Source organism: Amia ocellicauda, chromosome 2, assembly GCF_036373705.1.
Source record: "Amia ocellicauda isolate fAmiCal2 chromosome 2, fAmiCal2.hap1, whole genome shotgun sequence".
In the NCBI taxonomy this organism is placed as follows: Eukaryota; Metazoa; Chordata; class Actinopteri; order Amiiformes; family Amiidae; genus Amia; species Amia ocellicauda.
Genome location: NC_089851.1, coordinates 17,225,161 through 17,347,056, shown reverse-complemented (window position 1 = coordinate 17,347,056; position 121,896 = coordinate 17,225,161). Strand labels below are relative to the sequence as shown.

Genomic DNA, 121,896 nt, shown 5'->3' with positions numbered 1-121,896 from the left:
TACTACTACTACTACTACTACTACTACTACTACTACTAACAATACATAACATACTAGAACAGCATGGGTTTATCGTTTGGATGCCAATCGTCTGTGTGGTAAGGAGAGTCAGTCAATGGTCTTCAGACGCATGAAATGCTCCACTGAAATTAGTTCCCCCCCTTTTTTTAAGAAAAGCACCGCCAAATGGACATGATTTGTTGTTCTTCTTCCGAGCCAGCTTGTGTTTGATCCACTACGACCTCGTCTCCTGTATAAACCTCTGAACAGGAGAGGAGAGGAGAGGAGAGGAGACCCGTCCCCGGGGCACTGCACAGCGGTGGGGTTTCGGAGCAGTGCAATGTAATGTGATCCTCCTGCCTGATTGGGTGGTACTCAGCTTCTTGGATAAAACTTTCGAGAGGTTGCATTGAGTTTCAGTGCAGGTCCAGGCGCTGGCAGGGCACAGGATACCACGCCGAAAATGGCATCAAAAATACTTTACTTTTCGTGTTTTCTTCTGTCAGTCGCACTCCTTGGCACTCTGTCCAGCTCCTGTCCAAGTCGGTGCCTCTGTTTCAGAACTACCATTCGTTGCATGCACTTGATGCTGGACTATATCCCCAGAGTGCCACCACAGACTACAATCCTGTAAGTGCTCAAATCTTGTGTTTCTGTTGTGTTTACAGCTACAGTTGGCAAAAGGGCAAATGGCTTACACTAACTCATGTGTATTTTGAACCTTTTTTACGCTTTAAAACAAAGAAGCAAAGAAGGAAAAATGGACCCACCCATTACCGTATTATTACGCCCAGATTGTACAAAGTAATGATATCACCTACTTGTCACATTTTAAAATAACATCTGCCAGGAGCTGCATACACTTTCATTGTTAAATGTATATTGTTCGTTGTGATAAAGGCACACAGTAGACGTGACTATGGTGTATAGTTTTAAGACATCTATTTAAGTGATCATATAATACATCATTTAAAGTAATACCTTTGATCATTTTCTAACTCAAGCTTTCCAGCAGTTATTTTACTACACTGTTATGTAATGTATATTGCAACATATTGTAAAGGCCTTATAGTGAAAATGGGAGTGCATTTATTAACAGAACACTTTGCTATATTATCTTAAATTACTTATTTGTAATTATATATGCATTTTTAAGTCCTGAAGTTGAGTTAACCAAATGAAAAATGAATCCAGGATATGTAAGGCTTCAGAGCTAAAATTTAGTGTAACCAGTAAGTAAATAGGCACCATTTGAGATTGAAACAGGCCATTCCAGTCACATAATTAGCCTCGGTATACATATATCCCTGTCAAAAACAGGATGCTAATTACATGTTTCTAAAAGCCAATGGGAAATCTCCAGGGAACTCGATATTGTCCTGTTGATTAATAACAGGCTGGCCAACCAGTGTAAGAAAATTTGAAAAGATCCTGTAGTCTGTTGTGCGTTCAACTGGTGGATTGTAAAAAGGAAATACAACTGTTGCCTGATACATGAAGATTATCCAGGATAGACATCTGGCTCTTTATGACAATGATCATTTTTATGGAAGTCAGATAAATTATTTTAACAGAGGATTAAATCAAAAATGGTCATAAATATATGACTATTAATAGTCAAATAATATTCTGAATGCAAAAGGTTTTATCAGCCTCCACAAGTCTGGCAACAGCAAATTCATATTACGATGAATATTCCAGTTTGGTCCATTGAATCCATCATAAAATTAATTCCAGACTTGGGACACTTTACTAGTTGAACAGGATGCACCAAAGGAAACAAAATAATCTGACAAGGGGTAGGAGTCGAATTCAGACTCAAGGGTAGTGACTAAGGGCCGGATTACATCAAACTTTTGACCCACCCGCTAATAGAAAACTACAGTGCTGTACTCGGTTGCGGCTTCATTTTTAGTAAGATGCCACTTTCCTCTGATCATAAATGTAACCGCTATGATGTACAGGTTTGTAGTTTTCTATTAGCGGATGGGTCAATGTTTTGATTTAATCCGGCCCTAAGAATCTTCAACTATATCCAAGACAATCATTAATTTAAGCTTCATGGAACTGGTGTTCATGGCGGAGTTCGGCTGAAGATACCTCTCCCCTTATTGGCAAAATAGAAATAACAGATTCAAGTTGCTTAAATTGACTGGGACTGTGTCATCAGACACACACAGTATATTTGATGCAGAAAAGCAGTTCTTGTTGAGAAGAATTAAATGCTATTCAAATCCTATGCTGTACTCACAAAAAACATTGACATGACAAGGTTAGTCTGTTTCAAAAGAACAACCCAGTGATTATATTGTTTTCTGACATTTTATGCATACATATTCTGCAAATGTTAGTAGTGTATTGAGTAATAAATGCAGTATCAACAGTCAGGATGGTAGTGAAAATACAAAGTTAATTAAGTCTCCTTTTAGGCATGCTAGCATTTAACCAAACATAGTCCTCTGACAAATTCAATTAAGATCTGATTTCAGCTCAATGTTAATTACAATACATCAAATTGCATTTGTGTAGGTGTGTGCTCAAGGCAGTTGTCTGTTTGGTTTCACTCACAGGAGTCAGGCTACTTGCACTTAAGTTTACGGTACACGACCATAGAGGTTTAGGTCAAATGGCCATGACAGGCAGACTAAAAATATACAGGGTGACAGGCTTTACTCTGCTTTTCAGGGTAACACTCACCTCCTATTTGACAATGTGTTTGATGCGAAAGATATTGTTGCCTTCTTTCTCTCTGTTAACATTATAATCTTTTGAAACAAGATTCATCAGGACTGAAGGGTACCACATGCCTGTTCATATATGTTGCTGTAGATTGATCTCCAATGTTCAACTGTATATAAATGTCACCCTTTGTTCCAGTAATAGCTTTTTGAAATTGAGAAAGCACTGTCAGAGTGATCTCTCTGTGGTCTGGTATGAAGATTTCAGTGTGATTGATAGTTGCTCAGCTTGAGGAAGCTAAATTGTGGAAAAAACAGTGATGTGTACAAACTGGGTATTGTTGATGTAAAATAGTTCAGTATACCTCATGTTCGCAACAAAAAATACTGATGTGAAATATTTGTGTTTCTTATATATTATACCTATTAGTCCACTAAATATGGCATTATATGACATGTACCATGTGTTGTTGTAAAAATGCAAGTCAACATTCATGACTTGCATTCAAGACATTTGGATACCTATAGGTGTACCTATAGGACTGCTAGCTATCTACCTTTGAACTTTTATCTTAATTGAATTGAGAATTAGACTTAAAAAATTACATGGCATGACAAAGAATGTTCAAAAAATTCTGTAATATGTATTTGTTTAACAATTTGATATAAGCCAGTTATTTATTATAGGTCTATGTCGCAGCTTGCCATTTGAACCCATCGATCATCCACTTAATCTGAACCAAAGTATGCAAGAATTTGATTCTTTTTAATACATCTTTCCCTGAAACATTGATATAGCTGGTATATATATATATATATATATATATATATATATATATATATATATATATATGTTTAACAAAACAAAAATACACATTTACACATATTGAATTATCAACTTAAATAGTGACTTGGGCAGATCTTAAATCCTGCTAAACCACTTGCCAAATCATATTCTATATCGTATTCTTGTTTCAGACACTTTGAAATTTCCAAAGTTTTACAGATGCATTTATTTTTAAAAGAAAAACATGCACATGCAAATAAAGTACATGTTTAGAGAGAGAGTGGATTGTGAATGAGCAGAAATAAACAGCAAGGCTTGAAATTAGAGCATCTCTTGGTTGCTTCTCAGTAAAATCTCTAGATTCCAGTGCAGTGTTGTTTGTAGTTAGTAGTTAGTTAGTTAGTATGCATTATTCTACAGTGGGCAGGCACGGAAATGAATAAACAAGCAAAAAAAAACAACACAATAATTTAAACTTCATGTTTTTGATTTCCATTTCAAGATGACATAGCCACAGAAAATTGTCGTGTTGTGCTGCAATAGTGACCTTGCAATGTTTTTTTTTTCTTAATTATTATGGTATGTTGTTAGTTATAAGTTCTACAAGTCAGAAAGTAATTCAAAGTCTGTGATCAAAGTGTTTATGATACATTTTCAAGCTATAGCTATATAGATTTTTTTTATCATGGAGGAGCACAGGAAGATGTAACAGTAACAAAAAAGGAAATAAAGATTAAACTGTTGGCAACTCAAGTCAGAATGGCAAAATACTACTTTTCTGATGTTAATTAACAAAATAATTACAATGTTATGATTTGTGTCTTTCCTGTGCGAAAGACAGGAAGCAGTTACTTTCAGATACAAACACACACAATCCCTGGCAGGTAACCAAAGGGGAAATGACAGTCTGACCTGTTTATCATAATCACATTATACTCATTATAATCATTATTATTTTTATTTTTTTTCAGCATGAAAGAATATAACAATCAAATACTTTGTCCAATTTAAGACTGCAATAGTAAGTGAAAAAACAGTGTTCTTCATCACAGTAGCTCGTTTTCAGGAGAGGGGGTAGCTAAAGTAAGATGTGTGGAGTCTCCAATGTACACATACATTCTTTTATCTTATTCAAAATATTGTATATGCCATGAATAGCAGATCTGCATGATTGTCACGTAAGGGACAGACTGTCACAGCACTGCATACTGTGCAAATTTAAAAATATATATTTCCTTCTCATTACCTCTGCCATCTCACTAAATTCAGTGACTGGGAAAACTTAAATTAAAAGATGTCAGTTGCCATAGCAAAGAGAAGCAGTTTCTAATAGAGATGCCATACATTGATAACACTGTATTTAAACACAGTAAGCTATTTAGTGCATGGTATTATGTAAGTGCTTTTCAATTATTACTATAAAATATGTTTAAACAGGCATTTGTCACAATCCAAGGTCTACTATTATTTGATTTGAACATGGGTATCATATTATTAATACATTTGTAAGGGGCTTACTTTCAACTTAGCAAAGTTCCCTGTAAGATTGTTTTATTATATCTGACCTACTTTTAAATACTGAAGGATGTAATGATAAAAAATCCCTGCTTAGTATTGATGAGGAATGTAACATAACCATTATGGTTTGTCAAATAAGAGATTAAGAGAAGGTTAGGCTACTTTTGTGTTTGCAATTAAATTAAAGACTCCTGACAATTAATAAAAGCTTATTGTTTCTTAACAGATGAAGGTTTATTCTATCAAATTATGACCACTAATGTAATTAATCCTTAATCATCTTGGTAGATTCAATTAATTGTGTCATTCTCATGGAATGGGATTCATATGCTTAATTATAACTTGTTATTCACACATATTGGTCTGAAGTTGTAATACTGAGTAACAGAACATTTAGTAATTTAGATAGATTATTAAGGTGTTATAAAAGATACTTGACTTTTGCTTGGAACTTTAAGTGCACACAATTCATGAGAAGGTCATGTTTGTAATCACTCATTTCTATAAGCCGGATGGAAATAAGACTTGACAGGAATGAATGGTTGATGATACAGAGCATGCCTTATGGGAACTCCAGACGTCTTTCACCAACATATCAATGCTTCACAATGTGCTGTAGGCTTGAAGATGTTGCATGGACAGCAAACGTTAGCTGACAATCAAAGCTGGTTCTTGCACAGAGGGATTAACTACAAAATTTAGATAAAAGTATTCTCTCTCTCTCTCTCTCTCTCTCTCTCTCTCTGTATATATATGAAATAAACAAAACAATAACTTGCACTCTGTTATTTGGTAAACCTGCAGAAAAAATAAATTGTGTATATTTGTATGTTAGAAAAATTGTATTTTGGTTTCTGTCATATTGATTACTAAATCAACCCATCCATCCATCTTCGAAGCCGCTTATCCCGGTGAGGGTCACGGGGAAGCCAGAGCCGATCCCGGCAGGCATAGGGCGCAAGGCAGGAATACACCCAGAACAGGATGCCAGTCCATCACTGGGCTAATTACTAAATGTTTTGTAAATTATAGTTTTTTCCTATGTATGGGTCATACCTTTAAATTCTGAATTATTCCATCAAGATATATATATATATATATATATATATATATATATATATATATATATATATATATATATATATATATATATATTCAGTTATGTCATTAAAAGTTACATAACTTGGGTCTGTCTTTATAACCTTTCATTTTGTTGGCTTCATTCTTAATTGAGCAGCAGTTCTCTATATTGTTCTTAATACTTTGACCTTGTAAGTGATACTTTTGAATTAATTGCAAAAATGAATAATGTATAAAACATATAAAAATATGTAACACTTTATAAAAGGTGCATAATGTAAGTGTATTTAAATATTATTGTTTTGCAAGTAACAATTAAAACGTGCCCAGTGCTGAATCAGTTTACCCATAGCAATATGTTCTGTAATCCCCTTTATAACAGAAGTTTATTTGTTTTCAACTAACAAGGTTTAGAAGAATTGAAGGCAAAAGATCACAGATCCTCCTAAAGCAATATGCATACACAGAACAGAACCACAGTAGTTCTTGCAATTTAGCTCTTGGTTAACACTCCTTTATTATTACTTTCAAATAGTGCTAACACCCTGACGCCCAGCAGGACATCTTGCAGTGAGTGGGTTTATAAACCTCTGTTTTTATTGAATGAATTGTGGAAATGGCATGATGAAAAGGGATGTACGTGTTTGTAGATGAATATTGTGGATCCACCAGATCAGACAGACCTAACCTGATGATTGTGGGAGCATTAAAATAAACAGGCACATTGTAGTTTGCTGGCTTCAGTTGGCAAATGCTTCAATTATGACAGCTTCAGTAGACTGACGTGGTTTCTTGTTGCCCCAATGTTGATCAAGTAGAGTCATTGTGCAGCACTAGGCAATGACTTATTGTGTTTAAATGTGGTACTCATAATTGAAAGCTGACTATGTGAGCACAGTTTCCATTCACTAATATATCAAGGAACACCTTTTGATCACACAGGCAATTAAAAGCTAAAAACAAGTTTTCAGAAAAATGTGGTGTTTTTGTAGTTTTATTTACAGTTAAACAACACTTATTCATATGTATAAAAAAGCCTTACACCAGAAATAGAAAGCACTATATAAATAGCTAATGACTGGTATTTAATTATGTCATCCAGAAACTTTTATTCATCTGAGTTCTGTTTCCTGTAAAGTTGTTAATTGTGAAAACATACTTTTTAGTTTTAAACAGTGCTGAAGTTGTTTGTGCTTTATATTATGTTGATTTCATTTAGCAAATCCTAAGGACTACATCACATAGTGATATGTGAAATGAAGGATACAAGATCATGCATTCATTATTGTTGAAACATTATGCCTCTCTTTAATATGTGACCTGATGTTGAGCTTTAAAAACAATACATCAATTCAAAATTAATCATTCAAACTCAAACAACATTCTGTAATAAAACAATACATTCAGTATTACTGCTGTAAGTATTTAGAGTGATTCAGAAGTTACACAACATTGTCAGAGCAATGTGAAAACTAGAGAGTATGTGAAGAATAATAATCAGAGGAACCCTGAAAGCAGCTCTGGTGTGTACTGTTTGGCAGCCAAAGTGTTGCTGAGGTAAAAACTAGGCTGGGTGCTTACACCTTCTGAGTATTCATTGCAGAAACATATATTAGGTTAATAAACTGTTATAGAGTAAAGTGATTCTATGTTGCTGTTATGTAGCAATCAGACAGCAATTTAATGTTTAGGTAGCAACAAATGGTGAACTGAAGGTGACGATGATGTCATATTATTAATTCCATACTTTAATCCCTGCTCTAAGTATGAGGAATGTAACTCATAAGTATTGTGGCTGGTCACATTGTTTATCAAATAAGAGATTAAGAGGTTTATAGTGTGATTGCAATTCAATTACAGACTCCTGATGATTAAAAATAAATTAGTGTCTCTTAACAGATCAATGTTTAATATGAAAAATAATGTAATTGACCCTTAATGCCACTGCTTTTAACTACAGCTCAATATACCAAATTATGGTTTTGGAGTTTTTGTTTGAAACTGATTCGTCAGCTAAACTTCACCCAAATCCCTATCCCAGAACACACAAACAAGGGAATGGTTGTAATATTGTTATTTTTCTATACATTGACCACCACATTACTATATGTACAGGTATGCTGTAGATATTGATGAGCAATCCATAGTGCCGTCTGGTGCATGCAGGGAGAAACCCCCACTGAACCAACAGGGTGAATGGTGGACAATGAGGAGGGGAGTGACTACATGCAAATAGTTGAGAGTGTAAGGGAGGGTTTGAGTTGTTGTCCTGTGTTCCTCGTTCCCTCTGTACTGACCTGTGTCTGTCTCATCCTGGCTGTATCGGAAAGTGTCTGATACAGCCTTCCTACCTTTCCCCGCGGCCTGCCTCTAAGAAAGAAGTTAAGTAGTTTTGTAAGGATGTTATAAGTGCGGTTTCTCAAAAAAGAGTAGTTCCCTTCCACACCAGACCACAGTGTGCTCTTTTGTCTGAGAAACCCACAATGTAGAATGCTTACAATATGTATAACAGCAGCCTGATGGAGGTTTCTCTCTCCTTTAAAAGCTGTACATTTGGTGAGGTAATGTGTTCTTCTACCACAAAATGTGTTACTTCATGTAACAAACATAATGCTTCCTTTTGTAGTTTTAAAATATTATCATAAATAATGGGACAAGTCTGTCTGCTGGTAATATATTGTACCTGCCATACACAGGTTTTTGTGTTAAAGACCCATATATCTACCAGCCCCATAATGTAATGTCACAATGCTGGGAGTGTTACACAGTGGTTAACTGGGAATAGTGCTGAAATAATATAATTGCTTTCTCAGAGTATTGACCTCAGAGCAACTGGAATACTGGAATGGTGATCAGAAATAAGACCATGCAGACTGCCTTCTCCCACTGGAAGCTGTGCTGTGGGAGGAAGTGATATAATGGCAATGTGGCAGTATGTGCCATGAAAATGTTTTTGACAGAGAAATAAAGAAATACTGTAAATCTCAATTGACAGGTAGTGTTTCTTAATTTCTGCAACAATTTGATTAATTTCTGTAAAAAATAATAATAATCATACATGGGGTGCTTATAGAATGTTTCTACACTATACAGTTCTTTATTCTATGCTATGTAGGCTTTGTCCTTTCTGAATACTAAAACACAGTGTAAAATATTAGGAAACAAGTACATACACACTAAAGAGATCCACCCTGTACCACAATTACTACTATTGAAATTACTACATTCTTCTGTTCTAATTTCTGAGCAGATCTTAAGTTATGAGCAAATATATTTTTCTAATGGTGTTTGCTATAATAATGAAAGAAAGAAACATAAATAAATAAATTAAACAACACCAAAAAGTGAAAATGTGCACTGTTTCTTTTGGAATGCCTGTAGCTTTTCACAGCTGGGTAACATCCAGAATGTTTTTCCAAAATTAATGTTGGAGCCAGAAACCTGTGAATTTTTCTTGTGAACACTGTGGCCTGGGGGCATTGTTCGATGGGTGGTTAATGAATAAGTGATAGTTAAAAGTATTTAAAGAAAGATGAAAGGTATCTTCAGGCAAACTGTTGTGCACATGGGATATGTATATGAAGTGCTAAAATGTCCCTGGCATTCAGATTGTTTTCCATAGACAGCCCCTATGAGTAAGGGAGATTATGTGCAACTCATTTCCTGATTTGTGCTTCAACCTGGGCAGTCATGTTTCTGATGATGTCTATTTGCTTTCAGCATATATACAGTTTCAGCATATATATATATATATATATATACAATATATACAGTTTTTTGGGGTCTGATACCGATACCAATAATTGGGAAGCTAAATTTCCTGATTACCGATATATCTGCCCATATTTCCTTTTTTGTTACATAATAGATATTTTGTCAGAAATTGTGTCAAATATGCACTGAAGGCAGGATATTTTACATTTTACATAATACACTTAACATTAATTTTCATCATAAATAACAACCACAAATCAAGCAATTTAAAAATAAATAAGGGAGAATAAAGGAAAAATATAAAAATATGCATGTTCTATACATTAAAAGAAAGACCAAGGTATATGAACAGTTTCTCACACAAATGGAAAATGTGCATGTTCTATACATTAAGGCAAATAATAATTTAGTGTCAAGTGCTGGTTTGGCTTATATTTGCATTTTACATGCGTCAGGTTCTCTCAGGTTTGCAAGTCCTCCTCAGTGCTCAATACTGCCGATCACACAGGGGCAGGTTAGTGCAGGCAGCACAGCACAGCTGCATTTGTTTTAAAAAATGTATTTAGAAATGTCCCCGAAAGCGTAACTTAAACATATTGCAATAAGAATCACAGCCAAAACACAATGTAGGATTTTAAATAGTTTATAAATATCATGTATAGTTTCAGTTTTATCCAACATTGTCTGAGAAATGCGTTTTTCACTTATTTTCTTTAGATGTTTTACAGTGATCTGAGCTTGCTTGTCATTTGGAGACAAGTTTGGAGTTTTTATTTGCTGATATCCAAGTCAACATCTTCAGTGAACATTTACTGTTTTTCTTTATTTTAATTGCTATTGTGGATTTTGAAAAGCGATTTAATTAACTTCAGTAGAAATGTGCCTCTATGCCATAGTATATGGTAATCTTCAGTCATGACGAAAATAAACAATAATCAAAACCAAAACCAAAACAACAAAAAATACTTTCTATAGGTTATGAGGTTTTTAGTAAAACTCATGTTTATTAGTTTATAAGCCCTGTGTTTCTCAGTGGGTGTGTTTGTTTCACCACGGCACTCCGCTGCGCATGAGAATCACTGTGGATTTGGAAGCTTCCAGGGCAAACTAAAGCACCATAATTATTTAAAAAAATAATGGTAAATAATTATAATAACGACTGTAAAACCAAATGAACATGTATATATTTATATATATATATATATTGTCTGAAGCCTGACGAAGGATTTTATGGTAATAAAAAAAAGATTTAGCCAAATATATCGGTGCATTGGCGGAATATATGCCGATACAGATATTTCTGTAAAAGGCCAATATCGGCCGATAATATCGATGCTCCGATATATCGGTCGGGCCCTAATACAGACGGGTGACAAAAAAGGAAAACATAAAGTGACTCAGTAAAGTGTTTTGGCCAGCGCGAGCCGATTCACTGTGCCTTGGCATAGATTCTATGAGTCTCTGGACTGTACTGGAGGGATGGAACACCATTCTTCCAAAAGATATTCCCTCATTTGGTGTTTTGATGATGCTGGTGGAGAGCGCTGTCTAACACATAGGTCCAAAATCTCCCGTTTTCAATTGGGTTGAGATCTTGTGAAGGCCATAGCATATGATTCACGTCATTTTCATACTCATCAAACCATTCAGTGAGCCCTCGTGCCCTGTGGATGGGGGCACTATCATCCTGAAAGAGACCACTCCCATCAGGATATAAATGTTTCACCATAGATAAAGGTGATCACTCAGAATAACTTTGTAATGATTTGCAGTGACCCTTTCCTCTAAGGGGACAAGTGGACCCAAACCATGCCAGGACAATGCCCCCCAACAGCATAACAGAGCCTCCGGACCCCCTCACTGTAGGGGTCAAGCAGGTCAGGCCTGTACCGTTCTCTTGGTGTCGCCACACATGCGCTCGCCGTCTTGTGGAGAACACTGGCTAGTTGAGTGTCTGTGTGACTGAAGCTCCTGCCATTCGTGCCCCAATAATGACGCCTCTTTCAAAGTCACTTAGATCCTTTCCTCTTGCCATCTTGATCCAAAATCGAGGTCAACTTGGCCTGTTCAGCATTTGTATACATGCCACAGAGCATGATAGGATGTTAATTGCTTAATTGTATCATGCAGTAAAGCTGTTTGTAGGCATCTGCATTCGTTATGTTCCTCCAATCATTTATTCATGTTTTTCCTTTAATTTGTCACCGTCTGTATATATTATTATTATTATTATTATTATTTAATATAACATTATGTGTTATCTCTGTATTCATGTAAGCCTCAGCTAATCAACTATTGACCATCAACAGCAGCCTATATCGATTCACTGCTGGATGTAGGCCTTCCACTTGTCTCCCACTTCAGTCTATATATATATATATACACTCACCTAAAGGATTATTAGGAACACCATACTAATACTGTGTTTGACCCCCTTTCGCCTTCAGAACTGCCTTAATTCTACGTGGCATTGATTCAACAAGGTGCTGAAAGCATTCTTTAGAAATGTTGGCCCATAATGATAGGATAGCATCTTGCAGTTGATGGAGATTTGTGGGATGCACATCCAGGGCACGAAGCTCCCGTTCCACCACATCCCAAAGATGCTCTATTGGGTTGAGATCTGGTGACTGTGGGGGCCAGTTTAGTACAGTGAACTCATTGTCATGTTCAAGAAACCAATTTGAAATGATTCGACCTTTGTGACATGGTGCATTATCCTGCTGGAAGTAGCCATCAGAGGATGGGTACATGGTGGTCATAATGGGATGGACATGGTCAGAAACAATGCTCAGGTAGGCCGTGGCATTTAAACGATGCCCAATTGGCACTAAGGGGCCTAAAGTGTGCCAGGAAAACATCCCCCACACCATTACACCACCACCACCAGCCTGCACAGTGGTAACAAGGCATGATGGATCCATGTTCTCATTCTGTTTACGCCAAATTCTGACTCTACCATCTGAATGTCTCAACAGAAATCGAGACTCATCAGACCAGGCAACATTTTTTCAGTCTTCAACTGTCCAATTTTGGTGAGCTTGTGCAAATTGTAGCCTCTTTTTCCGATTTGTAGTGGAGATGAGTGGTACCCGGTGGGGTCTTCTGCTGTTGTAGCCCATCCGCCTCAAGGTTGTACGTGTTGTGGCTTCACAAATGCTTTGCTGCATACCTCGGTTGTAACGAGTGGTTATTTCAGTCAAAGTTGCTCTTCTATCAGCTTGAGTCAGTCGGCCCATTCTACTCTGACCTCTAGCATCAACAAGGCATTTTCGCCCACAGGACTGCCGCACACTGGATGTTTTTCCCTTTTCACACCATTCTTTGTAAACCCTAGAAATGGTTGTGCGTGAAAATCCCAGTAACTGAGCAGATTGTGAAATACTCAGACCGGCCCGTCTGGCACCAACAACCATGCCATGCTCAAAATTGCTTAAATCACCTTTCTTTCCCATTCAGACATTCAGTTTGGAGTTCAGGAGATTGTTTTGACCAGGACCACACCCCTAAATGCATTGAAGCAACTGCCATGTGATTGGTTGGTTAGATAATTGCATTAATGAGAAATTGAACAGGTGTTCCTAATAATCCTTTAGGTGAGTGTATATATATACACATATACACTCACCTAAAGGATTATTAGGAACACCATACTAATACTGTGTTTGACCCCCTTTCGCCTTCAGAACTGCCTTAATTCTACGTGGCATTGATTCAACAAGGTGCTGAAAGCATTCTTTAGAAATGTTGGCCCATATTGATAGGATAGCATCTTGCAGTTGATGGAGATTTGTGGGATGCACATCCAGGGCACGAAGCTCCCGTTCCACCACATCCCAAAGATGCTCTATTGGGTTGAGATCTGGTGACTGTGGGGGCCAGTTTAGTACAGTGAACACATTGTCATGTTCAAGAAACTAATTTGAAATGATTCGACCTTTGTGACATGGTGTATTATCCTGCTGGAAGTAGCCATCAGAGGATGGGTACATGGTGGTCATAAAGGGATGGACATGGTCAGAAACAATGCTCAGGTAGGCCGTGGCATTTAAACGATGCCCAATTGGCACTAAGGGGCCTAAAGTGTGCCAAGAAAACATCCCCCACACCATTACACCACCACCACCAGCCTGCACAGTGGTAACAAGGCATGATGGATCCATGTTCTCATTCTGTTTACGCCAAATTCTGACTCTACCATCTGAATGTCTCAACAGAAATCGAGACTCATCAGACCAGGCAACATTTTTCCAGTCTTCAACTGTCCAATTTTGGTGAGCTTGTGCATATTGTAGCCTCTTTTTCCTATTTGTAGTGGAGACGAGTGGTACCCGGTGGGGTCTTCTGCTGTTGTAGCCCATCCGCCTCAAGGTTGTACGTGTTGTGGCTTCACAAATGCTTTGCTGCATACCTCGGTTGTAACGAGTGGTTATTTCAGTCAAAGTTGCTCTTCTATCAGCTTGAATCAGTCGGCCCATTCTCCTCTGACCTCTAGCATCAACAAGGCATTTTCGCCCACAGGACTGGCGCATACTGGATGTTTTTCCCTTTTCACACCATTCTTTGTAAACCCTAGAAATGGTTGTGCGTGAAAATCCCAGTAACTGAGCAGATTGTGAAATACTCAGACCGGCCCGTCTGGCACCAACAACCATGCCACGCTCAAAATTGCTTAAATCACCTTTCTTTCCCATTCAGACATTCAGTTTGGAGTTCAGGAGATTGTCTTGACCAGGACCACACCCCTAAATGCATTGAAGCAACTGCCATGTGATTGGTTGGTTAGATAATTGCATTAATGAGAAATTGAACAGGTGTTCCTAATAATCCTTTAGGTGAGTGTATATATATATGTGTGTGTGTGTGTGTGTGTGTGTGTGTGTGTGTGTGTATATATATATATATATATATATATATGTATATGTGTGTGTATATATGTGTGTGTATGTGTATGTGTATGTGTATGTATGTATATATATTTGTGTCTCACATCTGCTGCTTGGCATTTGGCCAGGTAAGGGCCTCTACAGAAAGCTTTGAGGAGAAAACTAAACATGCTCTAGGCAGAAGCAGTTTAGTCCAATTAAATAATTTATTTTAGATTGTCTAGATGTTTGGAAGGGGGCTGTCTTTAGTGTTAAGAAAATAGAATATGCAATATGACAAACATTTTAAAACTTGGTACTACTTTAATCATTGTATTATAAATACATCCAAACATGTTCAAATGCATAGCCCTCCTAAATAGCTTTGGAATTACTATATAGTGATATTTCGTTGTTTTTCATGTTATTATTTGGTAAAAAAACAAAAACAAATAATGTGTCCAATAAAAGTGTCCTGACATTGCCTACATTTGTTTTTAATGAATTACAAATTATTGGGAATACACATTTATTTATTTATTTATTTACGTTTAATAATACTATATAATAATAATAGGGAAATAACTCTTACAGCTGTTACCACATATCTCAGTTAGCACTAACTGTGGACTACTCTACCTAAAATAACATTGGGTAGTACAAGACTACTAATGATCTGGCTCTGTGAAATCAGCCTTTAAAGCACACTTTAAATGAGAATTTAAACCAATGGGTGTAATTGCTGTCATCAGATCATAGGCTTGAATTTAGTGTTTATTGAGACTAAACTGGGGCCTTCTCTTACCTTGGCCATGCCATCAGAGTCTTCTTTGTTAAACAGATTTCTGTATAAACTATGTTTAGTGCCAACAAATCACATAAAAATGCAGCTGCATGTGGGCATGTTTTAAAAATATTACGTCATCTCTGCAATTACAGTATTGAGAGATCAAAATTGGCTGCTGGGATCTACGTTCATAAGATGATTAGAAAGACCAGGGCATGGAAATGTTTTTCAAGCATTCCTCTTATTATTATTTGTATGTATTTGTTACCCTTATGTGCAAAATAAGAAAAGCAAGGATGACGAATAGCACTTGTCTTTCTTCCAAGGCACATTTTGCAGTTGTTTCATACTCATGTGTGACAGAAGGGCTTGTCAAATAGACTACTTTATCAGTGACGCTTGCACCAGCTGGATTTATGTTGCTGGATCAGAAAAGTAGTGATTCATTTGGCATTAACTCTTGGGCTGTTCCCTTCAAGGCAGTGTCAAATTACAGCACATTAGACCTTGGTAATTTGAAATTAATGATTATGAAAGCTGTGGTCTCAAGTGAAATCTTCAAAGTATTTAAATGTTTGATAATATATAATATACGAGCCCTGAAAATGAATGGCTATTTTAAAATGTGATACTGAACCAAACTAGCACTATCTTCCTACCGTCTGTATTTTTGTGTGTGTTTTGCTTTTATCAACATTTTGTGAATAAACAGACCAGTTTCAAATAAATATACTTTGCTAGATTTTTTTGTTGGATTGTTTATTTGTTAATTTATTTTCATTTTGTACAATGATGAAGAACTTAAAATATTAGGTTGCGGGTGCAGCACTGGTTCATAAAGAGCTGTGTCACTAAAAGAGGAAACGGACAAGTTGTGAGGTCGATTAGATGAAACAGGCAGGAGGATGGGCTTCTCTTATATCATTGCACTGAGGGGGCCATCCAAAGCATTGATATGAAGCACAGAGATAACCCACATGCCTGACTGCAATATCCAGTAATCTCTTGGTGGCTGTTTTCAGACTGAAAGGGAACCTCATACCAGATTCAAGAAACAGGTGAGAGAGAAAAGAGAGAAATGAATTAAAATCATGAAATTTAATACAGATCAATGTTTGTGGATATTGTACTTTCAACAAGATTACTCGTGCTGCTTAACGGCATTTAATGTAATCTAACATTTATGTCCCGGATAAGAAAAGTTTATTATTTATTGAGGAAACTATAAATGGAAGTAATTAATCATTTCTACTAATGGCCCTCCTCTGAACGTATCTTTCTTTTATCATGCCAGCCTCCTTAAATCAGTTTGAAATATATGGTAAGTTGACTAATATTACAAACTTGTTATTATTTCTTGAGAGTTGACTTGGTTTGGGGTAAGAGGGCATGTTTGTTAATTCAGAAATATAGCAAATTGTTTTGACTTATGAAACTAGAGACTTGTCTGTATTATTTCATTATTACCTAATATAGTTTTTGTCCTGAATACATATATATTACAAATAGTATTTGCTTATTTTATATTATTATTAGTATTATTATTATTTATTTATTAGCAGACGCCCTTGTCCAGGGTGACTTTCAAAATATAAGAGTAATACAAAGTGCAATATACAGTATATATCTTTCAATGGAAGACATAATTATGTATAATGTTACAGGTATAAAAATGGAAATAGCTTTGTTTAGTAATTGTACTTAAATACATGATATAATAATGTCTTTAGTAGGTTTCACATTCACTAGTAATAGTATTTGCCCGCAACACATTGTGTCTGACCAAATGAAGAAAATAAAAAATAAAAAGTCTAGAGAATTGGTTATTATCTTCTGGCATTCACTGTGAGATTGGCTGTTCAGTACATACTGTTCCTGGCATAACTCTCCTAGCCCAGCTGTGGGAAATTTCCTTTTCAAGTTTTGTTAATCAGATTTATTGTAAATCTTTAGGATTCTGCATAATTTGCATATGTTACAGAAATTTGCATTGTATAAAAAATTACAACAATCATAACTTGTATATTTCCTGAGATCAATTAATGTAGTAGAGGTACATAATCATGTTGAATGTGAAGTTTTAATTCATATAAATAATTTGAAGTTTGATTGTCCCATGGTTATTATTATTATTATTTTTAAAATATACATCTTATATTTGTATTGATACTTTTCATGGTTCTCCCACTATGTGGTATACATCTTACAGTAGATAAATAAGCTTACTTTTATCAGGTTTGGAAAATCGTCTTCACAGAATCATATTCATTTTACATGAAAGGTGGCATACAAAAACAATATCCATGAAATAACAAAAAATAGTTTTTTAAAACATCCATAAAAAGGGTCCACAGAATGATTTGTCAGAATCTGGAACATCAGTTCCTAAAATTGAGAATAAATGGCCAAAGTGTAAATGGTATCTCAGGAATATTCATAAAACTATGTGTTAGAGTTCTCTAAATATGGAATACTAAGCCTGAAAAGTTATTTGACAGCACCCAAGGGTCTGATGACTCAAAAATAATGAATTGTTTCAAAAACATGGTGCAAAACTATTTTATTATGGCAATATTCCTTCACACATAAACACACAAGCTGTCACATTGCACTGCCCTTCACTTCATTCCTCCTGTCATAATTAAACAATTCATCAATACAGATTTTCATTATAATCAAGTCTGTGGTACAATAGACTTGTATTTCTTCTTCTTCTTTATTATTGTTTTAATGGAATTACATCTTAATGTTACAGATTTGCTAATGAATATTGAATAATGAAACACTTGACATTTCTTTGATCCGTGTTCCATTCCTCGTACTCTGTGTTGCAGTGCATTAACTAGTTTTGTAGTGTGTATGAATACATTGGAAAGCTGAACACTTTGTAAAATCCATTTTTATAAATCTGAACTGTTTCTAAAGGGAATGTTGATCATGTGCCAGCTGCCTATAATGTGCATATTGAGAATTATAATTTCCCCTGAAGACAATCTTAAATTAACGATTTCCTGTAATAAAATTGCCATTGTCTTTTACAATCTGCCCTGCATTGTGTGTTATGCTCAAAGGACTCTGACTTGCTTAGTTGGCTTTCTACTTCTATGGGCTAGCTTTTTCTGTATCCATGCAGAAACAAAACACAACAAATCAAAACAAGAAAACAAAAAATAGTTGACAGAAACAGACTAACTGATAGATGATTATAGGCTCACCTTTTTATTTTTTCTTCTTAGGTGTACGTGCCAGTTAGAGTTAGTTTCCTGTACTTGGAGTACTCCAACACATAGTTCCAGGTAGTATTAAGCAAATAACTAAAAAACTAAGATCCCGTTCACACTTATTAGCCGCCCTGGGCGCCTCAGATTCACTCCGGCTTTCCAGACACCGCGTCCACACTGGCGGGTTTAGGAGCCTCAGCGCGTCACACATGCGGGCGAAAAGCGGCCTAAACGAAATGCATGCCGGGAATAAACAGCCCAAACACACCAGTGACGCGGGACATTAGATCTGCTTACAGGTGTGTGCGATGTGTTTATAATCACAGCTTATTACTATCGATTGGCTAGTGTTCGGTTCTGTATTTTATTTGAAAGTAAGCTTAACCCTTTGCAGCTTTCTAATATAATTTAAAAATGTGCTGGTTCAATGGGGGATCTAATTCATATATTTCCCTTTTCAAAAGTGCTGTTACAATTCACCCGAAAGCGAAGCACTTTATTAGCACATCTGCATTAAATCTCAGTAAATCGTGTGCATGAAAGCAGCCTCTGTGACGCGTGTGTAGTTTTATCAGACAGCAGCTGCGCTCCTGCGGTTTGTGTTGTAACTGTATCTTCATCCTCATTGTAACCGCGCTTTCATTGCTGCATCGGCCCAGTTTTACCTCTGACGCCGGCATTTGTGATTGTCCTGCTCAGCTCAATATAACTGCATTTCGGATTGCATGGTAAACAGCTGCTCTCTATTAAAATGCACTGATTTGAATGGAAACCTGCTTCGGTTAAATTGATATGGTTTTAATGCAAAATTCGGATACTTAATACATTTATGGTCCCGTTCACAATTTCTCAATGCAATTTCCACGTGTAAAATGCATGCTGTTAAATTTCAGACTTACAAACAATAGCAAGTTTACCAGCTACACACTTTTATTTTAAACGACCGAGTAGTTTGAACTGTTTACATTATAACTCATTACTTAGCCTAGACTTTTATAATATATAAAGATGCAAGATAGCGAAATGTAACAGTACATTTAAGGCTATAGATCGATATGACATTCAAACAATACAGAGACAATACTGTGTCCTGCAGTGTGTCGGTGCCCGTGTTTACTCTGTGTTTACTCTGTGTTTACTCTGTTTATTGTGTTTACTCTGTGTTTATTGTGTTTACTCTGTTTACTCTGTGTTTACTCTGTGTTTATTCTGTGTTTATTGTGTTTATTCTGTGTTTACTCTGTGTTTATTGTGTTTACTCAGTTTATTGTGTTTACTCTGTGTTTATTGTGTTTATTGTGTTTACTCTGTGTTTATTGTGTTTACTCTTTATTGTGTTTACTCTGTGTTTATTGTGTTTACTCAGTGTTTACTCTGTGTTTACTCTGTTTATTGTGTTTATTGTGTTTACTCTGTGTTTACTCTGTGTTTATTGTGTTTACTCTGTGTTTACTCTGTGTTTATTGTGTTAACTCTGTGTTTACTCTCTTTATTCTGCGTCTCTGGGGGCGGGGCTTGAGTTGCGTCACACGCTGACGCTTTCCACCGGCCCAGGCCCGGCGCGTCACAGTTACATTTAGGCCGCATTAGGCCGGGTCGAAAAGCGGGACTAGTTTTGACCCGGGCCAGGGCTGCCCTACATCTATGACCCTGTTCACATATGAGTTAATCTCAATTGTGAACGGGGTCTAAGGCCCTCCACATTTCACAAATTGATTGTCATTTAATTTAATTCTTAATAGTGGCAGTTTTGATTATGTACATATGTCACTAGTTATCAAGTGTATATAGAGTGTAGAAAAGTCATGTATATTTAAATCCTTAAAGAGTCACTGGAGAGTTTCTGAAGGAAAAAGCTACATTGCAAACAGACACTTCATGAGTAATTCTACAAGGGGAATCTGGGGATAAATAGTGTGCTGAAGAATTTCACGGTTGAGATACAACTGAGGACAATCCATGGGTAAGCTTGTTAGGGGAATCCAGCGGAAAGCTTAAAATGAGACATCCAGCTACAAAACTGCTCAGAGCCTCCACAAACCAACTTGATTGTTTGTTCTGCTAAGTCCTGAGGTTCTACATTTCTAGGCTTGACTCCAAAAAGGAAACCTTCTGTCACTAGACTCCCAATGCTATGATCGATTTTGAAGATACTTCGTAAAGTGTTATCTTACATGTGTCATCTTAATTCTAAGTAGTGTTTAGTATAGAGCCCTTACCATTACTGTGTGCAGCTAGAGGCCAACAAACTACAGGATGGGAACATACTACCACTATCAAATATTGATTTAGTTTTTAAAATGTTAGGAATTAAGAAATGCAAGAAACTCAAGTTTATACTTTAGTTTGTCAAAGAATAATAGTCAGCTGTATTATTTGCAATCAATATCACTTAATACCCTATTCAATTCCTTACTATGTATAGTCAAATACATATATATTTGCTTTCCAACTAAAAAAACTGAAATATGCACTGTAATCTATTCAGTTACACCAATATGACTTAAATTACGACTTTTAGCTTTTAATAGGATACTACATTAAACAGGTAGAATTAGGGATAAAGTGTATTTATTTACACAGATTACTTCTACAGGCAATGTATAGATCATCACTGACAAACCAAATACAGAAAAACAAACATTTTTCAAAGCCAGCCAAGGTGGTTTGTATTAGGGGTGCTATAATGCTACACTAATTGTCAAGTACATGAAGAATGATTCAGCAGAACGTGGAGTTAGTTAAAGAAAAACATTGTAGTACCTGAAAAATAAGCAGGACAACATAGCCAAAGCACAAGCCTCTCTCGAAAATATGCATAATATGGATTAGACAAAATTTAGACAAACAAAATCAACCCATGGAATTATTACAGCTACATTTATCAAACTTCTAATTGTTTGCCAAAGTCAACACCAAAAGATAACGTATAAAGACATAAAGACTTTTGGACAGTTTCACTGAAGTGTTCTATGCTTTAACACTTAAAAACATGTAATTCTTTGAATAGTTGAATGCCTAAATATGTAAACAAGCAAAGTACCAGTACATATAAATCACTTAAGTTATGCCAAATACTTGTAGACTTTGTATAGTTTCCACAGATTTTTAGGAGCAAATGATCAAAGTAACGGATTGATCATCACAATCACCTTACCTGAATCCATTTCAGAAACGTATTGATGGATATAAAGGAAGCAGTGACTGCCAGAAAATCCACAGACATGAGTAGGTTAATCTATTATTTTTTATTTGTTTTAATTAATCCTTAAGCACAACGTTACGTTGTTTCTCTTTATGTGAAGACCTAGTCTTACTTTAACCTTTAGGTTAAAGGGTGGGAACTAGTATGAAAATAAAACTTCTTTATTGGGTGGGATTACCAAAGGACAAATAAAACCTATACTGAGCTTTTCAGCAGCTGGGTGGATTTAACTAGCTCACACCTGGTTTTAGTTAATACTGTGCAAAATAATGCCTTTACTGCTATTGGATGTCTTGCATAACTTTAGTAAAATGTTATATTGGCCAGAACCTGTTACAAATAATGTTGGCGCTGTAGCTGTGGTATCAAGATTAAACTGGCTTTAAAAGGCAACACCCAATATAGAAAAAGAAATACATAAAAACATACATACATAGTTCAGATTATTCTTCAGCATTATGTGAAGTTAACAACTGTGCATTTATTGGAATTGAAAATTGTTATGTTTGCTTTAAAAGCTTATTTGTGGTTGCAAAATGGTATATGAATACCAGTTTGTTTTGTTAATAGGAAGAATGCTAAGTTACTGCTAACTGTTTAACATCCAAGGTGTTTTTTCACAGTCCTAATTTACAATGCTTGCTACAATTAAGAGAGTTATTTCTTAAGTGCTTGAAAGCTTGTCTACTGCTTCATAAAATCAGTTACATTCCCTCCTTATATTTCCTTTGTGATTGTATGATTTGTTTTATCAGTTGTTCTTGGCAGAATATTTAGTCAATCCTTCCAAAAATGTATCATGCAGTATTCACATATTTTTATTTTCATTTCCAATCATTTTGATGGTTTTAATATGTTTTTTTGGGTATGTGTTTTTAATAAATTAACCTTTGAATGCATTAAAGCAGAATCCTTTAATACTTGTTATTAATACTCTTAACATTCTCTTAATGTTAAATGTATGTTTGTGTGTGAAAACTATAGCAATGCAAGTATGAATAAAGTAAAAATGTAATGTAACATCCTCAGCATTACTTGCCACTTAATTACTGTTATGTCATTTATATACAGCTGTGTTTTCAATATATTCACTTTTTATTTTTGGACCTTTATTTGGAGATACTGCCAGGATGACGTTATTATTTATAGTGAGATTCTCTTTGGAATATCAAACATTTAAACAGGTGTTACTTGAACAAGAGCATAACTTCAGGACTTCTAGTTTTAGTTACATATGCTACTGTGACCAAAGGTGATGTACTTTCATTTTAGACAGTAAATCCAGGATGAGCTATAATCATGAAGATGACAATCTTGTATGAAGCATGTAGCTACATGTTAATAACAATTTTGGACCTTTAACTGATACAAGCAAAAAGAGGGACATTCAGAATCATTACTACCATTTAAATTGATGTTACAAGCAAATATAAGTAGCTTTCTGGAGATCAGTTTTATTAGCTTTACCACATAGTTGTCTGCTAAGATAATAGAGAACAGAGGCTCTATTTTAACTTTGTCGCAGCAGTTATTTATGTCTGGTTCACCCTATGATCTCTGTTACTTTCAATAAAAAGTCTTCTAAATGATTAATAATACTAATAATAATATCAAAAGCTTCATTGTAGTATTTATGTATTTTACAACCAATGTAAAACAATTCTCATTTTCAATGTAAAACTATTCTCTCTTATATAAAGTTATATTATATCCTAATCACCTTTCTGAAAGTGTCCTACAATTCCGACTTGTGTGCTCAGATATGTTTTTTTTTTTTCAGTGGTTTAAGTTGTTGAGTCAATGCCTTTCAAGACTAAAATGAATCAGCTTTCGCCACATAGAAACCTTAGTTGTCTTAACCTATCTGTGCATGGCATACCTTTCAGATCATAGAGGTTTTTAAGAGGAAAAAGGCTATTGACACAACAAAGCATGAGAGTGTCTTCTAAGGTCGTCTTGGACTCAGATGTCTTTATTGTGGCTTGTTTCCAGTAATCAGGAGACTATGTGAGCCTGTGTTTTTAGGATCAGAGACCTAATACCATTAGCACCATATACTCACACTTGGCAGGATTACCTGATTGGTGCTTTGCAACCAACCCAAGCAAGAATGTGTCTCACCAAACATTCGAGGTGTTATGTGGTGAGTTTGTGAGTCTGATATAAAATGTTTGAAATTCTAATAGAATTATAGTGCAAATGAAAACTATAACTGGCTTGTGTATAGCTTGCATTTAAAAAGTTATGGTTTGTGGATATATTTTTAATTTCCTATTCACATCCTCACTTTAATACAGTTTACAGAACTAAAGTCAGTTTCATTAGTATTTAATGATTACTGTTTTATGTCTTAATTGTTTAAAATAATTGCTTTGACATACGCATTTTTCAAGTTTTCATGCAGTATATATGAAAACACATTAAAATTGAACTGTATTATGATTTAAATGCTTGATTTGTTTTCTTGTGTTTTGCAGAGACCTCCGCTTCAACAGAATAAGAGAAATAACACCTGGAGCATTTAAGAAACTGAAGAATTTAAACACATTGTAAGTAACACACATAATTTATCAGTCTTCCTGTACATGTGACATGATATCTTTATTTGCAGAGAGTTTTGTGGAAAAGGTTTGTTCCTGGAAGGAAAACTATGCAATGTGTGTTATACAATGAACAAATGATGACAAATTTAGAGTCCAGTATAATTAGGCTTTTTTTATTTCATTCATTTTTCTTCTGAATTAAAATTAAAACAAATCACAGATATACTCCTATTTAGTTTATTATAGTGTTACATGCACACTTAAGGCCTGATATGGGTTAGAGTGAGACACACAGATGCAATAGGAAGTCTCTACATTAAAGTTAACCAAAATTATGTTTTTAACTCATTGGATAAAAAAGCCTGTCTCAGTAGCATAAAATCTAAATGAAAATAATAACTTAGAAAGTATAAAAATGGCTGTAATAATATTGAAATGATTCACTAGCCCAGATATTACTGCTTCTTCTATCAACTGCTGTTTTTGCATTTCCTAATTTCCTTCATATAGTGCAGTTCTGCATACCTTCAATTCCATTCTCTTCAGCAGCTCTCATATTAATACATACTATTTATATGATTAAACAGAACATGTAAAATTATGGATTAATGTTACAGTGCAATTTCGCATATGAAAACATGAGAGCAGGACTCTATTCATGTTGTTGCAGTACAGCTTCACCAGGCAGCTGATCAGTGAGTTTTCCGTGGCTGAGTGCAGTGAATAAACTTTGCACGATTTCTCATAATTCAAGCTTATTTATCCACCACAGCAATTGTAGGCCAAAACCTCCAGTACTCCAGATTATGGGTATGCATTAGGTAGATGGATAAATCCCCTGCCAATACAAAGTTCCTATTAACTACTGGAATGTTAATTTGAGATTGGAAGATGGGTTAACATTTTTATGTGATCCAGGTCATATTGTAATAAACACTCTACGTTACTTATTATCTTGCAAAGAGCAACAGAATACCGCACTCCAGTAATTATTGTCATTTAATTATGGTGACTATGGAAATCCCCAGTCCTTCTCTTAAAACTTGACACTGATAACAAGTGTTTTTTTTTTTTTCTTGCTTGTTTTTTCTAAGAAGACATTCTTGGTTTACAAAAATAATCATACAAACACTTTTTCTTGTGTATTTTGATTGGGTGATGGGGGGTTACCATTGAAACATTGTTTTGTATATTGTTTGTATATTCTGAATATTGTTCCAGAGTGAGAAGGTGTGTTTTATAAATATTAATGTTTGGAAATGCTACATAATCCAAAAGCACTGTTTACTTGACGTAAAGAATAAGAAATTCTCAGGCAGATAAAGTGGACACACACAACATCCCATTTGCTTGGTTTTACACAGGTCAAGTTTATTGTCAGTTTGGAAGTGTACAAATTCTCTAATTTCCCAGACTGACCTGAGTGAATTCAGGCTGAGCAAAAATGTATCACCAAACATGTCAATCAAAAATGTTATATGCTGTGGTAAAATGTAATTGTACGTATGGGGCTAATGAATTCAACATAAATAGGAGAAAGGATACAATTTTCCACTCTAGAAGAAGAAAAATTATCAAACATGACTGCCAATGGCATCAAATTATGTTACAAGCAGGGAACATCCAATCATAAATAATCACAACATTAAAACACTTTCACCTTTATCAAGAGAACAAACAATAGACTTTGTACTGTCACATGCTATCCACAAAGTTGTGTATATTTGTGGATTGAAAAATGAATAGAACTTAACATAATTATTCCCCTTGAATAAATGATGACTATGATTATTTAGATATGTTGCATTTTATTATTTGTATGTTAACACATGTAAATATTTGAGTTTAGTCTGTGTCATGTTTTTTCTTTTTGTCAGATGTAATACATCATAATAAGTACTCGATTATGAAGATATATACATAATTATTTGCGTATATGTAGCACTTAATTATTTACAGATATATTGCTCAATTAATCATTGAAACCATTAATGTTCCTCTATGTTGCAGTTTTGTTTTTTCATATTTTTTGGAGACAAATAAATAGTTCATGCACAGTCTTTAAAACATATATTTGTTTCCTTTTATTCTGTCTGGTTCAAATGTATCAAAGGTTACAGATTCAGTGTCAATTAATATAATCTTGAGTAAGCCTAATAAGAATAACCTCTTGAATAAGTGTTATGCTGTCAAGAAGCAATATATCTCATATAGTATGTTGACAAAATTATACCACTCATGACTTGAATGAGAGGGGAATTTATAGAAACACTTCACTAAGCTGGGGAATCAGGGAAACTCCTTTTTTTTAACCAACTCAAGCTGTTCTCCATTAATATGATTCTGGCAGAATTCAGGCCAACTCAGCTCGGGTACACTCAACTACATATAAGCCATGTCCATGGAAATGTGGTATTAAGATGACTTGAGTAGTTTTAGTTTCATAAATTGTTTATGTTCTTCAAAATTTCAGTAACTAAATATGGTAACAATAATTATTTTGTTTGTTTTGTTGTTAAGGGGAGATATTTAGGATTTTGACCAATATGTGTTTTCAAAATGAATAGCCCCCTTCCTCCAAAATGACTGAGAGCATTGACATGTTGTTAGCTCTAATCATGGCAGATGATTATTTGTATCTATTACAGTGAGGAGCTTAGATTTTACTTCCAATTGCATTGGTGTGATACGTTTTCATTTGAACCTCTTTTGGTTTAGTAGAGACAAACAAATTTAATTCAGTTCCTGTAAGCCCAGTAAATCTCAAGCAGTAAAGTGTTTTACTCCAAAACTGTCAGGTCAGAACCAGCCAAAGCAGCTAAAGGGATAAAGTGGATTTACTGTCTCATTGTGGAAATAACTGCACTGAGGAGATAAGTTTTCCGAAATTAAAGCTTTCAAAAATTTGAATTTTGCATTCATTCATTAAATCCTTGTGTCAAAACACATAAAGTGAAAATCAAGGTCAGCTTTAGGAAATCCAAAGAATAGACATAACATAATCTCAGACGTAATCAGGCCTCTACAGTGAAATAAATTCTTGTCTTTCGACATTGGTGGTCTGCGCTGTATATTGAAAACTATGCCGGATCACCAATTAAGATTGTGGTGGTCTGAGCTTACACCTCAGGGACATGCTTTTCAAATCAAATCAAATCAAATCAAATTAACTTTAAACAAAAATTTGTCAAAATCCAGATTCCCCATTTTGCTACAAAACAAAGACTTAATGATTGAAATACTCTAGGGAGGTTTATGAAAAAAAAAACACTATTCTATAGCTATGTTAGATAAAACAAACTTTGCTCGATATGATGTTAAAGGTCAAATGTGTAACTGTGGACTGACCAGCTTTAATGTATTTATCAACAGTCTATATAGATTTTCATCTATAGAATAATATGATAGGCTTGTCAAAAAGCAAATGTAGTAATTGATCATATTCTCCTCTTCTTGTTAAACAATATGGAATAATGGTTCAGCTACAACATGGCTTTGATTAATACAATTTACAATGTAGTTTTGTTTAAAAAATGAGCAAACAAAAAAGGAAATAGAAATCTCCACTTCCAGTAGACTCTTGCACAGCAGCTCTATACATTGTGTCTCAGTTAAACTAGCTTTCTCATATGGAAATAATCAAGCACAGCTGTCTGAAAACTGAGTAAATGACATCATCCCAGGGAGTGAGATTCTGTTGCCCTTAGTGATGGTAAAACATTATATAGATTCCTGAACATTCCTTATATGGTATAGAATTCTAATTAAAAACAAACATTACTCATCCGCTAATGATGCCAGAAAGGTTAAGTGTAAACAGGGTATCTGTCCATTTGGAAGAGAAGAACAAAAAATCCATGTAATGAGATCAAAGGTCAAAGTTTTGATTTGTTCTAGCTCTTGGAGTCTCTAATTTGTATGAAATATTAGGTGTATTTGTATAATATTATTTTTTTGTCTTCAACTACTCTTCTGACTAAATAATTCAGCGTAGTGAATGCCTGCTGTGTTATTATTATTATTATTATTTATTTCTTAGCAGACACCCTTGTCCAGGGCGACCTACAAAATATAAGAGCAATACAAAGTGCAATAATACAGTGCAATTCAAGGCATAATACATTTTACAAATTCCAATATACAAGTGTATATGAGATTTACATTTAACAATATATGAGGTCTTACATCCTAGATTGTAAAAGCTGATAAGTGCAGACGTTGGGTCACATTCAAGGGCCAGGGGAAGGGAGCATAGGGGAAATCAAAATAAACAATACAAGTACTAGTAAAGCAAAGCAAGTAGTATGACAAACGAGTAAATTACTAAATTGCAAGTACTGTCTGAAAAGATGTGTCTTGAGTAAGTGCCGGAAGGAGGTCAGAGACTCTGCTGTTTTGACTTCAATGGGAAAGTCGTTCCACCACTTAGGGGCCAGGGATGAGAAGGAGCGGGTCTGGAGGAAGGAGAGTGCAGAGGAGGCAGAGTTAGTTTTCTGGCACCGGAAGATCACAGTGGTCTGGAGGGGATGTATGGAGAGTCGAAGCACTGAAGGTAACTTGGTGCAGTGTTGTCGAGACAGTGGTAGGTGAGGGTCAGTGTCTTGAACTGAATGCATGCTGGTATCGGGAGCCAGTAAAGGGAGCAGAGCAGTGGAGTAGCGTGTGTGAATCGGGGCAGATTTCTGGATGAGCTGGAGTGACGGGTAGTAGTTGCAGGCAGGCCGGCCAGGAGGGAGTTGCAGTAGTCCAGGCGGGAGAGGACCAGTGACTGGACGAGCAGCTGAGTCGAGTAGTTGGTGAGGAGTAGTTGAACATCGGCATATGTTACTCAGGAAGAATCTGCAGGTGCGTGTCAGCGTGGTGATGTGCTGGGTGTAGGAGAGCACAGGATCGAGGGTGACTCCTAGATTCTTAGCAGGAGAAGGACAGAGTGTCGTAGATTCCAAGGGGATTGGGATGGAGAGATCAGCAGAAGGTGAAAAATAGGGGGGAATTAAAGTTAGATCCGATTTGGAGAGGTTGAGCTTGAGGTGGTGCGAATGCATCCAGGCAGAGAGAGCAGACAAACAGGAAGAGATGCGAGAGGGGATGAGAGGGTCAAATGAGGGAAAAGACAGGAAGATCTGGGCATCATCTGCATAGAAATGGTAAGAGAAACCATAGGATGTGATAAGGGGGCCCAGGGAGTGAGTGTAGAGAGAACAGGAGGGGGCCCAGGATGGAGCCTGTGAGGAGAGGTTGGGGGGTGGATGAGGAACCTCGCCATGTTACTTGGTAGGTCTTGTCGTTGAGGTAGGAGGAAGGTGTTAATAAAGAATATCTTAGAAATAATTTAAAAGTTCAGTTGGTTTATGTTCAGTGTAATTCCTGCATAATGCATAGTTTGTCTTTTAACATTTGCCAAGCCTTACATTTTCAATTAACAACTGTGGAAAAAACATTTAAGGAACCGGTTGGACATGGAGCTTGGGGCTCTGAAGGCAGGGCTCAGGATACAGTAGGCAGGGGCTCCGGTGCAATGGGGGGATTTATTTTACTGTGCGTGGGTGATCAAAACAATTGGACATACAAAACCAAACCCTAGCTCCTCTCCAGCCTAACTACAAATGTAATCAGGTCCCTCTCAACACAAATAACTAATAAAGACATGACAAACACACTCAGTAACCAGTCCAAATCTGAAATCCCAAACCGTTCCATAGCAAATTCACACTTTTCTTCCCTGGTTCATTTAGTCTCTCTCACTCACTCTCTGGCACTCCTCCCTGCCTCTCCTCAACAGGAAGATAAAAACCTAACAAACATAACTTCTTCTCGAAAGGACTGTCTTGAATAACTGAATGTAGTTGCCACATTGATAGTACATCGATGAGACATCAATCAACCTAAATTGCTTTACAAAAATGTAAAAGCTAAAGCAGATAAGAAAGTTGACAGAGAGAAACGCAACCAACATGGTACTGTAGGTGGTCCTCTGCCTGCATTCATTGTGTATATTTCAAAATGTTTTTTTGAATTCTTGCCCCAGTAGTTTACATCCTTATCTAACCAATATGTATTTTTCAGGATGTTTCACCACATTTTCTTAAAAAGAGAAAAAACAAACAAATGGAAACACATACTTAACAACTGATGCACTATAAAAGTACATGGCTTAAATGTTCTGTCTTTGTGCTAAGATCTATAAATGAATGTTATGTTGTGTAGGCACACAAATGATGGACAAAAACTCAAAGAATAACAGACAGTAAGGTTTTGTATTTTAATTGGCTTTGAACATTTGAAATCTGAATTATATTTGTCTTGTTTTTATTGATATTAGATGTATATATTTAATAAGGAATCAAATTAATTAAACCTCTACATTATTTTAACATTGTAGCGTAAGGTACACTTATACATTTCAATTAAAGAAGTGAATTTATAGTATCACCTTATCACGAATCCTGGAATCTTGTAGAACTCAATTTCTGTAATAATTGGACGCAGACACCAATTCCAAAGATATAAATTGTCAAATTTATTCAAAAACAAAGACTAAATGTAGCACTACACTAATTATACAAAAGGGAAAAACTAATTAAAATTCAACTCTAGATCAACAAATCAAAGACAAATCACTTCCGTGACCAAATCAAAGACCATGGGATCGCATATGATATCACACAAATCGTTAAACAAAAAAGGTTATAAACACATTGACTACAATACCGGTTAGTAAGACAAAGGTGAGTCTCTCATTAGTATTGTTAGTCAGACATTAAATAACTACGCAGGTTAGTATTTATGTCAGGTAACTTGTCGTTATATATATATATATCAGTCTCATTTACGTTTAGGTGCCGAGAAAGATCCTATCATTACTTGTTACCACAATTTCCCTTAACTGATTATTATTCAATGATTAAGGATAGGCAGGGCCACCTATAATCTGGTGTCTATTAACTTGTGTCAATTTCAGACTAAACAGTTAAACAGGAATGAGAAGATATTTCTCGGCGTTGACAGATTTTATTTCTAAAATTATCAACCAAACAGTTTAATGCAACACACATTTATATTTAAGAAAACTAAATGATATTACACATTCTAGAGTTATGAATCACAGATTAACATTTCTAATTGATTTCTCAAATGTCATGAATCATGAACTCCAAACTGTTAAACTTATCTGAACTTTGTCGCAGAGAGGCCTCTCTGTCTTCGGGCTCAGATAACAGCACACAGCACTAGGTCCGTGTGGTTTGGAACAAAGGCAGTCCGGTTCGGCTTTGTCCAAGAACTTCCACTCAGTCGATGCACCTGGAAGTTGGGGTTTCGTGAATGTAGAGTCGTTTCCAAACAGATTTTCCACTGGTTTGAAGGCTCCAAGGTTGTGCACAAAATCTTCTTTGTAAGCAGGGTTCCACCGTAGTTACTTGAAGACAAAGTCTTTGAGGAAAGCAGGGCCCTGTTTGTTCCAAGGGTCAAGTTTCTTAAGACTCAATAGCTATTTAAATGACTGAACACTTTCGTATATAGTCGACTTAGTCAATTGTCCAGCTGTAAAACTCCACTCATCAGGTGGGCACAGGCGGGCAGCGCAGTCTGTAAAGTTCTTTATTTAATAAAGACCATTAAAAGAATTCTTTGTACAGCTCAATCTCCTTCTCCCAGTTTAACTCTTCTGTTGCCGGCAAAGACTTGGTTGGTTTCTGGTTCCGGTTCGGGCAACAGAGCTACAGGTTGAGCTGTGGCAGCGAGTTACTGGTTCAGGTGAGAGAGAGAGAGAGAGAGAGAGACCGTGCGCTGTTCTTTATAGTCTGTCAGATCAATAGGTGATTGGTTCTTGAGTTTTTGAGATTGGATTTCGGTTTCAGCCCCCACTGTCCTATTGGAGGGGGGCTTGATTTATGACTGATGTCAATCCATGCCATCTTTTGGAAATGCCGGTTGGCCCGGTTTCGTAGCTCTATGTCGGGATTTCGGCTCTCGTCCACTTCAAGGAGTTTTTATTACCTACAGGCCCCTTTCTCCAGACATCTCACAGCATGATTCCAAACTATTTGGCCTCTTCTCCGTGCCATCCTCCCCAAAACTGTCACTTTGATGTAAACCAGTTCCAAGCTGATGAGTTAAGGAAATCTGATAACTTTGGGGGGGAGAGGTCTTCTTTAGATCAGTGCTAAAATGCTCTTATCAAAATACACCCAACATAACGCTACAACGTATTTACAGTATACTAGAACTATTTGACATATTTAAGCAGCTACTTACATTGTATATATGGCCAACAACTACTGCAAATTGATATTGGTAGCTTATGAATATAAAAAGTAGTATTCATAGAAGAAAATATATTTGTGACTCAATTTGTGAACTACAATACCTAAAAATACAGATTTTTTGTTTTTCTAACATGTTTCTAACCTTTTTACAGGTTGCTGAACAATAATCAAATTAAGAGGATTCCTAGAAAAACATTTGATGATTTGGAAAACCTGAAATACCTGTAAGATGATGTTTTATTTATGAATCTTCAAGTTTGTATGCTCTTTAGACTACAATTAATTTAGTTATATCTAGAGTGACTAATATTAAGATTATTAAGATTATATGGACAAACAGGTTGCCTACTTTAGGCAGCTAAAAACATGAACTTAAATACAACACAAACTGTAGCCCCCATTCACAATTTCAGTGGCATTTCAATGCTTATGTAAGACTTCTGAGTCACCATAGTTTGGGATTTTGTTGAAAATAACTCTAGGATGTCAAAAATAATACAAGTTTAATTGACTAGCTGTATATTCTTCTAGACTGCTGGTAAAAACAATGACAAAGAACAGTCTTGTTTATATAACTGATGATGAGTACAGTTATTGCTAAGTAGGACAATATTTTAAATAAATTAAATCAACTATGATTTAAGAACAGTCCCATGACTAATTAAGTAACATCAATATGAGTGTTTATATTTTGTCTTGCAGCTACCTGTACAAAAATGAAATCCAATCACTGGACAAACAAGCATTTAAAGGTTTACATTCTCTGGAGCAGCTGTGAGTAAGACTTAAATTGTGGTTTATATCTTCTAATTGTATTGTCATTTCAGGATATGAAACATTTAAGCCAGGGGTGATCATACCCTTTCCATGAAAGGTGTCTGAATACATTCATAGTTGTGTCTTCATACTGTTCTCTTATACTATTTGGGAGTGGTTTAAACCAGCACATATTCACTAATAACTACCTGTAGAGACTAGAATTCTGAATTATTAAGTTAAAGATTTGAAATACCTATGCTAGATTAATCATATTTAGTAACTATATTAAGAGTTTTTTTAAAGGAAGTGATACAATCTATTATATTTGGAAGCTGTGTGAAATTGTTTTGTTGAGGAGGTTTCCCTGAGGAAATAATTACATGTTGTTCAATTACACTGCTTACTGACACAAATCACTGCCGGTGGCTTGATGCTATAAACCTTTAAAATGCTTTTGTTGTATGATGCTCATTAATGGTTAATGGTGACTAACAACCAAAATAGTGTTTCATGCTGGTGGCTTATTAATTAACACAAAACAAAAATACAATTTCAAAACATCAAGCATATGCAGAGAAACACTATTCCAGTGTACTATACTAGTCTACTTCTAAACCAACAAGGGTCTAATTTGAATTACTGCAATCAAGAACATAATCTGCCTTAACAGCTAATGAGATGAGTAAAGTTTGTTACACTGCACTTGGCATCTTCAGTGGTACTAAAATTACTAATGTAATACTACAGATCCAATTATGTGCATCAAATGTAGTTAATTCACATGTTAGATCTTTGGCACATTGCAGTTGGCCTTACACTATTTGAACCATTTAATATTTGTATCAGTTGTAAATTATACACCTCACTTCGGAGCATATTATATCTAATTGAATGGGTAGAAAAAGGACATAAATTGATTATTTTTAATATAATTATTCAATACCAGAAAAAAATTGAAATATGCCTAAGTATGCAATCACCTACTTATTCTAGTATGAAAGTATATATATATACAATTTAAACCAATTTATAATTTTCAAATTACTGTAGGCAGTAAATGTATCACTGAAAGTGGATTTATAAGGAGTACTATCAGAGCATGGCTGCACCATGTAGAATACAGACACATACAAACACCACACACACATGTATGAGCACATACAGTGGGGGAAAAAAGTATTTGATCCCCTGCTGATTTTGTACGTTTGCCCACTGACAAAGAAATGATCAGTCTATAATTTTAATGGTAGGTGTATTTTAACAGTGAGAGACAGAATAACAAAAACAAATCCAGAAAAACGCATTTCAAAAAAGTTATAAATTGATTTGCATGTTAATGAGTGAAATAAGTATTTGACCCCTTCGACTTAGTACTTGGTGGCAAAACCCTTGTTGGCAATCACAGAGGTCAGATGTTTCTTGTAGTTGGCCACCAGGTTTGCACACATCTCAGGAGGGATTTTGTCCCACTCCTCTTTGCAGATCCTCTCAAAGTCATTAAGGTTTCGAGGCTGACGTTTGGCAACTCGAATCTTCAGCTCCCTCCACAGATTTTCTATGGGATTAAGGTCTGGAGACTGGCTAGGCCACTCCAGGACCTTAATGTGCTTCTTCTTGAGCCACTCCTTTGTTGCCTTGGCTGTGTGTTTTGGGTCATTGTCATGCTGGAATACCCATCCACGACCCATTTTCAATGCCCTGGCTGAGGGAAGGAGGTTCTCACCCAAGATTTGACGGTACATGGCCCCGTCCATCGTCCCTTTGATGCGGTGCAGTTGTCCTGTCCCCTTAGCAGAAAAACACCCCCAAAGCATAATGTTTCCACCTCCATGTTTGACGGTGGGGATGGTGTTCTTGGGGTCATTCCTTCTCCTCCAAACAAGGCGAGTTGAGTTGATGCCAAAGAGCTCGATTTTGGTCTCATCTGACCACAACACTTTCACCCAGTTCTCCTCTGAATCATTCAGATGTTCATTGGCAAACTTCAGACGGGCCTGTACATGTGCTTTCTTGAGCAGGGGGACCTTGCGGGCGCTGCAGGATTTCAGTCCTTCGCGGCGTAGTGTGTTACCAATTGTTTTCTTGGTGACTATGGTCCCAGCTGCCTTGAGATCATTAACAAGATCCTCCCGTGTAGTTCTGGGCTGATTCCTCACCGTTCTCATGATCATTGAAACTCCACGAGGTGAGATCTTGCATGGAGCCCCAGACCGAGGGAGACTGACAGTTATTTTGTGTTTCTTCCATTTGCGAATAATCACACCAACTGTTGTCACCTTCTCACCAAGCTGCTTGGCGATGGTCTTGTAGCCCATTCCAGCCTTGTGTAGGTCTACAATCTTGTCCCTGACATCCTTGGACAGCTCTTTGGTCTTGGCCATGGTGGAGAGTTTGGAATCTGATTGATTGATTGCTTCTGTGGACAGGTGTCTTTTATACAGGTAACGAGCTGAGATTAGGAGCATTCCCTTTAAGAGAGTGCTCCTAATCTCAGCTCGTTACCTGTATAAAAGACACCTGGGAGCCAGAAATCTTGCTGATTAATAGGGGATCAAATACTTATTTCCCTCATGCAAATCAATTTATAACTTTTTTTAAATGCGTTTTTCTGGATTTTTTTGTTGTTATTCTGTCTCTCACTGTTAAAATACACCTACCATTAAAATTATAGACTGATCATTTCTTTGTCAGTGGGCAAACGTACAAAATCAGCAGGGGATCAAATACTTTTTTCCCCTCACTGTATGCACCATTCCAAGTGCAAGTATGTTATGAGGCCTACAGCCCGTGTCTGTGGCAAAACCATGTGAGGATGGACATACAATAGTGCTGCTACTGAAAATTTACCAAAAGGCATGGATCATTCCATAGTCAGCACCCCAGGACTGGAATAAGATAGATGTTCTCAATTGCAATGGACCTGTAACTTATAGACAATCTCCAATTGTGGATTCAAAATGTTCCTAATTTCAACAAGGGCTACCCACCCACTACGTTGCAACTACAGAACTGTACTCAGTTGCAGCTTCATTTTCAGTAAGATGCCACTTTCTTCTAATCAGAAATGTTACCGCTATGATGTACAGCTTTGTATTAGTTTGCTATTAGCAGATGGGTCAGAGTTTTGATTTAATCCGGCCCAAGATAAAGTTGTTAATTGCTGCCCGCTTGGTGTTTCTGATTTACTGAACTAAATGGAACCTTTGAGACTGAGGCCTAATCAGCATCAAATTGTATTTTGCAAATACAAATAGTATGCCAGGGGGAAACTGGGAAAATAGAAATGCACCCAGCCTTTTCTACTTAATGTAGAGGAAATTATGTTTTCTTTTTAAGGTGTATTTGTGATATAATTGTTTTTATTTATTTATTTAACTTAAAGTTATATATTTTTTTTCTGGATCTAAAATAATGTCTGTCCCAATGGTGTAACTCAGATTTGCAACAGTTTGATGAAGTTTTATTGTTTTGCTATGCAATATTAGATTTGGCCAAGCCAGATTACTAACACTAACCTTTAATATACTTTCAACAGATACATTCACTTCAACCACATAGAAACACTACAGGCAGACACATTTAGTGACCTTCCCAATCTGGAAAGATTGTAAGTTGTGCTTGGACAGCCATTGTGTGTGCTGTACGTTTGTCTTAATCATGAAGGCCTTTGCTATTGATTGACTTGTTTGTTTGTTTGTTTGTTTTCACATGCATTCACTACATTTCTAAGATTGCTTTATTTCTACATATATATGGCAGAAGGAAATGTGAATTATGTTTCAACATCAATTTATATTTACATGACTTTATATCTTTATTCGGATTTTATAGCTGATTACAAACTAATGTCTTTATTTCAACATCCTTTATCAGTATGTATCAGTATAATCGTTATCAGTATAAAGCATTAGTATTTATATGGACACTATATAGACATAGGATGAGAATATACAGTTAATTTGTAAATAAGTGAACCTAAACAACATACTTAAATTACAGATACAGATATTATTTTGTATGTTACTTCTTCTTCATTTGGTTTTGTAGATTTCTTCACAATAACAAACTCTCCAAAATCCCGGCTGGAACCTTTGATCATCTGGAATCTATGAAGAGACTGTGAGTTTGTATTTTTCTTGTGATTTTTGCTTAATACCTTTATAATTTCTTAAAGAGTAGATACATATTTAGACTGATAATGAGAAACTGGAGGCTCTAACTATTGTTCTTTAAATTTGGATACCAGTTATTTAAATTATTTCTCCTCTAATGTAACTTAACTAAAACTATGAAGTTAAAATGTTAGTTTTCTGAAAGGAGAGGCATTGTATTTTGTTTTCTCTCTATCTCTTTCTCTTTCCCTTTCCATAACTGCAGTCGATTGGACTCCAATGGCCTAATATGTGACTGTGAATTAATCTGGTTGGCCGAATTGATGAAGGAATATTTGAAGAATGGCAATACTCAGGTAGCGGCTACTTGTGAGCATCCCAGACGGTTGCAAGGCAGGTCTGTTGCTACAGTAACAGCAGAGGAGTTCAATTGTGGTGAGTACAGACCTGTGTGGGCTGTGTTCATCATTCTCTATGTTATGCATTTAGTAACTTATATAGTTATCGCTGAATACAAGTTTTCGTGAGACAAAGAGTCTATTAGGGAGAGGAAGGGGTTGAAAAGGCTCTGCCCTTCTCAGCAGTTTACTAAACTCGAGTTTTAAGGTTCAGACCATTCCTGCATAACTCTATTGACTTGCAAGACAACTTGCAGGATTGCTATTTAGTAATCTGTCTACTACTGATCACAAGTTGAGGTGCTTATATTAAACCATTTGTTGCATCAGTAAAATTAATATATTCTGTATGCCTTCAATTTTGTGTATTTTATAGACAAGACTATTATACAATGAGGGAAAAAAGTATTTGATCCCCTGCTGATTTTGTACGTTTGCCCACTGACAAAGAAATGATCAGTCTATAATTTTAATGGTAGGTGTATTTTAACAGTGAGAGACAGAATAACAACAAAACAATCCAGAAACACGCATTTCAAAAAAGGTATAAATTGATTTGCATGTTAATGAGGGAAATAAGTATTTGACCCCTTCGACTTAGTACTTGGTGGCAAAACCCTTGTTGGCAAATCACAGTGGTCAGACGTTTCTTGTAGTTGTCCACCAGGTTTGCACACATCTCAGGAGGGATTTTGTCCCACTCCTCTTTGCAGATCCTCTCCAAGTCATTAAGGTTTCGAGGCTGATGTTTGGCAACTCGAACCTTCAGCTCCCTCTACAGATTTTCTATGGGATTAAGGTCTGGAGACTGGCTAGGCCACTCCAGGACCTTAATGTGCTTCTTCTTGAGCCACTCCTTTGTTGCCTTGTATGTGTGTTTTGGGTCATTGTCACGCTGGAATACCCATCCACGACCCATTTTCAATGCCCTGGCTGAGGGAAGGAGGTTCTCACCCAAGATTTGACGGTACATGGCCCCGTCCATCGTCCCTTTGATGCGGTGCAGTTGTCCTGTCCCCTTAGCAGAAAAACACCCCCAAAGCATAATGATTCCACCTCCATGTTTGATGGTGGGGATGGTGTTCTTGGGGTCATTCCTTCTCCTCCAAACAAGGCGAGTTGAGTTGATGCCAAAGAGCTCGATTTTGGTCTCATCTGACCACAACACTTTCACCCAGTTCTCCTCTGAATCATTCAGATGTTCATTGGCAAACTTCAGACGGGCCTGTACATGTGCTTTCTTGAGCAGGGGGACCTTGCGGGCGCTTCAGGATTTCAGTCCTTCATGGCGTAGTGTGTTACCAATTGTTTTCTTGGTGACTATGGTCCCAGCTGCCTTGAGATCATTAACAAGATCCTCCCGTGTAGTTCTGGGCTGATTCCTCACCGTTCTCATGATCATTGAAACTCCATGAGGTGAGATCTTGCATGGAGCCCCAGACCGAGGGAGACTGACAGTTATTTTGTGTTTCTTCCATTTGCGAATAATCGCACCAACTGTTGTCACCTTCTCACCAAGCTGCTTGGCGATGGTCTTGTAGCCCATTCCAGCCTTGTGTAGGTCTACAATCTTGTCCCTGACATCCTTGGACAGCTCTTTGGTCTTGGCCATGGTGGAGAGTTTGGAATCTGATTGATTGATTTCTTCTGTGGACAGGTGTCTTTTATACAGGTAACGAGCTGATATTAGGAGCATTCCCTTTAAGAGAGTGCTCCTAATCTCAGCTCGTTACCTATATAAAAGACACCTGGGAGCCAGAAATCTTGCTGATTGATAGGGGATCAAATAATTATTTCCCTCATTAACATGCAGATCAATTTATAACTTTTTTTAAATGCGTTTTTCTGGATTGTTTTGTTGTTATTATGTCTCTCAGTGTTAAAATAAACCTACCATTAAAATTATAGACTGATCATTTCTTTGTCAGTGGGCAAAAGTACAAAATCAGCAGGGGATCAAATACTTTTTTCCATCACTGTATTTTTGCTTTTTTCATTTTCACTAGCATTATGTTAGAGATCACACCAGAAAAGTTTAAAAGTTACTGTCTGTAGCAATGGATTTCTATAAACCAATATTCTCCATAGTCTTTCAGTTAGGATAAGTACTGCTAATTAGCTAAATCAGACCCCCAAAAAAAGATTCCATTACAACAAGCCCTAAGTTTTCTCTTATTGTAGACCATATAATTAGCATATATTCCTATAGCTATTATTAATGATATGATGTTTGCTGTGTTGTTCATTATATCTGCAAAACGTTTGGTTGGATAATGTATTAACCAGCACCTACATGTTAACTCAGCAAATAAAAGAAGGTTGATCACTTTAATATTAATGTAATGTGTTTTTTATATAAAAATATCGGTATCTTAAGATTCTTTGTACAAATTAACAGATGACAAGACTGCAGAGACTTCTGTGTTTTTAATTACATCCTCTAGCTGTTACTATTTGTGTCTATGCAGGCATGAGATTTTAATGCAGAATGAAAAATGTATGCACAAGGCAGCAGTAATTCTTTTGATGAGGCACTCTTCAGCCAATAATATGAGGCATCCTCTGTGTGACAGGATGCCTGATGCATTAAAGAATGTATACCCTGCTGTGTAAAACATTTCCCTCTCTCTCAATGAGAAAACCATAACAAATAAGCTAACTTTTAATGTAAACTCCTTGGTATGGAAATTATTTGTGTTGTTCTGACATAATGTCTATCTTTAACACACACACACACAAAGGGCCAGATTAAAATTAATGAAATTTTGATTTATAGTGATTATTTCTATGAGTAAAAGAAGCATCTGAAAAAAATAGAGCCATCACTGAGCACAATTTTGTAGTGGATGATTTAATTCTAGACAAATACATTTATTATGGAGTAACCTGGAAATACTATTTAGAGACAATGTGTTCATTTTCTTCAAGGAAAATTTAATAATGGATGTATTTGCATTTTACAGCAAATGTTTCTCATCAAAATTCTTTGTTAGCAATCACAGCTGCATATACTCTGTGTATTCTGAGCCAAAGTCTTTTGAACAATCACTCCTAATTATCTCTCAGAGCATATTTATGCTATTTGTAATTTCACTGAGGTGAGCACATAATTTTGACCTCCTTTGTGTGTATGTATATGTATGTATGTATATAGAGACGGGTGACAAATTAATGGAAAAAACAACATGTAGTGTCTCACCAGAACAGCTTCAATGCTCTTGGCACAGATTCTACGAGTCTCTGAACTCTACTGGAGGGATGAAAACCATTCTTCCAAAAGATATTCCCTCATTTGGTGTTTTGATGATGATGGTGGTGGAGAGCGCTGTCTAACACGTCGGTCCAAAATCTCCCATAGGTGTTCAATTGGGTTGAGATCTGGTGACTGCGAAGGCCATAGCATATGATTCACATCATTTTCATACTCATCAAACCAGGCAACTAATTTGAATGGTGGGCCAATTGCACTTAAGTAATAAAAATGTATAACGGTGCCAGTTCGAATCCAGGTACAAGATGTTTAATAAATAATTTCCCATACAATTGGATGCTCTTTTCCAAAAATGTGATTCTTTAGTAAATGCTACACTCACAGTAATAAGGTTACTTACACTACACAGCAACTGCAGGCTACAGCCGCCTTGCTAATGGTAGCATTAACCCTCCAAAACAAGCCATTGGATGCTGAAACGTTTAAGTTTAAGCGGTCACTGTAAAGCAAACCTCTTTCAGCAAGAACAACCACCCATCATGCTTTGCATTGCATTCATGTCAGGAATCCTCAATATTTTATATCAGTGCTTAGAAAAGACTTTGTCACACAGGTATTTTTATCCATAATTGGCAGACATAGGCTGGGATTAAATCACAATGTTGACCCACCCACTAATTGAAAACTACAGAGCTATATAGAGTTGTGACTTCATTTTTAGTAAGATGCTACTTTCTTCTAATCATAAATGTAACCGCTATGATGTACAGGTTTGTAGTTTGCTATTAGCGGGTGGGTCAAAGTTTTGATTTAATCTGGCCCATGATGTTATCATAGGGGTCCAGGGACATGCTCTGAAACATTATTTTGAGGGTAGGCAGAACTGAAAAATATGTTGATAGAATAATGAATAAGATACATATATATTCTTGTTAATACATGTTATTTTAAATACATATTCTGTTTGACCTGAACCAAATAATTAAAGACCAATTAGTCTTACATTGGTTACATATAAAGTTATGGAAACTGTAATAAGAGTTGAACTAGACAATTACACAATGGTATACTAGGACATGGTCATTGGTTTTGGAAAGGTAGATCTTATTTAACTTGTTAGAGATCTTTGAAGAAAAACAATATCTGTAGAGCATACAGAGCATATTTTGATTTCTAGAAGGCTTTTGATGAAGTTTCACATAAAAGCAAGTATTCTGAGCAAACAGAATAGTGATGAGAGAAGTCACCTAAAACTGAGCTGATGTAATCAGTGGTTTAAAATAGGAATCTGTATTAAGCCTACTGCTTTTAATTCATGTGATCTACAAAGTGGTTTAGTTAGTTATATTCCTGGAAAACAGAAAATGAATAGGTGAGAACTGTGGCCTCAGCAAAGGAATTCCAAAGACTTAGGCATTCATTGGTACCAGGTAAACAGCTGGACAATTACATTTCATTGTGACAGGTACAATGTACTGCTTGTATTTCAATGAACCTTCTAAATATCAAATTGGTGGTACTGAACTTGAACAAACAACCACTAACAAATGTCTAGGTGTTCTTATTGATTTATCATAGTCCTCTGCTATTCCCAAACAAGATCTTTGTTTTTCCTGACCACAGAGAGACCACGAATCACCTCTGAACCCCGGAATGCTGATGTCACACTGGGCAATACAGTCTATTTTACTTGCAGAGCAGAAGGCAATCCCAAACCTGAGATTATCTGGATTCATAACAAGTAAGGACCGCTATATTAGCTAGAACCTTACAAACACATAATTTATCCACTTATGATTTTATTGTTGCATTATATAATACACTTCAGGACAAAGATTACATTTTATAACATTATAATGATCCAGAACATATAACCATACTAAATTACATTAATCAGAAGGATAGACAGCTAACTTTAAAACAGATATACTAGATTCAGTACACAATTGGAATATCATAGGCTGAGCTTGAGAAAAAATTAACATTATTTTACTGACTATTTATGCAGATTTGAGAGAAAGAGATATAAAGCCACTCCACCACTCAAAAACTGAATACTTTTCAAAACAATGATGGATAGCAAATGCAGACAAATGCAGAGATGTTTGAAGTATTGGTTGTAAATGTATCTGATATTATCCAAATGGATAGAAATCAGGAAAGAAAATGTGGGGTTAAAATACAGGAGAGAATCTGTTGTTGCTAGTTTGTCACACTTCCATGTGAAACATTCATTGGATTAGAAGGACATGACACATTTGCCAAAACTTTGCAATAATGTTGCATATCTAAGGAAACAGATGCAAGGTTTTTGCAAGGCTCTCTAATTCTAGCTCCTGCAAACAAATTTAAAATGCCTGTTTTGGTTATATCACTGTATCTCACCACAAGAAACATTCACATTGAAATTTCTGAATTTAAACTAAAAAGAATAATCTGCATAAACTATTTATTATTTTGAAAATGTATTAATAGCTCTATGTTTTATAGCATTTTCCTGAATACTTCATCCATCGGAGTATCCTCCTTGTTAGTATTCACATTCTCACACAATTGTGCTTGTGTAATATTGTTTATTTCCTGCCTGTTCAGTCCTATATTCATTTATAATGATTTTCTGTCACATTTCTGTCAATCTCATGTCATAACTTTTCAGTATGATTCAGGTCATGGGACTGGTAGCACTGTACATTAATTTCAAAACCTGTTGTTTTAAATGTAGGGTTAGTCTGGCTGTGTGTTTAGGGACATTGTCATATTGAACAACAAAACCTTTACAATCCTTTTAAGTCACCTACCAGTTGGTATTGCATGGCATTGAATGATATAGTATCAAAGTCATCTCACAATTTATATTTTAAACATTACTTCATTAATATTCTCTAAGGATTGCAATTATTATTATTTAATAAAAGAAACGTGTAATAATAGTCTCAAAGTCTAGTAAGACATCTGACCTTTTTCTGATGTTTACAGGGATGTGTTATCCTCTTTTGAAACACACAGGCAAGGCATTGCAATAACATGTGCAAACAGAGCTTTGTACTTCTCAGTTTATAGTTGAGTTTTAATTTAAACATTTGGTCTTTACCCAGAGGCTGAATCATTGCCTACACAGTCAGTGTGATTTTGTATATATATATATTCATTTTCTAAATTTGTCTTTTTGCATTTTAGGCAATTTATTTAAAAGCTATATCAGTTAAACTTCTTGTTATTTTTTATGGAAGTTGATGGTTTCAAGATATTTGAAGCAAAACATAATTTGCAATCATCAATAATTATCTTGTCTTTTTTCATCACTGTTATCATCAGCTAAATTAGTATTGTAAGACACTGCAATATTCCAGTCTCAACTTGTATGCCTAATCAGTATGTCTCAATTTAAATGTCTTTTATACAGTTGAATACATAAACAATGAATACATAAACATTAAATAATCAAGCAATCCCTTCATGCATGCAACACTGAACAAAAAAAAAGCATATTTCAGGTATAATGATTCTTCATATTCATCTTAAAGTATTTACATTTTTTGATGTTGCTCTGCAGCTTTAATAAATGGATTTCTGCCATGAGTTTATGAAATGACACTATATTTCTTGTTAGCAATGAAATTGATATGCGGGATGACATCAGACTGAACCTGCTGAATGATGGCACACTGATGATTAGGAACACCAGAGAGTCTGACCAGGGGACGTACCAGTGCATGGCCAAGAATGTGGCAGGAGAGACAAAGACTCAGGGAGTGGTTTTAAGATATTCTGCGACCCCATGTGAGTAAGATGTTAGGAGTTCTTGGTTTAATTTGCCTGTTTCGGCCACATTCATTAATTTGTAATGGTTCATTTGTATAGGTCTGACTTGATCTCTCTACTGACTGGTTCATCCTTTTTATAATAATTTCAGACTTAAGAGCTGAACTGAATGGAATATAAAAATAACAAATTAATTATGTAGGAAAGAATGAGTAGTTTAAGTTATAAACTACTGTTTTGTTCAGAATGATTCTGACAGGTAATTTTTTATTATACCCAGTACAGATCGTTCATACTGTTATTAGTGCTTTAAGGTAATGCTGAATTTCTCCTGTCTGTTTTAATTCAGCTAAACCCAGTTTTGTGATACAGCCTCAAAACACAGAGGTACTTCTTGGTGCCAGTATCACACTGGAATGCAGCGCGATAGGGCATCCCCAGCCACGCATCACCTGGTCAAGACGGAACGGAAGTCTACTCAGCAATTCCTCTCAGTACATTATCACATCATTAGGGGGCCTCTTTATTCAGAATGTCACATTAGCAGACCACGGAGAGTTTATCTGCCATGCCAGCAATAGTCAGGACTCCATTCAAGCGTCAGCACGCATCATTGTGCAAGGTTGGCTATAGCTGGCTTCACTTCTTCTTCCAGTTTGTTGAAACAATTGACTGACTGTTGTTTAAATGTTGACCACTGATATATACAAATAGGTATAGACAGATGATTATGAGAATGCATACTAAGCAAAGAAAGAAAAGCAATTTCCTATCAATTTCCTCATTTAATTCAGTACTGTACAGACAGTTGAGTTCATCAGCATAACCACAGATCTTCAGTTTTGATCGTGTGAGTCTTTATATTGAAATGAATTCACACTTCTACCTTGGTTTATTTTCAGCTCCTCCCGTGTTTACTGTGATTCCCAGTGATCAGGCTGTGATAGAAGGCCACTCAGTGGACTTCCCATGTGTAGCTGTTGGCAATCCTATTCCAGTCATCGCTTGGACTAAAGCAGGTAGTAGATGTCAAACTTCTATTTATAACTCTAATATTGTATAACAATAGGTGTAACAAAGACTGTCTTGATTACTAAATGCAATTAGCAAGAGTATTAACAATGTTCTCAAACCATTTGAAATACTGATGCCATTATATCACATATTTAAATACATTCTTAAAAGATCCATGCATGTTTTGTTTAACATTTGAGTGCATACTCAATTTACAATTTAAAATGTTTCAAAGGCTCATATTTTCAAACAATATATATTAATGAATGATTGACATTAGTCTTATTAGTTTGAAAATGAAAAAATAATACAATTGCCGGAATAATTGATGTGCTTTCATAAATTCATGTCCGTGTTATATCACTAACTTACTTACTTATTCTGTTCCATTGTATTAATTTTATCCAGGTTACCTTTCCCCCCTATTCTGTTTCTCAATGGTTTGATTAAGATCAATTCACACTGCAACTTTTAATTACACATTTTTCACCAAACCACTGAGTTAAGCCTTAACAGTATGTTGAATCAGCAAAATATCTGTTGAAAGTTTGTATTAAAATGACAGAACTGTATTAAGTGATAACTTGGATAATGTTGAATTTTGAGATTCTAATAACCTAATTATGTGCTAAAAGCAGTAGATGTTTGTTTGGACTCTATTCAAATAGTTTGGCAATTTGGCCAAGAGGAATTCCAAAATTAGTTCAGAAAAAGACTTATGAGAAAACAAAAAGAGGCTAGGGATGGGGAAAGGCATCAACAACTATAAATATTGAGGTACTTGGTATAACTTTATTTCATGTTTTCGATTGAATGATTGACCTGCCAGTTTGTTGTGCTACAGCTACAATGTCTTCTTCCCTGCTTCAGGTGTAAGTTAAAAACATTCAAAATATATTAGTGGTTTTGCAAGTGAAAAAGTATCAAACAAAATATGTTTCAGATTAAACCATGTAAAATACTTATGTCTCAAGTAATTTCTCCATATGGACTATGTGGGATTACAGGTCCACTGATTGTGTGATTATACTTTATCCCGATTAAACATAAATAAAAAAAGAGTGCTTGACTGATTTCCTTTTGTCTTCTAGAGCTCAGAGTCAGCACTATTGCTTGCCAAATGACACAGTTGGCAGGGAAAAGAGGTCATAATTAACTTTCAGATTATTGAATAAACTTGTCTCCTGCCTGTTGCTATTATGGATGTGTCCAGTCCAATGCTCCATCACTGCTATTACTTGCTCAAAAATGATTGGAAAGCATCTGAACAATTCATTCATGGAAACTCTTAAGTAATGCAATTGAAGTTTTCAGTTTGGAAAACCATATAACAAACCTAGCGTGAAAATTTGAATTGAATGAGTGCACAATGTAGTTTGAGGAAAGGATAATTTGACTAACATAATTGTTTTTCTGTTGTCACTGTGTGAATGCTTTATAAACATTTAATTGTGCATAACACAATTTAGTTTCTATTAAGAGACTAGAAATGTTTGTGTTCTTTAAAATAATGTTCTGGTTATTCCAATGTATTTAGAAGAGAAAATACACTTGCCGGAATAATACATGTGTATTGTTAGCAACAGGAGAGTGATTTTAACAGTGGTTTCTTGTTCAATTTCAGTGAGTTTATTGTTCTGGAAATGTGTCCAAATTACATTCTGGGTCTTCAAATGCATGATAAGAACCCACTGGAACTGTTAAGACACATGTCCAAATTCGAGAAACAGCTTGGCCAGAAACAGTTGGCATATATATTGTGTGCACAGACAGTGCAGAATTGACTTTGGGATTTTGGCCTATATTCATGCAATAATATTCATTATTCTCTTGAGGTCAGCACTGAGGAGAGAAATAATAGTGAAAGGAGAAACAAGTACTTGGGAAAGTATAGTTTTCAGAATAGCATTTGAAATAATACTGACTTTCTAAATTTAAATGTTTGCTAAAGTTGATTTAGCAAAGAACATGCAGATTATTTGTGGACACACTTGAATTCTTCTGGACACAAGTTTCACATTTTCTGATTAAATACAATTTCTGGTGAGTGTGTTTATTCTGACCAGAAAATATGCGTTCAACTTACTTGGGATACAAGTATATGTTTATGTGTGTTTATGTTATTTTGTATAATCACTTTGATTATTTTAATGCCATTATTGTACCTTTATTATTATTACTAACATTTGTTCATGGACCATTATTTTTTTACCATAAATATCATATTTGAAATGCTTTTAAAGATGTGCAGACTTCATAATGTTAAACGTTTCATTGTTTATGGGGTAACGTGAGTTTTATCAGCAGGTTTCAGTTATTAAGCTCTCTTATCTTGGGTAGGGTGTTTCTGAGAACTATTTTCTGCAAAGGATGGAAAGCACTGTTTCTCCTTACCAGTTAGTCAACATGGTAAATAATTCAACAGAAATGTAACTACTGATTTGGGTTTTGAGATGATAACCACTATTATTATTATTAACCTCTATTATTAGAGAAACGCATGTACTTTACACTGTTACCATAAATACATACCCTAGAGTCTCAAATACTTCATTTTCTGTAGACATTACAGTGGAAAAATCTCTAGAAAATTAAAAAATAATTGTATCAACAAATACCAGATGCCATTTTATGTTAAATACAGGCCTGTTTACAGTATTCAAATTGTTGTTCAGGAAAACATAAAAGCTTATGCAATTCAGATATGAAGCCAACATGATTGTGGAAGCCCTTAAAAACAACCAGGTTATCAGACCTTTCAGTGCTGGTTTTATAGTTGTGGACATTTTGTGTTAGTCATAAAACCAAAGTGAAAGCGTGTGACTGTCAAACTGCCAAGGAAAGCCTGACTCCTTTTATTCCCCGACTGCACAGGGGGCCAGCTGCCCAGCGACAGAAGGCACGCCGTGTTGTCATCAGGTACCCTGAGGATCATTCATGTGGCCCCTCATGATCAGGGCCAGTACGAGTGTCAGGCTGTCAGTGTGGCAGGAGTGAAAAGATTGCCAGTGCAACTGACTGTGACGCCCAAAGGTAAAACAACTCTTTTGGCACTCTTCCTTTGTACATCTGCTCAGAATGTGAGGACTCCTGAATTCACATAATGATGCATACTCTGAAATTAGTTTTTTATACATACTATTTAGAACTTTACAATGGAAATTTGTAAATATGCTGTTGATTTTAAACTGCTGATACATATACACTAATACTACTGTAGTACATCTTATCTAAAATGACAACTGATATTTGTGTATAGTGTTGCCTGTCTTTATCCATGAGCCTCAAGATGCTACAACTGAAGTCGGGCAAGATGTGCAAATTCCATGTAGTGCTCTCGGAGAACCTCACCCTACCATAACCTGGACAAAGGTAATATGTGAACAGGAATATGTTTGTCATGATACTGGTAACTGGAGTTCAAATCCCAGTTTCACTTCCAGAAAATCCACTGTTGTAGTCATTTCAATGTCATTCACTCGAGTAGTTGAGATTGACCCTGTCCATTTGTGGCCATTTTTTTGGGCTGCAAATCTGCTTCTCCCAAGTTGTGGGGCCAAAAGTACACGTATATCATAATTTCTCAAGTTAAAAACACAGTAAGTAAACTTCCCCAATGATATTCTTCAGATTTTACTGCTAAATTCAATACATTTGACTCACATAATAGCCCTTGCCAGCAACATCCTGGCAAATAATTTCACAAAAGCTGGTTGCAACCATTAAAATTATTTATACATTCCCCAAACAGAAAACGACCTTTTAAACACCACCCGTAAACTTGCCACCTGAGCCATGCATAAAATGATGGAATATTGCTCTTCTGCTTCTGGAATATTATTCCAAATACAAACATTTATGCGCAGAGTTTGTTGAAAATGAAATCCACATCTCACCAAATACTGTAGTTTTATAGAACCTCTTGAACTTGCTTACAGATGTACAAAGTTTAACATAATTGTGCACTAAAACCGTAGAATTATTCCCAGTTTAACACGAAAGGATAAAGTATATTTGTCAGTTGTTACCAATTCTGTAGATTCTGAAAGAAGTGTTTCCTCTTATGGACAAGTTTTTACAGAACAATATCAATCGCTGAGAGAAGGCAGGGTTAACCAACTGACAATGCTTAAATGTAACAGGACAATTTCATGCACGGGGCATTCTCTTTGTGACAATTAACGTGATGCTTGCAAACAACCTTGCACCTTGCATTATTATCATGTTATCTTTGTAATATATATATTACTGCATTTAAGTTATGAATTCAGTATTTTAAATATATTGTTCTGGGAATTAGTGCTGTTTTTTTTTTTTTTTAATGCTTTGTTGACAAATTATGTGCTCCTACTAGAAAATTTAAACATTTACATAATGCATTTACACATTCTAACAAATACTATTGAATAAGAGTATTAGTAATAGGGATGCACCCCCTTCACCGTAGTCAGTGCCGCTTAATTAATGAGTCAGCGTGCCTTAATAAAAAGAGATGATTAAAAGAATCATTAGATAATTAAATCAATAAGTTCTTTAATTAATTAAGCAGACTACATGGCCACCTTGGGCAGGGAAGAATGAAGAGCAGTCTTAGAAAGCAGGTTGCATAACGCTGCCCTAGTTATGAAATATATAATTATGGATGTTCAAATGCCAGAACAATTTCATTTAACAGCAGATATTGTGGTGGTGTTTTTTCTTCAGAAATGTGAAACAAATGTACTTAAATTACATTGTACAGAATGCAATGTTTTAGATATTCAATGTTGCAAAATTGGTGCATTATTTCTGAGCTACATATTGAAATATATGTATTCACCACTCCAGAGTTCACTAGGAATACATATAAACAATCCATCTAAACATTCAGAGAACATATTATAGTTCCATTAAATAAAAGCATTTAATACACAATATAAATATTATAGACAAATGTTTTCCTAATTGTGCTGTTTTTGGATCAAAACAATTGCAGAGGAGGCAGTGTGGCCTAGTGGTCAAACTTAAGGAGTGCGAGATAGCCATGTTGACAGTCAGACAGTGATTGTAGATATATTTGGTAAGCTTTCTGAGTATCACTGTTTCAGTTTATCACAGAATTGTGCCAGTTTAATATTCATTTAAACATCTCTAATAGGAATGACTGCATATTCAACATAAATTCTCATTTTGGGATCCAAAGCTGTAGAGTGAAAGTATATTTTCTCAAACAGAAGTACTGTGGATTACAAATATGTTAATTTGGAATTAAATCCCTAAATTTTGAATTAAGAATCTCACTTCTAAACACGTGGGATGTAAGTGTAACCTCTGACAGTGATGGTATTAGAAGCACAACCCTTATATTTTGACATTGTTTCATTAGGATGGTGTTCAGATCACTGAAAGTGGAAAGTTCCATGTCAACTCTAATGGGCTCCTCACTATCAGAGATGTCGGTCAAGCAGACAGGGGCCGATATGAATGTGTCGCCCGGAATGCCATAGGCCAGTCATCCTCTAGCATGGTGTTAAGTGTCAGAGGTAAGTTGTTATGTTAACAATGGGACTGATGCTGGAAAGGAGGTATAGTAACTGAATATTTTATTCAATACCATTTACCTAAGTAAGTGATCTGCAATTAACAATCATTTCTAATGTACAGCCTCAATGCCTTAATTTGATACCTTTTCAAAGCTGCTGTAACTATCCTGCAGGTTTGTTACCTTAACAATATTTACCCATTTTAAACTACACACTGTAGTCTGGTACAAAATCCACTCTGAATATAAGGCATTGAGCAAAGTAGGAATATAAAACTTACATTGTTTCCATTTGTTTTTTAAGGGTATGTGTGGATGACCTTTAACTTTTTTTTATTTACACGTCCAGTACCTTTTATTTGTAGAAATCAACACATTATACTATTTATATATTTATTTTCCTCTTTCCTTTTTATAGCAAACTCACTCAACATATGAATTAAAACAAAACTGTGGTTTTATTTTTTGTTTCCATGCAGTTCCAGAAGGAAGACGTGCCGGAGACAGTTTTGTGGAACCATCAATTCATGATGCAACCCAAAGAGTGGACAGTGCAATAAATTCCACACGCAGAGATCTATTTGACAAGTACGATATAAAATGCATTGGTTTATTATTCCATTACATGTACTGCTCCCACATAGTTAAATGGAAAGGTTTAAGTTTTCAGTATTACAAATTAGTTTAAATTAATTAATTGTTGCTTTTTAGATCACAATGTACAGCAGAAAAGAAAGTTAATATTTTTATTAATTGATTTGCTTAAAATACACTTTGTTATGAAAAGCAGGAACATGTTCAAATCTGGCAATGTCTGACACTCGATATGAGAGATTAACATTTATGAATGAAGAACACATTCATTTTACGAAAAAAAATCTCACACTCTCTCTTTCTATGTGCAAAATGCAGGCGTCCTCGGACACCTAATGATCTGCTAGCTCTGTTCCGCTACCCAAGAGACCCTTTCACCATTGAAACTGCTAGAGCTGGAGAGATTTTTGAACAGACACTGCATCTTATCCAGGAACATGTGCAGCAAGGGCTGACTGTTGACCTGAATGGGATAGGTACATGTATATGCATCATTCAAGGATATGCTGACTATTTTTAAAGATAAGCTCAAAATTTATTGACAAGTGTTCTAGCAGTCATCAGCTCTCTAGGGTTTCTCGTGCAAATGTTCAATCTCTGTTTTATTGATTTTTCCGATTAGCAATTTGTGAGCAGTTACAATAATTTGTTTTATTTGATCTGATTAATAACCACATTATCATAATTAAGTTGGTTGTTATTTCTTGTTCCTTAATGGTTTTGTTTCAGTTTGTTCAGTTTGTTCATTGGTGTTGAATTCCTAGGAATTTTTACATGCCTACATTTATCTCAATATAAAACTTTATTGGATTGTTAAATGTATATATCTATAAATATATCTTTGTAGTTTAATAGAGTTTTGTAAGTCAGTTCAATATTTAAGATTTACTTTTAAGTCAGTTAGGACTTTTTATGATAAATCCCCATTTTTGTATATACATTTGACTTACTTTTCTTTCTTTTTAGAGTTCCGCTACAATGACCTGGTCTCACCACACTACCTGGACCTCATTGCCAACCTCTCTGGATGCACTGCGCACCGACGCTTCCCAAACTGTTCTGACATCTGCTTCCATCAAAAGTATAGAACCCATGATGGCACCTGTAACAACCTTCAACATCCCATGTGGGGCTCTTCTCTGACGGCCTTTGAAAGAATACTGAAGCCAGTATATGAAAATGGTTTTAGCTTACCTAGAGGGGTTGGGCGTGATGCAAAATACAATGGTCATCCATTGCCAATGCCCAGGCATATCTCCACTTCAATGGTTGGCACAGAGGCAATAACTGCTGATAACTCTTTTACACACATGCTCATGCAGTGGGGTCAGTTCATGGACCATGATTTGGACCAAACTGTTGCGGCCCTCAGTATGTCCCGCTTCTCAGATGGTAAACCCTGCAGCTCCGTGTGCACAAATGACCCACCCTGCTTTCCCATCATGGTCCCTGAAAATGATCCCCGTGTGAGGAACGCTAGGTGCATGTTCTTTGTGCGATCCAGCCCAGTATGTGGCAGTGGAATGACCTCAGTCCTTATGAACTCAGTATATGCCAGAGAACAGATTAACCACCTGACTTCCTATATCGATGCCTCCAATGTATACGGAAGCAACAAGCGGGAGTCTGATGAACTCCGGGACTTCTCCAATCAAGGTGGCCTCCTGCAGCGAGGTATGGAAGTAGGAAGTTCTGGAAAACATCTACTGCCCTTTGCCAGAGGACCGCCCACAGAGTGCATGCGTGATGTGAACGAAAGCCCTATTCCGTGCTTCTTTGCTGGAGACTATCGTGCTAATGAGCAATTGGGCTTGACTGCCATGCACACCGTGTGGTTCAGGGAACATAACCGCATTGCAGAGGAGCTATTGAAACTCAATCCCCATTGGGATGGAGACACAGTCTACCATGAATCCAGAAAGATTGTAGGTGCTGAAATGCAACACATCACTTATCAGGATTGGCTGCCAAAAATCTTGGGGGAGGTGGGTATGAAACTTTTGGGGGAATATAAAACCTATAATCCAAATGTGAATGGAGGCATACTTAATGCTTTTGCTACAGCAGCTTTCAGATTTGGACATACCCTAATTAACCCGATTTTGTATCGCTTGAATGAAACCTTTGGGGAGATCCCACAAGGTCACATTCCCCTCCACAAGGCCTTTTTTTCTCCTTATAGGATTGTTCAGGAAGGAGGTATAGATCCCATCTTGCGTGGTCTCTTTGGGGTGTCTGGTAAGATGCGTGTTCCTTCTCAACTTCTAAACATGGAGCTAACAGAGAGACTATTTTCTATGGCTCACTCGGTGGCACTGGACTTGGCAGCTATGAATATTCAGAGAGGTCGAGATCATGGCATTCCACCATACAAGGACTATAGGATATTTTGTAATCTTACTGCTGTCCAGGACTTTGAGGACCTAAAGAACGAGATAAAAAACCCAGAAATCAGAGAAAAGTTGAAAAAGTAAGTAAACACATCAGCACTGAATATTAAGCACTAGCTAGGTTTTGCATTTCTCCATTTATTGAAATAACTTTTATATAAAATAGAAGGCAATTTACAAGGAGGGTTTGCTTGTGAACAACATAAGGAAAGAAAAAACAATGAAAGAAAAGTTCTGCATAAACAATGTATCAGTCTGTAACATGATTAACCCAATGGTCTTTTTTGAGAGGTTTTCTGTAAAATGGCAGCAGGAAATAACCACCCATGCATTTTCTTTTGATAATTTCAATAAATGTATCCACATTTGTAACTTCATAGTTGTATTCTGATAAGATTTTGAAGTGTTTCCGTATTTGTTTTAATAAATTACACATCTGAGGTTGATTTGACCCAGTGGCAGACCCATTTTTTGTACTGTTGTGAATCCCTTTAGATTGTATCAGGTGTCTATATTTAGCAGTATTCACAGTGTATCCGGAGACAAGGGCTTCAGAGTGCTGAAAAAAGCACTAATCAAATTTAGAATGGGCTTTTTCCCTGTGGGGTCTAGGTTGATCAAATCAGTGCTTTTCCTGTTTAGCAGTATAATTCACAGTACCCTTACACAGTCTTGAATTAAGTTTACAATGAAAAACATTCACTTTAAAAACTTTTTAAAATTACATTATATTTTTTCTCGCTAGAAAATACAATTAGATTACTACAACTACACTTTGACCTTTCAGTTTGACCAACCTGTTGTTCTTGATGGAAAAATAAGATAGAGATCGTTGTAGCTTGAAGACTTCTGTCATGAAATATTAAAATAAGCATTGGAGCATTTCTCCCTATCAAAAGAATGAATCAAAATTAATTTAGATACATGATTTGTTTATTTTATATTAATATTAATCTTATTTTATATTTATATTATTTTCTTTTTAGGTTGTATGGAACACCTGTAAACATTGACCTTTGGCCTGCTTTAATGGTGGAAGACCTGATTCCTGGAACAAGAGTGGGACCAACTCTCATGTGCTTGTTTGTCACACAATTTCAAAGACTAAGGGATGGTGACAGGTAATATTGCTTCCAGTGATGGAGAGGGGTGGTTGTGTGCTTCATAAACAAGTACTTTCATGACATTTCATAGCATGCAAGCCACAGGCGTTTCATTTAATTTCAAGCACAGGTTTTGTACATGCCAACAAATGCTAAAGCTGCATAAAATATGAACATGATTTCAGTAGTTGGGATGTTACTGGTAAGCTGTGACATTTTAAAATGTATTGTTATATTTAATTTTATGTCAGGTATATATATATATAATTTCCAGAATAATATATATAGACATACATATAATATATATTTATGTATTTCCATAGTGAACATCGCAATACCATTTTACAATAAAAGATTGCAATAGATCTTAAATCTTTTAAAATATATTTTAAACTAAACTGTGCAGTTTAAATTCAATACAGAGAGGTGTGGCGTGCCCCTCTGGTGTGCCCTTAATAAAAAAAAAGATGTTCCTTATGACATTGTTGTGCATTATTGCTGGCTGTGTTAGTATTTCAGGGATGTAGGCAGGACTAATCAACCAAAACATGTGTTGAATATTTGTATTGTACTTTCAGAAGGTTTCAAAGGCACAGTGCATAAGAGAAGATACATAATAACAGAGTAAAATATCATTTACTGTAAAATGGGACTCCCAGGATCTTAACTTTACATAACAAAGTTGATTATTTTAGTTTCACAGCTGTAACAACATCTGTGAAAGTAAAGTGCTATATTTTTTGGAACCCTTATAATCCCTTTTAAAAGCCTGTTGTAGAAATGCCTTCAGCTGGATATTATATAATCAATATTAAATGCACATTTTGTAATGCCTTTTAAAAGACTCTGTGTCTTACAATGACTTTATTCATGTCTCTAAGGTTTTGGTATGAAAACCCAGGGGTATTCAGTCCATCACAACTCACACAGCTCAAACAGACCTCTTTGGCACGTGTTCTGTGTGATAATGGGGATAACATTAAAGAGATTCAGTCTGATGTCTTCTTGAAAGAAGATTATCCTCAAGGGTATTTGAACTGTGAAGAGATCCCTAAAGTTGACCTAAGAATGTGGCAAGATTGCTGTGACGGTAAGCCATTCAAGATTTCTTTATTAAGTTTTTTATTCATAATGTGAATAGCTATGCTAATTATTTGTTGTAGAAAGAGGAATTCTGTTTTTCAACCCCAACTGACATAAAATTCAGAAACAATTGTTTGACTGTCCTAAATCCATAACATCACTGTATTCCATTTGCCATTTCTGAAATTTGATATTTCATCATTGTTTAATTGGACATTTCGGAGACTCAGACTATAAGATTGTTTGTCCAGTAATTCTGATATTTTAAATTAATACAGAGCTCAGCTGGTGACTCTGCCATTTAGGATTGTCTGCCTATTTTTTCAAACACATTTGCAGATTAAATGTGAATATATGAATCCTCCCTGCTTTCGAAAAAAAACTAAAAACTGCAGCTGTCAGGATTTTTCTGCCTGGTCAGTTAAAATAATCAGTACAACTCTGCTTGATAAGAATGATAATTGGGGGAATTCGATCATGAATATGCACATATAACTTAGTCAATTGGTAATCTTCACAAAGACCTAGACCAAATTCACAACTTTGACCTACCCACAAATTGCAAATTGGAAAAACGTGTACCCTATCTAATTTTTATTTATAAATAGTAGAATGTGCCCCCAGATGAACTAAAATGCAATTGGCTTGAGATTTTTAATTTGAATAGGTCAACGTTTTTATTTGGTCTAGGCCAAAGAGCAAGATATCTATAATGCATTTATCTGGGTGCAGATGTATTGAGACTGATTCCTATCAAGTGTAAATTTTCTAAAGTGTACACAAGATTGCACCTTATTTTTGTTCAGAAAACAATACAAAACTTGCATTAATAAAGAAAACTTCGGAAAATGACACAAGGTGTGCAGCTGTTCACAACTAACTCAGAATAACACTGAAGTATTCCCTGTTGCAAGAAGTCAACCACATATAAGGAATGCATGTAGTAACATTTTAGTTCAACATGTTTCCTCATCCATGACATTATTAATATTTTTCAAGACAAAACTGTGCTATTTGTTTATTTGCATTATAGTATTTCAACCCTTAGCATACAACCTGCATAGTGTTTGATTAAAACAACATCAGTAAAACTTCAATAAATATTTTACATAACATTTACCTTAGCTTGAATGTGGTGATACAGATTTCAGTTTAATTCCTTTAATTATATAAATACTGATTTTGTTTTAATCAAATACTATGCAGGTTTTATGCTAAGGGTTGAAATACTGTAATGCAAATAAACAAATAGCACAGTTTTGTCTTGAAAAATATTAATAATGTGATGGATGAGGAAACCTGTTGCGCTAAAATGTTACTGCATGCATTCCATATATGTGGTTGAAAAGTTAAATCAAATAACATAATTAGCAGTGTATCATCACGTTATGGTTGCATTCCTCTTGTTTACAGTTGGAATGACTCTGCTTGTTTACAGATAATGTACTGTACTAAATGTATGTGCAACACTACATTGAAGTGCTATAAGAGACATTTAGTTCTTCAGGAATCCAAAACAGTGCCAATCCTACAACATTAGTGACTTATTTCTCCTTATGCATATAAACCCCCATAGTGCCTCAAGCTATCTTTTATGTTTGTTTTTCACACTGGTCTCATTTGTGATTTAATATTTTTCTAAGCTCTGTTGATGTGCTTCCTAAATTCTGCATGTAGTCTACACTGTTTCTCAGTTGTTTCTGCATTTGCTCTGATAATGTTTCTTCTCTATGTGTCCATGTGTCTGATGTTTAATATTCAAAGCTGTCCTTTCAGGTCTTACAACTAGCATACAAGCACTTCAAAATAGTTACTCTATGCTGAACCAACATTATCTCAGAATCTACAGAAAGGCTGCTCAGTACATGCAAAGAGGCAAGTTGTCAGACAATTTTCTGGTCATTGATTTATGGCTGTTTCTTCTTTATTGATTAATTTATATTTTTGAGGGTGGAGAATGCCCTTATGCTATATGCCATTACTATCTCTCGTGTCAGGAAAGGCAGTTTTCCTTCAACATGTTTTATAAATGCGAAGAAGTTTCTCATTTGATTAATCAAATAATTAATCAGGATACTGTAATTATTTTGTATCTATTCTATAATTAATATACAAAATACGGTTCTGTGTCCAAAACAATATATAATATTTGTAATGGTACAAATGCATTGCTAACAGTTCAAACTCCAGCTCCCATAACACATTTTCTTTTGTAAATGCCTGCGTCTATGCACATAAGTTTAAATATTTTGGTGTAGGAATATTTTAAATTGACAGGACTTGTCTTAGTTAATTGATGAGGTTTTGTGTGATTTATTGAGCCTAGCCGTGTTGCGGTAACCCTTCAAGCACAGAAGCTATAACCTTGTAAACATCTAGGAATTCAGAGCAAGTGTGTAAGAGGAGAATCTGTATATTTTATAACTTGATGTTTTATGAGATTAAATTAAAAAAGATGTCTGGAGCAGCTCCATTAGCAACATCTTCAGCTAAATAAGTAAAGGAGATGTTATTTAAAAAATCTAACAGTGCAGAGGATACTGTCATCAGATGAGAAGCGGTTACCTGAGATGCTCCCCAGTTGGAGTTTTAAGTACATTGATACTTTCATGATAATATTTGTGAATTGTGGATTATCGGCAGGAATTGTCTTTTCTGATAAATGAGGCTTTGTATTTGGAGTTTAAAGGGTTAATAAACTTATAAAATATACCAGTTGAATACTAAGTTCAGATAATTAATGTACTGCCTCAAAAATGTACACATTGGAAGGTTTGCAGTCATACTGTACATAGCAACTTAAATTTTCTTCAAAATACACACAGCTGATGCCTACTAATCATCTAAATCTGTAAAGACGTGTATTATGTAACAGAAGCTAAATTATATCAGTTTTTCATTTGTTGGTTTATTTAAAAATATATATTATAGAAACATGATTATATTATAATATTCCCTGTTATATTAAAACAATATAGTATACCATATTTAAAATTACATTTAAACAAAAATACAATTTTGACATTTACTATATTGTATAGTTTATGTAAGAGGATTCATATTTATTTTATTATATTGACTTTTCTATTGTCTTTCCATTATCCCCATTAAAACATTGCACATGTGCAATGGTTTCCAAAAATAATATAATTTAATAATTTGGTAATTATTCCTCAAGTTTAATATTATTGAAAATGTGTTGCTACATTCACATATTACTAACATTTTAGTAAATAATACATGACAATACATGATATATTTTGACACAAACATACTAGATGTATTTTACCTTGTTCTCTCACTTTCTCTTTACATTTCCATCTGCCTCCTTTACCATTTCAGGATTGTGGTTGTACCTGTTGCATGTACGTCGGCGTCTCTTTCGTCTAGCCATGATGGTGGCACACCTCAAGCAGAGGGTATCTAAACCTCTTGTTCGAGGCGAGTTAATTCCAAGGAAAACAGAGCCGTTTATAAACCACTTGATTATCATTCTACTTAATATTAAATTAGTAGGCCTTTTCTTATTCCTTTTTCTGATTTGATTCATGTCGACTTTTATTCATATTCATATCAGCTTTTTGTTTCTTGTTGTTCTCGTGTTTATGTGCTTTGATGTTTTGTGTCTATTTCCTGTTTTTCTTGTTGTTTGCTTTTTTCCTAAATAAAAGGTAGCACCTTTATTTTATCTTTTAGATAAGGTTAGACCAGGGGTCTCCAACCCTGGTCCTGGAGAGCCCCAATCCAGTTAAGCTTATAGGTCACCCTAAATCACCAATTTCTAAATACTGGGAACACATGTGGGTTATTAATTAATTAAGCAAATCAACCACGGGAGCTCTTGCTCTGAGAGGCTGCAGGTATTCCGATAATTGCTCCAATGGTTTCTAAATTACTGAATTTACCAGACCAAAGCTTCATTGATCAGAATGAAATACTTCCAGATGTTTAAAAATTGGTGATAGAAGGGTGACCTCCAAAACCTGCTGGATAGGGGCTCTCCAGGACTAGGGTTGGAGGCCCTTGGGTTAGACTATATTTTAATTAAACAATAAAATACAATATAGCTATTCAGATTGATATGGAGGCTATTCATTCCCATATTTTAGGATGTGTGTTTTCTTTCATAAACAGCCACATACAAACATGAATAAATGAATTCATAAATATATAAATCAATTAACACTTTAATAAAAGGGGAAATAAAAAACACCCTTTCTTTCAATGGCTTGATGGTTGAAAATCTACTGATAATTTTGTGATTAGTTAAAAATAGTAAATGTAATACTGTCACATCTACAGCTCTGGAAACAATTAAGATACCACTGCAAAATTATCAGTTTCTCTGGTTTTACTATTTATAGGTATGTATTTGGGTAAAATTAACATTTTTGTTTCATTCTATAAACTACTGACAACATTTCTCCCAAATTCCAAATAAAAATATGAATGGAATGGAAAGGCTGCCATACATGTAGAGATGCTGATTTAAGAATAAATTGCAGTTGTCTCTTAATTTTTTCCTGAGCTTTATATTCTAATTACACATACATATACTTACCCTTATGTCTTATATGTCAGCTTAAATTCAAACTATCAGAGTGCAAATTGCCTAAAGTGAATTGCTCACTGGATTTAGTTTGAACCATGAGAACATGTTTTGTGCAGTGCCAGATTTATAGTAGATGACTAGTCATGGTTTTCTCTATACACTGAACACTACATAATAAAGAATATCCTGAAAGCTGTTAAAAAAACAAACTGGGACCTTGGAACTCAAGTGCTTTACAAACATTAACATTAATATTTTAATTAGTCATTTATTTATTTATTGATTGATTTTAATTATTATAATTGCTACAGCACAAGATGATTACATGGAGCAGTGATGTTTTCCCTCTTTTGATCTGCAGTTCTACAGAAAGTGCATAATTAGACCCAATACATTCTTCGGAATGGCTAAGATCTAATTTCTGTTGCACAAATAAGGTTTCCTATTACCTGTAGTCACAATTTAAATGTGACCAGCTGGATATTATATAAGGAAATTGATGGATGTTTTTTTATGTTTACAGCAACACCAGTTTTAACGTCACCAAGTTTTTTGTTTTGTTTATGATGTTCATTTGTTTATAGATTGCAGAACCAGAGGACAGTTCAATGCATTATATCAACACTTTCACCATAAACGATCAGCAGACTTTAGCTATCCAGAAGAAAGGAATTTCGTCTGGAACAACAACAATCCAAAAAGGTCTGATCTTAAATTGTAATTTGCAGAATAGTTCTTATATTGTATATGATCTATGGCATTATTGTTTACATGTTTGTTTTCAGATTACAAGACAGCACAAAACCAGAAAACAATTCCACTGATTACAATGAGGAAAGAAATGGATCTGCAGATCAGGATTTCAACAACTTTATAACTGAAGTAAAAAACACAGTTTCATCTTTAAAGGACCAGGTAGTGTATGGAAATATTTAAACAAATTACTTTCAATAGGGGAAAACAGAAGTATAAACAGTGCTAGGTACTTATTTAAATTCAATTGCAATCTATAAAGGACTTATGATGCGTGGCTTTACGTTCCAATAGCATTCATCCATGAAGGGATGATTTGAAATTAATAGAGATAAGTTATCAACTGACTCATTAGCATAATATTTTGATCAGTCGTGAACATCAGCCAGATAACCAGATGTTAGTGGATGCTTTCTGATGTCAAGCTGAAACTATCCAATCTTAAAATAAGATGACAATTAAGAAATCGAATTAAATCATAATCTGAACATTTAACCCCTCCAAAACAGTGAGTAAGTAAGTAAATAAACATAAACCATTCAAAAAGTGGCCACAGAGCATTTGAAAAGTATTTTTATTAATATTTCCGCTCCACTATGACAGAAGAAAGACTGTATGAGCAGCGCACCTGTACATCAATAAGGACCTCAAACTAATGTCTGTTAATGTTATTGATAAATTTGGGCATCACAACAGGAGACTTGCATTCATATAGAAACTCCAACATCAGTGGCAGAAACACCATTGATCCACCCCCTAATAGATAACGCATAGATAAGAGTGTCTGCCAATAATAATAATAATAATAATAATAATAATAATAATAACTACACAGCTTTCATCAATGGCAGCTTCGGTTTTTATTGTATTATTTTTCTTCTACTCATATTTGTAACCGCTATGTATAGGCTTGTAGTTTTGTGTCAGTGGGGAGATTAATGCTGTGGATTCACAGCACAGAGTGCCAGATCGCTGTGTTTATCTGCTTTATTGACCCATCGCTGCTTTTTGCAGGACCATCCTGCTCTTCCGCTCTTCAGTTTCAGACACTGTGATTGGCTCGCGGTGCCTCTCGTGCTGCCCGCCCACCTCGGAAGCCACGCCAAAAAAACAGTCTCCTCCCCGCTCGCAGGTCCTCATATTTTAGATTTCATTCAGCAAGGAGCTGACCTGCGAGATTCCCTCCTGCGACTCTTCTGCAACTTTTCGCATTCGCACTTTGCGAACATTATTTATTTAATCCTGCCCCAGATCATTAATATAGATTAGAAAAAGCAAAGGCCCTAGTACTGATCCCTGTGGAACTCCACTAACAACCTCACTCCAGTTAGAAGCAACTCCTGTAATCGACACCCTCTGTTTCCTATAAATCAACCAGTTCATAATCCATCTACTTACATTACCCTGAATGCCTACAGCTTTCAATTTGAGGATCAGTCTTTAGTGTGGAATCTTATCAAAAGCTTTTTGGTCTAATCCCATGTTGACTATCTCCAAGAATATAGTTTTCATTAAAATGCTCCTCTATTTTCTATTTTCTATTTACAACATTTTACAAGTAATGCAGGTGAGACTGATTGGTCTGTAATTTCCTGGCTCAGTTTTGTCACCTTTCTTGTGGATTGGTATGACATTTGCTGTCTTCCAGTCAGTTGGCACATCCCCTGTTCTAAGTGTCATTTGGAATATTTTAGTTAGTGGCATTTCCACATCTTGTTCATTTTCTAAGATACTTCCATGTTTGCCCTGTTTCACTTCCTCCGTTATTGACCTCTTGCTGTTGTAGTATTGAAAAAAGCTCTTTGCATTAGTTTTAGCTCCAAGAGCTATGTTTCTTTCTATTTCCCTCTTTGCTTTCCTGATCCCTTTCTTAAGATCTCTTTGCAGTTCAACATATTCTTTGTATTTTGTTTTGTCTCTATCCCTTTTGTATGCGCTATACAACATTTTCTTTTTCTTGATATTTTTTTGCATACTTCTATTAAACCATTTTGGCCAGTGTTTTTTGGTCCTCAGTTTGCTAAGTTTTGGTACAAATTCTTGGTACAAAAATTCAATATCACATTTTGCTTTATAAGTAGTAGAAAGTAGACTTCTGAAAATACATATAATTGCGACAGGATATAGGTTTGTACATTTGCGATTGGCGGTAGGTCCATTTCAATTTTGTCTAGCCTATATTCAGCTTGAAATCAGGTTTTCCATTATAGATCAAAAATAGCATGGCTATTTAGAGCTGTGCACATGGTGTAGGTGGAAATTGACTGCTTCTGTTCTGATTAACGATACTGGTCAGGTGCTGCACTGTTTAATTCAATAGAACCTCACTAAGAAATGTCAGTCCCTTCACTGTAGAGGGGACAGTCTGTCACAGTTTTCTCTCCTGGGTTTGATTTTTCCATCCACCAACAATAACTTGCACAGCCATGACATGGCTTGATCCTAGTTTTCCTTGGCAAACGATAAAGGCATTTTTGAAGTCTATGAAACCTGTGTCTTTCCCTATATGGATTTTTTACCAGATATATTTAACTGTAAGAAAGATGTGATACGATTATGTGACCACCTTTTGAGAGTATCAAGACCCATTATTATTATTATTATTATTATTATTATTATTATTATTATTTTGAATATTGTGTACGTGTCACATTTTGGAAATGAACATGTATTGGTTTTAGCTTAACAATGATCCTGTGATATACTTTAACCTGAGCAGATATATAGACTGGAAGCCCGTCTAAGGAAGGATAGCTGCATGGATGAGAGTGATATGCGCAGGAGAGAAGGTGAACAGTGGCAAAAGGATTCATGCACAAGCTGTTACTGTCAGGTAAGACACCTATAAGATGTGTTTAATACGCCCTGTTTTCTCCTCTGTAGAGAATAACATACATTTCTTCTTTATTTTCCCTTTCAGAAAGGACAGATTACTTGTCTGGTAGAAACCTGCCCTGAAGCAGACTGCAAGAACCCTATAAAAGTAAAAGGAAGATGTTGCCCTGTTTGTGCTGCAGACAAAAATAGAAATGAATCTTAAGCAACTTGTAGATCTCAAGGGCAGAGGTTTCACAGCATCTCAGCAATATCTACTGACATACATGAATAACCTGCAAAGCAGTTTTTACACTGCTCATTATATGCACTAGGTCAATCACACATGATCAAAACCAGGGAGAGGTTAACTGCCCTAGCACTATTGAAACAGTTTTATAATTGCCAGTTTAAAAGTTAGTTATACTGCAACTACAAAACAGAAAGTATTTCATGATGAAGTGCTAAGTTGTCCAGTTTTTCTTGATTTCAATTTTTATTTGGGCAGGATATGCATGCACATTGTATCTCACTTTGACTCCTCAAAAACCTGAACAATACTTGCAGTCATTGGATCACTTACATTGAAGTGAAGTTTTATTTCATAGCTTCCAACTTAAAGCAAGAAGCATTTTGATTTCTTAGAAAAAGCAGATTACAGGTACTGCACACATATTGGAGGTCATACGTTAAATTACATGCACTGAGTTGCAAAGCTACACGTACAGTGGTGGAAAAAAGTATTTGATCCCCTGCTGATTTTGTACGTTTGCCCACTGACAAAGAAATGATCAGTCTATAATTTTAATGGTAGGTGTATTTTAACAGTGAGAGACAGAATAACAACAAAACAATCCAGAAAAACGCATTTCAAAAAAGTTATAAATTGATTTACATGTTAATGAGGGAAATAAGTATTTGACCCCTTCGACTTAGTACTTGGTGGCAAAACCCTTGTTGGCAATCACAGAGGTCAGACGTTTCTTGTAGTTGTCCACCAGGTTTGCACACATCTCAGGAAGGATTTTGTCCCACTCCTCTTTGCAGATCCTCTCCAAGTCATTAGGGTTTCGAGGATGACGTTTGGCAACTTGAACCTTCAGCTCCCTCCACAGATTTTCTATAGGATTAAGGTCTAGAGACTGGCTAGGCCACTCCAGGACCTTAATGTGCTTCTTCTTGAGCCACTCCTTTGTTGCCTTGGCTGTGTGTTTTGGGTCATTGTCATGCTGGAATACCCATCCACGACCCATTTTCAATGCCCTGGCTGAGGGAAGGAGGTTCTCGCCCAAGATTTGACAGTACATGGCCCCGTCCATCGTCCCTCTGATGCGGTGCAGTTGTCCTGTCCCCTTAGCAGAAAAACACCCCCAAAGCATAATGTTTCCACCTCCATGTTTGATGGTGGGGATGGTGTTCTTGGGGTCATAGGCAGCATTCCTCCTCCTCCAAACACGACGAGTTGAGTTGATGCCAAAGAGCTCGATTTTGGTCTCATCTGACCACAACACTTTCACCCAGTTCTCCTATGAATCATTCAGATGTTCATTGGCAAACTTCAGACGGGCCTGTACATGTGCTTTCTTGAGCAGGGGGACCTTGCGGGCGCTGCAGGATTTCAGTCCTTCACGGCGTAGTGTGTTACCAATTGTTTTCTTGGTGACTATGGTCCCAGCTGCCTTGAGATCATTAACAAGATCCTCCCGTGTAGTTCTGTGCTGATTCCTCACCGTTCTCATGATCATTGAAACTCCACGAGGTGAGATCTTGCATGGAGCCCCAGACCGAGGGAGACTGACAGTTATTTTGTGTTTCTTCCATTTGCGAATAATCGCACCAACTGTTGTCACCTTCTCACCAAGCTGCTTGGCGATGGTCTTGTAGCCCATTCCAGCCTTGTGTAGGTCTACAATCTTGTCCCTGACATCCTTGGACAGCTCTTTGGTCTTGGCCATGGTGGAGAGTTTGGAATCTGATTGATTGATTGCTTCTGTGGACAGGTGTCTTTTATACAGGTAACGAGCTGAAATTAGGAGCACTCCCTTTAAGAGAGTGCTCCTAATCTCAGCTCGTTACCTGTATAAAAGACACCTGGGAGCCAGAAATCTTGCTGATTGATAGGGGATCAAATACTTATTTCCCTCATTATCATGCAAATCAATTTATAACTTTTTCTGGATTGTTTTGTTGTTATTCTGTCGCTCACTGTTAAAATACACCTACCATTAAAATTATAGACTGATCATTTCATTGTCAGTGGGCAAATGTACAAAATCAGCAGGAGATCAAATACTTTTTCCCTCACTGTATATAGTAATTTTAGTATATGTATTCACAACCTAGATGAAGTGTAAAAACAAAGGTGTACATGACAGTATTCTTCAAAACTATTTCTTAATGCACAATCTTCAAATTCATATGCATCCTGACAATCAGTGTTTGTGTTTTGGTGTACTTGTGTTTTTTAATCCACAATAATTTGATAATATGGATGAATAGCCAATTTAATAGCCTTTTGACTTGGATATTTGACTCACCCTCCATGCTTAAACTCTCCAGCTGCTCTGAGTTGTGCAGCTTGTGCTTCTGGATTGCTTTTTTCAGTTAATATTGGATTTAGGTCTGGGAATTGTGAAGGCCAATCAAGAATGTATATTTGTAGCACATTTCATCATAGACTTTGGTTCAATTTGTTATTGTGTTGGTTTAAAGACCATTTGCGAACAAGCTTGCGCTTCTTGATAGTTTTGATTTACTTTAGGAACTTAAATCTACCTGTGTGTTTAGGGTCATTACCATGTTTAAAAACAAACCCACCACATAGAAGTAGCCTGTGAGAGGACTGTGAGATTTTGAGCAATGGTATGATGTGCTTTTAGTAAATCTACGGTTTGTCCCCCAGCAATATTATTTCATATTTTCAGGTTTCCACAACTGTAGGAACTACATAACAGTTTGACACATGATTTACAATTACGGTTTCCTCTTAGAGTAGATCAAGTGAAACATTTTGTATGTGTTCAAGAACAATAAATGCTCGTCAGAACAGGCGTCATAATTTCATCTCATTCAATTAAAATTTAAAAGTGTGCAGATAGAATCTAACAATTTAATGAATTGAACTTTACAAGTGTGATCCACATTTGATATGTACCATGTCAAAATGACAATATGCAAAACAACAATCACCTTTTGTATTATTCTCTGCTGATCTACTGAAGGTTTTCTCTGTGTTATTTTTAAAGTTGTTTACAAAATGTTTGCTGCAGTATCAGACACAAAAAGTACGTATTTAGCATCATAATAACTGTGACATACAACATACATATATAATCCAATGACAGATCACATATTGTTTTCAATACAGTACTAGACTGATATTTCCTGTCTATCTGATAGCAAAATAATAAGAATACACCATTTAACTATTTGAAAGTTCTGCACAATTGTGTCATCCCCACTCCACACTCCCATTGTTCGCAACCAGAAGTCGTCATCCCCTGAATTCTAACCTGTCTTTCTCATTCCCCAGCATCAATCATGCAATTGACATTCCACAGCACCATTTGCACTGGTCTAAATCACCTCCACTCTCACTGGATCAGTACCTCACATCCCTGTCCCCTGCCTCACTCTGCTCTATATATAAACCCCCTGTTCCTTGCATTCTATGCCAAGTCTTGACTTTCTTCATAGTGTAATTTCTAATTGTTTTCCCTGTTTTTGCCTGCGCCTTGTTATCAACCTCTGTTTTGCCTGCTCCAACTATTGATTCTTGGATTCCCTCTTCTGTCTTGTTTGAACGATCGCCTGACCTCCTGCCTGACCCCTTGATGACTCTTTTGCCCATTCCTAAGGATCCTGTTTGCTGGCTAGCGACCCTTGCCTGTTTCGACTCCCCTGTGCCTCTCCGCACCTGGGTTCATCCTTCCTGTGCCTAGTCTGACATTACAACAATAGCACTTAGAGAAATTAGAGAAATACAAATACATTTTCTGGAAATAGACTTTGTAGGTACTGCAGATAAATAAACACAAGTTTAACATTAAAACAATTTTAAAAAATACAATATGCTTTTTGATAAAATATTTAACTAACTGGATATTCATAAATCTGGGATTTCCCTGATAACTATACATCTATAATTTATTTATTGCAATATACATATAATAACATTCCTATTTCTTGGTTATGTTTAAAGCCAAAGTGTCTGGCAAATGGGTTGAGAACACATGGGTCAGTTTTCATAGAGGGTGTCAGAAGGTAATTGTGAGCATTACAATATAAACCACAATTCCACCTAGTGATAATAAGCATTATGTAAATGTCTTCATGTCTGGAAATATGACATTTTATATATTTTTAAAAAGGGTTACATACTAATTTTAAGAACACTTTTTCAAGAAATGTCATGCACTGCAATTTGAATGTTTAAAGTGTTTGAGTGAATAATTTAAAGCTGAGGTATATCACTGCTTTAAATAAAATGCAATACTCTAACAATAGCCTTGTGAGTGGCTGTGGTACTTAAAATGAAAATTGGAGCTGACTTAATAAATGACGGGGAACATACTGTAACAACATTGCCTCCTATTATTATATACTGTACCTCATACACAAATCCAGGGATGGAAATTGGTGCTAAGTTTTATACCTTAAGATGTATTTATATAAGAGAAACTAGGCATTTCTGCAACATTCACATGAATGTAATGTTTAGTATTCATTGCTATGTTTGACTCTTGTATTTGTATGTAATATTTTAATAACATAGAAAATTCTTATTCTTTCAGAATATAGTTTTATATATCAGATTATTATGTTTTACTTCTTTTCACTACAATATTATATCAGATGTTACAGCTGGTATCTTTTAAATATATATTTTAAAGAAATGAAATGGACTTTAGAGCACACAAGTAAAGTAAACGCTATTTTCACACGTATGCTAGTACAAACAACTACTGTGGGTATTCACTGCTTAAAACATGTCCAGTGTTATACTGTGTTTCCAATGTTTATTGTGCTGGCTGTGTGTATAAGCATGTCTCATATTGTATATATTGTAACAATAAAGTTTATTTTTCAGTTTGAATGTGCCTTTGGCTGTCTATTTTTGTTAAAATTACTGAATTGAATTAGAAAATCCGTATTCAAAACTCAGAACCTTCTACAATTTACAGTATACAAATAACATCCTGACTGGATATATTGTACATGATATAGTTATGCAAATAAGCTTAAAAATATGTATACATAATTATACTATATTCTCAATTCCGTAAAGAACTGTCATTTTATTTTTATTAAAAAAGTGTTAAATGTATTTTCCTTATTTCAGAATGCTTATACAAATGTATTATAGACATGGTATAATTTACAGAAGAGTTCATTGCTAATGCTATACTTTCAACATGTAAACTAGGTGCAAATGTTACAATTTAGCATGACTAATATTGCATAATCGAAGAAACATATTTGATGTATATACACCGATTTGAAATCCATAACTTTTATTTAATCAGGCTTGCCAAGGCAACCTTGCACTTACTTGACCACACACAATCTCCCCAGACATATGCAAGGTTGGCATTGCTTTTTCTTTCCACACTGAGGACTATTACAGCCCCAGGACATAAACTAGGGGGTGGGGGGGGTTATTGCAAACTAGAGCATGAACACAGATCCTAATGTTACTGAAGGGTTGCATGAAAGTCAAGGACCCTTCGCCCTAAAATACCTCACCAAATTCCAGCAGCACAAGTCATCATAGAAATTCTAGTGTGATTCCCAGGCAAAGTTGAATTAGGCATTAGGAGAGGAGGGTTTATTAAGAAGAGGTCTAAAAAAGGGAGCCGGCAACTAGAAAAATAAATTACGACCTACTCTGTTTTCACACCATGCAGAGCGATGGCTGAATAGTAACAACCTGCCTAACATCCTGCCAACTTTCCCTAATAGATCTAGTAAGACATTTTTTAAACTTGTGAGCACATGATCTCCATTTTCATAATCAAATCAAGGTATGCTGGTGACTGTGACCTAACCATGCTTTAGTTACACACCACTTTTTAATTTGAAGTATGTCATTTCTGTCATGAAATACAACTTCCATCACACATTTTCTAAGGGTTAGTGTCCACTTTTTCTGGTTGCCTGCTTCCTTTTTAAGATGTTGCAGCCCTCTTTCTCTCCCCTCTTGGCTGCTCTGTGTGGTTATAGATTGACTACCACTTCTTAGCTTCCTTAGATAATTTCAACTTGCAATTTGCTGGTTGTGGGCATCATTCTGAATTTCACTAAAAAGGCAATGATTACTACTTTGCCTTTCAAACTTACAATTCACATTTTAAAAACCATAGCCACTCCAACAATAGATGGAAAGACATTTTTCTTGTGGCTTCTATGATAGTGAATCCATCCTTTAACTGTATTATCCTATATGAAACATGGGCCATCTCATAGTTAATATTTACTATATTCTGCAGATGTTTGAAATTGTCTGTGAAGATCTATGTAGAATTTTCAAAACACTATTCCTTATTTATTTATTTTGTGTCTAAGCTACATTTTCACCGGTGCTATTTCTGTTCTGGTGTCTGCTGTTTTTAATATGGTACCTTTTTATCTCCTGAAAATCAATAACAAATTGCGTATAAAAGTGCAATGTCTGAGATCAAATCTGAAATATTTATCAGTTTTTCATTGGGTAGCAGGAACAGTGAACAGCTGACTAGTCTTGGTCCTCTATCTATGGTAATTAAGCATCAATATTCATCTTGGCAAAGGTGATACGCCTACGTGTTTGTTTATTTTAGTTATGGGCAACATCCAATATTTCAGTGGCCAATTTATAGTAATATTTTTACCTGATAAATTGCGAATACTTCTTACTAATATTATTTTTTGCAGTTTACTTGTATTAATGATTGAGGTCCCTTTTACTGGATTTAAAAATAATGATAATAATAATTTGTGCAATGTAATCTTATTATGGAGGAAATATATGTTGTATCTGGCTTCTCAATTATTGCTGATCATTTACTTTCTGATGGTTGCACTCATGCAATCGGAGATGTATACAATTTATAAGACAAGGAAATATGTTGGGTTTAGTACCACTTAAATGTCAAATAAAAATATTGAGGGAAATAAAATATTTGTATACTGGTTTGAAAGGATTTATTATGAGGCTTATGGGAATTACACTGGAGGTGAAAACACCATGCAAGCACCAGACTTTTGTTTTCCGTCTTGATCGTGGAATCTGCCTCACTCCAAGTCCTTTTCTTGCTTCCACACTCTTATCAGCCAGGATGTATTCTGCTTCTCTGGATGTCTTTACGTGGCTGTACTGGTCAGCTGACAGTCAATCGGCCATCCACCAAATGAATAGCTGAGAATGCAGCTTGATGTTGTGTTTGTGGTTAGAAATGACTGGTGACATTAAAGCTAAACTTTCCATATTGAGGTCATTGTGAAGTATCGATTTAGTTTCCACAGCAAATAAAAATAATGCATGGAATTTCATACATGACTTCAGTAATTGAAACAAAACAAAGAAACATGACAGGATGCTGGGCTTATGAAATTAGCAAAGCATTGGCATGCTGTCTCAGTCTCAAAGTTGAAGTAGAGTAAGCTGGTTGTACAGCCATTTCCTTTTTGATGCTTGCCTTTATCCATGCAATTTTACATCCCTTGTAGCATAAGATACATGTAGAAAATATGAAAGTTAGCAAGATAACAAAAAATGTTACATAGAATATTGATTATACTTTTAACATTTTCAAATGTACTTATTGCCAGACAGAAAATTCAAAGTATGCTCAAACGATTTACATGTACTTATTAGCAGTTCACATTATAGACACCAGATGATGCTGTTGTGTAAATATCTCTTTCATATTCAACGATGGCAATTTAATATTCTGTATCTGCCTTTGAACAGACTTGATTAACTATTAAGGCATTTATATTATGAAGATTAATAGACAAATATTCCAAAAGAAAATTTAACTGGAACTCCTTATCAAAATGAAAAATAAAATGTGGAGACAGCACCCGTAGGCTTAAGCCTGTTTCCTAATCTCAACAAGTTTGCTTTCTGATATAGGTTTAATTACGTGACAGCTTGCATATCAGGTTTATAATAAAAACAGCTAATGTACGACATCCCGGACCCCTACCCGTAAGCTGTTATGCATTGGTTTCTAGTGCTTTCATTTTAAGTTCAATTATTTTCTTCTACAACATATCATCTTTTGCATTTATATTCATGCTATGTGTACTTGTGATACAAGACAGGCTTTGTAAAATAAACAGGATGCTGTCACTCATCTGTATACCGCCTAAGTAAATGAAAAATATGGGATAAACTAGGAAATTATATTTTGACAGATGGTTTGCTTAAAAGGATGTTTCCATCTCCTTGTCTTCATTATTTTGTGAAGGCTTAAAAATAGTACATACTGAAGACAGAAAAATGTATGATGGTTATAAATATTACAACCCCTGTTGCAGAATTAAACAAGGTATGCTGGCATGTGTCGAAGAAATGTTGTAATTGTTCTAAAAAGAAAAAAAAACATAAACAACCATATGTCTTTCATTTTCAAATTGAATACATCTGAGTAGTGAATTGTGAATACCTTTATTAAATCTGCAATTTTTCTTCAATAAAGCCTCTGATTTTATTTCTTTGCTTTCTTAGAGTGCAATTCATTGGTTGCTGCTCACCATTCATTCTACCATTCTGTTATTCCATATCAGTAATGCTTACATTTTCAATGCATATAAGGTTAAGAGTCACAGTTTGCAAATATGTTTTATTCTCAATTGGATGTTTGTGAGAATGAAATCTCAATATATCTATAGCATTTGTAGAATACATATTCTGGTTTCCTTGCTTATTGCAGTATTGGTCATATCTCATTACCAGTAGCTGAGGATCATTAAAAAGAGAGAGAGAAAAAAGTGTTTGCTTTGTTTCCCACATGCTTTGGTTGGGTGGGAAGAATTGCCAAGAGTAGCCTTACAGTGGCCTCAGTTCCTTGTTGCTAGGTGAAACTGAAGACAGACCGCGCTTTCTACTGGGTTCAGTAGCTTGGCAACATTTATAGGTTAACGTTTTTGTGTACAAAACAAAACAAACTAAATACAAAAATGCCTTTAAATAAAGTACATGTTAAAGTGTACAATATCTGTGCTAATATTTTGAGCTTTGATAAACATTTTATAATTTAGTTAAGGTTGAGTTTAAAATAGTTCCCTAAAGGGATTATGGGATATTACTTCACAACCAGGACATTTTTTTTGTTATGAAGTTTGTATCGAGGCTGCCAATAGGCACTTGTGTGTTGTGACAAGCCTGGCCCTCCCCCAGCCACAGCTCAAGTTAAATGCAGACCGGAGAAGCTTCGCTGTGAGTACTGACTCTAAGCATAATTCATTTTAGAAAAAAAAAATATTTCTTCCATTTCAAACAACCACCATTTGTCTTCAGACTGAAAGCTGGAGCTTGTCCCTTCTTGGGTATTGTTTGGAGTTGATTTTCTTTTCTTATTCATTCTCCATTCACTATTTTCTCTGCAGACTCCTGGGCTCAAGTTTCTGCAACACGTTTGTGATTTTCAGACCTCCGGCAATCCATTGCTGTTGGAGGCACTTCCCAACACCCCCTTTGACCCACTTCAATTGCCTGAATTGGAGTTTGTCTCTTTGAAAAATGCTTTTTTGCTGGCTATTGTGTCAGCTAAGCATGTGGATGAGTTGCATGTACTGTGTGTGGATCCCTCTTGTATGAACTTCGTAAGTGATGTCGCTAAGGCCTCCCTGCACACAAATCCTGCATTCCTGCCTAAAGTAATCTTCCCTTTTCTTCAGAGGGGGAACGCCAGTTGCATTTGCTTTGTCCTGTGCAGAAACTGAAATGCTATGACAGGACCAAGATTGTTCAGCAGACTGAACAGCTGTTGTCTGGCATGGGGCCCGGTCCCTGGGACAGGTCTTGTAAATAAACAACACCTATCTCATTTGATTGTGAATGTGGCACATTCGACCAGAAGCATGGTGACATCTTTCGAGGTGCACCATTGTCTTGTCTGAGGTTTCTGCTGCAGTGCACTGGGCTACGCCACACACATTCATGCCTTTTTATAGGCTGGGTGTTTTCATTTCTGCTCCAGTTTGGGTTTGGTTGAGCCATTGGAGCTGCTCTGTGTTACATTTGTTACATTTGCCCTTGAGACCTTGTGTCCTTGGGCTTGGCATTTTGTGGCTTGCTCTCAGTCCCATGGTGCCTGCACAGTTCTATTGGTAGTGTTCCTGCATGCATTAGTGCAATGGCTTTGTACTAGCAGCATCACATACTTGATACTTGGTTATCGAGGCCTATATGGCAAAAGCAAAAGAGAAAGTTCAGCCTGTGTGCAGTGCACGAGAGCTGTGGCGGAGGTGGGGGGGTTGTTCACATGGACCTTTCGGCATCTTTGTTATGAAGCTTCAGCATTTCCTGATTGCAAGGTAAGGTGCAATACTCCACAGCCCAACGTTTTAATAATAGGACAACATGTTTTGCACATCCAAACATCATGTTACAGCTATGTTTTGCACTCTGTGTATACAGTTAATCTCTTTGTAAACAACAAAAATGACAAGATACAACATTTACGTACATCTACAATAAAAAGACAATGTAAAAATTATATAAAATATTTTCTCTCTAAAATTTAGTGAAAAGTGGCCTGATTTGAGCATATTTTTTATGTAATTGAAATTAAATTTGCCAATGTTTTTTGGTTTGTTTATTAAATACATTTAAATCAATATTTAATAATATGGCTTTGATAAAGGCAATACATCAAGACGTTTTTTGTTTTTTTCCCCATGAACATTTTAAAGAAATTGAATAACCTTTCTTCTGAGATAGTACAATGAACATAAATATTGTATGAGTTAGGGTTGGACATGGTTTAAAGGAGTTGTGAATAGTATTTGTTGTCCTAATTTTTTGTGATTAAAATTCACTCTGGGAAAATATAATCAAAGCTGTAATCAGGTACATCAAACAATAACTAAAAAAAATATTTGAAATATTAACCTGGTTTGACTGTTGTCATGGTGTTAGCAACAGGGGAGCCAACAGAGAAGTGTATTAATATACTGATTTAATGTGTGGCTTGCTGGCAGAGTGGATTAATGTAAGTCAGTAATGCACTGGCTCTTCATTTTTCATTTTTATTTTTTTGGACCCAGACCAAAGAGAAACACAATCTCATCTGATCTTTCATTTTAGCTGGAAGGCTTTCATGGTGTGTGCATGTCTATGTTTGATACATATCAGCAAATCACATTATTGTGACGTATTTGCTCTATCTTTATGTCATGTTGCAATATCACAGTAATCTAGAGGGGGTAGTACTAACTGCTCAGAAATGTTCCATCTACTCTTCTAATCTGAGCAGCTCCTTGACCTATGAAAACTGCAAACACAGCATTGATCCACAAACTGATTACATAAAAGCGTTTCCCATAGTTCTGGCTTGAGCAAGACAAAAAAGTAAAATTAAAGTAATGGTTTTCACTGAGTAACACTGCATTATATAATTAGACTCCATCCAGTGGCAAATGAAAAACAGTTATATGAAAAAAGGGTGAAAAGAGCATTGTTTCAGAAAGATAAAATGTAATTACTGAATACAATTTAAAATATCTATATGAGTGCTTCTTCTGAGAAATCAAGTAAATATTTGTTTTCAGATTGCAAGATCTGCACTTTCTGTAGTTTTGAAGTATTAATTCATGTTTGACTGCATACAGCCTATTTAACTTGATGCTACCCTTTTAAAATCTGCCAGACAAGAATCACAGGACATTGACAAGTATGCTATAAGTATGGAAGCATATAGAGGAATGTTATTCAAATGCTAATGCAAAATGGAACATCTTTATGCAATCCCACAATTGTATAATGATGTTCCATGTATGCATCCATTATTTGGGACAAAATGAAAATGCAATTGTGAAATGAGAAACAGTGCCCCCGCTTTGCAATTACATGAGCTGGTTAAGAAACACCACTGCGAACCTAGGGCTGAAGGTTCAATTGCACATAGTGGGGGTGTTATTTCTTATGTAGGTACTAATACTAATTCCTCTACTGATGATAATTGAATCCTAACTCCACTTGTTCTCTCAATTCGTCAATGCGTGTTCATGCTGAGCATTTTCACACCGTGCACCTCAGCATCCTTCATCAGTAGCTTCCCCGAGTAACCACTTTATGGTACTGCAGTGCTAACATTATCTAAACGCTATACTACTCGTTCATGTGTATGATGGAGCACTGTTACTTGAAAGACTACAGTGCAAATAATAAGAAAAACTATGTATTATGAATTACCCTTCTTCCTCTTCACTTTAAAATGCTGCTCCAGAAACTGCATTTGCAGTCTGTACTTTCCATTATCTGCCTACTTTTTGTTTGTCTATGTATGTTTGTCTTGTGTATGTATGTATGCATGTATTTTTAAAGAAAAAGCTAAAGAAATGTTTTTACTAGTTTTAAATGTAAAATATGTTCTTGTTATGTTTCTTGTGAATTATTAATACATACAGACAGGTGACAAAGGAAAAAACAACATAAAGTGTCTCCGTAAGGTGTCGGGCTACTGCGAGTCTCTGGACTCTACTGGAGGGATGGATAACAATTCTTCCAAAAGAATCATTTGGTGTTTTGATGATGGTGGTGGAGAGCTGTCTAACATGTCGGTCCAAAATCTCCCATAGGTGTTCAATTGGGTTGAGACCTGGTGACTGTGAAGGCCATAGCATATGATTCACATCATTTTCATACTTATCAAACCATTCAATGAGCCCTCGTGCCCTGTGGATGGGGCCATTGTCATCCTGGAAGAGACCAGTCCTATCAGGATATAAATGTTTCATCATAGAATAAAGGTGATCACTCAGAATAACTTTGTAATGATTTGCAGTGACCCTTGCTTCTAAGGGGACAAGTGGACCCAAACCATGCCAGGAAAAAGCCCCCTACAGCATAACAGAGTCTCCCCGGACCCCCTCACTGTAGGGCTCAAACAGTCAGGCCTGTACTGTTCTCTTAGTGTCGCCACACATGCACTTGCCCATTTGTCGAGCATATGGTGAAGGATGACTCATCTGACCATATTACTTTTTTCCACATCTCTGTAGACCAGTGCCTATGTCAAATTAGACAGGAAGTCAAATTGAGATATCTGAAATTGAATTCAAGATATCTGAAATTGAATTTGAGATATCTTGAAATGGAGTTAGTTTGAGATATCTGCATTTCAATTTAAGATATCTTGAATTGTATTTTGAGATATCTCTAAATGACAATTTGCTTTGCCATAGGTCTGCTCAGCATTTGTATACATGCCACAGAGCATGATAGGATGTTAATTGCTTAATTGTATCATGCAGTACACCTGTTTGGAGGTATCTGCATTAGTTATGTTCCTCCAATCATTTATTCAGGTTTATCCTTTAATTTGTCACCCGTCTGTATGTAAAGATTAATGTGTAATGTAATTAGTAACCATTGCATTAAAAATGTATATATCATAAACAATTTATATCAGTAGCCAAAATATATAATTAAAAAATGTACTAAGACAAAAAATATTGATCTCCATGCATTATTTACTTTAAAATAATGTAATTTATGTAATCCAATCAAAAACTAAAACTTGAACTTTTCAGAAGTGATTAAATTTTTTCCCCTAAGCTCAGGCTCTGATTCTACCAATTACTAATTAAAATAATAAAGTTAGTATTTACATATTACAAATGTAATTTACAATTACAAGAATATAATTGTTTGTAAAATATTAGAGATAAAGTATTTTTGTTCAACTGACTTTCTTCTGGTGTCAAAAGAAGAATTGGCAACAAAACTTATCCTAGAGAGAGAGAGAGAGAGAGAGAGAGAGAGAGAGAGAGAGAGAGAGAGTGAGAGAGAGAGAGAGAGAAATAATAAGAGAAAAACATTTACATGAAACCAGTGACAGACAGTATTTAGAAAAACATTTGTGAGTTAATATTTTATGTGCTTTAACTTCATGCCACATTTCAAACTGACCAACTGCTGCTACAGAAGAAAGAAAGCCTGCCAAAATAAATAAGCAAATGCATAAATTAAGACTATCATGAAGTAAACACAAACTTTACTATAAAAACAAAAGTATTTCATTATATAACAAAGAATATATCAATTACAGGACATAAACTCAGGAGCAAAATCTATTGGCTTTTTGAAAGACTAATTTCATGGCTGAAAGCTTGCTTTCTGGACTCTTTTCTCTAGGCTGTTAAGATTAAGATGTCTTAGAGTCCCATGATCTCTAGTCACGGCTCACAGCGTTTTGTAAGACATCAAAAATCTATCTTTATGCCAGCATATTATAAGCACTCTATAACACAATGCTAACCATACATTTAACGTGACAGACATAGAGTTGGATATTTAGTACAGACAACATGTGCAGCAGTTCTTCAGAAAACCTTAAAATATCACTTTCATTTCATGGTTGGAGGAAAACTTTAAATCACCTATTATGGAGCTCCTATTAGTAGGTAGCATTTGCCCATTTTGAATAAATTGTTAAGTTCAAAACCTTACACCATCATACTGAAATACAGGATTCAAAGTATTCTGCTCTGTAAATGTTACTCTCTCTCTCTCTCTCTCTCTCTCTCTCTATATATATATATATATATATATATATATATATATATATATATATATATATATTGTTTTGGTATTTCATATACATTAGTAGGTCTTTGTGTACAAACATGCATAAAAACTAAATGTATGCAATGCTGTTTTTCATGTATGTAATTAAAAGCTGTTTCTCATTCAATATGAAAACATATTTATGTCAAGTGTTTATGCTTCTCAACTGGCAAAAACACATCTCCAGAATCTATGTCTTTTAAATAATGAAACATTTGTCATCTGCTTATGAATACATTTTCTACACTCACCTAAAGGATTATTAGGAACACCATACTAATACTGTGTTTGACCCCCTTTCGCCTTCAGAACTGCCTTAATTCTACGTGGCATTGATTCAACAAGGTGCTGAAAGCATTCTTTAGAAATGTTGGCCCATATTGATAGGATAGCATCTTGCAGTTGATGGAGATTTGTGGGATGCACATCCAGGGCACAAAGCTCCCGTTCCACCACATCCCAAAGATGCTCTATTGGGTTGAGATCTGGTGACTGTGGGGGCCAGTTTAGTACAGTGAACTCATTGTCATGTTCAAGAAACCAATTTGAAATGATTCGAGCTTTGTGACATGGTGCATTATCCTGCTGGAAGTAGCCATCAGAGGATGGGTACATGGTGGTCATAAAGGGATGGACATGGTCAGAAACAATGCTCAGGTAGGCCGTGGCATTTAAACGATGCCCAATTGGCACTAAGGGGCCTAAAGTGTGCAAAGAAAACATCCCCCACACCATTACACCACCACCACCAGCCTGCACAGTGGTAACAAGGCATGATGGATCCATGTTCTCATTCTGTTTACGCCAAATTTTGACTCTACCATCTGAATGTCTCAACAGAAATCGAGACTCATCAGACCAGGCAACATTTTTCCAGTCTTCAACTGTCCAATTTTGGTGAGCTTGTGCAAATTGTAGCCTCTTTTTCCTATTTGTAGTGGAGATGAGTGGTACCCGGTGGGGTCTTCTGCTGTTGTAGCCCATCCGCCTCAAGGTTGTACGTGTTGTGGCTTCACAAATGCTTTGCTGCATACCTCGGTTGTAACGAGTGGTTATTTCAGTCAAAGTTGCTCTTCTATCAGCTTGAATCAGTCGGCCCATTCTCCTCTGACCTCTAGCATCAACAAGGCATTTTCGCCCACAGGACTGCCGCATACTGGATGTTTTTCCCTTTTCACACCATTCTTTGTAAACCCTAGAAATGGTTGTGCGTGAAAATCCCAGTAACTGAGCAGATTGTGAAATACTCAGACCGGCCCGTCAGGCACCAACAACCATGCCACGCTCAAAATTGCTTAAATCACCTTTCTTTCCCATTCAGACATTCAGTTTGGAGTTCAGGAGATTGTCTTGACCAGGACCACACCCCTAAATGCATTGAAGCAACTGCCATGTGATTGGTTGGTTAGATAATTGCATTAATGAGAAATTGAACAGGTGTTCCTAATAATCCTTTAGGTGAGTGTATGTTTGGACACTAGGCTTTTGTTTAATTTCTAGACATACTTGCTCCCAAATGTGTCAAGATCAGCAGACTAATTTATTGTAGAAAATAGTGGTTTTCCTTTTTACATCAAATTTGTATAGTTTCACACAAAAAAATAACCAAACATTAAGGGACAACTTTTCCAAATTCACCTTTTAAATTACTTTATTTACAAATTGTAATTTTAAAATGTATAGCATAAAAAAAGTGCAGAACAAGAAGTATCATGACAGCTGCATAAAAACTCATCAATGCCTGAAGATCCCCTATAAACAACTGCATACATTTAATTCATTTTTAGAACTGAAGTGCTCATGAAATATGAAAATATTGACTTGTGCATTATTTAAGAACACTGGAGTGCTTCAAAAAATATACATAATGATAAATGAAAAACTTTTAGAACCACAGACTGTACCAAGCCATATACATGAACTAACTGAATTTCTTATTAATGTTGTTTCACAATACAAGTCCTGCTCCATAACTGTTTCACAGGCATGTATATTTATATGCATATATATATATATATATATATATATATATATATATGTGTGTGTGTGTGTGTGTGTGTGTGTGTGTATATAAACAAATGTATATGAGAATTAGTGGTTTAGAATAAGGTGTTTAAGTGTAAGTTTTTGAACAGAATGTGTCAGCTTTTTTTATATATATTGTTTGTAAGGAGCAGTCTTGTGGAAGTGAATCGTGTCATGATTCATTTTTATGAAATAAACTGTGCTACTGGTAAAGATGCTGGTAAACTGACAATTACATGGCAGATGTTTGTGTATTCTAAAATGTGTATATATATATATATATATATATATATATATAGTGACACAGAAGGGGGTGATAATGTGTATGAGAGGAATTAGAGTTAATGACTCTTAAAACAAATGTTGGGCTTTAGGCTCAGTTTTCTTTGGGGTAATATAGGGTCTTGCTTGTAAGTCAGGTGTTCTTGGATCTTGTTTATAACTGATTGTAAAATGTTCTCTCATTAGTAAATAATGTAATATCTGGTATGTCCTAATTGTTACATTAATCACATTTGAATATGTTAACAAGCAACTATTTCAATTATCACCATTCACTCTATTATAGTATGGTCCTTTCACACGAAAAAACATTATTGTTTTGTGCTTTTTCAGCAACTAACAGATGCATATGTAATTAAAAGACTAGTCACACAATCCAGAATGTTTGCATCACAAATAGCTTACTTTATTCCAGGGGCTTTTTGATTAGATGAACAAGTTATTTATCTGCCATCAATGTCAAATAATATGTAATTTTCCCTTTAATGGTTCTTTTAACATTTCCCATCAGGATTAGCCTCATGAGGACAGTGATGAGTATATGCAATCAGTTCATGAAGTGGCACAGATACCACTAACTGATGGACAGCTACCTGAAGAAATTAGATGACAGATGTCATGAAGATGACTGATATAATTAGTTGCTTATAATAAATGCACAATTCTGACACCTGTAAAGTTATAATTAGTTGTGCTAATCCATTTATTTTTAAATCACCAATATTTAATTTAACAAAATAAGATATATACAGACTTGTGACAAATGAATGGAAAAACCTGAATAAATGAGTGGAGGAACTACTACCGAATGCAGATGCCTCCAAACAGCTGTACTGCATGATACAATTAAGCAATTAACATCCTATCATGCTCTGTGGCATGTATAAAAATGCTGAGCAGGCCCAGTTGACCTCAATTTTGGATCAAGATGGCAGTGCAGAAACCCCTCATTACAAAGACAAATGCACATTTGAGAGTTCATTGGTGCAAAAACCATAGGCACTGGTCTACAGAGATGTGGAAAAAAGTGATATGTTAGATGAGTCACCCTTCACCATATTCTCAACAAGTGGGCGAGTGCATGTATGGCGACACCAAGAGAACGGTACAGGCCTGACTGCTGGACCCCTACAGTGAGGGGGTCCGGAGGTTCTGTTATGCTGTGGGGGTCATTTTCCTGGCATGGTTTGGGTCCACTTGTCCCCTTAGAGGGAAGGGTCACTGCAAATCATTACAAAGTTATTCTGAGTGATCACCTTTATTCTATGGTGAAACATTTCTATCTTGATGGGAGTGGTCTCTTCCAGGATGACAATGGCCCATCCACAGGGCACGAGGGCTCACTGAATAGATTGATTCTTCCTTTAATTTGTCACCCGTCTGTATGTCTCTAGATAGATAGATACATAATATCTAGCTGTTAGGATTATTAACTTACATTATCCATAATAAATCATAATAAATTGAAAATTGAACATTAACAATTTTTGGGTCATAATGGTCTTAACGTTACATTGTTACTTTGATTGTTTTCAGAGATTTTGCTGACTAATATAGATAGATTTTGCCCAACAAAAGATTTTAGTGTTTGGTGTTAGATAGAGTTAGGTTTAGCATCACCAACAAACCAGAATAAAGGAGGGATTTACAATAGTCGAGTTGGGTGAACTTATTCTGAGGGTATAGTCGAAACACGTTTGTTTAAAATTATGTCAGAATTACATGTTTATCAACGTTAAAAGAGATTGACTAACTACTATAACATCAACAAAATGGGGCTGAATAGTATCCTTGTAAACTTTCTTATATTCTTAATTTGTATTTTTTAGTTTTTAATCAAAGATGTAGGGTAGTAGTCTTCTGCAATGTGGCAGTAGGCTGCCACATGGAGAATAGAATGATAATGATAATAATAATAATAATAATAATAATAATAATACATAAAAACAATTTCTTATTGCCAAAGATCAAATTGTCTGAAAGGCCTGCCCATGAGCTTAGTTTTGCTGCAAATGAAACCAGCTAAAAGTCTGGAATTTGCAATATTTGGGGTTTACTGAGAACTAGGAGTCCTTTTTTAACACCACTTCCCCTGAAGCCTGAGATGCATTATTTAAAAAAATAAAAGTTATAAGTGTATATGTGCTGCATTTATATTGCAGTGACAGAAATGGTCTCTGTGGTCTCTCCTGATTCTCGGTTATGAGGAGAAGCTATTTGCAGTGCTTTCCTCTATGAACCACTGTGTTCTGCTCCCAACCTGTGAAATTATTTACATAGATGTAAGGGTAAATCTCATGAAATTCCAAGTAGATCTAGAAGTTAATTGATGTCCAAAATAGTACAATATCCACTAGTGGTGATAGTGTCCTTAAAATAAATCAGCTATAGTCCAAACTATTAGAAATATGCCCCCACGATCAAAATATTACTTTGAACTGACCAATGCACTGCAGATCGAAGAATTCTGAAGGCTGTAGTCAGTGCCGACATTAGGGGAAGGCAGACCGGGCTAACCACTGCCAACCACCCAACCACTAGTGGACCCCTTTTTTGTTGTTTATTTCAAAACTTGTTCGTCAACAACGTTCAATTTCAGGGCAGTGGCATACACAGCATGCTACAGGGCCCATAGCAACATCAAGATAAAAGGTTGGACCCTTTACTATACCTCAATTACATTTAAATACTATACTGAATACTTATCAAGCAACAAAATGTCTGTCTCAGGCAGCAGAATCATTTACAATCCTGTCCTGTTTAAAATTCCTTGCTCTTTCTTGTTCTATGCTCAACAAAGTTAGTTGTGATAGTCTTTCTTGACACATTGCACTTCTCGAGTATATTTTGATCAGCTTCAGTTTGAAAAATGGTCTCGCCACAGTGGCGATGGTAACAGGAATGATGAAAAACAAAAAATAGTGCAAAGTGCAAATGTTGGGAAAAGAAGTTGATAGTGGAGTATTTTCAATAATGATGAGGTGGGCTAGCTCTTTGACTGAACTGATTTTTAAAATGTCACTCTTTTAGGAAAACTGTCTGGAAACTTAGCATGTGATTTATAAATTATGGAGATGTGTCAGTGTTGATATTTGTTTTATGGTACCAACATTTCTGGTCGCAGAATTTCAAATCTATGTACAATTGCCACAGATCTAGTTTACCTGCTGTGTTACAATATCCAAACAAAAATAAAATACAGTAATATAAAAAAAAATTGCTTGGGATCCTCGCATACATTTAAAATTAACAATTAACTTTCAGACCTTGTCTTATTTGAATTTGCAGCTAATTGCCCACTTACTTTAAGATAACTTGCACTGCCTTCTGCATTTTCAGATTCACCACGAACGTCTGTCAGTGTTTCAGAAGGATTTTTAATTAGCTTTGTGGTTTTTGTGAGCTCACCTGTTCCTCTGTGTAACATTATAGAGACACCATCAACAGTTTCTAGGAACTTGGTTCATTTCTAACGGTGAGTCACCATGATTTTACTGTCTCAAAAAAACATTCCCATTATGTTATATTGTTGTATAATGTTGCAGGTGGTGTTATAAAATATATAGCAATAATGCAAGGTCTGATGTGCTTATTTGTAAGAGCGGTGGGGCTGTTCAGCTCAGCCCTGGGCCCCCAGTTGGCTAATGCTGGTTGCCGTTATACCCAGATTTTCCAATCACAAGTGCGTTTTAGGTCTCACCACACCACAGGATGCTTTACCTTAGTTATCGCTGTGCATTAAAGTGCACATGGTCATTCCATGTGATGCTGTCTCTGTTCAGTACAGCTAGCTGGACAACCATCCAGGTGCATGCAATTCCCTACATCGAGTGGGCACATTCATGGACCTGTGTGATCATTAATCTCCTGGGTGATAGCTTTTAGGACACACAGTTTTCCTTAACCATATATTTTAGTGTTCACTGTGCTCAGGCATCATAATTTATGGCCTGCCAGGTCTGGATTCCACACTGACAATCTGAAAGACTTACCTCTTCCTTACAATATTCCTCCCAGTACATCTTTCTAAAGTCTCAATAATTTTAGGGATACTGCAATCCGCTACCACTCAATGTTGAAACACTGTCAGCTCTAATTCATGTGTGATATTGTCAGGAACAGCTTGTAATATGTTGCAGATTACCTTTATTTTCCTTTGGACATCCACACATGTCTTCTACATAAAACATACCTGTAGGGAGTTCTGACTTCAATAAATGTAAAAATGACATCCCTGTTTATTCTCCACATTCATCACATTTAACCTGGTTTGATTTGTCCTCCAAAGGCAGAATTCGACTATTCTGTCAGGTAAAAATTTCACTGCTAAAAATATTACTTTAATTTACATTTGATTAGCTCTTTAAATATTAGGCTTTGGCAGAGCAAGAGATTAAAGCTGTTTGAATATCTTTTTAGCTTTCACATCTTGTGGCACCCTAAGCATATGAAATAATGAGGACATTATAAAGACTTTAAAGATTTAAAACTGGCTGTATATACAGTCCCGGTGGCAGGATGAACTCCAATTTAAAAAAAAAAAAAGAGGACACAATATTCAAACTGGGGTCACTGGATGTAAACTTGGGGGGTAAGGCCCCCTAAGGCCCGCCCATAGCATCGGCCCGTCTATACACTCACCTAAAGGATTATTAGGAACACCTGTTCAATTTCTCATTAATGCAATTATCTAACCATCCAATCACATGGCAGTTGCTTCAATGCATTTAGGGGTGTGGTCCTGGTCAAGACAATCTCCTGAACTCCAAACTGAATGTCTGAATGGGAAAGAAAGGTGATTTAAGCAATTTTGAGCGTGGCATGGTTGTTGGTGCCAGACGGGCCGGTCTGACTATTTCACAATCTGCTCAGTTACTGGGATTTTCACACACAACCATTTCTAGGGTTTACAAAGAATGGTGTGAAAAGGGAAAAACATCCAGTATGCGGCAGTCCTGTGGGCGAAAATGCCTTGTTGATGCTAGAGGTCAGAGGAGAATGGGCCGACTGATTCAAGCTGATAGAAGAGCAACTTTGACTGAAATAACCACTCGTTACAACCGAGGTATGCAGCAAAGCATTTGTGAAGCCACAACACGTACAACCTTGAGGCGGATGGGCTACAACAGCAGAAGACCCCACCGGGTACCACTCATCTCCACTACAAATAGGAAAAAGAGGCTACAATTTGCACAAGCTCACCAAAATTGGACAGTTGAAGACTGGAAAAATGTTGCCTGGTCTGATGAGTCTCGATTTCTGTTGAGACATTCAGATGGTAGAGTCAGAATTTGGCGTAAACAGAATGAGAACATGGATCCATCATGCCTTGTTACCACTGTGCAGGCTGGTGGTGGTGGTGTAATGGTGTGGGGGATGTTTTCTTGGCACACTTTAGGCCCCTTAGTGCCAATTGGGCATCGTTTAAATGCCACGGCCTACCTGAGAATTGTTTCTGACCATGTCCATCCCTTTATGACCACCATGTACCCATCCTCTGATGGCTACTTCCAGCAGGATAATGCACCATGTCACAAAGGTCGAATCATTTCAAATTGGTTTCTTGAACATGACAATGAATTCACTGTACTAAACTGGCCCCCACAGTCACCAGATCTCTACCCAATAGAGCATCTTTGGGATGTGGTGGAACGGGAGCTTCATGCCCTGGATGTGCATCCCACAAATCTCCATCAACTGCAAGATGCTATCCTATCAATATGGGCCAACATTTCTAAAGAATGCTTTCAGCACCTTGTTGAATCAATGCCACGTAGAATTAAGGCAGTTCTGAAGGCGAAAGGGGGTCAAACACAGTATTAGTATGGTGTTCCTAATAATCCTTTAGGTGAGTGTATATCGTACCATATGGAGATACATTGCTTAATCTGCTTTAATTATTGTAGCTGTCATATTTTTAAAGAATATTTCTTCTATATATGCATATCAATGTTTTGGAAATTAGCTTCTACTGATACATCAAGGTAAATGTGTATATAATATGTATATCAAGGCTACCAATTAGTAATTGGTAATTTCTAAAAAGTGTACTTAATTTTTTAAAGATTATATACTATAACACTGCTTAATACTGCATGTGAAGTTTCTTTCTTTCAAGTAATTTACCATGTTACTTCTAGTAGAAAATAGGTCAGATGCATTAAGCATCTGCTAGAGAGCAAATGCTAGAAACTGAAAAGCAAATACAGTCATTTGTGGCATCCAAAGTCTTGATTATGTTGGACCTCTGACTTTTAATGCATTTTATCAAAGGCACCACCTAGAGAGATCAAGTAATAATTAAAGGTGATTGGTGGCAAAATGACAATTAATAAAGACTGCATTGTTAAAGTAAACTAAAAGTATACATATTCAGACATGAAATGTAATAAATATATATATATATATATATATATATATATGAAACGCAGTAGGTAGAAAGTTGAATGAGAATGTGTATATAATCATATACACCCTGGACCATGTGTGTAATGTTCGGACTGCACCACCGAAAACAAAGAGTAGATAGAAACGACAGATGTAAGGACTGCTGTAATTTCTAATTTGTCATATATAATTATTCAACAAATATTTTATATGCAAATAAATCATTCAGACACTCCAGGGTGTCTTCCAATTGATGTGATAGGCAGTTGGCATCCTGGAGAGGGGAAAAGAGTGAATGTCTTTGATCTCCCCTGAAGGGTTGAGCTCAGTTTAATATTTCCTGAATCCAAATTGCGGTGAAAAAAAGGGGTGGGGGGCATTTTAGTCATTTTTAAACCTGGAATAATGTCTGTTGCCGAAAGTGTACTGGCAGCAGTTGAACATATTCCTGATGGACACAATGCCGGGGCTCGATATGTAGGCAGGGTCTAGGAAACAGGCATACACAAAGGCAGGGATAGGGTGAAAGGAGGTAATATTTCTTATACAGTGTTCAGGTAATGCAATCAAAACAAACAAACCAAAATAAAACTCTGATCCCCTGGGGTCTAACTGAACTCCTGCTCAGTCCCTCTCTACAAACAAAACACAAAGAAACACACACTGTACACATGAATCCAAATATAAATCTTAAAACACACTGCTAGTTCAGCATGCACATCCATTAATATATATATATATATATATATATATATATATATATATATATATATATATATATATATAATATAAATGGAAAAATATTGAATTAAATTATATTTGTGATTTATTTAGTTTTACTTTTTTATTTTAAATTTTAAATATAAAAATATGAAATATAAAAATAAAGCTTTTGTACAGCTTCCATGGTTTATGCATTCTCGGTTGTTTGTTGTGATACTCCCAGTGGGCTTGATAACCTTGGTTCACTTACAATTTCTATTCAGTTAGATACATATTTATAAACCTCTAGAGCAAGCCCCTTTTCCTTCTTTTTATACAATGAAAAAAAATGAGGCAGAGCAAAGTAAATAAGTGAGAGTTGAGCATGCAGAAAAAAAGTGTCCTGGGAGGTTTAAATGATAATAGTAGCTTAATGACAGAACTTTTTAATACACTTCAATTATTATACTCATGACTAATCATCAAGTAAGTGACCATAATAAATGCAAATCAAAACTGGTATTCTTAATGAAAAATATAATTCAGGTTACATTTATTTGTATTCATATTTACAGTATTATCTTTTCAAAAATTGAAATTGAAAATCCTTACTTTAGGACAGGTCTGTCTTTTATCCATTCAAAGATGAATCCATAAAATATCTATTACAGTTTTATGGAGATGTGGAAATAATGGAAGCCAGGTAAACAACATTGCTAACCTGAACCTTATGGAAGAAATGGAAGCCAAATCAACACCTTGAACTCGTGATTCATCAGACTAAGCCACCTTCCTCCATTGCTCCGTGGTCCAGTTCTGATGCTCACGTGCCCATTGTAGGTGCTTTCGGCAGTGGACAGGGGTCAGCATGGGCACCCTGACTGGTCTGCGGCTACGCAGCCCCATACGCAACAAACTGCGATGCACTGTGTGTTCTGACACCTTTCTATCAGAACCAGCGTTAACTTTTTCAGCAATTTGAGCTACAGTAGCTCGTCTGTTGGATTGGACCACACGGGCCAGCCTTCGCTCCCCACGTGCATCAATGAGCCTTGGCTGCCCATGACCCTGTCGCCTAGTCCTTCCTTGGACCACTTTTGATAGGTACTGATCACTGCAAACCGGGAACACCCCACAAGAGCTGCAGTTTTGGAGATGCTCTGACCCAGTCATCTAGCCATCACAATTTGGCCCTTGTCAAAGTCGCTCAGATCCTTACACTTGCCCATTTTTTCTGCTTCTAACACATCAACTTTGAGAACAAAATGTTCACTTGCTGCCTAATATATCCCACCCACTGACAGGTGCCATGATAATGAGATTGTCAGTGTTATTCACTTCACCTGTCAGTGGTCATAATGTTATGGCTGATTTTCAAATCATTTACTTTAGATATATTGACTACTTTAATATTAGAATAATTTGTTCCACTGCATTCAAAACATAAATATAGTTTTTAATAACTCTACATGAACACTAGAGGTATGCCTTTAGCTTTAACAGACAAGTATTTGGAAATATTTATGACCACGTCTGATGCATTCTGTTTCTAATCTAGGAAAATCATATACCTGCTATACATGTTCAATGTTGCCAAAAGCAATTTAAAGATCCAGATGAACAAGAATCGAGGATGTTTGTAGTTTTAGTGTCTGAATCCAGACTGACGGAATTCAAGGAGGTTGCGTTGAAAACATGAAATACCATCTGCCTGAGATCTAAATGTTCAGATGCTAGGAGAAAAATACAGAGTTTAATAAATTAAGTATATTCAAAACAGGAGGAACATATAGGTGTAGTCATAATTAAGCCTTAATGGTAAAGCAGGCTGGCAATATGAATAGTATATGATAAAAGATGTGTACACCTTGTCATCCAAGACTAGTTTGCAAAAGATCCAGAGTGATAATAGAAAGTCTTGGCATTTGTATTGGGTTTATATGTATTGGAAGTTAGAGTTGAGAAGGATAAACTAAATGAAGGTCATTAGCAAATGTGGTGCTGGTGTTTTTTGCAGAGAATGCTGCAAAGTCTTTAATAAATAAGTTGTGGCAGGTGAAGTGGGAGGGAGGAAGACAGTTTACAAATGAGAGGAGGCCATTGGACCCATCATGCTCGTGTTATGTCCATTAATAACTAAGTGATCCAAGGATCCTGTCCAGTCCACTTTTGAATGTTCCCAAATTGTGTGAAGAAGTGTCTCCTGTTTTCTATCTTGATTTCCTTTAAGCCCAATTTCCATTTGTGTCCCTGGGTGCATGTGTCCCTGCTGATCTGGAAAAGCTCCTCTGGTTTGATGTGGTCAATGCCTTTCATGATTTTCAAGACTTAAATCATGTCCCCACGTAGTCACCTCTGTTCCAGGGTGAAAATATTCAGTTCCCTCAGTTTCTCAAAGTAATACATTCCCTTCAAACCTGGAATAAGTCTGGTTGCTCTCCTCTGAACTGCCTCTAGCTCCACACTCACAGCTGAGTGGACTGGGGTACTGGGGACTTAATAAGTTACTCCCGATGATAATAAACTAAGATTAAAACATTAAGCTACTGTGTCATCCTTTCCAGCAGCAATATTTCCATAGACTATTTCACAACAACGTACTTACTATGCCCAACCTTGCTTTGCATCTGCAATCTGACAAGATCAGGCTCCAAGGTGGTATAGAGGGTGACAGTTTAATTGCATAATTTTGCTTCTTGTTAACAGTTATGAGTTACACACACTCTTGGTCCTTTTTAGTCTTTTTTATTTTTCAGGAACCTGTTCATTTGTGCTCACATCACAATTCCTGAGTGCAATGTTTAGTTTAGTTTAGTGTGGTTTGTTTAATTATGATCTGTGAAACTGTAAATCCAGAATTTTTGCAATAAATAAGTAGAATAAAATAACTGAAGCAAGGTTCTAGTTGTATTTTTTGGCTACATTCACGCTTATGTATACATGATGTACCTATATTTTAGAGTTTATTACACTGATGCTTATTTGTATATGATATCATAAACTCCTTACAATGTTTATGTGGAGAAACTATTAAGCAATCCAATACACCCCTGTTCCCATTACATATTTGTCCTGGAGCCTTTAAATGCAACACAGGAAGATCTGACAAAGTATTGCATCAGACATGTTAACTGTTCTTAAAGTGGCATTTGAAAAGGATAATGCTAATATTAGCATTAGAGTTTACTTTTAAAATCTAATATATAAATTATTCAAACAGCAGAGCAATGAACCGTATGAATCAGCCATTACTTGTTTTTTCACCATTTGCTGCTGCACTGTTATGACTAGAATAGATTATTCTAATACTACATTAGTGCAATTTGTATTATATTATATTATATTATATTATTTATTACAATTTGTTTCATGTTTGTAATGTACCAAAATCACCTCTTCAGGTTGATTTTTACACTTCACCCCAATCAAACAAGACTTAATGCAAACTAAAGTGTCCAAAAAAAGGTCACTTCTGAAAGAGAACTATTGTGGGTCATTCCATCCAAACCTATAGGTAATAATACTCTAGTCTGTCATGATTGGTATGCAATATATCTGTAATTCCTGTCAAATCATTATGTCATGAACATTGTGGTTAGTGTTCTGTGAAGATTCATATGCTGCATTGAGATTCATACATTGCCTGTTAATATGATGTACTGCAAACCTGTTTTGGTGCATGCTTCATGGAAAATGGAAAAAGCTCTATCTCAGTTGATTGTTTATCATGTGTGAAATAGAAATAACTAAAATAAGGCACTGCAGTGGGAGGGCAAATCATTAAAAGAGGATTCCTGGTTTGCAAAATCTGTGCAGATTTTTTCTCAAGGCTGAAATTATGAATAAAGATACTCAAGTACGACTGTCTTCATTTTGATTTTAGACAGTGTTTTATATGTTAACATGTGTATTGCTCTTTACTGTTGAAATCTGTGAATGTGGAGGACACATTGTGTTTAGGAGTTACCCAAGTCAGACACAGGACAGGTGAGAAAGAGAGAGCTATTTTGTTGCCTTAATTGTAGGTAATTCAGTCCAGCTGTTGTGTTGGATAGACTAGATTGAAGGAAAGGTGACCTAGTTTAGGAATCTGAAGGTGGAGTCAGTGAGAGAGAGAGAGAGAGAGAGAGAGAGAGAGAGAGAGAGAGAGAGAGAGAGAGAGAGAGAGAGAGAGAGAGAGAGAGAGAGAGAGAGAGAGAGAGAGAGAGAGAGAGAGAGAGAGAGAGAGAGAGAGAGATTTTTTGTTGTGTTTTTACTTCTATGCTGTTTCTTGGTAACAAAAAAAAAGGTCAAGCAGTTGAATTAGGGGACCAAGAGACAGTGTTTAGGGCACCAACAACTTACTAAATTTAGAAGCATGTGGCCACTATAGTGTCAGGTTTGAAGAATGATTGCCTTCCTGGATGAACTCATCCAAGAAGATTTAATTTGTGAACTAGTCGGCATGTTGAAGTGCTAGAGATCAAGGTCCATGATCTTGAGGCTCAGCTTGTTGATCTACACTGTTTTAATGATATGGAAGAATTAGTCAATCAGCCCATGAGAGAGATAGTGTGCACACCAAAACCTAGGAGAGTTGAGACCTTAAAGCAGGAAAGTGTACAGAACTGCTGGGTTACAGTAGGTCATAACCAGAAAAAAAGGGCACGCACATCCCTTAGAGACATCCCAAGAGCTAGAAATTCCCAACAGGTTCCAACTGCTGGACACCGAGTTGGACAGTGACAGCTCTGAGGGTGATGGGGGGGGCAGTTGAGCACCAGAGCACCATGGTGCCCACTCCCCCCAGAACAGGCAGGTAGTTATAGTAGGAGACTCGATCCTTAGAGGTGTGGATCACACAGTGTGTTCTAGTGATAAGGAGACCCGCATGGTATCTTGCCTGCCTGGTGCTCAGGTTGCAGATCTCCCTAAACTAGTTGACAGGCTACTGGCCACATTGGAACCAATAACATAGGAAAAGGTAGGGCAGAGGTTCTGCAAGACAAATTTAAAGAATTAGGAAAGAAACTAAAGAGCAGAACCTCCACAGTAGTTTTCCTTGAAATATTTCCGGTACCATGTGCATGGCCAGGGAGATTTGAAAGGGAAGAGGGTTTTAGATTTATGGAGCATTGGTCTTTCTTCTGGGATAGATGGGACCTGTACAAACCGGACAGTCTATATCTAAACAGAAGGGGGGCTAATGCATTGGGAGAGTGTATGTGCAGAGTAATTGAGAATCTTTTAAACTAGGGACCAGGGAGGCAGGGAGCTCTGACAATGGGAGATGTTCCACTAAGGAAAGAAAAACAATTGAAACTACTAGTAGGAAAGTCCTGAATAGTTTGTACCTCAATGCCAGGAGTATAAGGAACAAGATGTTAGACCTAGAAGCCACAGTGCTGGCATGTGACTATGATGTTGTAGGAGTGATGGAAACAGGGCTTACAGAAAATGATGGGGATGAATACAAGTTGAAAGGATACACACAGTTTAGGAGAGACAGGCAAAATCAAAGAGGTGGTGGGGTAGCATTATATGACAGAAATTACATTGAGGCAGAAGAACTCAAATTAGATCCTAGTAATGAAACAGAATCTTTGTGGGTTAAACTTCTGAATAAAAGAATTGGAGGATTAATGGTAAGAGTGTGTTACAGACCACCCAATTCAGAAAGATGTTGCATTGTACAATGTAATCAGGACTGCATGTAGCAAGGATGTGACTGTTATAATGGAGGATTTCAGTTTCCCAAACATAGACTGGGAGAGCCCAGTCAGGACTACAGAAGCAGAACTAGAAATGGTTGAGATGGTAAATGACTGCTTTCTAACTCAATTAGTTAGGGAACCAACCAGAGAGAGCGCATGCTTTTCAAATGACCAAGTCAGAGGAACACTAGTTAGAGAACCAATGGCAAACTGTGATCACAATATGGTTAGCTTTGAGGCATTCTTTCAAAAAACAAGGGTATGAGGCGACACTTAGAAGAGTTAGACTGGAGCACACTGGATACAGATTCAGTTGAAAATGGATGGTTATATTTTAAGAATATACTACTTGAGGCTCAGGAGGAATCTGTACCAAAACTTAGCAAACTGTGGACCCAAAAACATTGGCCAAAATGGTTTAATAGAGGTATCCAAAAAAATATAAGAGAAAGAAAATGTTGTATAGCGCATACAAAATATGTTGAACTACAAAGAGATGTTAAGAAATTGATCAGGAAAGCAAAGAGTGAAATAGAAAGAAACATAGCTCTTGGAGTTAAAACTAAGGCAGAGAGCTTTTTTCAATACTACAACAGCAAGAGGTCAATAAAGGAGGAAGTATCTTGGAAAATGAGCAAAATGAACAAAAGTAAAAACGGATAACATGCCACAGGTTAACAATCAGTCCAGTCAAACCCTAAGAGATCAGGATAAATGAGAAGGATGTACTACAGGGACTAGCAGAATTAAAAACAAACCAATCACCTGGGCCAGATGGTATATTTCCAACTGTACTTAAAGAAATGAGGGAAATTATTTTTAGGCCGCTAACTCAAATATTCCAAAAGACACTTAGAACAGGGGATGTGCCAACTGACTGGAAGATGACAAATGTCAAACCAATCCACAAGAAAGGGAACAAAACTGAGCCAGAAAATTACAGACCAATCAGTCTTACCTCCATTACTTGTAAAATGTTGGAAAAAATTATTAGACAGAAAATAGAGGAGCATCTTTATGAAAACCATATTCTTGGAGATAGTCAACATGGGTTTAAACGAGGCAGATCATGTCTTACTAATTTATTAGAATTTTCTGAACATGCAACTGCACCTGTAGATCACATGAAAGCATATGATATGATATACTGATAAGGTTCCACACCAAAGACTGATCCTCAAATTGAAAGCTGTAGGCATTCAGGGTAATGTAAATAGATGGATTATGAACTGGCTGATGTATAGGAAACAGAGGGTGTCGATTACAGGAGTTGCTTCTAACTGGAGTGAGGTTGTTAGTGGAGTTCCACAGGGATCAGTTCTAGGGCCTTTGCTTTTTCTAATCTATATTAATGATCTGGACTCAGGGATAGTTAGCATACTTGTCAAATTTGCAGGTTATACTAATATAGGTGGCTCAGAAGATACAATCTCAGCAGGACAGGCTATTCTAAGGGACTTAGATAATATTTAGTTGTGGGCCGACACTTGTCAGGTGACATTCAATGTGGACAAGTGCAAGGTATTACATGCAGGTAACAAAAATGTCCACTATAATTACACTGTGGGAGGAATATAACTAGATGAAGTAACGCATGAGAAAGACCTAGGACTCTATGTGGACTCTTTACTTTCTCCATCCAAACAATGTGGGGAAGCAATAAAAAGGCAATAAGTGTTGCCTTGAGGTCAGGTCTCTGGCCCTTGTAATATTCGTGGTTGTCTTCCTGGGGGAAGGTGTGGGATGCGGAAACCAGATGGCTTCCTTTGATATACTGGGAGAGGTCCGGTCCCATGGTCATCTTTAACAACTGTTAATCAATAACCATGATGTGACTGCTCCAGCCTTAAGATAAACCACAGAAAACCTTGAAGCAAATGCTGGGAGTGACGTCTGCAGCGTCAGCACTCGTAAAAACAGCCTTGCTAACATTTGCTTGCTTGACAATTAATACAATTGGCTCTGTTGACATATTAGTATTTCAAACATTAAGATAAAACATTATACAGTTTATACAAAACATTAATACCTGCTCTTCAGTAGTCTACATAAACTCCTAGGTCTTTCTCATGCATTACTTCATCCAGTTCTATTCCTCCCATAGTGTAATTATAGAGGACATTTATGTTACCTGCATGTAAAACCTTGCACTTTTCCACATTGAATTTCATCCGCCAGGTGTCGGCCCACAACTTAATATTATCTAAGTCCCTTTGAATAGCCTGTACTGCCGAGATTGTATCTGCTGAGCCACCTATTTTAGTATCATCTGCAAATTTGACAAGTTTGCTAACTATCCCAGAGTCCAGATCATTAATATAGATTAGAAAAAGTTGATTGGCCTGTACTTTCCTGGCTCAGTTTTGTCCCCTTTCTTGTGGATTGGTATGACATTTGCCATCTTCCAGTCAGTTGGCACATTCCGTTTTAAGTGTCTTTTGGAATATTTGAGTTAGCGGACTAAAAATAATTTACCTCATTTCTTTAAGTACTGTTGGAAATATACCATCTGGCCCAGGTGATTTGTTTGTTTTTAATTCTGCTAGTCCCTTTAGTACCTCCTCCTCATTTATCCTGATCTCTTTTAAGGTTTGACTGCCCTTACGGAAATGTAATATATGCAGAATATATTTTTCAAAATATGTTATTGGAACAAACTATATATTTTAATATGTTTCAATACACTGTCATATATTCCTGGAAATATATTACAATATATTGTAATATACTGCAATATATTTTAAAATATGTAAATTATTGCCGTTTTTGTATATTGTAATATATTTTTCAAAATATATGAATATATTTTAAATATATAATGAAATCATCAAAATATATTTTAACATATATGTTACAATATATTGTCCTATCGTCCTGGAACATATAATAGTTAATAATATACTACAATATATTTTAAAATATTTAAATTATTGCTGTGTTTGTATATTGAGATATATTTTACAAAACATATCAAATTAAAGTTAAAATTTGCTTTATTGGCATGACCACAGTCCTCTACAATACAACATAGTAATACAATAACATCATAATATAAACAGGGCTGTGAACATACAAAACATGGAATTAAGCAATATACAAGAAATACATTATCAAAACATCAAAATATAGTTTAATATATATATATTACAGTATATTGTCTTCTGGAAAATATATTACAGTATCTTAAAATATACTTTAAAATATGTCAATTGCAGTTTTTCTATATTGTGAAATACAGATATTTTTAAAACATAAAAATGTGAATAATGGCCAGTTTTATATTTAAAAGTATGTTAACAACATATTTTGAAAAAATATATAAAGTATTATGTATTTCAATATATAAAAAATATACCTTGATTGTCCTCTTAACCACTTCAACTCCAGATGAAAAAATGAAAACCCTTCCCAGATACCAGATTTTGAAAATAATGATGTTTTAACACCTGACATTGCTTTAAAATGTAAATATATGATGGATGAAAAAAAAAAAAGTGTTTAATTAACCCTTTACGCTCCCGTGTACATGTCCATGTTCAAGAGAGAAAAACACATTTTGTTAGAACAAAGCAGTAGCTGGTTAGGCTGAGCTCAGCTGGGCTTTAGGTGGGCTCAGCTGGACTTGGGCTTTAGACAGGGGTTGCCAATATCTGCAACTCTAAAGACCTGTCTTAACTCAGTCCAATCAACTGGAATCTTCACTGCAGCTCAATTTGAAGTAATGAAATGCATATTAAACTAAATTAGTGAATAATGCTTTTAAACATGATGGTTGCCAAAACTCAACTGTATATATACCAGTATATGTTTTACATTAATAAATATACCCATTTATCCATCTATTAATCTATAATGAGTTTGACCCGTACAGGCTCCGCGCTGACGTAATTTGCTCTGCTGTCAATCAAGTTTGAAACCCTTGATACTCGGAGCTGATTGGAGGAGAGAGACAGAGGCGGGGAGAAGGTTTGAATGAGTCGAGTGGGAAGATGCAGATTTGGATAAATGTTGCAAATAACGGACTTTTTGCTTTTTGCTTTGTGTTAGTTACGTAAAATGTTTTCCTGAGCGTTAAGAACTAAATTAAGACATTTCAGAGAGAGAAGATTGTGGATTGAGTCACCAGCACCAGAGTTTGTTTTGTTGAGTTTAAACCAGTGGCGATCAGGACCACAGTTTCCACTGAAACCAGAGCAAGAAGCCGATGGAGACTTCACACAGGTATGAGACATGAAATACAGTGTTTTCTTTGTGTGTTTTTGTTTTGCGCTTACAGTTATTCTAATGATATGGAAGTTGTACAAAAACTGATATATTCTGATGAAGATGGCATGTCTATTATTCAAATATTATTATTATTATTATTATTATTATTATTATTATCTCTTTGTTTTCATCCCTAGTGATTTTTCTGTGAACCAAATATAGGTAAATGCATAGTTTTGACTTATCGAGTGTCAATACTTGATTTGTGTAAACATCACATACATACTTTGTAATCATTCATTGATAATAATAATGTTAATAATTTAATTCTCTCCTTACTAATTTATTTATTTTCACAGATGCAACCAAAGAAATGTCCGGACACTAAACAAGGGGACATCAGAGAGCCTCAACGGAATAATCAATGTGCTTCATTACCTGCTGAAGCAGAGGAGGACACAGCCCTCCATCTGACACTGTGTAATTTCAGTGTTAATGGCCCCGGGGTGGAGGCGATCATGTGCCGTTTTTATACAGTCGCATGTGTTTACAGTTTCCACTGGTTTTATATTATTATTGTTCGTTTTATTGTTAGTTGTACTTGTTAAGTTGTAGTTTTTAGCAAAAGCTATACAGTGTTGTGACGAGATACGTATTGAGCAGTTTTCTGAACAAGGCAGTGAAGGCGCGTTTGCGGCGCCAGATCCGTCACAATGCTGCCAACTTTAATGTATTGAACATTTAAACAAATGGCACACAGCAAGCCGGTCATGGCACAGTTTTAGTTGATAGTACAGTTCATTGTTTATTATTATTATAGCGTTTCAGTGTATTTTCATTTGCTTTATTTTCGTATTATGTGTAGGTTTTGTTTATTCTCATTTTAGTGTATTGTTTGTTTTTATTACAAAAAATCGTTATTATAAAGTATACTATTGTAAACTAAAAAGTTACGTATATCGCATTTGCATTGTTTTATTTGTTTTAACAAAAGTGTTTTTTCTCTCTTTAACATGGACATCTTCACGGGAATGTAAAGGTATGAAAAACACATTTTGCCTTTTTTTTCTTCCATCCATTATATATTTACATTTTTATAGCAATGTCAGGTGTTAAGACATCATTATTTTCAAAATCTGGTATCTGGGAAGGGTTTTCATTTTTTCATCTGGAGGACAATCAAGGTGTATGTTTTATATTTAAAAGTATGTTAACTATATATTTTTCAAAACTTCTAAATATATTAAGTATTATGTTTTTAAATATTTAAAACTGGCCATAATTCACATTCTTGTATTTAAAAAATCTGAATGTATTTCACAATATACATAAACTGCAATTTACATATTGTAAAGTATATTATGAGATACTGTAATATATTTTCCAGAAACTACAATATATTGTAATATATATTAAACTATGTTTTGAAAATGTATTTTTTATATATTGCTTAATTCCGTGTTTGTATTTTCACATACCTGTTTATATTATGATGTTATTGTATTACTCTGTTGTATTGTACATACTCTGTTGTAGAGGACTCTGGTCATGCCAACAATATATTGTAATATATTTTCCAGGAAGATATTGTAACAGATATTTTAATATATATATATATATATATATATATATATATATATATATATATATATATATATATATATATGGTTTTTTTTGTTTTTTTTCAATAACATATTTTGAAAAATATATTCTGCATATATTTCATTTCCGTAAGGGATGAAAATACACTAAAATGCTATAATAATAAACAATGAACAGTAACTAAAACTCCTTCACAATCAAAACCTGTGGCATCACCGGCTTGCTCTGTGCCATTTATTGAAATGTTCAATACAATAAACTTGGAAGACTGCGCTACAGGGGCAGCATTGTGATGGATTTGGCTGCTGCAAACGCTTCACTGCCTTGTTCAGAAAACAGTGCTGAATACATCCCGTCACACTGTATAGCTTTTGCTAAAAACTACATAAACTACAACTTAACAAGAACAACTAACAATAAAATGAGCAATAATAATATAAACAATGTATATACTTGTAAAAGGTGAATGGATTGTCGCAATGGACAGAGGACTTCTAGAGGCGCACAGGTCCAGTGCAAACTAAATGACGTGCGACTGTATAAAAACGGCACATGATCGCCTCCACCCCGGGGCCATTAACACTGAAATTACACAGTGTCAGATGGAGGGCTGTGTCCTCCTCTCCTTCAGCAGGTAATGAAGCACATTGATTATTCCGTTGAGGCTCTCTGATGTCCCCTTGTTTAGTGTCCGGACATTTCTATGGTTGCATCTGTGAAAATTCATAAATTAGTTAGGAGAGAATTAAATAATTAACATTATTATTATCAATGGGGGGTGAATACAAAATGTATGTGATGTTTACACAAATCAAGTATTGACACTTGCACAACACAAGTCAAAACTATGCTTTTTACCTGGATTTGCTTCACAGACAAATCACTAGGGATGAAAACAAAGAGATAATAATAATAATAATAATGTTTGATAGATATGCTATCTTCATCAGAATATAACAGTTTTTGAATGATTGATCACCTGTACAACTTCTATATCATTAGAATAACTAAGCGCAAAACAAAAATAGTTCAGAGTTAAACACAAATAGAAAACACTGGATTTCATGTCTCATACCTGTGTGAAGTCTCCATCAGCATCTTGCTCTGGTTTCAGTGGAAACTGTGGTCCTGATCGCCACTGGTTTAAACAAAAAAAAAAAAAAGCAAAGGCGCTGGCGACTCAATCCCAAAAAACACACGTCAGCATCAAGTCTTTGATCCTTGTCTGTCTGAATTCTCTTAATTTAGTTCTTAACGCTCAGGAAAACATTTTACGTAACTAACACAAAGCAAAAAGTCTGTTATTTGCAACATTTATCCAAATCTGCATCTTCCCGCTCGACTCATTCAAACCTTCTAATAATATAATAATAAAATAATATTATATTATATTATAAAATAATAATATATTTTGTGAAATATACTTTGTAAAAATTACAAATACATTTGGTGGAATATATTAATGTTAATATATTCTTAAATGTATTTAAATGCATAGATATAATTTAGAAAAATGTATTTTGAACTAAATATATTTTACATTTTATTGCATGATATGTCCACGTTTTTATAATATATTGCAATATATTTCCTTTCCGTATGGGTGGACTGATTGTAAACCTGTGGCATGTTATCAGTTTTTTCTTTTGTAAAAAACCTCTGTGAAATACTCATTTAGAACATTTGCCACATCTTGTTCATTTTCCAAGATACTTTTTTCTTTTTAGCTGTTTCACTTCCTCCTTTATTGACCTCTTGCTGTTGAAAAAAGCTCTTTGCATTAGTTTTAGCTCAAAGAGCTTTGTTTCTACCTATTTCCCTCTTTGCTTTCCTGATCCCTTTCTTAAGATCTCTTTTCAGTTCAACATATTCTTTGTATTTTGTTACATCTCTGTCCCTTTAATTCAAGATGGAAAACAGGAGACACTTCTTCACACACAGAGTCGTCACAATCTGGAACAAACTACCCAGCATGTGGTTGAAGCTGAAAATTTGGGACCATTTAAAAATAGACTAGATAGGATCCTTGGGTCACTTAATTATTAATGGACACCAAATGAGCACGATGGGTCGAATGGCCTCCTCTCGTTTTAAACTTTCTTATGTTCTTTCTTGTGTTGAATTTAATTTTTTATTTATTTTCCAAACCAAAACTCCTTCAAAAATACATTTGATGGTGTAAATTAATGTGTTTATTCCATACAACAATGCTAATGTATCGGTGTCTATTTCTTCAGGTGTACGGTGTCCATTTTTGGACATCCTCATGCATCATTCATCCTCAAGTCAAGTATCAAACATCACCCACTGAAGTCTCTGGTATCAGGATTATTACTCACCCCTCCCTCAGTCAATTGTCAGTGCTCCTCCTCACACCTCCTCAGCCTCAGTGCTTTGACATCATGTCTCCTCCTCAGGCTTCAGGCATCAGGCATCACGTCTCCTCCTCACGCCCCACTGCTGTTTTTTTTTTTTTTTTATGTTACAAAATCACGCATCACCCACTGATCCAATCAATCTTCACTTAATTAAGGAATGGGACTTAGTGATGCAGTTGTGTCTGGGAGACCTGGGTTTTTACCTTTTTTAATGAATAGAAAGGCATCTTTATGGCAATTAAATGTGCTGTGTTTATGTAACAACCTTTTGATCTGTTTAAATTACTGTATTGATTATTCCTTCAAAAATTTGGAAATCCAAGACTATATCCTTTAAAGACAATTTATATTTATAGGGTTGCCACCTGGACATAACGAGCAGAATTTAAATTATATTTAAAATAATTATCATTTAATAATAGAAGGGTGAAAAAGTTTCAGTTTAACTATCAGTACCGACAACACTTTCGATTTAAAATACAGCAATACATAACAGTAAAGGTATGAAAATTACTAGGATAAATGAGCAATTACTGGAAATCCAAGACTATCTTTGAAATACAAATAGTAACTGCAAAGACAATAAATGTATATACATAATAGAAGATATACATGTATACATAAAAACAAACAAAGAAACAATCAGTGAAACGTGAGGAGGAAGCATGATGCCTGAGGAGGAGATGTAATAACGGAACACTGAGGCTGAGGAGGAGGAGGCATGAGGAGGAGCAATAACGATTGACTGAGGGAGGGGTGAGTAATTATCCTGATACTGGAGACTTGAGTGGGTGATGCTTGATACTTGACTCGAGGATGACTGATGGGTGAGAATGTCCTAAAATGGACACCGTATGTCTAGGGTGTACCCTGTGTCCCCACTGGGTTAGGCCCTGACTCACCTTGACTCAGTGCTGGTAGAAGTGGTTATTGAATATGGATGGTGTCAAAACAAGGATGAGCAGGGTGTGGCAAAACAAGGATGTCCCAATCGACTTGATTTTGTGGCAATAATCAAACTGTTTATTTGAAACAAACACACCAGCAAAGAACAAAAAACAAAACAAAACCAAGGAAATAGGATGCCAAAAATCAAATGATTGGTGTTTCTTTCTCTCTCACAGCCTCTGCAGCAAGCTATCTGCAGGCCAACTCTCTCTCTTCACATCTGAGGAGACCCAGCTCCTTTTATAGCCCATTTACCCATGATTCTCTGCACCTGCAGTTAGGGTTAATAAATCAGGCTTCTAAGCTTACTGCTATGTATTATTAATTTAGACAATATTAATTACGTCCTTGTGTAACACACACACCAAAACACCAGGTGGCCATTTTTCAACTCATAGGTTAACTCAACCCCTGTTCACCAACATAACCTGATCTCCAAATATGGGGGGAACACTGCAGTGATTTATGGGAAGGAAAGGTAAGTTCTCATACATGCTTAATTCGTTTGACATTCACACATTGTCACATAAGAAGGGAAGTTAGGGACATATCTGGCAGCACTGTGGAGTAGTTGGTTGTTGTACCCTTGAGCAAGGTACTTCACTTAGATTGCTCCAGTAAAATGCCCAGCTGTATAAATGGGTACAACTGTAAGTCGCCCTGGATAAGAGCATCTGCTAAATGACAAATAATGTAATGTAATGGAGACAAAAGGTTAACTGTATAAAACAAAAACAAACTAGACAGTTCACCCTGTCACAGATGGACAGATGAATATTACTATTAACCCAAGTTTCTAGTCTTGATGTTCTCAAGATATGTTGTCTATATTCATGTGAATGTGTGTTCTGTAAGATTACAGAGGTGTACTTACAGATTGTAAACAAGGACAGATGTTCCTAGGTTAATTTAATTCCTGCTGATTTAGACTTAGATCATTATTGTGCAAAGTGCTTATTCCTGATTTTTCATAAATTATTATTTTAATTCCTCAAACAGCATCTTATCCAGTTAATACTGTTGCATCCCACTGGGTTGACAAAGAACGAAAATGGCTCACGTATGAATGTATTTCGATTTCCTTCAACAAGATCATTCCATAATCTAGCACCGCATGGCACATTGTAAAAAACTAAATGCCTGGAGCCAGACTATGGCACTTCTCATATGGAAGGGAAATATCTCACTGAAGTTAAAAAAACAAATAAAACAGATGCTTTTGAACAATAACACCCTTTCTCACTTCTTTGATGCCAATTAGTTCTTCCAAGATTTGCTGCTTGTAAATCAGTACTGAAGCTCCACTGAGACATTTGTGCCTTGATCCCTGAAAGCTAATCCTAGACATGTACATCTTTCTTTGCTTGACCAACCTCACCCTTCATTTTTTCTTTCCTAAAGCGATGAACCTGATGTTTTTGAACAAAACTAAAATGCCTGAAGCAGTGTTCATTTCTTCATGTTCTCTGACTTTCTCTTCAAAGACAAATGATACTCGAGACTTGGAAATCAAAATGTAGAGTTCTTGCCAACTGGGCCATATAATACTAAAAATCAATTGGCCTTTTTGAAAAAATAAATAGCTTCAGGTGAGGGGATTGCTGCTAATCCTGGCCCACACGTTTCCTTTGTGGTGTGTGTGGGAGACATCCTACATGTAGTCACCACTAAGGTTATTGGAATCACAATTTTACAAAAATAAATAAATTTAACCAAGTTTATCCTGAACAAATATGTATATTTGCAATATGCATATACACTCACCTAAAGGATTATTAGGAACACCATACTAATACTGTGTTTGACCCCCTTTCGCCTTCAGAACTGCCTTAATTCTACGTGGCATTGATTCAACAAGGTGCTGAAAGCATTCTTTAGAAATATTGGCCCATATTGATAGGATAGCATCTTGCAGTTGATGGAGATTTGTGGGATGCACATCCAGGGTACGAAGCTCCCATTCCACCACATCCCAAAGATGCTCTATTGGGTTGAGATCTGGTGACTGTGGGGGCCAGTTTAGTACAGTGAACTCATTGTCATGTTCAAGAAACCAATTTGAAATGATTCGAGCTTTGTGACATGGTGCATTATCCTGCTGGAAGTAGCCATCAGAGGATGGGTACATGGTGGTCATAAAGGGATGGACATGGTCAGAAACAATGCTCAGGTAGGCCGTGGCATTTAAACGATGCCCAATTGGCACTAAGGGGCCTAAAGTGTGCCAAGAAAACATCCCCCACACCATTACACCACCACCACCAGCCTGCACAGTGGTAACAAGGCATGATGGATCCATGTTCTCATTCTGTTTACACCAAATTCTGACTCTACCATCTGAATGTCTCAACAGAAATCGAGACTCATCAGACCAGGAAACATTTTTCCAGTCTTCAACTATCCAATTTTGGTGAGCTTGTGCAAATTGTAGCCTCTTTTTCCTATTTGTAGTGGAGATGAGTGGTACCCGGTGGGGTCTTCTGCTGTTGTAGCCCATCCGCCTCAAGGTTGTACGTGTTGTGGCTTCACAAATGCTTTGCTGCATACCTCGGTTGTAACGAGTGGTTATTTCAGTCAAAGTTGCTCTTCTATCAGCTTGAATCAGTCGGCCCATTCTCCTCTGACCTCTAGCATCAACAAGGCATTTTCGCCCACAGGACTGCTGCATACTGGATGTTTTTCCCTTTTCACACCATTCTTTGTAAACCCTAGAAATGGTTGTGCGTGAAAATCCCAGTAACTGAGCAGATTGTGAAATACTCAGACCGGCCCGTCTGGCACCAACAACCATGCCACGCTCAAAATTGCTTAAATCACCTTTCTTTCCCATTCAGACATTCAGTTTGGAGTTCAGGAGATTGTCTTGACCAGGACCACACCCCTAAATGCATTGAAGCAACTGCCATGTGATTGGTTGGTTAGATAATTGCATTAATGAGAAATTGAACAGGTGTTCCTAATAATCCTTTAGGTGAGTGTATGTTCAGGTGTATTGTTTAGAATTGTTAGTATGGAGCAGAAATGGAAGAATCTGCAGTCTTAGTATTTATTATTGTGGTAAGGATCATATTCTACTTGATAATGCAAAAAGGTTAATATACTTTTTGCATCGCTATGGGAATGCAGATGTTCAACTTATTACTGTATACAGCTTTGCTATGTGTTTGTGACTATAGTTGGCAGCCTTTTAGGATTTTTACAGAATTTATTTTACTATTACATATTCTTGTTTGAGGATGCATTTTTTATGCAGAGGCAGCACTTGAATTTTTTCTGACACCACTCAATCCTAAGGGGCTACCCTAGGCTAGCAAATTTGCCTCAAGGCCAAGCACCTGTTAATCATGACCTCTGTGCTAAATGTCCACCAGCTGTAGGAGTACTGCGACCTCATAGAGGGAGCTCTCACCAACTGAATAGTGGCTACTACCACATCTGACAGACCCCAGGCCATCAAGTGATCTTGTTCAGGGGCCAGGCCCAAACCTGGAGCAGGCCCCGGTTGGGATGCCCAAGGGTGCCCTGCACCTGGGACAACAAGTCCCCTCATAGTGGGAGCTGCCAGGGCTCTCCGTTCATAATGTGCTCCGAACCATAATGTGCAAGGCCACCGGGGTGCTATCAACAGAACTGTCACTCATTCTGAACTGATCTTTACCGGGACCACTGGGAGAAGGAGGAGCACATCCATCTCCAGTACAGTATGCATGACCAGAGACCTCCTTGTATTGTCCATCTGGACCAGCATGTGTTTGTTGCATAGGACTGGCAGAAAATGACACAGTCCGAGGATTACAGGCTTTAAATCCAGGACGTTGATGTACAGGGCCTGTGAGGGCGCCGTTCATCTGCCTCGGACTCCACGTCCATTGCAGACCACTCCCCAACCTTGCTAAGAGGTGTATGTTGTCATGACCACTCGGTGGCAAACTGGCCCCAGGGGCACACCGAGGGTTAAATTTTGAGGGCTCCGCCACCAATGGAGTGCCTTCCAGCACACTGGAGTGATTGTGACTCTGCATATGTGGTTGTGTCGAGGATGCATCTGGAGAGACCTGAACCACCACTGTAGAGGCCTCAATTGGAGGAGGCTGAGGGGTAGGGTCTGTGATGCAGCCGATAGGATGCCCAGCAGCTTCTGGCAAAGGGACACCCTGACGCGGGCTCTCAACCACAAGAGGGAGAGACATGCGCATATGGAAGCAACTCTCTCTGATGCCAGCATGGCAAGCATGGCAACGGAATCGAGACACAGTCCAAGGAACTGTGCCTGCTGAGTTGGCATCCTTGAACAACATGTTAGGCCCCTAGACGACTGGCTGGTCTGTTCTCACTCCAGGGAGCAGGTTCATAGCCACACAAACCTGATTCTCAGCCGTCTCTCTGAATTGGGCCTCCGGATCAATCGAGAGAAGAGACGGCTGAGAATCAGGTTTGTGTGACTCTGAATCCCGCTCCCTGGAGTGAGAACAGACCAGCCAGTTGTCTAGGGGCCTAACATGTTGTCCATGCACTTGGAGAGAGTTAAAGGAGCTAGCAACAGGCTGAAGGGAAGAACAGCAAATTCGAACACTCGGCCTTCGAAGGCGAAGCGGAGAAACTTCCTGTGTGTCTGCGTGATGGGTATGTGAAAGTAGGCATCTTTCAGATCCACTGTGGTGAACCAGTCACTGGGCTTTATTAGGAAGTATGGGGAATAGAATCCCTCGTGCTGCCCCAGAGGGGGCACTTCACAGATCACTCGCTTCTTCAGGAGAGCGGCAATTTTGACGGGAAGCGCCGAACACTGCAAAAGGTCCCTCAATCACCCACCCCCTTCCAAGGCGTGGTGTGGACGCATGTCTGAAACTGTAGGAAGTACAGATACCGATATTATTTGGAGCACCCAGGAGTCCTGGGTGAGGAGGTGCCAATTGGATAGTTGCTAGTGGGTGTAAGGGTGGGCCAAAGGCTGCTGGAAAGCCTTAGGGTCGCGGCGCTAGAGGGGGAGGGGGCGGCGGTCCACCAGCTGTCCTCCTGGCGCACGCCGTGATGGGCTTCCAGGAGCCAGGGTGTCTAGCAGGACACTGGCTGCAGAGACTGCTCTCTCTCCTAGAGGGTGCGTGTGAGCAGCTCCTCCACAGAGGGATCAAAGGTAAAGCTCGGTGAGATGGGGGCGTCCATGAGGCGCGTCCTGTCTACCTCAAGAACCCACCTCCCCTGCGACAGCTAGAGCTGGAGCCATGCTGCTGCAACGGCTGCCAAGGATCACCTGGTTGCCTTTGCCCAGTGACGCATCACAGTCACCAGAAAATCGGCTGCCGCCAACTGTCTCCGAGATAGGGGGTGGGGCCGGTGATGTTTCAGTTATTTCTGGAGGCTCGGCAAGCTGGGCAGTGTACAATGCTTACAGGCTGTCCGTGTTATGGAGGCAAGCCGCTTGGGCTCCAGCCTCGTAAGCCCTCCAGAGCAGGGTCTCCGTGGTGCAGCACTGCCTGTTTGGACAGGTCAGGTCATGAGGCTCTGCCAACAGCAGAGGAAGGGAGACCAGCACGGCTATGGTGGAGGTTACCCTCGGGAAGTCCACCAAGCCCACTTCAGCCGTACCTTGGGTCCTGGCGTAGACCTCTTCTGCATGTGCCAGGGTGGGGGACGTTGCCAGGTGGTCCCAAGTTGCTTGTAGTTCGTCCAGGAGGTCCGGAAGCAGTGGAAAAGCCCATGTGGGATGCTGCGACTGGTGCCCCCTTTTGAATCTTGATCGCAGTGGGGCGGGATCACAGGGCCAGGGGAGCTGGAGAGACTCCACAGCCCTTTGAGTTACGGCCCAAAACTCTTGGTCCTGTCCCATGGGAGCGTGCAGCGGGGGCGCCAGTCAGTGTTTGCACCAAGGGGCACACATCAACTGGGACAACGCCACGACAAGCAGAGCACCTAGCTGGACTGGCAGCTGTAAAGGCGTCTCCACCCGGCAACGTTAGTGGACACGGGGGCACTACAACACCAAACCACATGCAACCTTGCTGTTGTTTGCTGACAAATGCTGTGTATCCAGACACCAGACAAAAAAACAAAACAGCAAGCAGTCGGAATATATAAGGCACTATATAGACACGACTATTTATTTTTAAAAGCTCTATTTGTTTTTCAAAACTGAAACTGAAAGCACAGCCGGAGACCCGGTGCGCGGAAGGAACAGAATCGGGTAGCTATCAACAATAACTAACACAAAAAACAAATAGAAGACAGTGATGAACAACACAGCCGTGAAGCCAGCCAACCGAATACAGAAAGACAGGTACGGTCTTATGCACAACCAGAACACAGGGAGCTCACGTCCTCGGGTCCAGCGAAATGGAAAAAGAGGACGAACCTGCACAGACATCACGTTTTATAGAACAGGAAGTGGGAAGGGACCTGTTCTGAGTGACATGCGCAGGAGCCAATGACAGCTTTGATAGAGTGATGTTTTCAATCGGGTTCTTACGGAAGTGTGCAGAATTCCCCCCCCCCCCTTGGGCAGTGCTTCCAACTTGAAAGATCAACTTGAAACAGCTTTGTATTAATTTGTTTCAGTGGAACACAGACCCTGAATATTACATCTTAAAAGTCTGAATACCAGATGAATACTATAAATTTTTGCTTTTCTTTATAATAAAACATTGCATCCTCACAGCACAGACTATGCTACTAGTGTAAAATTAATATCAGGGATATGCACTAACACATACAATCTTTGTGTAACAATAAACCTTAATTAATCTAAATAATCCACTTGGTGTATTTGGTTAAAATATAGACAGAGGATTTTAAATATATAACATTGGTAGACACTAAATTATGCTTTTCTTAAATAGTGTATGGGAAGAGGCTTCAAGTTGTTTGAATTGAACCACATGCATTGCTATGAACCTCAAAGAGAGATTAAATTAGAATTGGGTTGGGTTGGGTTGGGTTGGGTTGGGTCTATTGGGTTGAGATCTGGTGACTGTGGGGGCCAGTTTAGTACAGTGAACTCATTGTCATGTTCAAGAAACCAATTTGAAATGATTCGAGCTTTGTGACATGGTGCATTATCCTGCTGGAAGTAGCCATCAGAGGATGGGTACATGGTGGTCATAAAGGGATGGACATGGTCAGAAACAATGCTCAGGTAGGCCGTGGCATTTAAACGATGCCCAATTGGCACTAAGGGGCCTAAAGTGTGCCAAGAAAACATCCCCCACACCATTACACCACCACCACCAGCCTGCACAGTGGTAACAAGGCATGATGGATCCATGTTCTCATTCTGTTTACACCAAATTCTGACTCTACCATCTGAATGTCTCAACAGAAATCGAGACTCATCAGACCAGGAAACATTTTTCCAGTCTTCAACTATCCAATTTTGGTGAGCTTGTGCAAATTGTAGCCTCTTTTTCCTATTTGTAGTGGAGATGAGTGGTACCCGGTGGGGTCTTCTGCTGTTGTAGCCCATCCGCCTCAAGGTTGTACGTGTTGTGGCTTCACAAATGCTTTGCTGCATACCTCGGTTGTAACGAGTGGTTATTTCAGTCAAAGTTGCTCTTCTATCAGCTTGAATCAGTCGGCCCATTCTCCTCTGACCTCTAGCATCAACAAGGCATTTTCGCCCACAGGACTGCTGCATACTGGATGTTTTTCCCTTTTCACACCATTCTTTGTAAACCCTAGAAATGGTTGTGCGTGAAAATCCCAGTAACTGAGCAGATTGTGAAATACTCAGACCGGCCCGTCTGGCACCAACAACCATGCCACGCTCAAAATTGCTTAAATCACCTTTCTTTCCCATTCAGACATTCAGTTTGGAGTTCAGGAGATTGTCTTGACCAGGACCACACCCCTAAATGCATTGAAGCAACTGCCATGTGATTGGTTGGTTAGATAATTGCATTAATGAGAAATTGAACAGGTGTTCCTAATAATCCTTTAGGTGAGTGTATGTTCAGGTGTATTGTTTAGAATTGTTAGTATGGAGCAGAAATGGAAGAATCTGCAGTCTTAGTATTTATTATTGTGGTAAGGATCATATTCTACTTGATAATGCAAAAAGGTTAATATACTTTTTGCATCGCTATGGGAATGCAGATGTTCAACTTATTACTGTATACAGCTTTGCTATGTGTTTGTGACTATAGTTGGCAGCCTTTTAGGATTTTTACAGAATTTATTTTACTATTACATATTCTTGTTTGAGGATGCATTTTTTATGCAGAGGCAGCACTTGAATTTTTTCTGACACCACTCAATCCTAAGGGGCTACCCTAGGCTAGCAAATTTGCCTCAAGGCCAAGCACCTGTTAATCATGACCTCTGTGCTAAATGTCCACCAGCTGTAGGAGTACTGCGACCTCATAGAGGGAGCTCTCACCAACTGAATAGTGGCTACTACCACATCTGACAGACCCCAGGCCATCAAGTGATCTTGTTCAGGGGCCAGGCCCAAACCTGGAGCAGGCCCCGGTTGGGATGCCCAAGGGTGCCCTGCACCTGGGACAACAAGTCCCCTCATAGTGGGAGCTGCCAGGGCTCTCCGTTCATAATGTGCTCCGAACCATAATGTGCAAGGCCACCGGGGTGCTATCAACAGAACTGTCACTCATTCTGAACTGATCTTTACCGGGACCACTGGGAGAAGGAGGAGCACATCCATCTCCAGTACAGTATGCATGACCAGAGACCTCCTTGTATTGTCCATCTGGACCAGCATGTGTTTGTTGCATAGGACTGGCAGAAAATGACACAGTCCGAGGATTACAGGCTTTAAATCCAGGACGTTGATGTACAGGGCCTGTGAGGGCGCCGTTCATCTGCCTCGGACTCCACGTCCATTGCAGACCACTCCCCAACCTTGCTAAGAGGTGTATGTTGTCATGACCACTCGGTGGCAAACTGGCCCCAGGGGCACACCGAGGGTTAAATTTTGAGGGCTCCGCCACCAATGGAGTGCCTTCCAGCACACTGGAGTGATTGTGACTCTGCATATGTGGTTGTGTCGAGGATGCATCTGGAGAGACCTGAACCACCACTGTAGAGGCCTCAATTGGAGGAGGCTGAGGGGTAGGGTCTGTGATGCAGCCGATAGGATGCCCAGCAGCTTCTGGCAAAGGGACACCCTGACGCGGGCTCTCAACCACAAGAGGGAGAGACATGCGCATATGGAAGCAACTCTCTCTGATGCCAGCATGGCAAGCATGGCAACGGAATCGAGACACAGTCCAAGGAACTGTGCCTGCTGAGTTGGCATCCTTGAACAACATGTTAGGCCCCTAGACGACTGGCTGGTCTGTTCTCACTCCAGGGAGCAGGTTCATAGCCACACAAACCTGATTCTCAGCCGTCTCTCTGAATTGGGCCTCCGGATCAATCGAGAGAAGAGACGGCTGAGAATCAGGTTTGTGTGACTCTGAATCCCGCTCCCTGGAGTGAGAACAGACCAGCCAGTTGTCTAGGGGCCTAACATGTTGTCCATGCACTTGGAGAGAGTTAAAGGAGCTAGCAACAGGCTGAAGGGAAGAACAGCAAATTCGAACACTCGGCCTTCGAAGGCGAAGCGGAGAAACTTCCTGTGTGTCTGCGTGATGGGTATGTGAAAGTAGGCATCTTTCAGATCCACTGTGGTGAACCAGTCACTGGGCTTTATTAGGAAGTATGGGGAATAGAATCCCTCGTGCTGCCCCAGAGGGGGCACTTCACAGATCACTCGCTTCTTCAGGAGAGCGGCAATTTTGACGGGAAGCGCCGAACACTGCAAAAGGTCCCTCAATCACCCACCCCCTTCCAAGGCGTGGTGTGGACGCATGTCTGAAACTGTAGGAAGTACAGATACCGATATTATTTGGAGCACCCAGGAGTCCTGGGTGAGGAGGTGCCAATTGGATAGTTGCTAGTGGGTGTAAGGGTGGGCCAAAGGCTGCTGGAAAGCCTTAGGGTCGCGGCGCTAGAGGGGGAGGGGGCGGCGGTCCACCAGCTGTCCTCCTGGCGCACGCCGTGATGGGCTTCCAGGAGCCAGGGTGTCTAGCAGGACACTGGCTGCAGAGACTGCTCTCTCTCCTAGAGGGTGCGTGTGAGCAGCTCCTCCACAGAGGGATCAAAGGTAAAGCTCGGTGAGATGGGGGCGTCCATGAGGCGCGTCCTGTCTACCTCAAGAACCCACCTCCCCTGCGACAGCTAGAGCTGGAGCCATGCTGCTGCAACGGCTGCCAAGGATCACCTGGTTGCCTTTGCCCAGTGACGCATCACAGTCACCAGAAAATCGGCTGCCGCCAACTGTCTCCGAGATAGGGGGTGGGGCCGGTGATGTTTCAGTTATTTCTGGAGGCTCGGCAAGCTGGGCAGTGTACAATGCTTACAGGCTGTCCGTGTTATGGAGGCAAGCCGCTTGGGCTCCAGCCTCGTAAGCCCTCCAGAGCAGGGTCTCCGTGGTGCAGCACTGCCTGTTTGGACAGGTCAGGTCATGAGGCTCTGCCAACAGCAGAGGAAGGGAGACCAGCACGGCTATGGTGGAGGTTACCCTCGGGAAGTCCACCAAGCCCACTTCAGCCGTACCTTGGGTCCTGGCGTAGACCTCTTCTGCATGTGCCAGGGTGGGGGACGTTGCCAGGTGGTCCCAAGTTGCTTGTAGTTCGTCCAGGAGGTCCGGAAGCAGTGGAAAAGCCCATGTGGGATGCTGCGACTGGTGCCCCCTTTTGAATCTTGATCGCAGTGGGGCGGGATCACAGGGCCAGGGGAGCTGGAGAGACTCCACAGCCCTTTGAGTTACGGCCCAAAACTCTTGGTCCTGTCCCATGGGAGCGTGCAGCGGGGGCGCCAGTCAGTGTTTGCACCAAGGGGCACACATCAACTGGGACAACGCCACGACAAGCAGAGCACCTAGCTGGACTGGCAGCTGTAAAGGCGTCTCCACCCGGCAACGTTAGTGGACACGGGGGCACTACAACACCAAACCACATGCAACCTTGCTGTTGTTTGCTGACAAATGCTGTGTATCCAGACACCAGACAAAAAAACAAAACAGCAAGCAGTCGGAATATATAAGGCACTATATAGACACGACTATTTATTTTTAAAAGCTCTATTTGTTTTTCAAAACTGAAACTGAAAGCACAGCCGGAGACCCGGTGCGCGGAAGGAACAGAATCGGGTAGCTATCAACAATAACTAACACAAAAAACAAATAGAAGACAGTGATGAACAACACAGCCGTGAAGCCAGCCAACCGAATACAGAAAGACAGGTACGGTCTTATGCACAACCAGAACACAGGGAGCTCACGTCCTCGGGTCCAGCGAAATGGAAAAAGAGGACGAACCTGCACAGACATCACGTTTTATAGAACAGGAAGTGGGAAGGGACCTGTTCTGAGTGACATGCGCAGGAGCCAATGACAGCTTTGATAGAGTGATGTTTTCAATCGGGTTCTTACGGAAGTGTGCAGAATTCCCCCCCCCCCCTTGGGCAGTGCTTCCAACTTGAAAGATCAACTTGAAACAGCTTTGTATTAATTTGTTTCAGTGGAACACAGACCCTGAATATTACATCTTAAAAGTCTGAATACCAGATGAATACTATAAATTTTTGCTTTTCTTTATAATAAAACATTGCATCCTCACAGCACAGACTATGCTACTAGTGTAAAATTAATATCAGGGATATGCACTAACACATACAATCTTTGTGTAACAATAAACCTTAATTAATCTAAATAATCCACTTGGTGTATTTGGTTAAAATATAGACAGAGGATTTTAAATATATAACATTGGTAGACACTAAATTATGCTTTTCTTAAATAGTGTATGGGAAGAGGCTTCAAGTTGTTTGAATTGAACCACATGCATTGCTATGAACCTCAAAGAGAGATTAAATTAGAATACAGTCTCGAAAGGTTAATAGACTTTGAAGAAAGAACAGCCTTTAGAAATTTTGAAAAATCAAACAAAACAAAAAACACCAGTAATGGGAAACTGGATATGAATGCACAGTGTTGTCAGTCAGTATAATTGTAACTCCCTGCAGGAGCACCTTTTAGTAGTACATGAGAGATCAATAATTGGATTCCCATAAACACTCTATGAATATGCAGTGCATTGTGTATTTTCATCCTTTAAAAGTGAAAAAAGGCAGAATTAACAATATCAGAAATATAACCAAAATAATGATTTTTAAAGTAAAATTTCCAGCTTCTCATTAAATTAAACACCTTATTTTTTTAATTGTTAATATGTCATGTATCTATGTTTATCATCAATGTACTATTTGCATTCAGAACGGCCTGACCCAATGTACCCTTAAAGTGATTTGGTGCACCACAGGATACATTCTTACAGTCATGTGTCATTACTCTTAAATCTGGCATTGTTTCCCAGAGTATACATTTCTTATTTGTATCTATGCAAAATCTCAGGCTCCTTTTTCTTAAGTAAAAAACAGTTTGGACTGTTTGCTAACATTGTCTGTCAGTGTGCTGTGTGTGTTTTATAAGTGCTTTAGGTTTATAGAGAGGGAAGGTGAGGTAGGTTTTTATATACATAGGGTTTTATTTTGTTTTGTTTTGTCGTTTTCCTCTGGCACCATTTGCACCATATCTCCCTGCCTTGTATATTTGTTTTCCATAAGAACCCTGTTTGCTCAATGAGACCAGCACTGCAGTCACCCCCTCACCATGCCACAATTGTTGCATTGTTATTTAAATAGGTTCCTTATTTAATTTTTAAACCAGTCAGAAAATATTTTATTCAGTACAGGTCATTGTGATGCTGAGCTCACTGGGTATCAATTTAACTGCCAATCTGACATCACCAAAGTTGGCTATTTAAAAACAAATGCTCCCACATGAATATCTAAACTGAATAGATTGTGAAACTTGTATCTATTGTAAATTGTAAATCGTGACTCATTATATTTACTTAGCTCCTATTTTCCCTTCCAAAATCAGCCCCAAACTTTAATGTTGCAACCTATATTGTTTACATGAACTACTCAGTATTTGGACAATCTCTTACCTGGTTTTCTGACATTACCTCTTTTCCTTGAAGCTGAAAAGCTCAAATGTTATTTAATCTGCCCTTAATACTCTTCTGCATTATTCATCATATTTTATCTATTTCCACTGAGCAGAGGTAAGTCCATTTCTTCAGTTCATTCCTCAACTCTTTCTTAGGCTTAGATCCAGTAGCTCATTTCCCAAGCTTTTCTGCTGCTGGCTTTTCAGAGTTTCTCATCACTTGCTGGTCTGAAAGATGTATTCAGCCTTCTGTCTGACACAGAAAACTATCCACTTTTACAAAAGGGTAATAGTTTAATGGGACAACTATTAGTTGCCTTGGGTAAGGGCATCTGCTAATACATAATAATAATATAATAGCTGTATGTCATAACTGTATATAATAGTAAGGATGTCTACTAATAAATATGGAATATATAATTAAATACATACATAATGAAGGTATTGTAAAATTGCAGTATGAATGATTCCCTTTCATTTTTACTGTACAAAAGGACAGTGGCTTGTAATTTTGTAAAGTGCTTCTATCAAAGATTACGTAGCTTCTTGTTGAAATTTCACTTGCAGTTGCATAGTTTTCCGTGATACTAATTATGTTATATGAATATGCAACCCATTGAATAATACAATATAAATATAATCTAATACCTAATCTAATTATCCATGTAAACAATACATTAACCATTACTGATATTGATCTGCTGATGTTTACAAAGAAAGAAAGTATGGCAAAAATTATATTTACAGTACTGTGCAAAAGTTTTAGGGAGGTGTGAAAAAATGCTGTAAAGTAAGAATGCTTTCAAAAATAGACATGTTAATAGATTATATTTATCAATTAACAAAATGCAAAGTGAGTGAACAGAAGAAAAATCTACATCAAATCCATATTTGGTGTGACCACCCTTTGCCTTCAAAACAGCATCAGTTCTTCTATGTACACTTGCACAAAGTCAGGGATTTTGAAGGCATATAGTCAGGTGTATGATTAAACAATTATACCAAACAGGTGCTAATGATAATCAATTCAATATGTAGCATGAAACACAATCATTAACTTGAAACTAATTAACAGAAACAGCTGTGTAGGAGGAATAAAACTGGGTGAGGAACAGCCAAACTCAGCAAACAAGGTGAGGTTGTTGAAGACAGTTTACGGTCAAAAGTCATACACCATGGCAAGACACAAGGTAGTTATACTGCATCAGCAAGGTCTCTCCCAGGCAGAAATGTCAAGGCAGACAGGGGTTTCCAGATGTGCTGTCCAAGCTCTTTTGAAGAAGCACAAAGATAATGGCAACGTTGAGGACCGTAGACCCAGTGATCGCCAAAGGAAATTTACTGCAGCAGATTATTATTATTATTTTTATTTCTTGGCAGATGCCCTTATCCAGGGCGACTTACAGCATAAGTGCAAAAATACAGTAAGTACAAGGCATCAATCATTACAAATTCAATTTAACTAAAACATAGCAATTCAAAATACATTTTACAAATTCCAATTTACAATTTACACAAGTACAGTAAGTGAGGTCCTACATCCTGGATGGTGAAAGCTAAGTGCTGTCAAGATGTAGGGTCACAGTCAGGGGTTATGGGAAAGGGAGCAAGGAGGAAAACAATCAAGAACGCAAGAAGCATAATAAAAACTGTGAAGTGCTATCTAGCAGGGATAAAAGGACTAATATTATAAGTAGAGTCTGAAAAGATGTGTCCTGAGTAAGCGCCGGAATGAGGTCAAGGACTCTGCTGTTTTGACTTCGGTGGGCAAGGTCGTTCCACCATTTAGGGGCCAGGGATGAGAAGGAGTGGCTCTGGAGGAAGGAGAGTGGAGAGGAGGCAGAGTTAGTCTTCTGGCACTGGAGGAGCGCAGTGGTCTGGAGGGGATGTATGGAGAGACGAGATGAAAGACACATCATGCTTACTTCGCTTCGCAATCGGAAGATGTCCAACAGTGCCATCAGCTCAGAATTGGCAGAAAACAGTGGGACCCTGGTACACCCATCTACTGTCCGGAGAAGTCTGGTCAGAAGTGGCCTTCATGGAAGACTTGCGGCCAAAAAGCCATACCTCCGACGTGGCAACAAGGCCAAGCATTGCAACTATGCACGAAAACACAGGAACTGGGGTGCAGAACAATGGCAGCAGGTGCTCTGGACTGATGAGTCAAACTTTGAAATATTTGGCTGTAGCAAAAGGCAGTTTTATCGCCGAAGGGCTGGAGAGCGGTACACGAATGAGTGTCTGCAGGCAACAGTGAAGCATGGTGGAGGTTCCTTGCAAGTTTGGGGCTGCCTTTCTGCTAATGGATTTGGGAATTTGGTCAGAATTAATGGTCTCCTCAATGCTGAGAAGTACAGGCAGATACTTATCCATCATGCAATACCATCAGGGAGGCATCTGATTGGCCCCAAATTTATTCTGCAGCATAACAATGACCCCAAACATACAGCGACAGTCATTAAGAACTATCTTCAGCGTAAAGATGAACAAGGAGTCCTGGAAGTGATGGTATGGCCCCCACAGAGCCCTGATCTCAACATCATCGAGTCTGTCTGGGATTACATGAAGAGAGAGAAGCAACTGAGGCTGCCTAAATCCATAGAAGAGCTGTGATTAGTTCTGCAAGATGTTTGGGCCAACCTACCTGCCAAGTTTCTTCACAAACTGTGTGCAAATGTAACTAGAAGAATTGATGCTGTTTTGAAGGCAAAGGGTGATCACACCAAATATGGATTTGATGTAGATGTTTCTTCTGTTCACTCACTTTGCATTTAGCTAATTGATAAATATAAAAATGTCTATTAACATGTCTATTTTTGAAAGCATTCTTACTTTACAGTATTTTTTCACACCTGCCTAAAACATTTGCACAGTACTATATATATTATTTTTTCTTTCATGAAGGTTATAAAGAAATTAGGGCTGTCAAAATTAACACATTAATAACGCTTTAACGCAAATTCATTTTAATGGCACTAATTTTATTAATGCACGATTAATGCAACGTGCATTTTGACCCATAGCCTAGCCCGTAGTTGGAGAAATGGAGATGCATCCATAGCGAGCCATAAGACAGGAAAGGATGCAGCAGCAAAAAGAAATGGAGAAAGAAAAAGGTCTTCTGAATGGAAAATTCATATACAAAACGATGTCTGAAGTTGTCTGCATTGATTGTCGATGTGAATTAAGTTATCACCGCAGCACGTCGAGTTTAAAATATCACTTGATGGCGAAGCATACAACTGATGCAGAGAGCTCTCCTCCCCCTCGCCAAAGGCAGACCACACTAGATAATTTGTAGTGGAGACGGATGGACAACTCCACAAGCAATAGACTCACCACAGCGATAACTAAATGGGTGGATAAATAACTAAATGTAAACAGGCTTGTGTAAGTAAATTGCTGACTGCAAAGAAAGAGAAGTAATGGGAACCTGGTATTTCTATGTTATTTTTTTCATGTGTCTAATAGACATGAACAAGTTCTTTGAAAAACATCTATGACCTTTGAAACATGTCTAGTCTTCATGCTCTATGTTGAGTATGGTTTCACTAATAATAACATAGATTTGCATAAAGCATCCATATTTGTCCATGCCCATGTTGATTAGAGTACTTGAAAAGTATTAATTTATGGTACATTTAGAACAGATAAAAATGTGCGATTAAATTGAGATTAATCACGAGTTAACTCATGACAATCATGCGATTAATCACGATTAAATATTTTAATTGATTGACAGCCCTAAAAGAAATACATATGCATGAAAAACTCTTAGTAAATGTATGGTCCAGACTTTAATCTAGAATTTTGAAAATTTGAAAATTAAACCTCTTGGTCACACAGCTTGACTGGCTGGTTGATTCAATTTTCTGTATGACACAGGCGGAATTTGGGTGGTTTCTCCAATTTTTCTTCAATACCTTTGGCTAGGATTCAGTTTAGCCTGCAGACTAAATACATACATTAAGTATACATTTTACATTTTAATTTTGGGGAATTGATTCAAGACATAGGAAACCTGTGATGTTTCATGTTTCAGCATTCATTTACACCAACTTTGTAATGCTAAAATGCTTTGCAAACTATACAAGTAAACCATTCTGCACCACACCCATCAGATTCAGCTTCTAATTTTTGCATATTTCCCTAACCAAGTGTGCTAAGTTTTGCCTTGGAAAGTATATAGAAATTTGCATGGGATTATGTTTGTTGTGTTCCAGGCTGGCAACACTTCTACTTTTAATTAATCTCTACAAATCTATGCATCAAGCTTGTGTATGAAAACCTTAATTTCCTTAAGTATATAAACTAGATAAATAGCATCATCATCAGGTGTTTTAAAGGTCTTATGGCCACTAAAAAACTAGAAACATATTATCACTAACAGATCAGCTCTTAGATTTTGCATTTTATATTAGTATGTCATCTGTCCTGTTCTGGAGATTATTTTTTTATTCATTGTAAATATGCATATGTGCATGACTGATGAATGAGCACTTCAAACTTGTTAGGAGTATGAGCAGGATGGATTTCAGTGACATTGACTTCCAGCACTCTGAGTCACTAAGGTTATGTGTATTTATGATATGAAGCCCGATTTAGATTCAAATGCTCTTGATCACTGACCTTTGTCTGGGTATTCATTTGTATTTTGCACTGTTGCAAATGTGTTCAGAATTATAGATCTGCCACCATGCTGGTTGACAGGTAAATATATTTTTTCTGGCTTACATTGCATAAAATACAGTTCGGCTATTTACAATGATAGGTGCGTGCGTGCATGTGTGCGTGCATGCATGCGTGCGTGTCAGTAATATGTTTTTTGTTGATTTTTTCCTGATATTTCTCCCTAGATAAATGTTTCTCTTCTTTACAATATTTCTACTTCATCCTACTGTTTTTCTTTCCCAGGTTGCTAATTAGAGGGTTGACAATTTATTTTTTGTCCAGTTGTTTTTCTAATGTAACCGCTACAATGGGATTTTCTAAAGAAATAATCAAAGGAAGAATGTTGTCTTGTTCTTATCATCATCACCCTATGGACTTTAGAAAAGTATGGTTATTGTATGAGAGTTCATTCATATCTGATGCTTTATTATATCTCAACTACCCCTCTAGACCGGCAGACTGAGAATTTCAAAGTTGTAATAAAAT

The 121,896-nt window shown here is 37.0% G+C and overlaps 1 protein-coding gene across 1 annotated transcript; it reads left to right on the top strand.

Annotated features, from left to right (window-relative positions):
* Window positions 1–354: 354 nt before the first annotated feature.
* On the top strand, window positions 355–65,494 carry LOC136766220 (peroxidasin). Its single transcript, XM_066719653.1, has 23 exons — window positions 355–630; window positions 24,333–24,404; window positions 32,818–32,889; window positions 33,368–33,439; window positions 36,960–37,031; window positions 37,472–37,543; window positions 37,802–37,971; window positions 42,769–42,886; window positions 44,756–44,925; window positions 45,257–45,529; window positions 45,810–45,926; window positions 48,796–48,954; window positions 49,181–49,293; window positions 51,287–51,443; window positions 51,922–52,030; window positions 52,355–52,512; window positions 53,003–54,506; window positions 55,413–55,547; window positions 56,411–56,619; window positions 61,749–61,866; window positions 61,950–62,079; window positions 64,637–64,750; window positions 64,838–65,494. The coding sequence occupies exons 1-23, from the start codon at window positions 464–466 to the stop codon at window positions 64,955–64,957; spliced, it is 4,401 nt and encodes a 1,466-aa protein (XP_066575750.1). The 5' UTR covers window positions 355–463; the 3' UTR covers window positions 64,958–65,494.
* The last annotated feature ends 56,402 nt before the right edge of the window (window positions 65,495–121,896 follow it).

Excerpts from the sequence above, each read along its gene's own strand:
- LOC136766220 (XM_066719653.1), top strand. The coding sequence starts at position 464 with ATGGCATCAAAAATACTTTACTTTTCGTGTTTTCTTCTGTCAGTCGCA. Across the intron at positions 52,031-52,354 it reads CGCAGAGATCTATTTGACAA|GCGTCCTCGGACACCTAATG; the intron begins GTACGATATAAA and ends TGCAAAATGCAG. Across the intron at positions 62,080-64,636 it reads TTTCATCTTTAAAGGACCAG|ATATATAGACTGGAAGCCCG; the intron begins GTAGTGTATGGA and ends TAACCTGAGCAG.